This window comes from Cydia fagiglandana, chromosome Z (genome assembly GCF_963556715.1).
Source record: "Cydia fagiglandana chromosome Z, ilCydFagi1.1, whole genome shotgun sequence".
Lineage (NCBI taxonomy): Eukaryota > Metazoa > Arthropoda > Insecta > Lepidoptera > Tortricidae > Cydia > Cydia fagiglandana.
The window spans coordinates 24,807,771-24,930,636 of record NC_085959.1 but is presented as its reverse complement, the minus strand read 5'-3'; the positions used below and the strand labels follow the sequence as shown (position 1 = coordinate 24,930,636).

The following is a 122,866-nucleotide window of genomic DNA, read 5'->3' as shown; positions in this document are numbered from 1 at the left end:
AAATAATATTAACACTCATCAATAAGTAGTCGTGAATTGGAACAAGTATAAATTTAAAAAAATTGGAAAAGTATAAAGCACTAGTTCGAGATAACCAACTTTCCGCACGCTAAACAGCTACGTAAAGTAGCACTTTTTGAGCAACTGTATTAAAAAATAATTTTCCAAATCGGTTCAGAAATGGCGGAGTTCTGCCGGCCTAGCCAAGGTGACCATCGCTATCACTTCGACAACGAAACGCTTTGTGTCTCTCTATCACACTTCCAAGTTAGTGCGACAGTGACAGTTGCGTTGCAATCGATCGCTACGGAGGATTGGCTACGCGGCCTGAGGTAACATACATGAGCATTTCTCAAAAAGTTTGTATATTTCTATCACCTCTTAGATTTCTATAAAAAATTGATATGCTGGTAAAGTACATGAAGCTGAACAACTTCCACCATATTTAACAAAATGTCCCAGAAAGTTTCTATGAAACATTCCTTTTTTGTTACCAAATGTATGTGTATGGAAATCTGGTAACAATAATTTTTAAGAAAAAAAAACCGACTTCCATGGGGGCCGATGAAAGATTATTGTAGATGGTACACTATGTAGAAAAGGAGGTAAAACCACCCACTTTTCTACTAGCATTTCGCTTCTGTATAATGGCTCCTCTACAGGATGGGCCAACGCCGGCCACTCCAAGGGACGCAGCCATGCGGTAGAATGAGATAGCAATATCACTTGCTCCCTCTAACGCATAAATGCGTCCCTGGAGTGGCCGGCGTTGGCCCATCGTGAAGAGGAGCCATGAGGGTCGTAGTTCTAGCCTAACCTAACCCACTCCTCAGATAGCAGTTCGGTTCTGTGCGGCTCGCAGTTCGAACCTAATCAAACCCACTTTTCAAGTAGCATTTCGTTTCTGTAAGGCTCGCAGTTCTAACCTAACCTAATCCTTGTTCGGTTCTGTGAGGATCGCAGTTCAAACCTAACCTAACCCACTTAATGGCGCATGCCGTGCGGTGTACGGGGGTTTAAGCGGGAGGGGCTAGTAAGATTGGCATCATCGTACTTTATACCTACATTAATTTTATGGTAGGTAATCATATAGTTGTTTATTTAGTTAAGGTATCATAGTGGTTTTCTGGGTCAAGGTCCGGGTCCGAGTCCGGGTCCGAGTCCGGGTCCGTATCCGGGTCCGAGACCGGGTCCGAGTCCGGATCCGAGTCCGGGTCCGAGTCCGGTTCCGAGTCCGGGTCCGAATCCGGATCCGAGTCCAGGTCCGGGTCCGAACCGGATCCGGGTATGACTCGGAGTCCGGGTCCCAGTCCAAGTCAAAATCTAAATTCGTAATCACCAAACGTGTACCATGCGTCATTGAAGACTTCTGTTCTGGTCATCATCAGCAGTTTCACTTCATCAAATGCGACAGTTTTTAATGTAAATGCTTGATTTTATGATTAAAATACAAAAAAAATCTATACGTATGCCTTTAATATTTGAGGAGTTCCCTCGATTCCTTATGGATCCCATCATCAGAACTCGAGCTTAACAAAAATGTGGCTTAAAAACCTAACTTGCTTAACGAACATAACGAAAAGGAAAAATCGCCAAACGTGAACTATGCGTCGTTTAAGAGTTCTGTTCTGATCATCATCAGCAGTTCCACTTCATCAAATGCAACAGTTTTTAATGAAAATGCTTAATTTTCTGATGTAAATACAAAAATCTCTATACGCATGCCTTTAAGATTTGAGGAGTTCCCTTGATTCCTCATGGATCCCATCATCAGAACTCGAGCTTGACAAGAATGTGGCTTAAAAACTTAACTTGCTTAACAAACATAACGACGAGGACAAATCGCCAACCGTGAACTATGCGTCGTTGAAGAGTTCTGTTCTGATCATCATCAGCAGTTCCACTTCATCAAATGCAACAGTTTTTAATGAAAATGCTTGATTTTCTGGTGTGAATACAAAAATCTCTATACGCATGCCTTTAAGATTTGAGGAGTTCCCTTGATTCCTCATGGATCCCATCATCAGAACTCGAGCTTGACAAAAATGTGGCTTAAAAACTTAACTTGCTTAACAAACATAACGAAGAGGACAAATCGCCAACCGTGAACTATGCGTCGTTAAAGAGTTCCGTTCTGATCATCATCAGCAGTTCCACTTCATCAAATGTTACTTTTTTGGGTGTATATGCTTGATTTGTTGATAAAACCCCAAAAATCACTATATGTATGCCTTTAAGATTTGAGGAGTTCCCTCAATTCCTCATGGATCCCATCATCAGAACTGGGTTTTGACAAAAACGGGACCAATCTGTGTGCATATACATTCAATCAAAAAAAGAATTTTCAAAATCGATCTAGTAATGACGGAGATATGGAGTAACAAACATAAAAAAAAAAAAAAAAAAAAAAAAAAAAAAAAAAAAAAAAAAAAAAAAAAAAAAAAAAAAAAAAAAAAAAAAAAAAAAAAACATACAACCGAATTGATAACCTCCTTCTTTGAGATTTGGAAGTCGGTTAAAAAAGGAATGTTGTACCAGCATACCAATTTTTATAGAAATCTAAGAGGTGATCGAAATGTACAAACTTTTTGAGAAATGCTGACATACAAAATAAATACAGTCGAATTGATAACCTCCACCTTTTTTGAAGTCGGTTAAAAATATAGGCGCAGTAAGTAAAGTAGGTAGGTAGGTATTAAAGTAAAAAAATAACTTATTTCGTATTGTCACCAGCTGTAACCAACCATAGCAGTCAACGACTAATATGCTGTCATTATAATATACCCTAATGAATGACACTCATTTCACGGTTGCCTATATTTCTTAAGCCGGAAGCTAAAAATAGACTATTCACTGCTACGCGTACATTTACTGCATGGATTCAATTCAGTCCAATTACAACTCTTCCAATAGACGGTAGGTAACCGGACTGTACAGTACACTAAGAACCATCAGAATATTGGATTTTTAAGAAAAATACTACAAGGTTAGTGACTAGGTTACCTAGGTACTTTATTGAATTATTGTACATTTGGTTTGATAACATATAGCAGTTAATTTTTCGCATATACCAGGATTTTAACGAATTTTGTTATAAATTTTATAAAATCATAAATAATGCTTTGGTTTCATTATAGGTATGTACTGTATTTACCTTAATTACGTTACACGTCTAAATGGAACTGTATCAAAATACCTGAATCATTTTATTCTCAAAACAAACCCAAACACAATTAAGTTACTATTATTGAAATTGTGAATGTAATTTGTTATTTAATACGAAAAACCTATAGGTACGTTCGTGTTGTCCTGGGAATCATACAATTTTACAAGAATCAATCCCATGTAGCACAAGTACTGGATGAAGTCCGATAATTTTTAAGAAAAAAAAACCGACTTCTATGGGGCCCGGTGAAAGATTATGGTAGATGGTGCACTATGTAGAAAAGGAGGTAAAAACAGTACTTTCTAGTAGCATTTCGTGTCCGTAAGGGTCGTAGTTCTAGCCTAACCTAACCCACTTCTCTGATAGCAGTTCGGTTCTGTGAGGATCGCAGTTCGAGCCTAATCAAACCCATTTTTCTAGTAGCATTTCGTTTCTGTAAGGCTCGCAGTTCTAACCAAACCTAACCCACTTTTGTTCGGTTCTGTGAGGATCGCAGTTCAAACCTAACCTAACCCACTTAACGGCGCATGCGGTGCGGTGTACGGGGGTTTGAGAGGGAGGGGTTTGGCATCATCATACTTTATACCTACATTTTATGGTAGGTAATCATAGCGGTTTATTTAGTTTAGGTATCATAGGGGTTTTCCGGGTCAAGGTCCGGGTCTCTGAGTCAGAGTCCGGGTCCGAGTCCCGGTCCAAGTCCGGGTCCGGGTCCGAGTCCGGGTCCGAGTCCGGGTCCGAGTCCGGGTCCGAGTCCGGGTCCGAGTCCGAGTCCAAGTCAGAGTCAAAATCGAAATTCGAAATCACCAAACATGTACTATGCGTCGTTGAAGAGTTCTGTTCTGATCATCATCAGCAGTTCCACTTCATCAAATGCGACAGTTTTTAATGTAAATGCTTGATTTTATGATGAAAATACAAAAAAATCTATACGTATGCCTTTAAGATTTGAGGAGTTCCCTCGATTCCTTATGGATCCCATCATCAGAACTCGAGCTTGACAGAAATGTGGCCTAAAAACTAAACTTGCTTAACAAACATAACGAAGAGGACAAATCGCCAAACGTGAACTATGCGTCGTTGAAGAGTTCCGTTCTGATCATCATCAGCAGTTCCACTTCATCAAATGCGACAGTTTTTAATGAAAATGCTTGATTTTCTGATTAAAATACAAAAATCTCTATACGCATGCCTTTAAAATTTGAAGAGTTCCCTCGATTTCTCATGGATCCCATCATCAGAACTCAAGCTTGATAAAATTGTGGCTTAAAAACTTAACTTGCTTAACAAACATAACGAAGAGGACAAATCGCCAAAGGTGAACTATGCGTCGTTGAAGAGTTCCGTTCTGATCATCATCAGCAGTTCCACTTCATCAAATGTCACGTTTTTGAATGTATATGCTTGATTTGTTGATAAAAACACAAAAATCACCATATGTATGCCTTTAAGATTTGAGGAGTTACGTCGATTCCTCATGGATCCCATCATCAGAACTGGATTTTGACAAAAACGGGACCAATCTGTATGCATATACATACAATCAAAAAAATAATTTTCAAAATCGGTCCAGTAATGACGGAGATATGGAGTAACAAACATAAAAAAAAAAAAAAAAATAAAAAAAAAAAAAAACATACAACCGAATTGATAACCTCCTCCTTTGGGATTTGGAAGTCGGTTAAAAAACGTAAATTTGTAGTTACCCTACTACCCTACCCACATCAAAAAAAAATTACCTTTTTGCTATTTAGGTATAGCCTATTTGCAGTTAATAAATTAACTACGACATATATTATTATACTACTATTATGTACAGTCACCTGCAATAATATGTTACTATTCGAAGGCCGCAAAAATATGTGACACACTCTTAGGGCTCTACAAATAAGATTGTGTCAGATATTTTTGCGGCCTTCGTTGTGTAACATATTATTGCAGGTGACTGTACCTACCTACAACAGTTTCCCGACTGCTAAGTTAAGTTTGTCCCTCAGTATAGCTACAGGTAGAACCATTGACATACTCTGATACTCGTATATCTAAGGAGGCCCATACGGGCAATAATAATGGGGCTAGTACCTACACCGGTGTCACGCACACGTATTCGAGCTAATTGTGCAGTCTAACGCCACAACGCGATTGGTTGATGAGTTCGCATCACGCGCGCGATTGTTCGCAACTAGTTGCGTTACCTATACTCCACGATTGGCTCGAATTCGTGCGTGACACCGCTGAACCATTCTTCTGTAAGGCCCGTCCTTAGATATATGTCAATGGTTCGAACTATGTTGCAATAATATGTTAAGGCTCCTCTTCACGTTGGGCCAACGCCAACGCCAACGAGGGACGCAGCCATGCGGTAGAATGAGATAGCAATATCACTAGCTCCCTCTAACGCATAAATGCGTCCCTCGTTGGCGTTGGCGTTGGCCCAACGTGAAGAGGAGCCATTACACAACGAAGGTGCGCGAGTCTATAATTTTTATTGTTTGCTATTGTAGCGTCAATTGACGCAAATACCTACACATACCTACACATTGTGTGTTAATTTCAATGTCTGTGGTAAGTATCTATTAAAGATTACGCCTTTACCTTCCAAGTTGTTGCAAAATAAAAATGTTTAATAACATCGACAATAGAAGCACGCGAAAAATGTAGGTATATTACTTCCTAGCAACCCACCCCGTCTTCGCACTTGCACAAAATCTTAACAAATTAATGAAAAACTTATGAGGCGCTGATGATAATACCTACCTATAGGTAGTATCACTTAAAACAGTAAATAGGTCTTTGAAAAATCTATCGTTTTAAATTTATCTGCTGTTGAATAGCTGTTCTTTTCAGATAAGATCATCATTGAACTATGGTATTCAAAAGAGTATGGGACTGTAGCTGTCCTCTCTTGTGGGATAAATGGGAAGCCGAAGGAGTCGTATGGACTATTGAAGACCTTCCACCAGAAGATGACGAACGTGCTGTTCAGCTCTTGATAGAACAATTTTGCCCGGATGAGAGATTGATCTCTACCCTCGGTAGGTATGCCAATTTTATTGCAAATTAGTAGGGTGGCCGAACAGGTGTTAGGCATTGACGTGTAATATGTAAGGCCCCCCCCCACATCTGGCATCTTTCGAGCGTCGGCGTCTACAATTCTATGGCCGACGTCGACGCAACGTCGACGCAGCGTCGACGCAACTGCGCAGCGACGTCATTTTCCATAGCGCTGGACCGACGCCGACAGACGCCGACGCTCGAAAGACGCCAGATGTGGGGGGGCCCTAAGGACGGGCCTTACGGGCATTAAAAATGGTACTAGTCGAGTGTTGCCACTCACGAATTCGAGCCAATCGCGTTGTAGCGGTGTCACACCGCTGTACTGGCTCCTAATATTCCTCATTATTATTCCCTGTAAAGCCAGTCCCTAGATATCTAAATATATATATGCCCATGGTGTTAGGTTACTTTTTGTACATGTCGTCTCAGATATGAGTCAATACTTATGGTATATTAACGCATTCAGTATTATATAATGTCTTGAACACAAATAATATATGAGATGACAAGAGCGAAAGTGGTGGGGGTAGTTGTTGCTGTGACGCCATGAAGTCGGCAGTAGGTACAAACTTCTTTTTTTTTTCTTGAGTAGATCACAAATATATAACAGTTTCACTACTTGCTCTATCAAATTATTAGAAAACGTTTAAAAGTAGGTCAAATGTTATCTCTCCCTTGATACTCATTTTAACTGATTACTCTATCTTTGCGGCTGGCATTGTTACAAGTGCATGTATTTATAGGTATATGTATGTATGTACCTGTTTTTTTTTATTGAATGGTAATTTGTCTGTTTTCTGTGTATTTTGTGTTAGGTTTATTGTATTTGCAATACCTACTGAAAAATTCTAAATTTATTAATATCCACTACCGAAAGGTTGTCTGGAAGAGATCGCTGTTTAGCGATAAGACCGCCTGCTGTTTATCTAAGCCTGTTTTTCTGTTTTTTTGTATTGTTTTTTTTTCGTGTGATGTGCTATAAAGAGTATTTGTACCTATTGTATTGTACCTACACGTCATAAATATCACAATGTCATTCCGTATAAGTAACATAGGCACCTAAATTGACGAAATATATTTTACAGTACATATGGTCCTATTTTCCCGCACTAGTGCGTAAAATAGCACTTTTCGTGCGATGTCAAAAGTTTAAAGAGCCATATGTACTGTAAAACGTTGTACGATACACGTGCGAATAGGTAATTCGCAACTCGTGTCGATTTAAAACACGCCCTTCGGTCGTGTTTTAATTTATCGCCACTCGTTTCGAATTTTCTCTTTTTCGCACTTGTATCGTAAATAACTATTGTACTGATTGGTCATATCATAACGTAAAACTTTATTTTTACCAATACAATAGGGCAAAAGAGATGTGAAGTGCTTTGCCTCACGTCTGCTTACGGTCTACTACGCAATTATCTGCAAAACAGAAATCAGTATGTAGAGATCAAAGATATACATTGCGGCTGTGAAAGATCAACTAAGTCTGATCTATTGAAGGTTGGCAGAGGGGTACCGCAAGGGTCAATTTTAGGCCCTATGCTATTTAACATATTCACAAATGATATCATCAATTATGTTTCCAATGTGGTGCCGAACTGCAATATAATAATGTTCGCTGATGACACCAATGCCGTTATACATGCTGATCACGTAGTAGAACTAAATGAAATAGTTAATTTTGCTTTAAACACCTTCCAGCAATGGTTCACAATTAATAATCTCTGCTTGAACACAGACAAGACCCAAATAATGTTATTTAACCAAAACTCCAAAAAAACTTACAGATTTCACATCATTATGAACGGATCCACTATAGACATAGTTGAAAATGTTAAGTTCCTTGGCATACGTCTCGACTCAAAGTTAAACTGGGTACAGGAGCTGGAAGCTATTGAAAACGTAGTTAATTCTGCCTGCTACGCCTTGAGAAGCCTCATAGACGAAATTAGTGTAGATCAACTAAAAATAGTATGTATATCATGCTCTAATTGAATCAAAATTGCGGTATAGCATTATGTTCTGGGGTAACAGTTTTAGATATAACGTGAACAGAGCTCTAACCGCTCAAAAAAGGGCAATAAGAACCATATTTCGCATTCCACCGTGGGTCTCTTGTAGGCAATTTTTCCTTAAGCTTGGTATACTTACCGTGCCCTGCTTATATGTACATATACTGCTTACGGACCTTGTCAAACACAAGCAAAGATTTGAAACGCATGAAGAAGAGGAACTGCGTTTTCTCACACGCACTAAAAATTTGAAAATTCATTTTCGCCCTACTTCACAAACTGAGGAGCACTGTGTCATCAGGCTGTTAAGTTATTTAATAAACTGCCTCAGCATTTGAAAAATATTTCCAAGTATACTATCTTTAAGCAAAAACTGAAGCAATATTTAATAAGAGGTTGTTTTTATAGCTTGGATGAGTTATTTGATACTGATTTAGTTTAGTTAGTGTATAAGCTTTGAATGTCGTCCTATATATAATGGCTAAAATATGTTACTATATAGTGCTTACTATTATTGTTAATATTATTTTCAAATGTTGTTTATTCTATTGTATTTTATTGCAATTGTATTTTATGTGCATTTCAAACACAATCTTGTATTGTTGATGAATAAATATGATATGATATGATACGTCCCATCCATTTACCTATTACGAATTACGAATTGAAAAGTTGGAATACTAGGAAAACTTAGAAATTAAAATGTAGAAAAGTAACTGGGATCAAGATTGTTTAACTCAAGTATACTTTAAGCAAAAAAGGGTGTTAGGAACCTAATTGTTTTATTAGGTACCCTATTGTAAAAGAGACATTAGCGATAACTTTGATTGGCGCATGTATCTTCGACCGTAAATAATATCCAGATTTACGAGTTTCGCAATTAATAATTACTGATTTAATGGATGGTTTATTTTTTGTGACGTACGACTTTTAATATGTTTGTAAATGTACGAGTATAGTAATTGTTTTTAATGAAATAAATATCAAAAGATAAACAGGTGAAAAAAAAATAATTAATGGATCAGGTAGATACTGAAGTAATATAAAATGATAAGCATGTTTGACTAAGGCTATAGAAACATTTGCGCGTGTTATAAACTTATCATTAGGTATCACTTAAATTAGACGTTAGGAACTGCGTGTCCTATGTACCTACATCAAATAAGATAAGATATTCCAAGTGGTAGGACTGGTGGGTAAAGGCCTGCGCAAACCGGCGGAGCGCAGCGCAGATCAATTTAAAATTATCAATGTATTTTCTTTAGGGATGTACCGACTAGTCGCCGACTAGTCGGGAAAGCCGACTATCCGGCCACATTTGTAGTCGGCGATTAGTCGGCGACTAGTCGGCAAAAATGGCCGATTAGTCGGCACTTTATTAGTGAAAGAAAAACAGAAAAAAAGAAATCAACAGTCAATATTTACCATATGTTTTTTGTCTATTTTACTAAAATACCCCTTCAGAGTGCATACAAAAACTTTTGTTCATATAATTGACCGTTTGATCGTTATCGTATGTAGGTGGGCTGGTGTTTCCCTGTACAGGGGGCCGATTTTTTAAATTCGATCACTCGATTTCGTGTAGTTCGTTAAATGATATCTCCACTACTAGGCGTTTAAATTCTACTAATAGAATTGAAATCGAGTGGCCAATACCACTAGATTCCAAATTTCGTCCGCTCGTATTTCAAAAAATTGCATTTTCGAGTTTCCACCGATTTTCGAGTGACGAAATCGAGCGATCGAAATTCAAAAATCGGCCCCCAGGTCGATCTCAACTGATTCTCGTGTAATTTCATGGCCAAGTTCGATAGGTAGTTAAATGATTTTATTATACTTAATTCAGTTTTTTTTAAATGGTGGAGACATGGGGAACTCTTCATGTTATTGCAAAATTTAGAGACTTAGGGCACGTTGTTCGTAAAGACGCTGACCACAGGGGATAGGTTCTTAACTGGCGACTACGTACGGAAAATAGAGCCTTGGAAATACCTCCTACAAGCTGTACTGACAGTCTGCTCAGGATCGCAAATAAAAGAAAGACAGAAATTGAACGAGGATTCTTGTAATAGGTCTTTGAACCTGTAGAGAATACCTTTTAGGTAATAATATGATGAATAGCGCAACCAAAGGAGCAAAACTATTGTTTTTCACCTGAACTCTATCACCATATAGACTTGTTTAAATCATATAAAACTGTAAATAAGTATGTACCTACTATTGTGTGCCCTTACAGGGTGTCATGAACTGGCCATTTAATTTGTAACACTTAATTATGTACATGACAATGCAACATTGAATAAATTACTAAATGACTAAACTTATACGAAACTAATGATCTGGCCGACTAGCCGACTAGTCGGCCGACTAATCGGCCATTCGAGCGCCGATTAGTCGGCCAAATCAATAGTCGGTACATCACTAATTTTCTTCCCTATTTCAATTACCTTCAGGTATAAATTCAAATACTTTGAGACAGACCTCGAAGCGCTGGTGGCCTAGCGGAAGCGCTGGTGGCCTAGCGGTGAGAGCGTGCGACTTGCAATCTGGAGGTCGCGGGTTCAAACCCCGGCTCGTACCAATGAGTTTTTCGGAACTTATGTACGAAATATCATTTGATATTTACCAGTCGCTTTTCGGTGAAGGAAAACATCGTGAGGAAACCGGACTAATCTCAATAAGGCCTAGTTTACCCTCTGGGTTGGAAGGTCAGATGGCAGTCGCTTTCGTAAAAACTAGTGCCTACGTCAAATCATGGGATTAGTTGTCAAGCGGACCCCAGGCTCTCATGAGCCGTGGCGAAATGCCGGGATAACGCGAGGAAGAAGAAGAAGACTTTGAGACAGACCTCGGAGCATCACGGAGGATTGTTACTCCGCGGCATCGAGGAACACCTTAGAGGATACCGCGGCGGTAGGCGGCGGCATGCCGCGACATCCCCCGGCCCCGAAGTGCTCCCTGGTGCGCCGGCCTCCAGCGCTCGGGCTGGCGGGCGCTCGCGGTATCGCGGGGGATTTTACCTCGTCTGCGCTGCGCTCCGCCGGTTTGCGCTGGCCTGTCTTATCTATATAGGTACTATAGAGTTCGGCCAAGTTACCCTCTGATACACTAAGTAGGCCTTACTGGGATTAGTTCGGTTTCCCACGATTCCTTTACCGAAAAGCGAATGGTAAACCAAATGATATTTCGTACATAAATGTAAGTTCCGAAAAACTCATTGGTACGATCGGAGGGGGTAATAAAGGAATTATGATATACCTTATTTATTATGTACTTCCATATAGATCCTTTGCCATCGTATTTTCTCGGAAACCTTCGTTTTTGGCATGCTACTTCAGTCACCCTCAGTAGTTTTTGTACTGAGAATGACTGAAATATTAGACACATGTACCAGGTACCTAGCTATTTTCCCAGGAATACACGAAGATCCAGATGCTTTACAGAAGATGGGTGATTTTTGGCGAGATTGTTTGTCGCAACGCATGAGCCTGGCTTGCTACAAAACGGTTGATAACAACAGGTCGTTGGCGGCGTTTAATGTTTGCGTTGTCAAATGCGTCGACGATAAAGACACAAAAACTGAAAATGTACGTATTATCCCACAATTTCCATACAGGTACATGAATAAAAAACCAGATAACTGCATGTCAACCACGCAAGGTTGAGGGTTTCGCGGTACCTTTGTCATCATTTTTTTGGCCTTGTCTCATTCATTCCTACTCATACTCTAATGGTACTGTTTTTTAACTTGTTCGAGCTACTGAGGTGAAAAGGATTTACATCGCTCACTTCTTAAAATAAAGTTTTGCAAACTGCATGGTTCTGCGGCGTTACCGCCGTCGACACTTCGACAGTAGTATGTAAGGTGACAACCTATCCGTGATACGCTGCGGACCGCTCCACCCCCCCAACCCGCTCCAGAAATGCTTCAAATGGGCCCGTGCCTATATGCAACAGTATTTAATTACTTATGATTAGTCCATTGCCTTCTTGGTACTGGATACCGTTTTTATTATTTAAATGTATGTTTCAGATAGAAAAGAGTAAGTTTGATGATCTCCTTAAAACACTAACATATCTAGATAGAAAATACGACGCTTTTAAGGATTTGGGAGTCGACAAGTTCTTGTATGGCCTCGGCTTGCTCGTAACAAGGGAGAACAGAGGGCACAAACTGGGCGCTAAGGTACTGGCTGCAAGGTAAGTGACATATGTAATTGCGAGTTTCCCTCTTTTTTGGATTTGTTACCGCAGGAAGCTAATAAGACGTTTTCTTTTTCTAGATTACCAATGTGTCTAAAATTTGGATTGACAGCCACGTCAACATTGTTTACTGGCAACGCATCGCAGAAGTTGGCAGCACAGTGTGGCTTTAGAACAGACTTAGAAGTTACGCTCGGCGAACTCGCAGAAAATGGTTTACCGTATCCCAAAGGCGACGAGAGGTGTATTAAAATAATGTCTAAAAAATATTTCTAAAATTGTATCAACAGAATATTTTCATTAACAAATCTAGGGAAGCAGCAAATATAGTAGTTAACAAAATGCTGCATGACTATTATCCAGTATCCTCGTCTATGTACCTACTTATGTTTTTTTGAGAATGAATGTTCAACTTTTAACATTTACCTATTATTATTTTAAAAAATAAAATTTCATTATTTAGGTAGTTACCTAATTTATTTCATCCATATCGTGACCAAAACTTAGTTTTATTGGTTCCTTTTTTAGCAAATGATCTATAAAAAAAGAATTATTTTGTCAAATTGCTTTATTCAGACAATTTAATTCATTAGTTTCTATGAAAAGCTATCTTTATAATACTATAAGAAAATTTCATTTATTTATGTTTTACATAATTATACTGGAAGGTTTATTTGTTTATAGGACAACATTGTAATCTTCTGGGCAAATTTGCCTATTTTGGCGCTTATTATTTTGTATTAAAAGTAGTTAAAATATTGTACTCGATTACTTACATATAAAATTATAATACATAGTTAGGTACTTACTCAAAACGCATTGCAACATATAGAAAAAAAATCTTAAGTTATCCTATTAGCTATACAGCTAGTGTCAGAAAGGTTAATGCCCAACGCATTGGAATCGTGCTAAATACCATAAATGCTTCAATAAATGAATTAAACTGTATGATTTTAGAACAAATTCAATGTCACTTATACAATAATAATTAAGAATGAATTAATTTCTACATAAAACACTGTAATTGCTGTTACCCTGTTTGGATGAATCAAGACTTCTGCAAATAGGAATAGGGGACCGGCCTCTATGTTTAATAGTGGTTCAGTACCTAAGGTATTATATTACCTACTTATATTCGTTAGTAGTATACGGTGGAGCTAAAAGATCGGATTTCTAAATCCATAGCCATATTCAGGAGTTGCATGACCTAAGGGCGCACTTTAATACCAAATCATTCTATCTGTTATGATTTCGGAGTAAAGACTAGAGATGCACCGGATATCCGGTATCCGGCCTACCCGGCCATTATTTTACTATCCGGCCGGATACCGGAAAGTCACCTACTATCCGGCCGGAGACCGGAAAGTCACCTACTATCCGGCCGGATACCGGATAGTATCATTGCTTGATTTCGGAGTAAACCAACTGGATTTAAGAAACCGACAGGGTCATATTCGTACCTGTTTATTATTTTAAAACAATTCATTCCACTACCTTGCACGCGCACTCATTTCGTACCTAGAAATGGGTCCGCGCGAACGTTTACTAGGAAACAGGTCAAACCTGCAGAATGCGCGCCTGAAAAATCGAAATGTAGGTATAGTTCCGCTAGCCGAATATTCGGCGGTCGGATACCGGGTATCCGGCCGAGGTATAGGCCGAATATCCGGTATCCGGTATCCGGCCAAACAACTATCCGTTGCATCTCTAGTAAAGACTATCCCTTTCATAATTCTTTCATGATTTAGTTAAATTATGTTTTATCTTTTTCTTACTAATACATAAGTCAAAATGACAGATAAAGTCAAAGGATTGAGGTTTGAAGCGCGTTTATGAAAAGGGTAAATGTAAATACCTTTGTGTCCGCGGGTTTTATAGCCCCACCTAAACTTACACTAAATAAAATAAATAAATTTAATTTCTACAGATAAGAAGACTAGCCATTGTTTTATATTACCTATGCAAACTTAACATCCAAGATAGTTTCCTGCTTACTCCCTTTTTTTTCGTGTTCTCACTATGGTCCGAACTGGTTCTTTCTCTTTATCCACTGGTTCACGTTCGGTGTTGTAATTTACTGAAGATCCTTTGCTATTCAATGGTCTGTTTGAAAGGTTATCTTCATCACTGCTACTAGTAGTGTCATCATCCGGATTACCGTGACTCTATAAAAAGTAAGTCTTTGAAACATTTCATACCATTGCGACAAGCCCAGACTGTATATGTGTTATTTGGGGGGTGGGAGAGACACAGGGTCAAATTTCATGAAATCTCACCAGGGGGAGGGGAAAAATCCTCAAAAACCCCTCACGTAATTATTTATCAATAATAACGGTACATCTATCATAACAGTTACCCAATGTGATAGTGGCCCACCATTACAATATTAAGTTAAAATGATCCTTTTCTCACCTGTGGTGGAATAGATTTACAACAAGCTGGCTGATTTAGCCATTTTCGACAGGCAGGCATAGCAGCAACTCTTGCTTGAAGTTCTTCTTGTCTACCCTCTTTGAGCAGTGCCAGGTACTGCAGGAGTAATGTTGCCACTTCTGTAATTATAGTATTAAATTATTTTATCACAAATCCAACTTTACAAGGGAAATATGATTAACAACTAGAGTCTGTTTGGAAACAGAAGAGTCATGGCATGTATTAGGCCCCATACATTTCACAACGTTTCTCTTTCTGCACAGACTCTACCATGTAATCCATTTTTTGTCACCTGATAGGTGCACTACATACTTAATGATTAAAATTCACCCTATGTTACTATTACTTTCAGTGAACAGTGATTGGTAGCTACCCTATGGGATCCAGAAATAATGTTTGTATATAATTAAGTATCAATCCAGAGGCTGTAAGTTTAAGTCTCACCCAAGACAGTAAAATTTATTCACTTTTAAATTTATTCTTAGCTTAAGGAGCATTCCACGGGCTGTCCCGTACAAACGCATTTTATTTCCTGTGTTGCAACTTTTTTTTCGACATTTAAAGCAGGCGATTATATTTCTGTGCATATTTTTGACCATTTGTCATAGAAAAGGAAACTCTTATACCTTTAAATCTTCAGAAAATTCGCGTTTGTACGGGACAACGGTAGACAATTTCATGGAATGCTCCTTAATATCATTGTTCGCAGATGTTTCTGCTTGTTAGAAATTAATATTCTATTACTGTTCATAATCCTGTATCCTGCAATTTTTTTTATCCAGGAGGCATGGGACGTGAATTCTGCCACCATTTAAATTTTACAAATACCTATGTATGTTATTTCACTATAGTAGAAATCATATTATATGCACCTGTATGTATCTAGGCATGATCCTAAATGTGCATGTGATCCAATTTTATTAGGCATGTATAAAAAAAATTAGGCATGTGTCGGTCATGAACCAAGAACTTTCTGAAGCCATTGACATACAATATATATCTCAGGACTAGGGAAAGCAAATCGGTTATTTTTTGTATGGAAATAATCGGTTTTTAACCGAAACCGCGGTTATTTCCATACAAAAAATAACCGATTTGCATTCCCTACTCAGGACGGGTCTTACGGGCACTAAAAATGGTAGGTACTGGTTCAGCAGTGTCACTCACAAATTCGAGCCAATTGTGCAGTCTAATGCAACTAGTTGTGACCAATCGCGCGCGGGATGCGAACTCATCAACCAATCGCGTTGTAGTGGTGTCACACCGCTGTACTGGCCCCATTCATGCCGCATTCATGCATTGCCCGTGAGGTAGGGTTGCCATAAGTGTGGGGGCTCAGACCGGGACATTTAACGAAAACCGGCCAACTGCGAGTCTGACTGGCCTTCCAAGAGGGTTCCGTACATTACACAATTTTCAACAATGTATATTTTGATGTGAAACGTGAGTGAAATGTTTAAAAAAGACCCGTAAGGGACGATCAAAAACTAAGTAATAAGTCCGACGCACGCTTGACTGCATATTTCTAGTAGTTTTTTCTGTCATCTATAGGTAAGGAACTATTTAGTTTTTTTTTTTTAATTTTAGTAGTTTCGGAGATAAAGAGGAAGTGGTAATTTTTTGTCTATTTACTTAAATTACTTCTAAACTATTAATCTTAAAATTATTAATAAAATATATTTGAGATTCCCACAGCTCTATCACTTGATATATAACACCATATAGTTTGCAAAACTTAGTTTATTAAGTGTCTCATTTACCCCCCAATAAGTGCCCCCTATGTTTAAAATTCATTTTATTTACGTTACATGTCCGTTTTCGGGTTATAGATTGACACCCACAGCTCTATCACTTGATATATAACACCATATAGTTTGCAAAACTTAGTTTATTAAGTGTCTCATTTACCCCCCAATAAGTGCCCCCTATGTTTAAAATTCATTTTATTTACGTTACATGTCCGTTTTCGGGTTATAGATTGACATAATATATGTGTACCTAATTTCAACTTGACTGTCACAAATAATGTTGGTACCTAAATGAAAACGCGAGCGAAGCGAGCGCGAAATTTTTTCGAGATAATTTTAGGATTTCGTACTTCAAAAGGAAAAAAACGGAGCCCAAATAGGATCACTTTGTTGACTGCCGGCCGTCTGTCTGTCTCAATGCCCCCTACTAAATAACTATGATTTATAAACCGGGACAATTTGCTTATGGGCCGGGACACCGGGACATCATGCTTCAAACCAGGACATGTCCCGGCGTACCGGGACGTATGGCAACCCTACCGTAAGGCCAGTCCTGAGATATACATTATGTCGATGTATTCGGCAAACTCCATATTCGGCCTATGTCTAGTATAGATTAATGAAACGTTATGAAATAAACTCAGTGCTAAACCAATACCTTTGGGTGAATTATCATGGCAGACAGTTTCGAACTCTTCGTCCATCAAGTCTTCCAATACTTCAGTCACATTTTCAATATCTACTATGTTTTCGACGCAGTACCGGGCGACGTAAACTGACATTAGTTGGGCAGTCTGGAAAAGAAGTCATGCTCATGAATAAAATATTATTTTCCAAAAATTATGTTTATATCACGTAATCAATTAAGTTAAAAACCTTTTCACCACCCGGTGCACCCATGCCCTGTTCTACTGCCAACTGTAATGCTGTCCAATTGTTCAGTACGAGATCTACAAGTGGCTTAAACTGGTCATACAACATGTTCGAAATTTTTAATAAGATTCATATGATGATATATTTTTTATTAGAACTGTATAATAATAGAAAGATAAGACATCAATAACATGAATTGAAAGTTGATCTGTCGACTTGACAGCAAGTTGTTTTTTTTTTTTTTACTTAGAGTATTGGCAATTCGGCCATCAGCTCAAACATATATCCATGGCTTAAATGTTTTCAACTAAAAACTAGAGTGCAGTCTGGCGCAAGTCCCCTTATAAAAAACGTTGTATGAACCTTACGCTAGCTGCTATGGCGGATATTTATATCTCGCTCTAACAGCGGCATCCCTTTCTCACTCACCTACACATCCGCCATTGTCCGTCATCCGTCATTTAGTACAGTCATTATAGATTTTGACCCGTGAATAATTAGTTCTTGGATTTTTTTTTCGTAGGTCCCTCGGGGGGGTCACTGGGAGTGTAAATTCAAAAAGTAGGCTTTATCAGGCTCCTGCGTATATTCAAAAAATGTTTTTTTTCCAAATAAACGGTTTTGCTTCAATAACTCGGCCATTTTTGATTTTACAGTAAAACCGTAAGGACAAAAACTGTAGGAAATTTGATTCTCTACAAGTTAGTCCAGTCATTATATCCAAAAAACCGACCTTTCCCGTGAATAATCAGTTCTTGGATTTTTTTTTGTACGTCCCTCGGGGGAATCACTGGGAGTGTAAATTCAAAAAGTAGACTGAATCAGGGTCCTGTGTATATTCCAAAAACGGTTTTTCTTGAATAACTCGGTCATTTTTGATTTTACAGTAAAACCGTGAGGACAATAATTTTGGAAAATTTGATTCTCTACAAGTTTGGTCCTCACAATTTTTCATCTAGGATCGATAGTTTGGAAATAAAATTTGAAAAAAAACGACAAATTCAAAATATTTTCAACATCTCGTTTATTTTCAACTTAACGACATAAATGAAGAGGACTAAACTTGTAGAGAATCAAATTCTGAACAATTTTGGTTCACACCTTCTTTCCCCCAAAATCGATATTTTAGAAATTAAACCTGAAAAACGCGACAAATTCAAAATATTATCATTATCTCCTATGTTCCACGCTTTACGGCATAAATGAAGGGAAACGAAGTTGTAGAGAATCAAATTCTGAACAATTTTTGTCCTCACGGTTTTACTGTAAAATCAAAAATGACCGAGTTATTCAAGAAAAACCGTTTTTGGAATATACACAGGACCCTGATTTAATCTACTTTTTGAATTTACACTCCCAGTGATTCCCCCGAGGGACGTACGAAAAAAAAATCCAAGAACTGATTATTCATGGGAAGGGTCGGTTTTTTGGATATAATGACTGGACTAACTTGTAGAGAATCAAATTTCCTACAGTTTTTGTCCTTACGGTTTTACTGTAAAATCAAAAATGGCCGAGTTATTGAAGAAAAACCGTTTCTTTAGAAAAAAACCATTTTTCAAATATACGCAGGAGCCTGATTAAGCCTACTTTTTGAATTTACACTCCCAGTGACCTCCCCGAGGGACCTACGAAAAAAAAATCCAAGAACTAATTATTCACGGGTAGGGTCGGTTTTTTGGATATAATGACTGTACTAATTGTTTACTGTTTGCCGGGCTTATTTCATCTTCATTCAAATCGTGCATTTTTGAGTTTATATTTGTAAATTTAACTAATTTTACGTAATAGTTACGACCAAAATTTTGTTAGAGCCCGTGAATTATGTGATCATGTGATGTGAAGCAAATATGCGCTACAAAACATTTGAGATTTGTGGTATGAGGACCGGTCGTGTTGGTGGTGAAAAACGAACATTTATGGCTAAATTTCCATTGGATGAAGAGAAGTAAGTTCAAAAATCTATTTGTTTTTCTACATAAAACACATAACGCATGTTTCTGTTGAATTTAAAAGAAATTCTGGAATAAAATAATATTATTGTAAAAGTTAGTGCGGTACCCAGATAATATCGATATTTTTTCTGACCAGTTCTTATTATGTTTTGGTTTTCCTTGCCATATATATATAAAAGGAGACGAGCATAAACAAGCTGTTTACCTTAACCTGACTACAATAATCCGAGTATAATACCAGGTTTCTATTAATATTGAAAAAAGTTGCTCCTTACCAGGTGTAAAAGATGGGTTCAAGTGACCGGTAATGAAGATTTGGCCTATGTGCCTATCGAAAAGCTGCACGAATTAAAATATGTTTGTGGGAAACATTTTCAACTCCGAGACTTTAAGAAAAAAAAGACCCAATTAAAAAGAAATGCTGTTCCATCTGTGTTAATAACTGCAAAACGATTATTTTAACCAAGTGAAAACTCACTCTAATTTTAATACAATTCAAAATATTTACTATATTATCATTATATGGCCTGATATTACACTTTCTCGTTTATAGTACTGGAATAATAATTTAATGGTTCCGTATAGTACCTTTTAGATTAATACATTATGTCCGTGGTCTAACAACAATACTTTCGTGTATGTATTACAGAGCCTTCAAAGTCGACTGCGGTAACAGCAACTGTGGGCATGGGCACTAGCAACTCTACGAGCAATCATTTGTGTAAAATTTCAGTAGCCAACTCTAGTAAATATTATTTTGAAAGTTTAAATAAAATTAATTAAAAAGAAAACTTGTTATCATTTATTACAATAATACTTTTCGTAACTTCTAATAAAAAAATAGTGTTTACGAAAGGTATTGCGAAAGATTAATAATAATAATCATAATTAATCGAAAAGCAACGCATTTTTTTTAAATTATCCTTATCGATAAAAATGTCTAACAGTATGTTCAACACATCCCTTTTTGTCGCTCATGTTGGCAGCAGTGCCGTCCACAGCTGTTGTCATCAAGCTGTCATAATTTCTGTCCTATTGGTACAGGATTCTAGTGCACGTTCCATACTACTCAGAATATCAAGTCAAAATATGGAACTCCCGTCTCTTAAAACGTAGTGGTGCCGTCTCTTAAAAGACAGGGATGCGTTCTTGCTCCCACCCTTTTTGGTATCTTCTTTTCTGTTCTTCTCTTGGTGGCCTTTAAAGAATGTGATGTAGGAGTTCATCTGCATACAAGGAAAGACGGGCGCCTTTTCAACATCCGTCTGTTAAAATCAAAGAAAAACAGATGCCACCTGTTGGCCAGAGAACTCCTATATGCAGATGATGCTGCATTGGTCGCTAACACAGAGTATGGGCTCCAAGATCTGCTAACAAAATTTAACAATGCCTGCCAACTTTTTGGAATGACTGTAAACAGTAAAAAGACTGTGGTTCTCGTTCAAGGCACGGATCACATGCCCAGTATCATGCTTGGTGACGATACTCTTGAAGTAGTCGAGAACTTTTGTTATCTTGGATCGACTACCACCAGCAAGTTGTGCAATGATCGAGAGATTGATACACGGATTGGTAGAGCTGCGGCCAACTTTGGAAAGCTTCAAGCTCGAGTCTGGAATAATAACAAGCTGAAGCTCTCTACCAAGATCCTAGTATATAAAACATGCGTCCTAAGTATCCTCCTGTATGCATCTGAAACATGGACAACCTACACCAAACAAGAGCGCCGCTTAAATGCTTTCCACATGCGCTGCCTCCGTACGATCCTCGGAGTCACCTGGAGGGATCGTATGACAAACGAAAGGGTTCTCGACCTTGTTGGCTGTTGTAGTATCACTGCTACCCTAAAACAGAGAAGGCTGCGGTGGCTGGGCCATGTTTTACGTATGGACTCAGATAGACTTCCCCGGGCAGTGATGCTGAGTGAAATTGCATACGCCAAACGTCCAGTCGGACGCCCGTTGCTTCGCTTTAAGGATTCCTGCAAGCGGGACATGTTGTCCTTTGGCATCGACCCGAACACCTGGGAAACGGAAGCCCTTAAAAGAGCGGAGTGGCGTAACCTCTTACATGACGGCATAGCGAAGCATGATGAAGTCTGGCTCGATGATTTAAAGCAGAAAAGACTTCGGGCTTCACAGGAACCATCAACGGATTCGCGTTTCACCTGCGATCTTTGTGGCAGGAAGTGTCGTGCTGCGATTGGACTTTACAGCCATAGGAAAAGGTGTGCCGCACCCCCGGTCTCCGACGGCGCACAGACCTCTTCTCAATAAACTGTCGCTGCAACAATCATCTGTCAAGATGCTGTGGCCAATGATGATGATGATATTCTCTTTGCTAGAGTGTGCGGAACAAAGAATATAATACTCACTAGGAGAAGAACGATAACTCCATACAAAAAAATGTCCCCTTCAAAAGTTCGTTTATACTACTAGCGCTCGGTAGGATACCATAGTAATTAGAATTGACAACCCGTTTAGCCTAGCGCCCCTAGCGGGTATTGGCAGTAATCCAGTTCAGGATGCTTATGGTCCTGGGTTCGAATCCCGGAGAGGGAATTTCTTTTTGTATTATTTTATTTTTTGTTGGGGTCAGGTTTTTAAGAGCCCATCAACGTGCACACTAGCGCCACTGCTGAATACATTAAACTAATTTTTATGTTACTGCATTCGTCAACCTACCCGTTCAAAACTAAAACGGCCGTTTTTGTTTTGAGCTCATAGATTGACGAATCCAGCAACATAAAAACTAGTTTGATGTATTCAAAAGGTACTTAAATACACAATACAGTCAGTAGCGGCCCCTTTTTTAAATACCTGTAAAATTTAAATTTAACTTAAATAATCACGATTATTTATTTTAGCAGTGGTGCTAGTGTGCACGTTGTTGGGCTCTTAAATTAGCATATCACAAATAAATAAAGAAATACGTTATAAGATAATGATTAGGTACTATATTTAAAAATTCGTCAAATATAAAAGGTTACAAAAAGTTACGTATTATTAAGATATAAATATTTTCATTCCTATTACCCCGGCTACTCACGTAACGATAAATCGTTGCGATAAAACTGTGCAGTCCGACTGTGCAGATAAATCGAACCGTGTGTATGACAAATCGTTACGATAATCGACATACACACGGTTCGATTTATCTGCACAGTCGGAAACACAGTTTTATCGCAACGATTTATCGTTACGTGAGTAGCCGGGGTTAGGATTACTGTATATATGTTAGGAGCAATACATATGAATACATACATTGATATGGCAAATGGTTACAAGTTGTTATTACATCTATCCGGTTATCGGACATTTCTGCTCCACAGCTCCACGCAGCGTTCTTGGTCACCGGAAAACTAGTCTGTATATGCAGCAGATACGTGCCCTTTGAGCTTTTTCCAAGAAATCATATGACGGGCCAGGATTATATTATTATCTCAAGCTCAAGCCATGATTCACTTTCTAAAACAAAATAGTCACAAATTAAACAATATAATATAACTTCCTAATAAAATTACTAACGTCGCTAATTCCTAAGGTCTAAATTTACCAGCTTACTCGTAAACAATGAGAGGTTTACTTACGGGGATAGTAAGATTAAATTATTATATTTGAATTTGGTAATTAGTACCTACGCTCATTTTTATTTAAAAATTGATATATTTCTTACCTTGAAATTATCGCTGTTTCTGGTTTACTACAACGGTTTCCACACACACATTAGGGCTTTTCATAATCCGGATAAGAATTGTGGATGAAGTCGCCATTGCCGGATACATAATACAGCAAGGAAGGAAGACAACGTATTAAATTTAACTAAGTCTGTGCGAAGACGCATTTAGATATGTTGCTCGTTCATATGAATAGTTTTTATTTTTAAATTAATAGGTAAATAAATATATTTCAAGTGAATAAATCGTTTTATATGAAAATTTATATTTTTGGCGTTAAATGACTTAAATCAGCCCATCGACACCCCATACTATGATAAACTATGAACGTACTTGTTACCAACATTGAGGCATAGAAATAATCTTATCGAATTAAAATGACTGTTGTTGCATTTTGGTAGCACATACCATACTTGCTTTCAACTTAGTCGTATTATACTTACTTTTCTTTAGGTTGGTATGATCGGTAAAACGTCAACCGTCATTTAAAATTTTCGTGACAGCGGTAATATTAAGTGATTATTTTTGAGTATAAGACAAAATAACTTTCTCTTTTACTTAAATGGGGGGCAAATCTTTGCGAAAATGTGAAGTTTGTGGGGTCAGGCGTGTAAGAAGATTAACTTCTGATATATTTTTGGCGAGATTTCCGCTTGACCCCAACAGGTCGATAAACTGATGTTTTATGCGATATTTTCATTTTGAGTCGTTACCAGATACTAATTTAATTAGTTTGGAGCAGTTTTTATCGTTTACAATCCTTGATTAAAACGAAAACATTCTGTGAATAGGTTCTTCTTGTAAAAAACTAGGTAACCTAAGGACACGAATAGTGTGCGAACAACTTGTCGATAATCCCTTTATTTCAGATGTCGATTATGGGTAAAGTTGACCGGCAACGAAGATTTGGTATATTTACCCATACAAAGATTAAACGAAAATAAATTTATTTGTGGAGATCATTTTCTTCCAACTGCCTTCAACAAAAATGGAAACAGGCTAAAAAGGAATGCGGTACCAAGCCTAAATCTCAAGGCGCCCCTCTCGGACAAAATTCTATCGTCATTCCCTATTGTTCCAGAGTTTTAAAAACCGGGCAAGTGCGAATCGGACTCGAGCACAAAGGGTTCCGTACCATAATGCAAAAAAAAAACAAAAAAAAAGCAAAAACAAACGGCCAAAGTTAAGCAACGCGGGGTGGTCAGTACTTGGATGGGTGACCGTTTTGTTTTTGAATTTTTTCCATTTTTTTTTGCTTTATGGTACGGAATCCTTCGTGCGCGAGTCCGACTCGCACTTGCCCGGTTTTTAGGGTTCCGTAGCCAAATGGCAAAAAAAACGGAACCCTTATGAATTCGCCATACCTGTCTGTCTGTCTGTATGTCTGTCTGTCTGTCCGTCCGTCCGTATGTCACAGCCACTTTTTTCCGAAACTATAAGAACTATACTGTTGAAACTTGGTAAGTTGATATATTCTGTGAACCGCATTAAGATTTTCACACAAAAATAGAAAAAAAAAACAATACATTTTGGGGGTTCCCCATACTTAGAACTGAAACTCAAAAATTTTTTTTTCATCAACATATGGGTGTGGGGTGTCTATTGATATTGAGGTTTCTAATATCATTTTTTTCTAAACTGAATAGTTTGCGCGAGCCGCGAGAGACACTTCCAAAATAAGAGAATGATAAATCTAAAAAATATATATGATGTACATTACCATTACCAAATCGTAAACCGCTATTGTATTATGTTACTTGCTGGTACGGAACCCTTCATGGCCGAGTCCGACTCGCACTTGGCCGCTTTTCTTTAACTAAAATCAGGCAAGTAAATTAAAATGTTTGATTATGTTAAGCGCCCTCCAGACTATGCGCGTGAATCGCGGGCGAAGCCGCGAACGCGAGTGTGGAGTCTAGTTCGCTGATATGCGAAATCGACTCCAGACTCGCGTTCGCGGCTTCGCGCCGCGATTCGCGCACGAGTGTGGAGCGGGCTTTACAGTGGTTTCTGCTGGAAGTGTCTCAGGACAAAAACGCAAACTAGGAGGTAAAAGATAAAAATAATACTTTAATTATATTTTTATTTTTTGACTTTCGTTTGAATTGAATATAACGTAATTTTACAACCTTGTTTAAGGTGAAGATGATGATTCCACAAATTCAAAACGAAATAAGGGTTATGACCCAAACAGTGTGCCATCGACCTCAACTTACGAGATTTCTGATAAAATGACACCACATCATTCAGAAATAGGTATTAAAATTTTATTAGTATTCATAATTTGCTACCTTTTTTTAGGGTTCCGTAGCCAAATGGCAAAAAACGGAACCCTTATAGGTTCGTCATGTCTGTCCGTCTGTCTGTCCGTCTGTCTGTCCGTCTGTCTGTCCGTCTGTCTGTCCGTCTGTCTGTCCGTGTATGTTACAGCCACTTTTTTCCGAAACTGTAAGAACTCTTGAAACTTGGTAAGTAGATGTATTCTGTGAACCGCATTAAGATTTTCACACAAAAAAACAATAAATTTTGGGGGTTCCCCATACCTACTTAGAACTGAAACACAAAAATTTTTCTTTCATCATACCCATACGGGTGGGGTGTCTATGGATAGGTCTTCAAAAATGATATTGAGGTTTCTAATATCATTTTTTTATAAACTGAATAGTTTGCGCGAGAGACACTTACAAAGTGGTAAAATGTGTGTCCCCCCCCCCCTGTAACTTTTAAAATAAGTGAATGATAAATCTAAAAAAAAATGATGTACATTACCATGCAAACTTCCACCGAAAATTGGTTTGAGCGAGGCCTGGTAAGTATTTTTTTTTAATACGTCATAAATCGTAAACCGCAATTTTATTATGTTACTCGCTGGTACGGAACCCTTCATGGGCGAGTCTGACTCGCACTTTGCCGCTTTTTATTCTTAAACTGAATAAAGGCAAGTACATAATTTAATAATGTTATGTTACAGTAGTTTCTGCTGGAGGAGTCTCAGGACAAAAACGCAAACTAGAAGGTAAAAGATTAAAATAATACTTTAATTATTACTTCCCGGCCGCCTAAACTGGGCTATAACCGCGAAAATCGAAGTTCGCAAATTGCGGGGATTTTTCTCTGTCACTCTAATTACGCCTTCGTTGGAGTAAAAGAGAAAGATCCCCGCAATTTGCGAATTTCGGTTTTCGCGGTAGCCGCTCTAGATAACGTAATTCAAGACCAAAAAAAGTAAGAAATGTTGCCACTTTTTTACTAGCGCGTCTTGTATTTATGTACAAATAAGTAACTAAAAGTACTTTTTTAAATAGTAGGAGTAAAATTACTAATGAATAAATTATCTTAACATGATTATTTATCAAAAGGAATTTACAATTTTACAAACAAATTATTGCAGTGGCAACATTGTCATACTTTTTTTGGTCTTGAATTACGTTTTGCAGTATAGGCGTTCAATTTTGTATGAAATTCCTTTACAGTTCTCTGGAGTTGCTCCGCCCTAACGCTACGTCTTACGTAGGCGAACAACGCGCGAACGCGGCGCGGCGCGGCGCGGCGAAAGCGGCCGCCGTCGCGCCGCGCCGCGCCGCGCCGCCTGACATTCGCGTGCAAATCGCGCCGCACCGCGTTCGCAACGAGATCGCTTACGTAGGACACTTCTATGGGCATCAAAGGATTGATTTCGCCGCGCCGCGCCGCGCCGCGTTCGCGCGTTGTTCGCCTACGTAAGACGTAGCGTAAACGTGATACTTCGAAGCCTGATATAACGCCCGGAGCGACGACATTTCATTGCATGTTTGAGAAAAAATTGTTATTTTCTCAAACATACTTCGAAATGTATGCGTTAATATCATGAAATGAAGACATGAAGTTGCTCATTTGCTCGTCTCAACAAGATCTTTGACACAAGATAGTACTCAGGGTCTGATGATGGAGCCGGAAGGTGGTCACCGGTACCAATCAACCATGCAACTAAACCACTTCGTGTTTAGGCTCGTTTTATTCGTCTCAACAAGATCTTTGACACAAGATAGATAGTACTCAAGGTCTGATGATGGAGCCGGAAGGTGGTCACCGGTACCAATCAACCATGCAACTAAACCACTTCGTGTTTGGGCTCGTTTGATTTGTCTCAACAAGATCTTTGACACAAGATAGTACTCAAGGTCTGATGATGGAGCCGGAATGTGGTCATACCAGTTCGTTTTTAAACCCTCGTTGATACAAACTTTACAACCTATTGGTACCAAATGCAATGACGAAACATGTAAATAAGCGAGTACCTATAATTTCTTTCGAGTAATATACCTTCATAAGTACGAGTATGGGGCTATTAATAAATTACGTCGTTTCAAATGGAAGGAGGGGGGGGGGGTCTGGAGATCGGATGATGTAGCATGACGTAGGAGGAAACAGAGTCATCCGAAGCATGAGTTTTGGATGATTTGAGGGGTGGGGCCCCGGTCAAAAATCGTCAAAAATAGATGACGTAATTTATGAACAGCCCCTATGTACATTTGCACTGCATTTAGTATTTTCGTACTTACCAAATAACAGTTTTAGGACTTTAAAAGTTAAGTACAGTTAGTGTTGTTATGGTTGATTTCAATATGCTTCGCGAAGGATCAAGAATGTTTAATCCATCATTGTAGTGCGAGTGTGGTAGAAGGAATCGGCATACTGAGCACGCACGGCCTGCCGCAGCGCGTAAAATACCTAAACTCGCTCAACCCCGAAATGTAATAGCGCTCTTAACGCCTTCTCGTAACTCATGAGGTCCTGGTAATTGCTCCGCGCTAAATTAAATTTTTAGACAGTTGTTTTCTCGATTTTGGCCACCGTAGCCTATAGAGACTAACAAGCAACGCTAAGTGGTTTTCGTAATCTATGGATGTTGCTATATTAAGGGTGTCACATGCGCGTTTCTGACTTATGAAGCAATTGTTTCTACTTTACAACCGTCTACCGCAATCCTACAGTATGGATGTCTACCGTCTCCAATTCTCCCTCAATTGCTCAAAGGTTTACTGGAAGAGATCCCTTAAAGGGATAAGTTCGCCTTTGTACTAATGACGAATGTTATTTTTCCTGTTTTGTTTTGTTTTTTGTACAATAAAGTGTTTTACTACTACTACTACTAAAGGTATATAAAACTTATATTTACTATGCTTTTAGTAGACATACATTCCATACATATTTGTAAGGGTGGTGAGCTAATTAACAGTTATGCTGCATATACATTTGCGTCTGTCCACGACTTACCCCCTTATTCATAAACGTTTACTAAAGTTCACAAGCCGATAATAATCGTTTGTCCCTTTCTGACGTATATTAGTATGATGGAAATGGACAAACTATTATCAGCTTGTCAACTTTAGTAAGCGTTTATGGATAAGGGGGTTAATGCGTACAATTAGTACGTTCATCATCATCATCATCATCATCATCTGTTTTATTGTACCCCATAATGTATTGAGCCGGAGCGCCATCTAACTCAGCAGTCGAATTTGAAGTAGGTCTGTTTTTTTTCTTAGACCAATAAGTCTCTGTGTATCCTGTATTGTATGTATCAGTGGCGGCGCGTCAAACATATTCATAGGCAAGCTGGGGCTAATTTGGCTTACATATTCCTTTACAACTCTGCTCAAACGTCCAAAAACAGGCAAGCCGATGGGAATCGGCTTTTATGGACGCGCCGCCACTGGTATGTATCTAAACTATTTATCTTTCAGGAAATGGTGTGTTGGCGTATTGCGATGTGTCCGGGCAGCTGGGTGCACTGATGAATTGCTATGGCAAGGACAGCAAGGCTGATGCTGATGCGCCTGACGATGTTGAAATGGTGGAGAGAGCTGATGATGGTAGGTTTATAATTATAAACTCCTCCTTCCGCCTCCTTGCATCGGTTTCCTCATCACCGAGGGTCGTGGCCACTTCTAGGGAACAGCTTCCCTTTGACAATTTGCCGCCATCTCTTTCTGTCTGTCGCCGAATGTATATAATTATAAATCACCAAATTGAGCAAAACTATCAGGGAATAAAGAAGTGGACCCAGTTACAAAATTGTCCTTATTAACAGCCAACCTGATGGCTTCACGTTTTAATACTAATGATTTCTTATTTCAGGTAATGACTTGGACAATTTGATCGAAAACTATAACAGTGACGACGATGACAACGCGATATCGCTAGAGAAGCTCAAGAATGAAACGCTAGGGTTGGGGACAGTGAGAGACGAAGACGAGTCAAGACCCGTGTCGCGGCACGAGCCGGCGGCGACCACGGTGCCGCCGCAGGCGCCGTTCCAGCTTTCTGCGACCCCGGGACACCTTGAACATAGGTACGAGAACTGTTAATATATATCTAAGATACTACAATGGTGATGATGACAACGCTATATCACTAGAGAAGCTCAAGAATGAAACGCTAGGGTTGGGGACAGTGAGAGAGGAAGACGAGTCAAGACCCGTGTCGCGGCACGGCACATACAAATTAGATTCGCGTTCACAAAGTTACTCACCACCTTGTACCATCAGCCGCAAAAGTGCATGGCGACTATGAATGAATTCATTCATAATTTCTCCACGCAAATTCGCAGCTCATTGTACTTCAAAAAACCTTTAATTTATTATAAAGCTTAAAATTATGTTGTTAACTGCATATGGTTTTTACCATTCCAGATACATGTGCTGGAACGACATCGGCATAGTCCGATGCCACACGCAGGAGAACGGCGAGTCGACCATTGACGTAGAGTTCCACGACACCAACCTCCACCACGGGATCAATCTCAACAACTACCTGAATCACACCATGGCCAGCCTGTCTGCGAGCGTGCTGGTGTTGGCCTGTGAAACGTCTAGGTTAGTTAGGCCCATTTGTATCATTCCGCCAACCCGGGGTTAACCGGTTAAACCTGGAGTTACCATGGTTATTTACCAGTACAATTTGACACTAGGTTAATGGTGAAAAAATTACTTATCCTTCCATAGAAAATGAACCAGCCAAAATGTATGAAACACCCTTTTCTTTTTCGCCATTTCGGTGTTGTCCCCATAGTAAAAGTTGTTCAGTATAATACCAAACCTGCCTGGCAACGGGAATGCAGTTATATTTTAGCCACCATGTATATCATTTTAATAACGTTAAAAAAACGTCTATAAAAATTATATAATGCATACCTAAGTTGAATTAGTTGTTATTTTCCTTAAGAATACATAAAATGGGAAACACTATGCATTCATCTCAAGGTTAATAATTATGAATGATTTGCGAAGATGAGGGTGAATTTTCCTTGCTAATGGGTATTTCTATAACTAATTGTGACAAATCAGATTTATGCAAATAATCTTTTAATGGTGCAATAAAAACTTTTTTTTGTACTCGTCGACTATAATTCTTGAATTAAGATTTCTTATACCAAACTTCAATTGGGTATTTTTAATGTATGGGCTCCCAACTCAACTATAATATTCATATCGATTCTGTTTAGTCAACTATAATGAAACTGACCAATCACAGCTTGCCGCGATCAAGAGGCCGCCGAAAGACGCTGGATGCGGGTCACTTCCAACCGGTACGAATGGAGGTCCAAGGGGGAGGCCTATGTTCAGCAGTGGACGTCTTATGGCTGAGATGATGATGATGATGATGATGAAACAAAATCTACCCTCAAATGGCTTCTTAAGTAAGCCAGTTGAGGTTGGATGAAAACATTACACGATCAAATAACGTAGGTTAAAGTCAGGTCGTTTGGTGACATATCTAGGCGGTTTTGCATTTGGTTGGTTAACCAATAAATCTTATAACTACCCGAAAATGTAAAAATTGTTTGTTTACTTTTATTTAAATACCTAAAGATACAGACTACAAGTGCTGGTATTAAAAAAAAGGTGGTACCAGAGTTAGGCTTGCAACTTTCAAAAAGATGATTATACAATCAAATCCTTTATTATGTATGACCTTTCCGGAACATCGAATTGTGTGTAATGCCAACTCCTATGTTGAATAAGACATGCACAAGATTTTAATGGTGATTATTATAGATAGACTACGCAATAGCTAATCTATTAAAAAAATATCTATATCTTACAGCAAACTAGTATGCATATCGCTGGTCGGCAGCAGCAAGGAGTGGAGCGTTTCCATGCCCGATACCGAGGAGATCCTGTGCGTCACGGCGGGCAGCGACGTCGTCGCGTGTGCGACTAACGCGAGGTTGCTGCGGCTGTTCACGCCAATGGGCACGCAGAGACAGGTCTGGTAAGTATTTTTTTTTAACACGTCATAAATCGTAAACCGCAATTTTATTATGTTACTTGCTGCTACGGAACCCTTCATGGGTGAGTCCGACTCGCACTTGGCCGCTTTTTAACGCGTGTTGAAAAAGCTCCCGTGCGAATGGGGGCTTACGTAATTTTAGAGATCTAAGCATACATACAGACAGGCAGCGGGAAGCGACTTTGTTTTATACTATGTAGTGATGAACAATTTGTTACTAATCATAATTATTATTAACAAATCATTTTGTTTTAGATGATGCTTCGACTTCAAGGGTAAAAACGAATAAAACCACAGATTGTATACGAGGAACACCGCCAAAATATGGCTACAGCAACATAGAAATGACTCCACGAAAAAAAAAACTTGTAAAAAAGTTGCAGCGAACACAGTGTTTGTTATCATCACTCTCAAAAACATCCATCGATTTGGACAAATTAGATTCCGATTTTCTGAAAAATGTTGTATCAGACTCTCTGAAAAATCAAGCCCGGAAACCTAGAGGCAAGCGATGGAATTTAATTAACAAAATTTCTGCTGTACTTTCATAAAGTATCTTCTGTAATGCTAGATCCAAAACAAAAACATAAAATGAAAGTGAAATATGCCGCTCAAACTCTAAGTAATACTTTCGCAGCTATTCTAAAGATGATTGCAGAAAAATATGAAGACACAGAGTACGGAAAAGAAGTGGCACAAACATCCGAGGTAGTACGGGACCTTAATAATTTATTTGATTCTACTAATGGCCCATCAAACCCAAAAGATGTAATAAAGGGACGAAGACAAAATGTGTCTCGTAAAACCAATCACATAGAAATCTGGAATAGTTTTTTGAAAAAGCTGAAGTCAATGGAGTTCATGAAATCAGATAGCAGGTTAAGATTAAAAAGAGTCAGATGCGTGGAAGGTTATATTGTAACCATAAATTCGCTTAAAGATATCTGGTGTTATTGTAAGGATCAAGGATTTAACTATTTGAATTTACGCTCACTGAATCAAGACGCTCTTGAAAACCTATTCGGACTTATACGACAGAATAGCCCTACAAATCGAAATCCTACCTGCACACATTTTGTAAGTGCATTGAAATCAATTCATATTTCTGGAATGAATGCACCACATAACCGAGGATCTAATTGCGAAGAAGATTTGAACAAGTTATTGCTTGTCAATCCATTATGCCAACATGATGTTGATGGTGATGAGAAACTCACATCAATGACTACCAATGAAGAAGAAGAATATCCTGTTTTAATGATACCTGAAAATGAATTAGAGGAGCAAATTGAAACAGATTTAACAGACATAGAAAATCAACCTATTGTATATTTAAGCGGTTACATAGCTTATAGACTGTTGAAGAACGTAAGCTGTCAAATGTGTTCTAATTTGCTGAAACTGGAAGATGTTACAGATCACCCAATGTATAAATTTATAAGCTTGCGGGAGTGGTGGCAAGAAAAGAAATCATTAACGTACCCATCTATCCAGCTGTGTCGTACAATTGAGGAAGCGAAAAACTATTTTGAAAAAAATAGTCATTTATTATATGAAGAAAATGTCGGGCAAATGTTTTGCACACTCTTTGCGGCAAACATTAACATAACCTGGTGGACATGTAAGGAACATGAGGATTTCATGAAAAAACAATTATTTTGGCTTGTGACCAAAATCTTAATTAGAAGACAGTGCCAAATATTAAATTCGGATATTATTAAAACAGAAGAAATTTCTGCGAACGCTGCAAAGATAGCTCAACTAAGAAGCGCTGCAAAATAATATATGTAATAACGAGTATGCAATATCAATTCCACGCGGACGAAGTCGCGGGCAACACCGCGACTTCGTCCGCGTGGAATCTTATCTTCAACATTTTACATCTTTAGTACCTATAATTTTCATATCCAAGCAATGTTGACATTTTTTAGCAAGTTGTATGAAGTTTTAAGTCAAGTGGATTTTGATGTTGGTTGCTGAAATTACTTTTCTTGTATTCTCATAATAGGTATCTATGCCCTTATACAAAGATTCAAGTTCCGCATTCCGCACTCACTAAATATCTGATCTCCATACAAACTTTCAACCCCTTTTTCACCACCTTAGGGGATGAATTTTCATAAATGCTGAAATGAGTTTTCTTGTATTTTAATTTAAAACGTTTTTACAAAGTGTCAAGTTCCTTGCTTAAAATAAAATTTGCACCCGCAGACAAACTTCCATCCCCTTTTTAACCTCCTTAGGGGTTGAAATTCCAAAAACGTTGCAATCACTTTTTTTTGCAATCGGCTATTATGCCTTTCTAAGAAGTTTCAAAACCATTTGTAATGGATTCATACTTTCAACCCCTTTTTAACCCTGTTAGGGGATGAATTTTACAAAACGCTGAAATTACTTTTCCTGTCTTCTAATAATATTCCTAAATACAAAGATTCAAGTCCAACACTCGAAAAAATGTTTGATATCCATACAAACTTTCAACCCCTTTTTCATCACTTTAGAGGTTGAATTTTCAAAAACGCTGAAATTAGTTTTCTTGTATTTAAATAATATATCTTTTAACGAAGTTTCAAATTCGTAGCTCAAAAGAAAACTTTAACCCCATACAAATTTTACGTTCATAACATAAGCGTATTGTAATAATAAACTATCTGTATCATATCTTTAATATGTTAAATAAAATTATTTTTATATTTTGCTTTTATTTTATTAATCCTAGTGATACTCAAAATTTACTGTTACTATAGTACAGTACAGCAGCATGTACAGTCGCCATCAGATATATCGAAGCGGCCAAAGTGCTCACAAATATCTGAACACGCCTCTATTGTCATGGCGCTAGGTGCGTGTTCAGATATTTTTGAGCACCTCGGCCGCTCCGATATATCTGATGGCGACTGTATCGCACATTTATCGATATCGATAAAGAGTAGGTACGCCAGTAGTGGCAAGCCCTAGTGTTGTTTTTTTTTGTGTTGGCAATATTGACATGTATTTGGTGTGTTGGCACAATGTACGTTCATAATTCGGTTTAAGGCTTGTTCGAAAGTGCCGACTCTTAAAACGTAGTGATTATATGCTCAGTGACTTAAATGACAGCATTGACATTACAGACTTTTGTCTTGTCTATGTTCTTACCGGCCAGACTCAAATCAAGGCCTATCAAAGAGGCCTATTGACAAAGATTTTTTTTAAATTTTATCAAGGAGGGTAGAGGCACGTCTACCCTTCATAGATTTTATGAACATAGACAAAGACAAACTGAAATAGATAATAATTTACATATTTCAAAAAATAAATAATAATTTACATATGACTTTGACTACTTCATAAAATACAAATCAATATATATTTGATAAAATAATTGGATTTGTTCCTAGAAATCGTATAGACAAAGCCAGTTCTAGCAATGTTGCTGTAGTAAAATATTTTTATGGTAATTACTGGCAATACAGGTCTAGAAACGGAGCACACATGTACAATTATGAAGGGTCACGTCATTCCAAGGAAGTCAATAGGCCTTGGTGCGGAAAGAGAAGAGTCGTGAAATGCATGGAATCCACTGATGGAATCATGATGGAATCCAATCAATCTACGACTCTTCTCTTTCCGCACAGACTCTATCTAGTACCAAAAGATGAATAAAGTCTAAAGGCCCCAGTACACAATGGGCCATCGCCGGCCACTCCAAGGGACGCATTTATGCGTTAGAGGGAGCAAGTGATATTGTTATCTCATTCTACCGCAAGGCTGCGTCCCTTGGAGTGGCCGGCGATGGCCCATTGTGTACTGGGGCCTTAAGAAAAAAACGTGCCTCGGAAATCAAGAAAAAGTCATTCTCGGATAGATGGCGCACACACCTTTGGCCTATGCTCGGCTAGATGGCGTGACGACACCGTTTCATATTTAACAATATAACTCATAGATATCAGTGAGTGAACATGGGTCAATGATATAAAATAATAAAATAATTTATTTACACTATTTTGATTATACGTGTTTATTTTGAGTTTTAGTCGTGTGTCGATAAATGGCAGGGTAAATTTACAGTGACTACAAAATATGTAAATTTATAACTAATGTCAATGTCATAACTAGAGTCAGACCGAGAAAAGTTTGCAGCGATTTTGATAGCCCACGCAGTGCAAGTGTCATTTTAAACGTCAAAATACTATGAAATGATTATGTGTAAATAACACTTGCACTGCGTGGGCTATCAAAATCGCTGCACTGACTTAAATCTAGAACTATCGACGCTTTATCGACGTTTGATTTCAAATTGAAGCTTTATCTTTAAGCCCCCTCCAGACTATGCGCGTGAATCGCGGGCGATGCCGCGAACGCGAGTGTGGAGTCGATTTTGCTGTCCGCGAAAATCGACGCCACACTCGTATTCGCGGCTTCGCGCCGCGATTCGCGCACGAGTGTGGAGGAGAAGAGAATATAACAACTACGTTTTAAGAGACGGGAGTTCAAGGCCTGCTCACTTCCTAAGAAAGTTATGTCCCCAAATAATTGCGCATGTCTGCGCCTGAAGCTTCTATGTGTGCGTTGGCCTCTGAGAAAAAGTTGCGAGTAATAAAAATAAAAACATTTTTCTACAGCAACATTGCTCCCAATTCTGATTTAAATTATCACGAATTTTATATATTATTAATCATAAAACGAGTCTTAAAACGCTTAAAACTTAATTATACTCGATGTCATACTGTATTTCCCGCCAATCATTTGTGTAAAATTTTAGTAGCCAGACTCTAGTAAATATTATTTTGAAAGATCAAATAAAATTATTTAAAAAAATAACTTGTTATCATTTATTACAATAGTACTTTTCGTAACTTGTTGTTGATAACATTTTGCTGACCGCCATAAGTGTTTACGAAAAGTATTGCGAAAGATTAATAATAATAATCATAATTAACCCGCGGGGGCAGCTTGTGGCGAGCTGACGGTGAGTGGCGACACCGCGGACCCCTATTCCAGAGGGCACTTTCATCTGGCCCTCGCCTTTGTGCTTGCCTTGACTGGCCGGCCAGAGTGGAGTCGCAAGAGCGGGACCTATGCTCCAGGTTGGAAGTGTAAAATGTCATAACGCCGGGGGTCCGCTTTTGCAAAGTCTGTTTGTATTGTGTTATCGCATTAAGTGCTATCTGTGTTTTCTTTGTTTTATTTATTGTTTCCTCTTTGAAGCATGGTCTTTTGATCTATTACTGTTATTTAATTTATTGATTAATAATTATAATATAAAACTCCTACCTCTGAACATCTGATCTACAAATCAATGTAAATAAGCCTGACAGTAATTTATTCCCGTTTTTTGGAAGTTTGAGTTCACAACCTTCACAGGCAAGGCTCAGTGTTTGCAGGAGTGCTTTAAAAGTAGATTGTAGCTTTATTTACGTTCATAACATACGCGTATTGTAATAACTAAGATGCCTACGTAAATACAAACTATCTGTATCGTATTTTTAATATGTTAATTTTTTTTTCGTTTTTTTTATTTATCCTAGTGATACTCAAAATTTGCTGTTACAGTAGTACAGTACAGCAGCATGTATCGCACATTTATCGATATCGATAAACAGTAGGTACGTCAGTAGTGGCAAGCCCTAGCGTTGTTTTTTTTGTGTTGGCAATATTGACATGTATTTGGTGTGTTAGCACAATGTACGTTCCTAATTCGGTTTAAGGCTTGTTCGAGAGTGCCGACTCTTAAAACGTAGTGATTTAATACTCTGCGGTCTGTCTGTCAACTTCTGCTAAACCATCATCATATCATGTGCTTGTTATAAAATACATACGGAGGTTTTTTTTACGTTTTATCTTATAATTAAGATGAGTTGGGGTTGCTAAAAATAATTATAATTGGTCTTTGTCAGTGATTTCTAATAATTTCAATGCCATTATCCGTACGGCAACGAACTATTCTCAATAAAAATGGCGCTAAAAGAACCACTAGTTTTAAAGGAAAGCGATCATCAAAAGTCAGTGAGGGGTATGTTTTCAACGTATAATTGCATTATTATGCTTGGCGGCAATATAATTATATATTCTATTATAATATATGTACTATTATCAGCTGGCTCAACTGCACATTGCTGGAAAGAGCTGGAAGTAGCCGCTCAAGATCGTGACAAATGGAGGATTCTTCTGCGAGCCCTATGTCTCTAATGAGGGATAACAGGAATGCATCATCATCATCATCGTAATCAGCGTTATTAATGTTACAATAAGTATATTAGGGCAAACTTGTTTGCCGGACAGGCTCTACCTGGAGACAACTAGGTAAAAAAAATCTGACAACTCAAATGTATGGCAGCTCTTGCCCTTTTGTAACTGTCTATCACATTGTTACATAAACTTGATGTTAACACTCCAAGCTCAGTGTACCTCATTGTGTTTCTAAGTTTGGTTTTTGTTTATGGTTTTACAGAGATGTACTAGTTGCAAATGCTCCCTCAGATCTAAGAAGTATTGCATATCCTGGAGGTGCTGTGGTTTTAGTATTGTTACTCTCAGCTCGTTTACTCTCATCATATTATGGCCATATAGCGGACTGTGATGAAACTTACAATTATTGGGAACCTTTGCATTATCTTGGTAAGTGATTTTATGTTACATATATTTTAGGTATTATATTAAAACTGTATCAAATTCATTAATTCATGCCTTATTATCATTTGAGTAATATTTAGCGAACTTATTGTTTTTACCCTAACATTGGCCACATAAACCCCATTATGAATACCTATTGCATATCATTCAAAATCAGGGTTGCCACAGCAGGTTGTATGTATTACTTAAAGAGGAATATAATTTTATCTTGTTTTGTAATGAACTGCAATATTGGTTATGGGGTTTGTTTATTGTGCAAAGATAGGTGTGTAATAAAATTCTACATTATTTTATTTACAGTTTATGGAAATGGATTACAGACATGGGAATACAGTCCAGCCTTTGCTATCAGATCATATATGCCATTGTGGTTATTTGCAGTACCTGCAAAAATACTAGCTGTATTTATGAGTCCTGTAAAAATATTTTATGTGTTACGAGCAATACTTGCTAGCTTCAGTGCCATTGCAGAGCTGATGTTTTACAAGTGAGTACCGGTACTCTTGATACTATCCTATTTATCATTTCTATATAACTAGTAGTGAGCGAAAGACAGATACTATTAGTGTGACTTATGAACCTGTTGTACCAGCAGCACTGGTTACCTGGAAGAGATATACAAATACATTACAAGAACTAGATATTTATATTGTATAATGTTTACTATCAGTGTTGCCAACTTGGATTTTGATAAAATGCTAGACTAAAGCCTAGAATATGCCAAATATGCTTTAAAATTTTTAGAAATAGGCATGCTATAGAAAATGCTTAAAGTCACCTGAAATTAGGCACTTCTATTGAGGAAACACACAGTAGAAAGCGACTCAAAAATCAATTTTTGTATGGAACATTAATCCTTCATGCCTATACAACTTAAGACGACATAGGTTCAGTTCAGAGTACAGTAAAATGTAGTTTACGTAAAATCTTCAAATCCGTGTTGCTAAAAATACAAACTTTATTTTTAATTTTTTTAATTTTTTTATGTTATTCTGTATAGCTACAAGGGACTGGAAACACTATTTAAATATAATGCCTGAACAGACAATGGTGTGGTATGTTGCAGAGCGATATGCCACGAGTACGGTGTGCATGTGGGGCGGGTGTGGCTGGGCCTCACGCTGCCGGCGGCGGGCTGCTTCGCCAGCTGCGCCGCCATGCTGCCGTCGGCGTGGAGCTCCGCGCTCACGGCGGCCGCGCTCGCGTGCTGGTGGCGGCGGCGGTACCCTGCCGCAGTCATGTTCACGGCTGCCACTTCCTTACTAAGTGAGTGCTACTGAATTAAATAAAAGTCTATAGGAATAATACTAAGTCGCTGGTCGCACTCCTCACATAGCTTCATCCTATACTTCTTTTATATTAGAAAGAACTACGGAGTACCATGCGTGAAGTTCTATATTGGGTACTATAAGTAAAATTATGAAATAACTTGGGAGAATTCATGATGCTACTTTAGATTATACGAGTATCGTTATTATACCGCGTACCTAGTACGTGGAATAAATATCCTCATGCCTACTTCTGAGAAGTTTTTGTAATGCAATGCGAATTACAATATGCTATAACTATAACTATAACGTGTTCTGACTGTTCTGCACTGCTAGCACTGCCATTAAAGGGCCATATGTACTGTAAAACGTATGATACACGTGCGAATAGGTAATTTGCAACTCATGTCGATTTAAACACTCCCTTCGGTCATGTTTAATTTATAGCCTCTCGCATCGAATTTGCTCTTTTTCACACTAAAATATACTCAAAACTTTGTCTAAATTTTAATCCGCATACGTTATGGAAGATAATGCATCATCCTTAGGTACCTACATTATTTGTTGTGACCTGATTTTCTCTACGCTTCTCTGACTGAATTACGAGTTATTACTGATAATGATCGTATACGTAGCCTTACCTACCGATATAATGTCTATAGTAATATTCATACAAGTTCGTAAGGCAAAATCGAACATTAAATTTATTTGTATTTAAAACCTCCATCACTACAACTTTTTAGTTTGTCCGATCAGTATCAAAAATAGTGTAGGTATGTTACAATTGTGGCGTTTAGGTAAGTATACTTATTCATTGTAAATCTTTTCAACAGGTTGGCCCTTTACAGCTTTAATTGGAGTGCCCATTGCCATAGATATGATTTTCATGAAACAACAATATGTAGCCTTCTTCAAGTGGTCGGTCATATCGCTCGTCACAATTTTGTTACCTATGATAATTGTGGACTCTTGGCATTACGGGCGGCTAGTAATAGCGCCGTGGAATATAGTAGCTTACAATATATTTACCGAACATGGGCCGGATTTATATGGAGTCGAGCCTTGGACCTACTATTTTGTTAACGGATTTCTTAATTTCAATGTTGTATGGGTGAGTAAATTGAATAAAAATGTTACACTTAATACACACATAACTATCTTAGTTATAGTTAGTTAGTCTTAGTTAATATTATTTAAGAACTTATATTGCAAGGGAGAAAAATATTCGAAAGGATTATGAGTGAACTATTCTATGACTTTTCTCTTTCCGCACAGACTATCTCAGGGCCAAACAGAATCTAGTTGTATTTGAGAATGTTGCTTCAAATATTAGCCTTGTTTTATATTCCAGATACTAAAATTACAGTTCTAATAGCCACTTTACTACACAATGTGCCCAATCCAACTGTCATTTTGTCGAAAATCAGGCAGATCAAGCAATCGAACTGTCAGTTTAATGTTTGAGATAAAAAACGAGAGTTAAGTCCTAGTCATTTTAGAGCCCATTCATAATATTTTGAATAATCATTTCAGATATTAGCTTTATCGAGCCCTCTGCTGTTGTTGGCGTGCACCGCAATCTCGGCTCGCTCGACTGCCCGGGCCCCGTTCTGCTCCCCTTACTGGCTGGGGCTGATGCCGCTCGCGCTGTGGCTGATAGTATTCATGCTACAGCCACATAAAGAGGAAAGGTTGGTAATTCCATTTGGGAAACATTTTATTCATTCGTTTGTTTAACCCTTTACCAGGCTAATGAATATATATTTCCCACATCGGCATTTCAAAGTTGTGTTCTATTTTCGATGAGTAAGACTGACATTCGATTGTCATTTTTGAAATGTTAGCCTGGTAAAGGGTTAACAATGTTAACATATGCACCGCTAACCTACGGTCGTGGGGCTATATTTACGAATAACATGGGTTTCCCGGTACGGTATGTTGGCATAAGTTCGGAGCTGGGCTTACAGCGGATAATTCAGTTATCTACTTATTTATAAAACTAAGCGTTATATTCGTTTGAAAGCTACACATTGTAAAGTGATTATGCGATTTCATTTACAAACCAGAGGCTAACGAGGACGAACAATCGATCCATCTAGGTTTTATTGTTAGCAAGTTTCGCTTTTGAGAAAAATTCAATATTTACACCAATGTGTTTGTGAAGTCCCCAATCCGCAATGTGCTAACGTGGCTGCCTACGTTGCCACGTGCATTAGGATGTAAGTATACCTATATTAAGTATGGTCGTATCGTGATACTCGTGATAATGATAACAATAATTGTTTACTTACATGATAAGTCATTAATAAGTCTAATTTCGCGAAGTTTCGAATGAATGCCTGCAGAATTTATATATAATATATAAAAAAAATTTGGGCAAACTATTCTTGTACAAACGTGTATCACGATTTACTTTCAGATTTTTGTACCCAGTTTACAACATGATCGTGCTAGCCGGAGCTATCGGTGTGGATTGTTTGCAAAAGATGACATTTGCGGTTGGCACTGAACTGTTCAGATGGCGGAAAATGAGGGAAAAACGTCACTACCTCGTGTACACCGGTGCGCTCATGGCAATATCTGTTTCCGTAGCCGGGCTTGTCAGTGAGTAATGTTTTCTTTGTTTTTGTACATTTTTAATTTTACAATTTACAATTAATACAAAATAATAAGGAGGCACAAACATATTTCAACTCTGATGGCCTACACTATCTTTTAACATGATTCTGTTCTCAATATTTAGGCCAATATAAAAGAAGGTGCGTAATAATACGGCTTTTTTTTTACAGATTTCTATCAACAAAGTATTTATGTACCTATGTCTATGCCTGTTTGGGTTACTAAGGTTAAAGTGTTTTTAGGGTTCCATACCTCAAAAGGAAAAGGCGAAATCCTTATAGGATCACTGTTGTGTCTGTCTATCTGTCCGTCCTTCTATCACAACCGATTTGTTACGAAACGAATGGACGGACCGAGTTGAAATTCGGTACACATTTATGTAAGTCGATGTTCCCTCCCCCTTATATTCGAAACTACTGGGCCTAAAATATGAAAAAAAAAACATAAAATATAGGTCTACACCTGTAAATCACAGGAAAACCTATATTAAGGCCAAGCATGAATAACATTGATATCACGACAAAAAATAAATGCATGTACTATTAAATTCCGAGCCCGGGTCACACTTGACGGGGTATTTATGTACATTGCTATCGTAATCAAAATGGCGCTCATTTTTTTATTGTACCTGGAACCATTATACAAAAAAAAAAGATTGTGTTCAGCTATTTCCGTGCGCCCATTTTATTTGTTGGTGTTATACAGGGTGGATTTTCTTTTTGGGTTAGTCAGGGCAGCTACCAGATCTCGTTTTTTTTTAATAGGTTACACATTTTGGTCGATACGGTGACCAGCGACTGCTTATTGTGTGAAGAGATTGGTGTCGTGGCCGAAAGGGCCACGTCACCAGCAAGGACGAAAGGGAAAGGAAATTTACAGAATAAGGATAGCAAAGAATAGAGAAGAGAAATAGGATAGAGAAAAGCAAATAATAGAGAGAGAAGTTAACTCGTAGCATCAATAACGCTATTACAGAATGTTATGAGGTAGTTGCAGGAATTAAATACTAATTATAGTATATTTCACTTCTGCACGGTCTGTTATTTTCCCAATGGGGGCGGCGAGAGTAGAATCCCACATGTCTGCGCAGATTAGGTCAGATCTCGTGCTGCTGCGCGAAAACGGTCTTAGAAGGCCTTCCCTTGATTTCAAATTAATGAAGATTGGCGTACAGATTTTGGAAAAAAAAACGGATTGCGAGTAAAAGGTCATTTTCACAAACTGTTTTTCTGGCTACTAAAGCCACAAATAGAGGAAAACTTTTTCCATACAATTTGTATGAAGGTGCAAACTCTTATTATTTACATGTTATTTTTTATGCTAATCAATTCCATTCCTATCCAGTAGATATCAATAGTTTCCTAGGGGGCAAGTTAAGGTAACGTACTAAAAAGCCACGAATTAAACAATACCACCTAGTTTTTCCATAGGTACATTTACTACGGAGAAAACGTTTTTAAGAAATTAGGGGTTCTAAATAGTAGCCGTCTCGTTGAACACAAACACAAAGTTCAGCCTTTTTTTCACTTCCTTCGTTGTTGCGGCTAACAGAGGATGAATGCCAGTCAAAATGGTATGAATCGCATTTTGTAATTCTTCGACATTAGCGAATTTTTGTGGCGTGTACACTGCGTTTTTAAGATAAGGCTGCCAGGTGGCCATTGCATGGGTACGTGTGTCCTTATCCACTGAGTGTCGAATTCGTGGTTTAAATTCATTGGAGTATTGCGGCTGTTGTGTGGAGAGAAGTGCTCCATCTTGTTGAAAGAAAATTCTTCTTCGAAGAGCAAGCGGCTTTTGCTCCGATTGATATTCAAGACTGGAAATATGACAGTTATAAATTTCGGATTTACTGGGTGACTCAAAAATACGTTGACGTTTTTTATAATTATCTTATGTAAGGTTCCAAAATTGTTATCACGTTTATGTTCACTTTAGTTCCATGCATATGCAATTTATTTAAAATATAAAACTCATTTATTAATATTGTCTAAACGACTTGACAATTGAGAACACATTTAATATCAGCGTTGGCTGAATAGGTTCGAAAATTGGCGGGTCGTTGCCCATTGGCGGGAAACTTGAAAATTAAAAAAAATAAAATGAAAAAAGATGTGGAATAGAAAAACAAAAGGAGATCGATCGCTTGGAGATTGGGAAGAGGGAACATACAATGGATTGATAAAAAGGGTTTATGATTGTAACTGATAGTAAATATATGTGTTTGCTGCATTTGTTGGTGTTTCACTGATTGAATCTTACACTTATTAATTACTTACGTAACTAGTACAAAGTTTAAATTAAAACTACAGTCTTTTTATGCAACAAAAATTAATTGTCTTCAAAATAGCCTCCTTCCGCTTTGATACACAAACGCAAACGTTTGTTAAAATTTTCAACGAAATGCCCCAGATCCTCCAAGGATATTTAGTCCCATTCTTTGGTAAGTGTTGCTTTTAGAGCGTTTACACTTTTGTGTTTAGTACCACATTCCCTTGTCTCTTAAGATTGACCACAAACTATAATCCATTGGATTTAGATCAGGCGAGTATGGTATCTACTCTTTTGAAGTCATAAATCTGGGAAAATTAGCAGTAGTACATAGATGAAACAATGATAGAAGCAACAATGAGCAACTCTTTCGAAGTCAATATACCTCGATTGATGTGCTTTTATTTTAGGCAAATTAGCATCAAGCTTTCCATCGTTGTTGTTCTATATCTATATACAAATAAGGACTGTTCAGTTTACTAAGCGGACACTCTTACACCTCTTTTAATCGGCGAATTTAAAATCAATTGACGTACAGCTCATAACAATATAATTAACAATCCCTTATTTATCAATTGCTACATATTTATTCCCATAATAGTCAAATATTTTTCCCGAAGGACCGAACAAATTTGGAACATAGCAAGTTAGTTCTGCAATAAGGATGCACAGGCTAGTATTCACTGCGAAAAATCGTAAATATGTACAAATTTTCCAAGTTAAACGTGAATAAAATTATTAAAACATTTGCAGAGCATCATATGCTTGAAGATTTTACAAAATCCCGGCACAGAAGCGGCCCGGCCAATCCAGAAACAAAAGTATTGTCATGCGGCTGTTAAAATCAATAAATTACTTATCGGTTCGCGAAATTCCTAAGACAGCAGGCGTTAGAGTAGGCACAGATTAAAATATAAGAAGTATGTACAATAAATGGACCCATAGAAAGAAAAAAATGGACAAAAGAATTACAGAGCAGCGAAAGCAATCGAAAAAAAGAAGCGTCAAACTGTACTACATTTTACATTAAGATAAATTTCGTAGCATTTTAATGGACAACGGAAAATGCGTAAAATGTTGCTGTAGTACGTTACCAATGGCCCTGATGCTACCATGCCGTTGTAGAAGATCATATATTCGACGAGGAGAGTAACATCAAAATTGACCAATTCATGAAGAAAGTCCTTGTCTGGCAGGCAATTGGTTCCTGTGGCCTTAAAAAGTTTGTTCTATTTTGCGACATGAACTTTGGTTGCGACATTTACAGAAAATAATGCATCTAATAACGAGTACTTTCCGTCTATCAGACGCATAATGTCACCTCTTCATTTCGGCCTGATTTGGCAAGTGCCCACTATGCTGGTCAGAAAGTAAAGCTACTGAATTTGAAAAACATTGATTTCGTTCAAAAACAAGTCAACTCATCTAATTGCCCGGAGCTCCACTCCATCGAGTGGCACTTGACCAATGTGAAGATGCACTTAAAAAAGGGTAGATGAGAAGCTAAAACATTGAAAGAATTCAAACGAATGTTGTTTACAACTTGTCAAAAAGTGTCAAAAATTTATGTGCAGGCACTTGAACGGCGCAACCGTGTAAAAGTACGAAAATCTTACCGATGTTATTATATTATACTATATTTACATTAAAATGTTTTGCGTTGGTTTCCGTTTTTATTATATTTATCTAAATAAAGCGATTCCAGAATTAGAAAAATGTAATTTATACTTTTTTGTGTGTCCGCTTAATAAAATGAACAGTCCTTAGGTAGACGCCTTAAAATACTCGTTATTTTTATATTTTGAATGTTGTTACTGTTATCTCTTTATACAGTTTTATGGTCCTTAAACGTAACAGGACTGATGGTAGAAGTAGAAAAATGTGAATACAATTTCACTTTTTCTTTATAGTAAATGCATGCAAAAATAATTCTTTGATTTGTGGCTTTTTAGGGTTCCGTACCCAAAAGGTAAAATGGGACCCTATTACTAAGACTTCGCTGTCCGTCCGTTTGTCCGTCTGTCTGTCACCAGGCTGTATCTCACGAACCGTGCTAGCTAGACAGTTGAAATTTTCATAGATGATGTATTTCTGTTGCCGCTATAACAACACATACTAAAAACAGAATAAAATAAAGATTAAAATGGGGCTCCCATACAACAAACGTGAATTTTGACCAAAGTTAAGCAACGTCGGGCGTGATCAGTACTTGGATGGGTGACCGTTTTCTTTTTGCATTTTTTTCCGTTTTTTTTTTCACTATGGTACGGAACCCTTCGTGCGCGAGTCCGACTCGCACTTGCCCGGTTTTTAGTACCTACAGTCACCATCTAATATATTATAATACCTGAAAAAGTGGTCAAATAGTTCGTTACGCCATATTAATAATATTTAGTAGGTACGGTGTGACGAACTATTTGGCCACTTTGACTGCTACGATATGTTTGACGCTGACAGGAACGGAATCGATTGGCATACAAAATAGCATTTGAATAATTTGATTTTCATACAAAATATATTGGATCTATAAAAAAGCCAATTTAGAACATTGTTGATATATAAGTCGGTAAATTTGTTGACATTTATCTATAGTTTTGTAGGTTTTATTATGTTTGTTTATTTATTTCTTTGTTTTTATCAATAAAGTCCCCTATTCTAAACGTGCCAGAGATGGGGTCCAATTTCTGGATTTCTCATTCTGCTCAATTGACCATACTCCGTTTTATACAGAATTGTTTATGGCCAAATTATTAATTTCACATTTTCCGTATTTTCCAAATTCTATATTTTTACAATTAGGGATTATACCAAATACAAATTTTACACATTTGTGTTTTTTCTAATTCGATCTTATTCATATTCTGAATTTTTCACTTTATTAAATTTCCATAATGTCATTTTGTACAATATGCGTGTTTATTACATGATACGTATTTTGTATAGTAATGAAGTGATGGTACAGCATCACGATCAAAACACTTAATATTTTTTTCCTTTAATGGACGTGGGTCCAGTAATGGGCCCCTATAATGGGCATTGCTCTATCAGTATAAAATATGGAAATAGGGAATTAGTATTGGCAAAAAAATAATAATTTTTGGTATAAGCTTAAAAGCTTAAATCGCTGAATGTATTTTTCTTTCCACAGCCAACTAATACCCATCGAGACAATAGCAAGAATTTACTGACAACTTAAAAACAAATATGTATAAAGTGGTAAATAGGTATAGGTTTCTTACTTTGTCTGCGATTTAACTCATGTAACAAGCTTTGCATGCGATTAATGTATGCAAAGCATATTACATGAGTTAAATTTGGATATTGTTGTGCGAGTTATTTACAGTGGTGTATCGGTAGCGTCAACTAATCCAGCCGAGGGCGAAGTCGCATCTGCGAGGCCCCTTTACTGTGCCCGAAGGGCCCTCGTGCGAGGCCCCCCTTGGGGCGTGAGACCGTGGACGACGGCCCACTTCGCCCACGCCTAGCTATGCCACTGGTCTATTACCAGCTTTCACCATGTAAGATCCAGCATCGGTTATAAAGAACAGTAATTTGTCTAAGTTCTCATTATATTGACTGCCCCAAAGATCTTTATTAAGGGTTTCGTTTACCAGTCTTGTAGTTGTTAACTAATTTGTTTTCTCTAGACCTAATAAATTACTTCCTTACTAAAGTATCTGACACAAGTGTCAGCTTAATCAATTAAGCTTGAATATTTTTATGTTGAGTTTCTTCGCGCTGCAGCTCGTTGAGATTGGTTTCGCTTTGTCGCTCCATGTATGCAAGTTGAGTTCTATTTCGGCCCGTGCGTACGATGATAGTTGTTTTCTTTTAACATTGCATTTTATTTTTTCGCAGTCGGCACCGGGCTACGAACACGTCAAGTCTTAAAATGTTTTTGTTTTTTGGGGGCCACCGTAATATACATAGTATTACTCTCCCAAAGGGACAGTACCACGGTTAAGCGATAACCACCCCTTTCCGACGTTTCGACTATCTTAAAAGGCTAATTCACATAATTTATACCGCCACAGATGTAAACGACCGTGGTCACTCGATTTCTCATCGCAAAATATTATTGAACTCCAATCAAAATGTCGGTTCTGTCGGCCAAAATTCTATCGTGTAACTTAATGAGCTTCCGTTAAAGCAATTTCATAGTTCTTGTTTACAAGAAACACGACAATTGTCATGAAATTCCGACACTCTTCCGACGACTTCGACGACTAGACAACAACGTTTTTTCTCAACCATCATGTATTATGTGCAACAATAGAGAACCTCTTACTGCTCTATTGTACTGTTCCACTGTAATCATCATCATCATATCAGCTTTTAATCGCCCACTGCTGAACATATTGGCCTCTCTTCTAGTACGCTACTTGTCCCTGTCCTCAGCTAATCTCATCCAGAAGTGACCCGCTATCTTCCGAATATCGTTCATCTAACAGACGCCAGGCGCTCCTTTTCAATGTCATATTCTTATAAGTAGTAATTTCTTTTAATTTTTTTTTATTATTGGATAGGTTATTTTGATACGTCTCGAGAGGAGATGGTTGGTCTGGTTATTATTATCAAATAGCTAGCTAAACACGCTGCTTTCTATCGATATTTCGAATTGGTTTAAATTTCTTAAGGTCCTCTGCACAGTTCTTCGAGTGGTCTGGCAAGACTTTGCTATCTGAAGTTGAAGTCCTTTTTTCATTGTTTTATGTCTTCACAACATCGTCATATTGATTGACCACTCATTACGAATCAATTGTTAAGAGTGACCAATTACTATCTAGTAGCCAATAACTATAGCTATAGGGTGACTGCCCTAATATTCAATTTATAATTAATGATAAGATACTTAATTTATAATTAACATCCTCGTTTCCAATATTTGACTTTGGTACTCACGACTTAGGAATGCTTAGATGTACAGTGGAACCTGGATAATTGCAATCTCAAGGGACCTGCCAGTTTTTGTCAATTAACCAGGTTTTTCATTTAAGCAGGTCGTGTCAATTAACGAGGTCCGAAAAATCGTTGTGTCAATTATAGAGGTTTTCATTAATAGAGGTTGCGTTCTGACAAATTTCTTTTATGGAGGTGCAGTGCAAATAACCCTTTAAAGTAGAATTACACGCTTACGTTCTGGGTTTCTGGTATATATGTATATTGCTTCTGTCTATACTTGTACTTTTACACTACTTACATTAATTACTACTTTATTTTCTTATCATTTGGATTTAAAAAAAATCCCTTGAATTGTAGAAGAAAGTTTTATTAGAACGTAAAAAGCATACTTTGTTTTTTATTGATCAAAACTATTTCACCTACTACAGGCTATGCGATACCCCATAAATAAATTGAATTCTGGATGGAGATATAAATAAAATGATCATTGCTATTAAAATATTGTTTCTGCTGTCTACAACTACATTATTTCAATTACAGAGGTAATAAGTAAGACTCGTTTCAATAATAGAGGTAAAAACAAGAGCAAAAATAACGGATTTTTTTAGCACAGTGTCAATTATAGAGGTCTTAAGTTGCGATGTGGTCAATTACAGAGGCAAAATTACGAAAAGCACTAAAAATCTAAATTGCAATTATAGAGGTTCCAAAATTTCAATTATAGAGGCCTTTTGGTCTCAAGGGACCGGGACCGGACTTTTGGTTGCAATTATTGAGGTTTTCCATTTATCCAGGTGCCAATTAACCAGGTTTCACTGTATTAGGTTGTTGTGACCTTATTAGAAATGAATTTTCGCTATTTATCGGAGTTGGGTGGCTGGTTGTGAGCATTATTGTATTGGATATTTTTGTTTATTTGATTATTTATGTCTCTTGCTTGTTGTAGACTCTTCTCTATGGCCCTCGTTTTAGCGATATTAAATTAGCTCCAGAATCAGCTAATAAAGTTGCAGATTTGCGTTGGAAAGAATGACCTATCGCGTAAAGCTGTCGCTGTTTGGTAAATTGAGGAAGGTAGGGATTTCCTTAGGAAACTGACATTTTGTGTCTCCCTAATTAGTTATTACATTATAACGTATGATGGTAGGAAATCCTCGAAGCACCTAACCATTTTTTACAATCAAAATCAACAATTTAACTTTCGTGGTTGTGAAGTTCCTTTTCTCAATTCCGGAACTGATTTTCGATATTGGGTCCCAATTGCGGAAATCCGGAACTGGTTCCGGAATTAAGATTTATCAAATTTTTGTACCGTCTTTTCACCTCTTAGGTATTTAAGCACCTTATTACTATGGTCACTTTCATCCACTTATATGACCCGGCCGGTATTTATATAAGAAAACTGCGGTTGCTAGCAAACCATTCGATGCCTAGTAGGTTTAATCACCTGTGCTTGCTGTGTTCCACCGTTAGGGCGATATTCGTTTGAACGCCTTGCAGGTAGCAGCCTGCTACGAGGGTTGCACTGAAAAATTCGGGAATAGAACAAATGGACTAAAGTACTGAGTTGAGACTACTTTTCCTGTTTTTCAAAGTATTCTCTTAGCATAATGACGCATTTTCCATACATCCAAACCAAGTATAAAATTAGTTATTCCATTCCAAAGTAGTAGTCTCCAAAATGGCGTTTTTGAAGGTATCGACTGTTTCTTCCGGCGACTGGAATGATTGACCGCGTGACTTTTCTAAAATTTTTGGGAATGTATAAAAATCATTAGGACTTAGGCCGGGGCTGTATAGCGGATGGTCCATATCTTCAATGTTATTATGCGTTAAATACTCCTTTGTTTGATGATTTCAGGCGGGCAAACCGGTGTATACCGATCTACATTAACTGCCCAGCGATCCTGAAGTGCAACAGTCACAATATGACCGGACTTCGACATAAAAATAGCCACGATCTTTTTCGCCGTGCTTCAAGAGCGAACAACCTGGGTTGGCTTCAGCTCGTTTTCATATTACCCAAACACGTGACTGGTTTTTATTTTCAGGTTCGTGTTCATGTATCTACGTTGCATCACCCAATACGATATTAAAGACTGCGTTAAGTTCCATTGTTGAACTTTCTCGATTTTTTGGCCACCAAAATGACCCAAGCCGTCTTTGGTTCTTCGGAAAGTAAGTGCGGGATCCAACGGGAAAATATTTTTCATACGCAAAGTTCTGTTTGCAAGGTTGTTTGGATTTCACTCATTAGAATACCCAAACATGACTGAATTTGACGATATGGGACATGTCGAACTATCTCAATCAGGTACCGCACTGCGTCGACGTATTCTTGAGTGATCGCAGATTTTGACCGACCTTCACGCAGATCATCACTAAAATTCACACGACCAAGTTGAAATTCGCAAAACCAGCGAGAAATAGTCGTCTTTGATGTACTTTCCTCCCCAAATACAGAAGTCATCAGATCTAAGCTTTAGTTTTGCGATAAACCACTTTAGAAATAGTAAAATTTTGTCACTCTTAAATTTTCCTGCGTTCCATTTTGTCAACGGCCACTCCGCTTTGAAAAAAAAAAGAAAAAAAAAGTGCAGTTTATTTTATCAAACTGCCAGTTGAGTTGAGTTAACAGACCTCTATGATTATAACAAGATGAATTTAAATCATAATTGTATATTTAAATATGCAATTCCCGAAACTTTCAGTGCAAGCTTCGTATCTCTGTAAAGGGCATTTATTCGTGTTTATCATCAATATTTTGCTTTTTACTTATGATTGTTTTCTGTATTTAAGTATTCATCTGTTATCTTTATTCAATCCAATTCATTATATTATCTATAGTGCCACAACGCAAGCCTTATTGAGATTTTTGTAAGTTCCAAATCGGTTAATTAAATTAATTAATTCGTCAGCGCTTCGGTACGGCTTAGTCAGAAAAGAACGGATCATGATAAGTTCCAGTTGTAATAAAGTGTACAATAATAACTATGACAGCTCATGTGGCCCCTCTGGTGTTGCCTATGAACAACGGGAATCGTTTACCCTACCATTAGGCGGCTCGTTTGCCTCCCATATAAATTTAGACGTAATGCTGTTAGAAAATTGAATCTTGTACCTTTAAACGAGCATTTTAAATTTAAATAAATTTATTTAGGTATATATTTCGGGCTTCTTGGAAACGGCTCTAACGATATTGATGAAATTTGCGAGTTTTAGGGGGCGAAAAATCGATCTATCTTGGTCTTATCTCTGGGAAAACGCGCATTTTTTGAGTTTTATATATTATGTTATCAGAGCAAAGCTCGGTCTCCCAGGTATTCTTGTACATACTAACACCCTTATAATACCAACCAATCTACGCATGTGTGTATGATACTTAACTTCGTTTTAGTATGTCACTGCTCATTTATCCCCTCTCTTTGGTATCGACTTTGCCGATGGTCGGTCGGACGTGTGCGCTCTCTATTTAGTACGCCCGTCGCACAGGCTTTAGGTTAGTTTTCGCTCATGTCGTCTCGGATATGGGGGAATATGTTATCGATGCATTCAGTGTAATACCCTGAATAAGAGGGCCGATCCGAAAAAAATTAGTTAAAAAAAAAAGTAAAGGAATATAATAATACTTTATTTACAACTTTTCAAAGTATTCCCCTGCTACATTTTAATGCACTTATGCTTCATCCGACGTCGAAAATCGTCGTCCACGTAATGATATTTTTTTACCGTGGGGAACAGAAAAAAATCATACGGAGCCAGTTCAGGGCTAATATGAGGGTCTGGTAGCAGTTGCACTCCTGACTTGTTCAAAAAAGCCATAGTTCTGGCAGCCGTATAAGCAGGAGCATATCTTGATGAAAAATGATGCCCCGCGTTCCGCTACTTGGACGACTGACATTCAGCTCCTGGAAGGCCTGTGGCAAGTAAACTTCGCTGTACCATTGGCTGGTAACTGTTTTCTGATCTTCAAGTGGAATTACGGCTACAGGCCCACTACGTCGAAAAAAAAACAGCAATCATTTTTTTGTTGACGCTTCGGCCGCGAACTACTTTAGTGGGTAAATCATCTTCTTCAAAGACCCATTCTGTTTATTGCTGTTTTGTAAATGGGTTGTAGTTGTATATCCAAGATTCGTCGGATATCACAATGTAGGTCACTGGTTGTGAATTGCCTCCTACGAATTTATTGAGCATAAATTTGCACCAATCGACATTTTTTTTCTCCTGTGTGACAGAATGTGGTATCCATCGAGACGCAACCTTCCGAACTTGAAGGTGATCATGTAAAATGGTAGAAACTGCCAGGGATCCAATCTTTAGTTCGTTCTGTATCTCTCGCTGGGTAATGTTTCGAGATTCCTGGATTAGCCACTGCACCCTGATGACGTTTTCTGGAGTGACTGCCGTTGCCGGTCGCCCCGGTCTAGGATCATCTTTGACGTCGCTCCGCCCACGCTTAAATTCACGGAACCAGTAACTGATAGTGGCAAGAGAAGGGGATAATGCCCCAAAAGCGGTTTAATTTTCATGGGAATCCTTGTATGTGAACCATCGTTTATAATCGTAATATATCATAGCACGAAATGCTTCCCGCGTTACCTCCATTGTTGCGATTAAAATAAAATTTGCCTTTAAGCTACAATAAAATTAAATGAATAGGATTAATAAATCGCTGTTGACTATTTTCGGATCAGCCCTCGTACAAATATATGAGATGACAACCGCGAATGTGGTGGGGGTAGTTTCTGTGATGTCATAAAATCGGCAGTACAAACTTTGTTTTTACTTCTTTTAAATATATCATGAAAGGGCTTTATAAGTAGATTACAAATATATTATAACTGTAACATTTTCAATAAATCTATAAATTTCATAATCGACAGTTGACTTTCAAGTGCTCTAAATTGAAAATGGCTAAATGGATTAGTCCAAAATACATACCATTGTTGTTTATTTGGTTGTTTGTACCTGTAGACACCTGGTAGACCGACAGGCAAGACGAAATACCTACTTACTATTAATGACAATTATGTATACTTATGAACTAATTAACTTAAAACTTTGACAGGTGTTTCGCGGATAATGGCGCTTTTCAATAACTACAACGCACCGATGAACATTTTGCATCACCTGCCGGTCACGAATGACACAGGCCTTTACCAAAACAAGTATGTTTGTTTTGGTAAAGACTGGTACCGATCGCCATCCAGTTTTCACCTGCCTACCGAGTACCGGATTCGTTTTGTAGCCAGCGAATTCAATGGACAGCTACCGGCACCTTACGCTTCATCACCTAATGGTATTATTTTTTCTACTCACTATCGATCATTGGCCTTGATCAGTGGCCTTTCGTATACAGGGCATGATCGAGCTGCCTTATGATTACATTTGATGATCAAATATATTCTGGAGAATTCTTATACTTATTTTGCGGGTCCAGTCAGCATCAATAGTAACGGATGAAACTACGAACCAAAAGTATCTGCCATCCTGGAATTTTGGAAGTAGTGCTTCAATGCGCTTTAAAAAGAACTGCCACGGTTTAATTGTTCATCTACAGAGACATCCTTTTTTGTTAAGCTGTTAGAGGAAGGTAGATTAGAGATAACGCGTCTGCACAGACTCTACCTATGAAACAGTTGAAAGATTCCCTCCAGCCAGTGTTATGAACAAATATGTCATGTTGCCACACGTATGCCACAAAAATTGAATTCACCTGTTTTATTTCCAGCCACCCGTCTTGTTCAACCACATTTCAACGATTTGAATAAAGGTGACAACCGCACGTACCTCATGCCTTCGGAATGCCACTATTTGGTTGATACGGACATTGGACAGCCTAGTGCTATGCAGCCAGCGTACCACCGTAACTCCACGTCCTGGGAAATCGTTGCAAGCCTTCCTATATTGGATGCTGAGAGATCCCATACAATTTTTAGGGCATTCTATGTTCCGTTTTTATCGAATAAACACAACGTTTACTCGTCATTATACTTGTTAAAAAATAAGAATATTGACAGTTGAACTAGTCATGATATTTAAGTTAGTTTTAGTTATGGGTACCTACTAAGCCTTAACAAGTGAAACTGGTTATTTTGACCAGTCATTACTTTTTTAAATTATGTTTCTTCTCTGCTAAAAGGATAAATGTAACAAATAATATATCAATTGTATATTATACACGGTGTAACATGAGTAAACCGAATAATTTTAACAGCGTATTCCTGATCATATTTAGAGACAAAAATGTCCTATAAACTTTTTTGTAAGTCGCCTAGTTTCAGGGATATTATTCATTAAAAAAAAACAAGTTTTTATTGTTACACAGTGTTAAAGGCTATTTTGATGGTGATGTTGCTGCTATGGGACGTAGTCTAAATATCCTTATTGATAGATGTCAAAAAGTGACAAGTAACACTTTGCAAAAAGTAGGTTCTACGAAAAAATATGTAAAAATCAATTTTAAGTGACAAGTTTACCAATAACATTTATTTTTTATGTACAAATACATTCAAAAAATTGAAAAAACAATACAAAAACATATTTTTTTTGGCGGAATTTACCTAAACTCGTATTACATTTTTTACTTCTTTTTACCTCAGAAATGCGTGGTTAAAATTATACGGTTTCCTCATGTTACACCGTGTATATCTGCTGTCATTGTTGTAATTCTAAAGCTACTTCTTTTCTTACTTTTAAGCTCAAAAATGGGGCCCTATTACAAATACTCCGCTGTCCGTCTGTCTGTCACCAGGCCCCTGTTTCACCAACGTGACAGGTGCGACGAATTGTAAAATCACTGTTGCTGACGTCACAGGCATCCATGGGCTACGGTTACCGCTTACCATCGGGCGGGCCGTATTCCTGTTTGCCACCATCATTGTATTATTAAAAAAAAACTTTATGATATGGGAAAAGAACAGATATTTCCTTGCTAAGTTTATGACAATTGTCACAAGAAACACTACAATTGTCACGAAATTCCGACATATAACTCATTACCTGTCAAGAATTACCTACAATTCTTCTAAATCTTTGACAAATTGTCAGAAACTTCGCAGGAGAAATATCTGTTTTTTTCCGATATAATAAAGTTTTTTTAAATAATACAATGATGGTGGCAAACAGGAATACGGCCCGCCCGATGGAAAGTGGTAATCGTAGCCCATGGATGCCTGTGACGTCAGCAACAGTGATTTTACAATTTGTCGCACCTGTCACCGATGTGAAATTGGGGCCAGGCTGTAACTCATGAACCGTGATAGCTAAACAGATGATGTATTTCTGTTGCCGCTATAACAACAAATACTAATATAAACAAAATAAAATAAATATTACGGTGGGGCTTCCATACAACATTATTGTCGGTTTTTTGCGCAATGGTACAGTCGAGGTCAAAAATACCTTTACAGTTGAATGTTACAAAAATACCTCTACATTTAAATACGTTTACACATTGCATGTCAAAAACATGCTTACAACTCATATGACAGATTCTGCTTTTCAGTTAATGCTCCAAATTTCAGTTTATAATCTGTCTTCCATAAAAACATTTACAAAAATTGTGTCATAACAGATTTACATTGCATATTACAGAATAAGATTTACTGCCAATGTGCCGTAAATACGTTTACATTTTCAGTGTCATTAGAAACTTTACGATCAAACTTACTTTTCGATTACATACACCTATTATTACATAAATATCTTTATCTACACACATATCATAAACTGTCTATGATGCCTTCAAAATTCGTGAATAATGGCCCACATTACGATAAACTATTTTGTTACAGCAAATTTCTTATCTGTGAAAATGTGGTAATAACTTCATTACTATATCAAAATCGATTTGGTAATGCATTTCAAATATCGAACATCTCTGAAAAAAAAGCAATTTGATTTGACCCCTATTCTAATATCAGTTGAGATGACGTTTTATTCGAAATCAAATGACAATTGCATAGAGTCTGTGCGGAAAGAGAAGAGTCGTGGGATTTGAGGGCGCGCCAGTGCAATTTTATGGTTTTTGCTATGCTGACAACACTAGTCACGTGATTATAGTACGACACTAAAGGTCATGATACTTGAATCCCTTTTGTTCCGGTTTTTTACCACGGCTTACTAAACGGAGCCTGGTGGTGGTGTCGGCTCGTCAACTCAATCCTCTGATTTAGCGCAGGCACTAGTTTTCTTTTTAAAACACACTTGTTTTTATGTCTCAGATACTAAAAAGTGACTGCGATTGACAAAACTGCTAAAACTAGTTAAGAATCTGCCCAATACAACTGTAATTTTAGTACCAAACAAGATAGAGTCTCATTTATGTACTGCCTAATCTGTGCATTCCAACAGTTATTTAAACCGGGTAGATCGGGTAGAAATTGGGCAATAGAACTGTAATTTTATCTGGGATATATTTCACCCATTGTAAACTTGACTTGTAATGTATGTGTACATTATTAATAATAAATATGAATATGAATAAAAATAGTGCATAAGTAGGTAGGCCTTATTGGGATATGTCCGGTTCTCCCATCTCACGACATTACGCCGTCAATCACGATACGAAAAGTCACTGCTAAATATGAAATATAATTTCGTAACTAACATAACCTACAAATAAAGAAATATTTTATTAGAAAAAGTTTTATTCAGAACCTAGTAAACGAACTTACAAATAAAGAAATATTTTATTAGAAAAAGTTTCATTCTTTGTAATCGAAGTCTGAATTAAAATATTCAATGTCACTTATGTTTGAGTTCGCTTCAAAACAACCAGGGACACTCATAGAACTATCTTCATCTGAACTGGATGTGCTTGAATCCGGCACGTAGATTACGAATTCTTGCATATCACCTACTTAGCGGTCTTTTATTCGAGATACCGTAGGTACTTTTACACAATCCTGAAAAAGAAATTACATATAAATATGCATAAAATGGCAAGTATCAAGACTATTTGTCAGTTATTTTAAAGATCATGAATGACCTGCATATTTATGAAAATTAATATATTTTGAATGAATATACTTACCGATTATGTACCGGAGACAAGTTACTTAGGGGGCTTATTAAATAGGTAATTATTTAATATTAAATACAACATCAATACCCGCGAATAGCGGAAACACGTTCCGCGACTTTTTGTAAGTCGATAGTCGGCTTTTAGCCGTTTTCTTCCCGCTGACAAAACCGAACAATGTTAAATATAATTTTCCTTGTGGTTTTATGTACGGTTTAATCGTGTTTTGAAAATATTTTATACATAAAACTTGCGGTTTTTGTTAATAAAAATATACATTGACAGAAGTTTGTTTACTTTTTACAAGACAGGTGTCAAAGGTTTGATTGCCATATAAAATTTAAAATGTTAGTTCCCGTTTCTGCCACGACTCTTCTCTTTCCGCACAGACTCTACAATATTGACAAATCTCGCATGTAAGTTGGTATCGGACGATATGGTAATCGACCCCGACTCTAGTTTGTCTCTGAATTAAAAAAAAACTACGGTTGCGTGACGTGCGTGAAAAAAGTTTTCATTTGCCGCCATTTGACGACTGACGTACAGTTTATCTTTTAATTAGTTTATAAGTAAAAAATAATCTGTTTTGTTGTTTTTAAAGGAACTATAACAAATGTTTCGTGTAAAATGAGCGATAAAGATATTTCGGAGACGCCATCTCATATCCGCGAGTTCCGCCAGAGAGCAAAGTCGGCTGTAATATGAAGTTGGTGAATATATCATAGAAAGTTTATAATATGTGTGTAGATAAAGCAGTGTATGTAACTGTACATAATTAGGCATTAAAACACTCGTGTGATACTATTATGAAACTCATTTCATTCGTTTCATAAACCCACACTCGTATTTTAATGCCTTTCATTATGTAGCAGTCACATAAACTACTATAACAGATTTGATTAGCCCGTTCTTAATTTTAATCTATATATATAAATGCAAGTGTCCTGACTGACTGACTGATTCATCAACGCAGAGCCGAAACTATAAAAGCCAGAAAGTTGAAATTTGCACACCATAAAGTTTTGCATTTATAAAGTGTACAAGAGATAAGAAGCGATTTTGAGAAATTCAACCCCTAAGGGGGTTAAAAAGGGGATGAAAGTTTGTATGGGGTTAAAGTTTTCTTTTAAGCTAGGAATTTGAAACTTCGTAAAAAGATATATTATTAAAATACAAGAAAACTAATTTCAGCGTTTTCGAAAATTCATCCCCTAAGGTGGTGAAAAAGGGGTTGAAAGTTTGTATAGATATCAAAATTTTTTTCGAGTGGTGGAGTTGTATCTTTGTATTTAGGGATATCATTAGAAGACAGGAAAAGTAATTTCAGCGTTTTGTAAACTTCATCCCCTAACAGGGTTAAAAAGGGGTTGAAAATTTTAATCCATTACAAATGCGTTGAAACTTCTTAGAAAGGCATAATAGCCGATTACAAAAAAAAGTTATTGCAACGTTTTTGGAAATTCAACCCCTAAGGGGGTTAAAGTTCGTCTTCGGGTGCAAATTTTATTTTAAGCTAGGAACTTGAAACTTTGTAAAAAAGTATTAAATTTAAATACAAGAAAACTAATTTCAGCGTTTTAGAAAATTCATCCCCCAAGGTGGTGAAAAGGGGGTTGAAAGTTTGTATGGATATCAACAATTTTTTCGATCGCGGGACTTGAATCTTTGTATTTGGGGATATCATTAGAAGACAATAAAAGTAATTTCAGCGTTTTGTAAAATTTATCCCCTAACAGGGTTAAATAGGGGATGAAGGTTTGTATGGGGTTTAATGTTTTCTTTTGATCTAGGAATTTGAAACTTCGTCAAAAGATATATTATTAAAATACAAGAAAACTGTTTTCAGCGTTTTTGAAAATTCATCCCCTAAGGTGGTGAAAAAGGGGTTGAAAGTTTGTATGGATATCAATATTTTTTTTGATTTTGTATCTTTGTTTTTGGAGATATTATTAAATTATTAAAAGACAGGAAAAGTAATTTCAGCGTTTTGTAAAATTCATCCCCTAACAGGGTTAAAAAGGGGTTGAATGTTTGAATCCATTACAAATGCTTTGAAACTTCTTAGAAAGGCGTAATAGATTATTACAAAAAAAAGTAATTGCAACGTTTTTGAAAATTCTACCCCTAAGGGGGTTAAAAGAGGGATGAAAGTTCGTCTTGGGGTGCAAATTTTATTTTAAGCTAGGAACTTGTTGAAACTTTGCAAAAAGGTATTAAATTAAATTACAAGAAAACTCATTTCAGCGTTTTTGAAAAATCATCCCCTAACGTGGTGCAAAAGAAGTTGAAAGTTTGTATGAATATCAAACATTTTTTTTCAAGCTTTCAAGTTAGGAATTTCAAACTTGGTAAAAGGGCATTAACATTATATTAAAACTTTGTATTATAAAGTTTGCATCGATGAAAATTATAGGTACACAAGATGTAAAATGTTCAAGAGTCCACGTGGACGAAGTCGCGGGCAACAGCTAGTAATGACATGAAATCGTCATGAATCCCAATTTTGCCTTTACAAATAGACTTCAATAAAGGTCTAATTCATTGAAATGTTTTCACACCAGCTACATGAATAAGGGTCTTTTCTTTTCTGATAGGCAGGATCAAAGTGCCACTTTTCCTCGGTACTTTACTTCGGTGATGTGGCGTATGAGCGACTGCCTTTGAGCCTTACAGCGTCGAAAATATTAGAAAAGCTTGACTTTATATCAAGACAATGGCGGCGAAAAGGTTAACTTCTCAAGTGAAACCATAAAACTGCATTAAACCAAAAATAATATATTCTTCTTATACCTAACATACTACAAAATACAGGTGGTTTTGCTATTCATTAGACTTAATATAATTATACATACTCCAATATTTTGTATAACCGCCTTCCGCATCTATCACATCCTGTAGCCGCCGTCCCATCGATTGCACTAATTTTTGACAATAGTCCACTCCTCGATAATGCTCCCACAGTTCGTGGCTTCGTGCACGTGTTGTTTCAAATTGTGTATCCTCGTGCCGCCCAATGTGCAATACATTGTACAAAGTGAAACTCAGCATAACTGCCTAGACTTTAGAAATTAAATTCAGAGCTAAACGCCCAGTGTGCAATACGCTGTACATAAAAGTTAATCAGATGTCAGTTTAAAATTTTCGCGCAAAATTGGAATTTATCTAGAGGTCGTGAATGGTCGGTTCAGTGGCGACCATTTTGACAGCTGACGTTTGACAGATAATCATAGATAGTGTTGTACTTCCGCAATTATTCAAACCAAAGAATATAATACTCACTAGGAGAAGAACGGTAACTCCATACAAAAAAATGTCCCCAACCGTTTATACGTTTATACTACTGGCGCCCTCGATGTGTACCAATGGAACTAAAGTTAACAACCGGTTTAGCCTGGCGGGTATTGGTATTATAGGTATATAGTAATTATGTTGATAAACATATTTGTTATCTTCATATCACGAAATATATGAAAGATGCAAATATTACCCCTTGTTTGTGGTATTATCTATTGATTTAAATAAAATGCATATTTATGTTTATAACATTGTATTATGTTTTACATATAGAAATATACACTGAAAATTAAACCCTGACAACTTAATAAAAATAGACATTAATAAAGCGCATTCACAAAGTTTTCAGTATTATACAAATAACATTAGGCATGCCTACCTATTACACTTTACACACAGATACACTACACTTTACACACGGTATTTTACACAGATTTCTAACTTGTATTCATACATTTCTTCACGGTTAATTAATACGCTTTCCAGATGCGTTATGACTCGGTTCCTTCTGAACCCACTAAAGCTGTATAAATTTCACTCTGGCGGCTTCAACAGCCGTTGCTCCGCATTTAGCACATTTTCTATGTGCAATTGTGCATTGCTGTAATCTATGTAGGTACAGACTTACAGTCTTAAGTGGTTGTACCGCTACGTTGTATTTATTATTTAAAGATTTAATAAATAAAATGTTCGTTATGAACTTTAACCACAGCAGTTGGACAGAGTCATTGACAAATATATTTTTTTATCATGGTGGGTAGACGTACCTACCCTCCATATATTTTATGAACATTGATAAAGACATTTTGGAAGCAAATATTGATTATGAAACTTAATCGCGTGTAATTAAGTTTTAAGCGTTTTAAGTCCCGTTTTATGATTAATTATGTATAAAATTCGTGATAATTTAAATCAGAGTTGGGAGCAATGTTGCTGTAGAAAAATGGTTTTATTTTTATTAATCGCAACTTTTTCTCAGAGGCCAACGCACACATAGAAGCTTCAGGCGCACACATGCGCAATTATTTGGGGACATAACTTTCTTAGGAAGTGAACAGGCCTTGATTCAAACACTCGCGACACATGGGTATATAATCTTGATTTATTAAACGAATCTTGACTTTTTTCGTTTAGAGAGTGAAATAAAAATTATCCTAAATGTTTGTTTTATTGAAATATACTGTAATTTTTTTACAAAGGCACAAATAAATATATTTTTTTCTTAATTGTAAGATTATGTTCATCATATTGCACACTGGGCGCTACTGTTATAAAAATACATAATATAACCTACAACTGAAGGTTCTTTTTTGATAGTTTATTTTTAGGTCTGCATAATTATTTACTTGTTGAATACGCGATGGAAGACTTTTTGCCATCAGATAATAAAATTCGTGATCCTGAATACCAACTTTCTGATGATGAACCAAATATTTACAGTCTTAGTGAAAAAGTTTCGAAGAAAGTGATACTGAAATACACCAAACATACAATAACTTATATATTAATAAGAAGGATATTAAATTTTATGTTAAGGAAGTTTATTAACTATTTTTCAGACCGTGTTATAAAGCATTTCAGTGTCAAATATGAATGTTAACATACATGAAAAAGTGGCCCTAACCTAAAAAAATAATCTAATTACTATTTTTGATTTACGTTGCTTATTATATAACTATTTAAGACGAATATTAATAGTCAGAGGCTACGTTATCGCGATTACGTGCCTTAAAGTTGATTTAAAAAAGTATATTATATTACTTATAACATCAATCAAAAACCCAATGTGCATTTAAATGAACAAAAGATACAATGGTAGAATTCAGTTTACTGTATTCATTTTTATTCACATATACCCAGAAAAAAATATAAAAAACCCTGTTCGGGTTTTTTGTAAAAAAAAAATTATTTGAAGTGCGTGGGCAGTTACGACTTCACAATATTATGGCTCATATATTGCACACTGGGCGTTTAGCTGATCTTGCATTTTTTTTCTTGGGCGGCACGAGGTTAAACTTATTATCTCTGATGCATCCCAGTTTTGAACCATGATGGTCCACATATTTTCAATCAGGTTCATATCTGGTGACTTAGGGGACAATCTTATCAATTCTAAATTTTCTTGATCATCAATCCATGTCTGGACGAGATTTGAATTATGCACTGAGGAATTGTCTTGTACCAAATATATGGTTACATCCTCACCAAATGAACTTTTAACTGTGGGCAATAACACATCTCTAAGAATTTCGATATAATTTGCTGAATTCAAGCGAGTCGATATTTCGATCAGTTCTCCTGGTCCTGAAGATGATATCCAGCCCCAAAAACCTAAAGATAAGCGGCCACTTCTCCTGTTCGCCCAAATGTTTTCTTCGTTATACCTCGTGTTTTGCAGTCGATACAATGTAACACGTCCATCTTGATTTGTTGTAAAAGTCTTTTCGTCAAGGAAAACAGCTTTTTCAAAGTCAAAATGTCATATACAGCCTTGGCCAAAAGTATTGAGCACTCATGCGTTTTTCATATATGTACTTATAAGTCATAATTTAAAAGCTACATTTATATTTTCTACTATAGAAAGTTGCATATCTTTCGGAATAATTAGTGATATTTATTGATGTTAATGGAAATTAAGCAGAAAAAATACTATTAAGTACAGCGGTTTCGCACTACGTCCGATCCAAACCCGTGAAAATATAAAAATATACTATAATATACTACTTATATTTCTTTTCATTCGAGTAGTAATTTTTATACTTCGATATTTTTATATTCCATCTAACATACTCGTACATGTGGACATTTTTATACTCTGTCAAAAATATACAGACACGAAAATATTCAAGTGGACATTTGTCATACATCGTCATATTTTCTTTTAGTCTATTTTCGCAACATCTTTATATTTCGTCTAATATACCTGTGGACATCAGGGACGAAATTATTCAAGTGGACATTTGTACACATCGCCATATATCCTTATAATCCATACACGCGTAAATCGTGTGAATACCATCTCACTCCATCACACCATCCATACTCATCCGATTCATGACTATTGTTCTTCTTACTACATTTCACGGTACTTATTAATAATTGTAAATTGTGTTGTAATTTGTAATTGAAAAAAAAAATTGGTACAAGTTTTTATTGCCGCCTGTAGCACAGAATAAATAATAGTATTAATAGTACTAGGAACAGAAGACTCACTTTCTAACAAAACGCGTCTGTCGCGATCAGCCTATGCACAGCACAGATATGACCGCTAGGTGGCGACAGCGCCACGCGCGGCTTATGGCAAACCCCAAAATTGGGGTCGAACGGATGTAGTTTTAGCTACCTGTAGCAAAGCGACGAAATCGCGGAGTGAACCACGCCTGCCTGTAGATACTTTTGCACTACGATAATAACGAGATCATCGAGAGGATAATAACTAGGCCAAACACGACGGATGAAAGAGATAGATTATTTGACAGTATGGTACTGTTTTTGGTGATTGTCATTATTCAAATTAAGAAAATCAAATCTGTAAAGATATTTATGTAACAATAGGTGTATGTAATCGAAAAGTAAGCTTTATCGTAAAGTTTCTAATGTCACTGAAAATGTAAACGTATTTACGGCACATTGGCAGTAAATCTTATTCTGTAACATGCAATGTAAATCTGTTATGACACAATTTTTTGTAAATATTTTTATGGAAGACAGATTATAAACTGAAATTTGGAGCATTAACTGAAAAGCAGAATCTGTCATGTGAGTTGTAAGCATGTTTTTGTCATGCAATGTGTAAACGTATTTTAATGTAAAGTAAAGGTATTTTTGTAACACTCAACTGTAAAGTATTTTTGACCTCGACTGTACGAAACCCTTTATTAGTGCGCGAGTCCGACTTGCAATTGGCCGGTTTTATTTTTAATTTATTTCTTGTTGTATCAACACCAAAGAGTTTGAATGTTAAAAACTTTAGGTAGGTCCATTATTTTTATTTCTCCATTTGACAATTGTTACGTGTATACAAAAATGAATTTTACATGAAACTATACATTTATTTGTATTCTTTAAATAAAAAGTTATATAAATACCATTATGTATTATATTTCAATAAATAAGTTTTTGATTTCCTTTTTGGCTAAACGAGGTTACCTACTTAATACCATTGCCAAGTTGGGTGTCATAAATCGAAATTAAGAAATATTATTCAATATCTTAATCCGGCACTGCATAAGGTTATGCAGGTAGGTACATCTGAAAGAAAGAGGCGATGTTCTATCTGCTAAATAAAACAACAAAGTGTCATAATAGTAGTTTGTGACTGTACTTATTTAATGAAGGGCATTAAACACGAGTGTGGGTTTATGAAACGAGCGGAAAGCGGATTTCATAATAACATCACACGAGTGTTTTAATGCCTAATTATGGACAGTTACTTACACTACTTTATCTACCCACATATCATAAGCCTCCATGATGCATCCTGGAGCCGCATTTTATGACCAGCATCGCGGCGTTGTTCAGGCCCAGTAACAGTAATTGTAAAATAAAACAGATAACAAATGCGAAAATGAAGAAATTTATTTAGAACAATAATAATTATTCACAGTTTGGATGGTATCATCTTGGTCGCTAGTTGTTGATGTCGCTGGCAAGTGAATATTGACCACTTCTTTCTTTTGAATACTATTCAGAATTTTGTTTGAGATTTCAACCTTGTTTTGGATTGATTCGTCGATGTAACCTTCTGCTACAGTAGTAGAACGCCAGCCACCATGGCGTTTCAGTGCCGTTAAGTATATCTGCCCATGTATCAACTAATATAGTAGCAGAAGTTCTGTGGAAGCAGTGCCTGGTGTACAATTCTGGGTTTGGTAGACTTAAATATTCGGCTATTACTTTGCCTAGATATCCCAATTTTTTAATTCCAACTTTTTGTGATGTACTGATGTATTACCTCTCACATATTTGATAAAAAAACCTGGCTCGGTGCATTGATTAGGGCGAAGTTGTAAATTATTTAATCATCTGGCAATAAATGCCTGTAATGGAAAACTCCGATTGGTTTGGTTTTAGTAGGTATCCCGAATAGTGACAATTACAGTGGAATCAAAGTCTTGCACATCATTGAACATAACATTGTATAACTCTTGTCTCCGGCAAGCTTCCATTATTCCGAATATTACTTCGACCTGAAACAATGACATACAAAGATTAGAGCAGGTTAAATTCTAACAGTCGAATAAAAAGGATTTCTGAGTGACATGAAAATTGCTATAGAATATGAAAAACATGTTACCTTTGTCATAAGACATAATTTATCCGGTGCTTCTTTCAAGAACTTGTCGACTTCGTCTGGTGAAAACGTCCTGGATTTCTTAACTAGTTCCTTCGGAAAGCAGTTTCGACTACTTTGCGATGTCCACGTTGTGTTTGATGTTAAGAGTAGGTACTTTTGAGCATTGAATAACACATGCCTGTAGCTTTAAATTTAGCGGACAACTCTTCAAAATACGCCAAAAGTACATTTTCAGACAGGGACGACGTATTTTTCTCCATTCTCCACTTCATAATTGTTTCGCATTGTTTCCTTGACTTAGCTGGTAAAAACTTATTCTAAAGATAAGATTTGAGAACAATTGCGACATCATGGATAAATGTTATTTCTAAACATAACAAGTATTGAGCGCTAATCTAATTGTCGCTCTTTATGATTATTAATAGCAAAGTATTTTTTGGTAAGTAATAAATTTCTCGTGTTAATACCATTTTTGAATCACAATTAAAAGTAATCTATTTCTCAGAAAGTTAGCCGCTCTTAAGTTAATACTTTTTTCCCCACAAGCAATCAAACTTGTTGAAAATATTGAGTGCAATGTAGTGTTTTGGAATAAGATCTAAGGGCCCCCCTCATCTAGCGTCTTTCGAGCGTCGGCGTCTGGTCAGCGCTATGGAAAATGACGTCGCTGCGCAGTTCCGTCGACGTTGCGTCGAGCAGCGGCCTTATAGTTCGTTTTTTTTAGCATTAGAAAGAACTCCACAGAAGTAAGCGTACAGTTTTTATCAGGCTCTTTAATTGTTAATAATTATTGAATTATCTAATGTAGCACGGTCAATACATATAATTTACTTCAAATTATTACCGCTAAAAGTGCCGGATTTGGAACCACAAGCTTACTTCTGCGAAGTTCTTTCTAATGCTAAAAAAGACGAACTATAGAGTTGTAGACGCCGACGCTCGGAAGACGCTAGATGTGGGGGGGCCCTAATTTCTATAAATACGCCTTGGCTACGGAAAAACTGTTTAACCTATCGGTTAGCAGGCCTGTTTGAGAATAAATCTTTTCATTCGTCGCCTAGACGATCATTACAGTGAAACAAGGAACAAAATTAGAAATCTGCGAATATCTCGAAAACCAGGGGCCATTTGCCAGCACTTAAGACAAAAGTAGTTATATAGGTCAACCATTTTTGCGTGCCTCTAAATTTTGTCCATGTGTGCATGTCCTATTACGAGTATGTATTTCTTATTTTAAGTGCTAAAATGCTAATCGATGATTTGATGATTTTGGTTGATTATACACCTTCAACCTTATTTCCACGCAGCAGTGTTAATTGTCCCTACAAAAATAACGTCAATGACTACTTCTCAATGCCAGTCATTGGGTAGTTAGGTAATCCTACCTACTACGTACCTACATAACCTAGGAGAAAGGAAGTCGCAATTGAAAATAGGTTTTATAAAAGTTTTTCAAATGTTCCATGTTCTAAAGAGTATACCACTTACAATAAAAAAAAAACAAGAGCATGGAGTTATTGCTGCCAGAAGACCGCTTAATGGGCAAATGGAAAAAGTTTTTCTTTTACGAGTTAATGGAAAACGCCTCCGTTTTGTTCCACTCCAAATTAGATTTGTATTTGAATAGAGGTTTTTCTTGTGTTTATTTACTTGTATAATTATCTATTTAATACTAAGGGTTTCTTGTTTCTTCTCGACCTTTTGTATTTCTCGAGGGATGATAATTCTAGATATGAATTTCTCAAGGATCTCGAATAATTGGAATATATAATAGGTTATTTTATTTTTTTTGCTTTATTACAAATGATACACGAAAAAAATTAAACGAAAAGGTCAAGTCTTGAGCTTGCTGACTCGACTACTTAGTTATATAAAAAGTTAAGAGTGTGATAGTTGGTACTTAACATGAATGATTATTACATCACACATACAAACATTAGCTACCTACATTGCCTGCGTCAGTCATTTGAGAGCGCACTAGCGACGCTCTCAGTGGTAGAACGCAGTCGCTGTGGCACAAAACGGCCAGGCCCCAATTTCACCACGGTGACAGGGGGCCGATTTTTGAAATTCGATCGTTCGATTTCGTCATTCGGAAATCGGTGGAAAACGGCGAAATGCTAATTTTTGAAATACTAGCGATAGAAATTAGGAATCGAGTGGTATTGACCACTCGTTTTCAATTCTATTAGTAGAATTTAAATGCCTAGTATTGGAGATATTATTGAACGAAATACACGAAATCGAGTAGTCGAATTTCAAAAATCGGCCCCCTGGTGCGACAATTGTAAAATATCACTGTTACTGACGTCACTGGCATCCATGGGCTACGGTTACCGCTAACCATCGGGCGGGCCGTATTCCCGTTTGCCACCATCATTGTATTATAAAAAAAACCTTATTATATCGAAAAAAAAAGATATTTCTTTTGCGAAGTTTCTGACAGTTTAATAAAGTTTTTTTAAATAATAATGAGGGTGGCAAACAGGAATACGGCCCGCCCGATGGTAAGTGGTAATCGTAGCCCATGGATGCCTGTGACGTCAGCAACAGTGATGTTTTACAATTCTCGCACCTGTCACCGATGTGAAATTGGGGCCAGGATGACACACCAGTCTGTAATTATCCTTATATTTATATATATAGATAACTATATACTTACTTATTTTGTACTAATGTGGTTCGAAAAGTGGAATCTTGAGTGAAACAAAAGCCAAAACAATGAAACAAAAGCCAAAATACAGCATATTCTTAACAAATTAAGTATATACAAAACCAAACCTTTGGCTCAAATATCCCGATACATTTTAACGATGTAGGTATTCTTGACTGCTTTAGTATAAGGCCTGAGTGGACGGTCGAAGCGGAGCGTTCGGCGGGGCGTGCAAGAGCGTCCAGAGACAGGCCTCAGTGCACGCTTCACAAAAGAGAATTTATGGCTCAAAATGAGTTGTTATTATAAGTATAGGTAATGAAATTGAAAATAAATACTTTTATTTACCTTCCATTTCCGGTTTTGTTGCTAATTCTTTCCATATTTTGTTTTTATAGATTTTGTGTAAAGTATGAGATGACAGCCAAAGTGCTGGTTTATTTTGTATTTTATTATTATTATTTATTATTTTATTTGATACACTAGCAGCTCTTAGAGCTGATGCGTGTATATCGAAGCACTTGTATTTTATTTTGCACTTTTTAAATAATCCTTTTTAATTTCTATAATTATTAGTTCGCTGGACATGACTGCACGCTCTTATCACCGCTGCAATTCTCAAACGGGTTTGAACCTGTCCGCGCCGCCCCGCTCGACGCTGCATAGCCCGCAAACTTGCCCGCTCGACATTCACCATATACAGCGTCGACTCAGGACACTAGTATGAGCTTCCCAGCTTCCTTTGTTTGACATGCACGCCGCACGCCCCGCCCCGCTGCACGCCCAACTCGAGCGTGCACTCAGGCCTTACACTTAGTGACTAAAATGTCATACTTAATAAGTTTTCTGAAATTGGTCTTGTTTTAGGCCCGGTACAGACGGACTGCAACTTGATGGGAACTGAACGGTAACGGCGTGCAGTTCCCATACAAATATCAGTCGGGTTGCAGTCTGTCTGTATCGGCCCGTAGAGATAATGTCAATTGGTGAAAATTTGTTTAAGTAATTACTCAGTGAAAACGCCTTTTTGGCTGCGACGCTGCCACTATGTGACTTGGATAAGACATACTTACCTACTGAGATACATTAAAGTTTTAAAGGAAAATCGCAAATTTTATCCGTAAATAAATAAAATAAACTTTATTGAGTCGCTGTAATGTTTCTTTTTCGCCACTATGTAAAAAGAAACGACGTGTAGTGTGCAAAAATTTTGCTGTAATTTACCAAAAGTCATATAACGTTTTTTTCCTCTTATGACCGCAGGAATGCATGGTTAGAATCTGTCGGCTGACACGAGCACACGTTGTATAAAACTTGTAAACGTATCATTAAAAAATGCTCCCCAAGTCGCCTTCGTGAGGTATGGTTCAAGAGGCTGGGAGCGTTAACTCTTCGGATGGCCGGACTTATTTTTTGGGCCAAGTATATACTTATACAGGATGAAATTTAATTCATTGGCCAAATTGAAACAACCGAAAGAACTCGAAAAAATATTAAACACGTGTTTTTTCTTTTAATACCGCTCAGTACATTTTTTTCGAAATAACTCATCATCAAGTTGTCCTAAAAACCTCGTACGTTATGGTGAACCGACAACTACCCACTACACCCGCTTCTCTCTTATCAGTTAAGGTCATTGACACCCCGCCCCTCCCGCTGCTGGCAATCGCGTCACCAATTATGAACCCTATTGCAGCGAGATTACCTACATAAGTTGCTAATTTTTCCTTTCATACTTTAACGGGCTTAGAACCGTCAAAATGCAAATGCAACCCATTTTTAATCTAAAATGTTATTTCTGACTAATGATTATTAACAAAACGTCCGTGGCTTAAAAACAATGAGTAAAAACTAGGTCAGGAATCTTTGCATTCAGGCGTATTTAAAAAATTGAATCAACTTACGTACATTTGATTAAAAATCGACGCAATTAACGAAAGTCCCACGAGATGGTACTCTTGGATTCATTCCTTGTCTGCGAAGGCGTGGAACGGATTCCATTTCGTATAATCTTTGTGCACCACGTAAACACTCACCACTTAATAAATAACACCGTACCACTTCGTAATATTCCCGGTTCGAAAACATTTTTTTTAACCTTAGTACGCGCGCGATTATTATTTTAAGGTTGGCGAGTGACGAGTGACTAATCATTTATGTTTACCGTTATGTTTACCGCTAGCGCGGAATGGTTTACTTTAGACTACCCTCGAAATTGATAAACTTGCCTACCATCGCCAACACTAACTGGGTGGACCCTATTGCAACGATTATAAGGTTTAGTGAAGGTCAGATAAGGGTTTTGCTGATGTTGTTGTTAAAACCTACTATTAGGTTTGTTTACATTTGTGGTAATAGGGTGACCACGACTCGTGGAAAATATTTAAAAATTGAAAAATGAAAATTAAAAAAAAATGTACATATTTTTTTCGCTAAATAGATTCCTTAAGTGTAACCTAGTGCCGGGAATGAATATGGCCAGTGATTTAAATTTCACCCTGTATAACGGTCTTTAGAATAGGCAATCCATAAATAACTTTTACAACATTTTTTTATTTCAGCATTGAACCTGCGAAATAATCAACCAATTTTCCGACATATTTATAACTCATATGTTTAGAAGATATAGCAATATTAGTCGAGATATCTTGCTTCGATATTTTTGATTTAACCGGGTTTTCCTGTAGTAAGTTTGTATATTGTGATTCATGAATATTAATGGATGATTTTCCTCTAAGTAGGTGAGTTAGTGAAAGGGGTAGCATATTCTGACGGCATAAACTTTGCCGACTTAACTTTGGCTGTTACCTTTTCAATAAAAATATTTTCGCGACGTGGCCATCTTGTTTTCGTAACAACGGCATTTCCAATATTTGACATTACAGTCTTTTTGTTATTTACGTGTTGCCGAAAATTATATGTAAGTTCAACTTTAGGCGCCTTTTTATATTGAATTGAGCTCTTATATCTGTCTTCAAGTATGCTTGGTAAAAAATTATTTACAGCTCCATCTTCTTGTATTCCTATAAATAGTAACATTGTTTATAGTAACATGGTTCAAGAGTTAGGCCCAGTTACACCAAACACATTTAAAATATTATTTGTATGGGAAATTTCATACATCAAAATGCAGTGAAGTATGAAATTTCCCATACAAAAAAAATTTGCGAACGCTTTAACGGTGACGATGGTTTGGTGCAACCGACCCTTATTCAGCAAAGAATCATCAGTTCCAAAAGTGGGGTTTTACTTGTAAAATAAACATACCTTTTTGAGCCTTTTTTGAGCATAGTACCTACTGCCTATGCTTAAAAAGGTATGTTTATTTTACAGAGTAAGTATAACCCAAAAGCCAATTAAAATTTAATATTTAACGCGTGTTGGCCTAATGGCCAAAACGCGTAAATGGAAATTTATTTTTTTAAATCAGATTTATTCGAAGAATTAATACCCAACAAGCTTGTAACGATTTGGTCCTAAATGCGGTGTAATCCAGGCACTGTGTGGGATTTTCGATCAGTTTTGACCACCTTCGTTTTATAGTTTTATTATATACACTACATCCCACTGTATAAAACTCCCGTGTGATTATCTTGCTTCATCATCATCATAATTTAAGAGCATGGCTCTTGTCGGTGGAGTACGCGCCAGTTTTCGCTGTCCTCGGACAGGTTCTTTAGGTCTTGCTTGCTTAGTTTACGTAAAATATTTTTTTTTGTAGAATCGGTCAATGACCTTAGGAAATCATGTTTATTGGTTTATTTCCTAACTTAAGCATACTTTAAGTATTGTCAATATGGCCCCAAGTTTTATTACTGAGTTTAAGTGAGAGATACTCAATAATTGTACAAAAAATCAGCCTTAATGCCATTAAATTAAAAGTTAGAAGCTAAAGTTTAAAATAAAATTATACTTATATATTTTCCAATATAAGCGTTTTATTTTTTATAAAGTGTATTTAAAATAAGGTAAACTATAACTCCTCAAAATTTAAAAAGATAATCTTGCGGGATTTAGGATTTATAATATTTCTAAGTTTTCTTCCGATTTCTATGGATATGGGGTTGTCAAGTTTTACTTCAAGAAATAATACTTCAATATAAACAAAGACATTGCCAAAGAAAATATTGAATTTATTAATTCATTCATCATCATCATCCGAATAAATAATAATTTAATCTGGACGGAGAATTATGTCAGCATTTGGCTCCATTTTTGACGATTCCGACTCCTCTGTTACAATGGAAACATTTGGTTCGATTGGTTTTAAAAAGGCCATAACTTTTGCCGAAATAGGTAGGCGCTTTTGGTTGCTTAAACGGTCTTTAAGGGATACATGTGAAATGTAAGGATCCGAAGACTATAGAGCACGCCGGAAAAGATCTAAGAGTGTAATTTGCCTATCGGTTTTCCTTATACGAGTATGGTGCTCTCTGTAAGAACGCCAAAATTTGTTCCTGGATTTGCTAATGGGCTTTTTTCAATTCTTTGCCAACCGTGAATAAGTGTTTCATGCAAAGTGACTGACATGTAGAACCACTTGTAATTTTCTAAATATTTTTCAGCCAAAGAAACAAAACACACGAAACTTGTCGGCATCAATTGGTAATCCACACGAGTCGAGAGTGCGGCCAAAATCTTATGTAGGTAGGTAGTCTACAAGCCAGTCAGCTATGCCTAAAATTTTTGCAAATGTTTTTTCAGCATTTGCTTGACGGGAGCGGGCCCCTTCCTAATACCACATGATATCCTTCATCAGAGATATATCACAGTGCTGATATTGCTTTTATGTTCGTTCTGCTGTAGAGTTATGCTTTTCAGGCAAGACTTAACATTAACAACAAAACACTCTAAACGCAAACAACAACAACAACACGCTAAACAATGTAAATACTTGATGTACCTTAATTATTGAAACAATAAATATTAATAATAATTATTATGTTACTACGGTTTTCAGATACGACCGCTTGTGTTTCATTTGGATTTACAGTCATTTTAACTATTTAAAATCATGTTAATATCCGAAAACTCGTTTTCACCAATATCTGATTTACAAAATCTTACTGGTAGTGCCATGCAAATGATGGTGGGTTCCTTCTACATCTAGTGGTTTGACAATCCAAGAAAAATGTATCTCCCAAGGCTCCCCGAAATATATGCAGACCTCTTAGGATTGAGCAAACTCAGATTACACGCATTTAGGACCAAATGAAGGTATTAAAACGATTTCAAGTTTGCTGGGAATTAATTCCTCAAAACTCTTTTTTGGACCTAATTTGATTAGCTCTATTTTAACTTGTATAAATAACAGATTGTAAAAATTACAGGTTGTTACAGATTGCCCCAAAAACATTTTTACGACTTCAATTGTACAAGGGTTGATTTAGGCCCAGTTAAGTCTGCAGTTCTGTTGGGGTATGAAGAAGACAAATTTTCAGCTTTCCTCAATAACCTATTCTACCAGCTCTCGGACCACTACCTATTCAGTTACTAACAAATGCACGTGAAGGTTGAGCGGTAAGGTGCGTTGGATTAAGTTTGTAAACGGGGCAACGGTAAGATAAAAGTCCTCCAGAACTCCGAATCAAGTATAATATTTTTAGAGCTGGCAACATTCCAAGTACGATTCACACGGTAGTCTGTTGAGTTATTAAGGTTCTGAAAACTATCTAGCAACTCTGCTAATCTTGTTAGGAATTATTTTCGTCTTGCCCCAACACACCTTAAGTAATTGTTATATGATTTAGCTTGGTAAACCCATTTCACAGTAGAAAAATAACGCGAAATTTTAATTGATTTTCCGCCTTTTTCTTACTGACAATGTTGGTTTGCCATACTATATAAAAATTCTAAATGGATTGATCAACTTTTCTCATACTTACATAGTTATGTTGCCATTAGGTATTTAGAACTTCCTAAATAATAATCACTTCTGGCTAGCGCGGCAGAATAACAAAAAGAAATAGTTGATCAGCCCTACATACATGTATCTAGTGTAAGATTCCCACCGACCGGCTGGACTTGTGGCTGGAAAGTGGCAAAAAAGGTCACAATATATGAAAATGGCAAAAAATAAAAGAAACGCTATGGAATCCGACCGGAGCCGTCTTCGTCCGCGAGGAGTTGACCGGCTTGCGTGAGTATAAAATGTGAATTGCACGCCGACTCCGCCCGTTCGGTGGGAACAGTTCTTAGAGGGTTATCTACGTGTTTACCAATAATAAAAACATACCGGTGTTGACGTGGTCAGGGTCTTCAAACAAATTTGAAAAGAAATCATCATTATCTTTCAATACTAATGTTACTCGTCTATCCTCTTTTTGGATGTGTGTGCTTATAGGTTTCTTAGAAATAGTTTGCATGCACCCGCTTGGATAACAGTAAACCGGTTGGTCGATGCACATTTGCACACATGTGCATAGTGGCGGCGTGTTGTGAAATTCGGCGAATATTAAGTTGAAAAAATGTTCTACTAATTTAGCATCTCTCGATCCTTCGCAAATAGTAGATTTATCATTTATGGTTAGTTGATTGAGGTACTGACAAAATGACTCTGTAAAACAAACGAGTAAATACAAGGTTAAAAACATTTTTCTCCAGTGCACTAATGTAAAAAATGTTACGTAGGTAAAGCTTAGTTCATATAGAATTAGCACATAATTTGCTGCTTTTTTTTTCATGGCGAAAAAAACACCTTCAAAGTATTCATGGTGAAATAGTTATTTACGATAAAAGTGCGGAAAAGAGGTAATTCGCAACTCGTGTCGATTTAAAACTCACTCATTTCGAATTTCCTCTTTTTCGCATTTGTATCGTAAATAACTATTTCCTAATTTTATGCATTTTAAAGTTTTCGAAAATGGAAATTGAGAAAAAGAGACTGATCGTGCACAAATACCTCGAAAATTCCTATCGGTCCGGGACGAAGACAGCTAAGTCGCTTAAGATGCTAAAAACTAGTGTTTGTAAGATCATAAGACAAGAAGATACAAACTAATCGGAGATCTGACACAAGTAGGTAATAAAATATTGAAAAAAAAAGTCAGTCAAACAAAATCCGGGACTGTCTGGTTACAATTCATCCGAAAATTCAAAGAATGTCGTAGTGCTGAAAAGATGATTAGCCTCAGAGGTGGCTAGTAAGTTAAGAGGTATCGAGCAATTAAACAGCCAAATCGGACCGTTAAACAGAACTGACAAGCTAAAACACGTGCTGAAATTGTACCACCGAGTTTTGACCAAATTCGAACGTTGCTTGTTGTTGGACGACAAAACTTATGGAAAACTCGATTTTAGTCATGTAATCATTTAAATGGGCGATAGTAAATAGAGAAAATGTATAACTTGACAAGTTTGCAAATAACATATGATATGGCAAGGAATTTGTAGTTGCGGCCGAAAGACGAAAAGTTTTATTACGTCGTCAACAATGGAGTCGGACTTTTATATCAAAGAGTGCTTAGAGAAATGAGGGTTGGCATTTATTAGAATCCCATAACGGTCACGTGAAATTTAGGCCGGACCTGCCACTAATCAAAAAATTTTGGCATTGTATGCCAATAATCAGGTTGATTACATACCCCGCGAAATGAATCCTCCTAATTGTCCCCGATTTCGATATATTGAAAACTACTGGGAAATCATGAAAAAATAAACAAGACTAGTCAAATTATTCATGATATCAATTTGTAGGACTACATGGAATCAACGCGCCAGTGTTGTGCAGAAGATAATGGGGGGGACCATTACGAAAAAAAAACGTAATTATTTACAGAGTTATTTTTTAATTTCTTCATATTTAAAAGCAAAATAAAAATCCTATATTATTTGCTTACAAAAATATCAATTTTGTAGTGCGTACCAATTCTATATAAACTTATAAATATGTTACAAATTGACACGGTCGCTGCTGTAAAATAATAAAGATACGGCACATAAATAACTTACGTCCAATTAATGTAATTATGATGAAAAATATTTCTTTCTCAGACATCTTGTTATTTTCCTATTTTTGTTACTTTTATCTTAATCTTCAAATCTGTTAAAGAAAAACAATTAGTTTTAATTCATGCCACAATAGACACATATAATTAGTTTCATCGACAATTATTACACCTACTAAGTGCATTTATATTTATAATAGGGATGTTTCCTGTATTTAAAATAAATTATGTCAAACCGTGCACGAAATAAAGCACCACATAATTATTAGAAAAACATAGATAGCAGCTATTTTTAAACACAATTTGTATTTAATAAATCGGATTGAAATATAAAAAGTAGGTGAGTTTACCGTGACGTCACTACATTAGTTTTCATATAAATTCCATATTAGAAAATCGTTTTGACAGTTCTAAAAAAGAAGCTGATTTGACTAGTAGGAATGTAGCCTATAAATTAGGGACCGTAAAATGGGAGGAAGTGGGAGTTGGGATAAAACAGACTTTCAAACCCCATTAAAGGTTTAGGTTTAGGTTTCATACGGCACAATGATTTTAAATTAAATGTATGACTTAGTTTTTTATTTATTATATTTATATGTGGTTCAAAAAAATACATATAAATAAATATAATGAATATATTTTTATATAAAAAATGAGTTTGTGGTGAAATGACAAAACACGTCCCCATTCTTTATTCATGTTCTCCAACATATAACGAAACCAGTAATTAATAATCAATTTTTTTGAAAAAAGTTTTTCATAGAAATTAGAAGGTTTGGTCAATTTTCAGTACTTAGAAGGCCATTTTCTCCTAACAGGTTGAGTTAGGGCAGCTAAAAAAAAATACGTGTCCGTTATTTTAGACTACTCTATAACATATCAAAATAAATCAAATCGGAGTCGGACAGTTGGGTACCCTTCCTTGTCAGACAACGATATATGTAATATAATATAATGCCATACGATTAAATAAAAAATATAATAAGTATACAAATACGTGAACACATAGAAAACACCTATGACACAGGAACAAATAGGTATGTGTGCTCATCACACAACTAAATGCCCAAACTTGTTTTGTGAAATGATAAGCGAATCCGAATCCTCTTGCTCGGTTTTTTGCCACTATCCCCATCAGTCATTTTGCAAAAGTACTAGGGTGACTGCTATAGTCATTAGCCAGTACCTCTATAGTAATTGGCCACTCCTTAAAAGAAAGGAATTAGCCAATTGAAATCTTATTATTAAGAGTGGCCAATTACTACACCCGTAGCTGGCGTAGCTGTCACTCTAGTTGTAAATAAACGCATAAAAAAGAACTTGCAAACATTTATTAAGTAAAGCTCATTTCCAGATATATGTATGGGTACACTACACAGAGTGGGTTACAATTTACAAGTTTTTTTTTTACGTAGGCATCTAGTCTAATAGTAGTTATACCTACCACTGTGGCGACCACTACCACTATCAACAGTATTAGTATTACATTCTATTTGTCTCCATTTCCAGAAATGAAGGAAAGAACAATGACGAGACTATAAAGGTGTTGACAAAACAGTTGCATCCTGTTTACCTGCTTTGTTCCCGATCTTTTAGAGATCTGTAATTTATCATATTTGAGCGAGCCCTTTTCATCCTTATAGGAGAACGAAAGTGTCCTAAAATTGAGTATATGGGGATATGGTAACACAATAGGAAAAAACTCTAGGTCATTTTTTTGTATCTCATTAGGATCGAAAGAGCTCGTGATTCTGAGTAGAAATGTCACAAAAGTGGCAAGAAAGATCACAATATATAAAAATGGCAAAAAAAATAAAGAAACGCTCGTTTGGAACCGTGAGAAAATGTGTAGAAAATTTTGCACTGTTTACGTTTATCTGCTCCTTGTCTTTAAATCTTGAATGTTTGAACGAGTGACAGCGGCGACTCGACGCAGTTACTAGACAGACTCATTAGCAGGCGGCCGGCACGCGCCGCGCAGCTTGCTTTAATGTCTTCATTCCACGCTACCGTCTTACACAAATTTATTGCATGTTCGAGGATAGAAGTCTTCAAACTATTTTCCTTATGCAAAACGACTTTATGTTCAGATTTCCATGTGAACAGAATACATCTTTATCACAGTGCCTTAAATTATGATTTTTCTCGCGTTTCGTTGCTACAATTTTATTTAGGTACCTACAGGCGACCCGCCGCGGCGTCGCACGAGTAAACGTCAACATTTTTTTAAAAATTATACCTACACCTAAACCTGCCTCAAGAATAACTCTATTGATAGGTGAAAACCGCATGAAAATACGTTTTGTAGTTTTTAAGGTTAATGTGGGCAGACAGACGCAGCGGGGTACTTTGTTTTATAAGATGTGTGAGATGCTATAAAAGGTGAGTAAAAGTACATAGACTATAAGACAAAAAAAATACCATTCTATTAGTAGGAATAAAAACATGCTTTATATGTATCTAATTCAAAAGTTTAATAAATAATCGTTTTGAAGGCCTTAAATACTTCAAATATGACATACCTACATATCTCAAAATAAAACCATTTACTTACTAAATCACATTCTAAAGGACCCTCTCGCTTGGTAGGTATTAGGTATACAAAGTTGAATTAATATTTAATATAAATATAAACATAAAAAGTAATAACTCAGCTAAACGCGGTATTTGAGTAATTTGAGTAAGTAATATGTATACAGTCGCGGCATTTGTTGCCTTATGCAAATGGTAAGGCAAACACCCCGAGCATACATTACCTCCTTGTATCTTATGGTGTAATTAAGACTGGGTGCCCTTTGTGCATACTCTATGAAGACATGAAATGTGTTTTCTATAAAATAGGTAGGTATTATACCGCCATATATATGGCGTAAATAAATTCATCATCATTCATCATACAAAGTAACATATATTTGAAACATGAACCCTCAGGGTGTATGTATAGCAAATTAGTTATATTTTAATATTAAGTAGTAAAGTTTTTAATAAATATTTCAAAATAACAGTAACAAAGAATATATAATTATAAATACAATAAAGGCTGAAACATCAAGCACATATACACACAAACACATATAAAGACAAAGGGGCCGCGCGACCGCCCTAAATTAAAAAAAATAAACTAGATGGTACCTACATAGTTCATTAGTAATGAATCGTATTACTATAGTTACTAAAGTACCTATAACACAGGTCAGGTGTGAAGCCATATTATTAAAAAAAATGTGATTATGAAACCCGTGGGACGCGAATCTCTGAATGTGTCTCACCCTAAAACCTGAATTACTGTAAGTACAAGTGGGAGCAGAAATTGAGAAAATGGTATATTTGGTCATTTATAGTAAGTGGATCATCATCGTCTGTTCTTGTAGCATTATGTATGTAGGTGTGTAACTAGGAGTAGGTATATCATTAGGAGTTAGGTCGTACTTAACATATACCATTTTGTTGAAACAATGAAACTACATGCTAATTAAAATAGCACATTAAGAGTCAAATACCAGAAGTAAGTTATTCAGCGACAAAATAACTCATTCCCAAGTCACGAAGAAAGAATTTTAAAACTCGCTCAATATGACTGATCAGAATTGAATTAATAAGGAGCGAATTTACAATAGGATTACTAAAGCTGGCGACGGTGGTGCTACAAATGAATCAGTTGGATCCCGAACATTTTTCGGTCCATTTCCCAGTTTTACTTATGCAAATAAGTTTCGACAGCGAGCGAAAACCTGCTGAAATGAAAGCGTTTGTTTCGCGATCATAAAATGGCAAGGAGCAGTTTCTATTTTTTTTTATTATTGACAACGGCTTGGAATAGTACTCCCAGCTGCAAAAGTGCAGGCTTGAGTGATAATATTAAACGGAGGCTCTTGTGAGTCAGTTTAATTTAGTAAGAAGCCAGCAAATGATATTGTGCTTTCCTCATTAATGGTGCAAAAATAAAAATAAATTGTCAAAATTATTATGATTAAAAACAAGGTTGCTACGTATGATCGGTTTTTCCTTTTTTCATTCCCCAATAAACATATAATTCAGTGCTAAATATCCCTCTTTTTAGGGTTCCGTACCTCAACAGGAAATAACGGAACCCTTATAGGATCACTCGTGCGTCTGTCTGTCTGTCAGTCTGTCCGTCTGTCACAGCCGATTTTCTCCGGAACTACTGGACCAATCAAGTTGAAATTTGGTACACATATGTAAGTTTGTGACCCAAATACGGAGATGTAACGTAAACAAATGAATTTTAAACATGGGGGCCACTTTTCGGGTAAATAAAAATATTTAAGAAATAATTTTTTTCAACCTATACTATGTTACATATCAAATGAAAGTGCTTATAGTAAGGATCTCAAATATATTTTTTAATAATTTTCGAATAAACAGTTTAGAAGTTATTCAAAGTAAATAGGCAAAAAATGACCATCCACCCCCCTTTATCTCCGAAACTACTAGGTCTAAAATTTTGAAAAAAAAACACATATAATAGGTCTATGCCTATAAATGACAGGAAAACCTATTAGAAATGTACAATCAAGCGTGAGCCGGACTTAATTACAGTTTTTGATCCGACCCCTACGGATTTTTTAAAGAGATTTCACTCACGTTTCACAAAATATATTGTTAAAAATTGTGTGATATACGGAACCCTTGGAAAGCGAGTCCGACTCGCACATGGCCGGTTTTTTAGTTCTGTCAGCTCTAACTTGTAACGTAAACCCATTGTTCATGTCGCATCAGGTCAGGTGGAGTAAAGGGGCCCACAGAACAGATTAGGTACTAGTTTGCTGGACGATATCAGCCTGTCAGTTGTTTCTAATTTACAATTCTAATTTCAAACCGGAAAAGTTATCCTAGCCGTCCATTTTTGAGAAAATTCTATTATTATTTCTCGCTCATCACAGTCATCACATTATTATATTTATTCTGTGTCACAATATTTTGAATGAGTGATAAAACTACCCAGTCTATAACGACAGTAGCGCACCTACTATTAAAAATAATCGATGATTCATAACAGTACAGATATAGGTACAGTCGACGACAAAGATATGTTTACACTTTTTGCCTTATTACAAAGGAGTAAGGTGCAAAAGTGTAAACATATTTTTGACGTCGACTGTACCTATCAATCATTACCTATTAACCTTACCTTACAAAAAAATGTGTAGACAACCTTATTTATGGAAATAAAGTCATGTAGAGTCTGTCTTAGGCGTCTAACCTAACTTTGCACCGATTCTAATAGGACAGAGTCAAGGTAGCGTCATTATAAACGTCACATTTTCCTAGAAATTTGACTCTTACGATGACATTGTCACACTCTGTAATTGCAATTGAGTTATCTTGGTGCGACTCTACAGCATAGAGGATGTAGAGTCTGCACATAATTGGTAGCATCGATATCCTCGACTATGGTACATTACATATCAAATCACATGAACAAAACGTTTAAAACACTATGTGACACAATTATAAAAAAATAAAAATAGTTTGAATACAATATTCTCCACGGCTGGCGCTGTTTTTTGAAAGCAAACTTTTTGCAGATTCCCGGCTGAGCCCCGCTGGCTCTAATGACGCAGGGTCGCCGCACTCCGCTCCGAATACTGTATTACAATACAGTATTATCTTTTGTGCTCGTTTACATGTTGGTTATCGTTTTAAGGGAAACACGAGCCTTTTTTAAATCCCAATCAATCAATACTACACATGGGTGATATACTATGAATCTACAAAACATTGCTTAACAAATTCCCTGTGATTTTGAATCAAACTTGATAAGGACGATATCAAACGCCGACATTGCCGAGAGTAGATGTTACAATGAAAGTACGAAGTCCGGATATTATATATGCTATCTACCATTAGGATTATATTATAATACCTATTTACTCAGTTTAAACGAAGCGATAAGCTGATAATTGACATACCATGAACTAACTCGTATTTTATGACGAGTTGGATAAAGTAATAAAACAAGTATCGGTGAAGATTATCACTTTGTCTAATTTGAGGAAATATATTCATAGTAATAGTTAGGTGCTATATAATATATATTAAACGGATTTATTACTTTCTCTGAAATAATTAATATTAATACGTATACACAATGACCGGTGACGACATCTATAATGACTTAACCCTTAAATGCATAGTGTTGCCAAATGTCTACAAACCATTAGACAGCTCAGTTTTAAAATAAAAAGGCTTACGTTCTTGAAAGCACCTTTATACCAAACGTCAGTTAATAGGGTGATTATTTAAGGGTTAAATCTACGCAATATTTTTAATTTATAAAAATTACATTCGTTTTAAGACGAAAAGTCGGCAAACTTGAAAAAATTCACAAGTTGATAATTTTTAGTATGTGATTTGAACGGTTTTTTCGGGGTATGTAATTATTTTATTTTTAAACTTAAAGACACCTCTACTGAAATGATCTATAAACAAGAAGTGACAAGACAACTCAGCAAATGTGTCCCATCTAACAATATTGACGAAGAGTGGCAGAGTATAAAAACAGCAGTGACAAGTTCAAGAGAAGCAAAACGTTCAAAAAATATGGAATGGTTTGATAAGGAATACGAGGAAGCCCTCAATAAAAAGAATGAAATGCGGCTTAAATATCTCCAAAACGATGGCTTAGAAAACAAAGAACTTTATAAGAACGAGAGGAACAAATGCAGAAAAATGGCGAGACGCAAAAAGAGAAACATGGAAAGGGAGAGGTTTAGGAGAATGGAGGATTTGAGGGTGCGTCATTTCGTACGACCTTTTTACAAGGAAATAAACAGCCTACGTAGTGGATACCAGCCTAAAACCAATGCATGCCAAAATACCTCTGGAAGTCTTCTCACGGAAAAGGCAGATGTGCTTAGGAGATGGAGAGAACACTTTAACGATCTCCTGAACATTCCGCAAACAGCCACGGAAAAAGTCCCCATTTACTTTGACGTTGAAGAGCGATTACAACCGCCTACTCGTTTAGAAGTCCAGCGGGCCATGCGTTGCCTGAAGAATAACAAGGCGCCGGGGCTTGATACTATTACCTCAGAGTTACTCAAAAAAGGAGGCAGCTATCTTGAGGAGCGAATGTTTAGACTCGTATCTATGATATGGGAAGAGGAAAAGATGCCAGAAGATTGGAATTTAGGTATTATTGTGCCTATCTTCAAAAAAGGAAACAAGAGCATCTGTAGCAATTACCGAGGTATATCGGTTTTGTCTGCGGCTTATAAAGTTTTATCAGGAGTCGTGTATAGGCGCCTATGCGGCTATGCTGAAGAGATATTAGGAGAATACCAATGCGGATTCAGGCCTAACCGCTCTACTGTAGACCAGATCCACCTACTGCGGCAAACACTGGAAAAGGCATACGAATACAACATTGACCTACACCACATGTTTGTGGACTTCAAGCAGGCATTTGACAGTGTTAACCGCGCACAAATACTCTCCAGCATGCTGTATCTGGGTGTGCCAAGCAAGTTGGTTAGACTTGTGGATGCCACTTTAAAACACTCCAAATCCGTTGTGGCGATACAAAACGATTTATCTGAGCCTTTTGAGATCCGTTCAGGAGTGAAGCAAGGAGATGCGCTTTCGTCCATAGTTTTCAACCTGGTACTTGAGGCTGCAACGCGTAAATTAAACATCAATGGGCTGATCGACTACAACACAACTCAGCTTGCTGCGTATGCCGATGACATTGTCATTACCAGTAGGTCGAGAAACAGAATGGCCGATCACTGCCTAAACCTGCAGACAGAAGCCGCCACGTTTGGATTACGTGTAAACGTATCCAAAACTGAGTACCTTGCGACATCAAGGCAGACTGGACTGCCAACAAACATCTCTGTCGGCAATCAGGACATCAAAGGTGTGAGCAGCTTCAAGTATCTAGGAGCGACGGTTAACTCTCAGAATAAAACCGACGAAGAGATAAGGGCGCGCATAGCAGCTGGGCACAAATGTTTCTACGCGTGTAGCAAACTTTTGAGCTCTAAACTGCTTAGCATTAGATCCAAACTTATTATCTATCGCACCATCATCAGGCCTGTCGTGACTTACGCCTGCGAAACTTGGACCCTAACTCAGAGAGACGAACTAAAACTTGCAGTGTTCGAAAGAAAAGTGCTCAGAAAGATCTATGGTCCTGTAATAGAACATGATACCTATCGTCAACGCATGAACCACGAGTTGGATGTACTCATAGAGCACGAGAACATCGTCAGGTTCTGTAAGTCACAGCGGCTGAGATGGGCGGGTCACCTTGAAAGGATGCCGGACAAGAGGGCACCAAAAGTCATGACAAGGTGGACGCCGCAACAAAAAAGACCGAAAGGCAGGCCTAAGAAGCGTTGGATAGATTGTGTAGAAGAAGATCTTAGAAAGATGGGAAAGTTTACCAACTGGAAGAAGGTCGCCAGGCACCGCGACAACTGGAGGAAGATTGTGGAGGAGGCCAAGACCCACAAAGGGTTGTAGCGCCAACGGAAGTAAGAAGTAAGTAAGTAATTATTTTATATTTAAAAACTTTATCATAGGTAAGTATATCACAAATAGTGTACCTTTCTAATGGTAGTAAATAAATTCATTTATATATTACTGAAAATTACATATTTACATAAATATGATTTAGCCAATTCAACTTCTAACACTGATTTCGCAGTGAAAATCGAAGTTATATTTTTTTACTATTTTTCCTAGAATCGGCAAACAATTATGTGATACTTACATATATATAAATTTCGGGCAAAAAGAAAAAAATCATGCAATTAAGGGTTAATTATCTAGACAATGTTATAAATTAATCACTTTCTCTGGAAATTATTCATAATAGCAAGTCAAAGTTAGTCATAGGTCATAGCAAAGAGGGAGAAGCAAGTCGGACCGTATTAAACTATTAACATATATACATATACCTACTCTCAGAAATGTAATGTACCTTTGAAATTGACGGAGTTAAAAACACGGTGTTGTGATATCAAAGAAAAAAGGTAACTCTTCAAATATTTTGAGTTACAACCTTTCTTGAGTTACATCCCGCTGACAGAGACAAGGGGCAATAAATACGTTATTTAAGAATATATAAAGAACAAAACTATTTAGGTATTATATAACTTCTATCTAATGGCGAACTACAAGACATACCTAACTGTCTGGTGTATGTAGTTTAATTACCTACTGTACATCCGTAGACTGAAGGAACTTTGCTGCATTAATTTTACTTAATAACACCGTTAGTGCACTCTTATTATGACTTAAATGTTGGGTTGGTCTACGACGAGTAACGACTATGAGAAGTATCTAGTTATAAAGATAAAGTTAGGTATATTTTAATAACAAAACTTCCGTGAGACACGGACATATTAAATATATTAAGAACATGTCGAGCGTTTTTCGACTTAAAATACGTGAGTAACCCGTTCTTAATATATTTATTAGGTATATTTTATTTGTAGTAAAATAAGTAAGTAGTACTTCGCAATTTGTATGTTTCAATAAGCTAACCTCTATTAATTTTTTTGCAACAAATTAAGCAGCAGTTTGTCCTTAGTCAAAATAATAGTGCATTATTGGCGAAAATGAATGCAATTTGCAGGCCTGAGTATTGGTATTGATTAAGTCCGTTTAATTTAATACTGAACTAGTCATTACTGCCGAAACAAATGTAGTGTTTATTTCAAAAATTCGTGTCAAGATGATGATAGTTATCAAGACAAGATGTTTTCAATTGCTGTCTCACTATACTATTACAATATACGAGTAAGTATAACACTTCATCATCTAATTTTCATTCAGAAAAATCCATACTAATATTATAAATCCATTTTGATGCAAACGTAATAATGAATAAAGTTTTTTTGTACATCTAAGGATTCTTTTAAACAAACTTTTGGGTCCTCTAGCTTTGTTATTGAAATAGGTGTAATTATAAAATTGTTGTCGATGAAATGAATTTCATTACTTATCAGATTTGCATCAGAGAACAATCGTTGTGCCTTAGCTATGGCAGCGGCTTCAGAGGATTTCAATTTATAAATAATATTCTTAACCTTATCGAAATGATCTTTATTATAGCTGACAGCATCAATCCACATGCCCCATCTCGTGATGATAGGTTCAAGAGGAAGAGGAGTATTAAGATATTCTTATTTAAATATATTTATTCTATTAGGGGCTTTGTTAAACAAAATTTATGGAACTGTTGAGTGTTGACCTTTGGATAAGATTGTCTTACGGCTTCAGCTACTCTATTTAGGCCATGAGCTAGACATGTCATATGAGTCATATTCGGGTAGAATTTCTTCAAATGTTTACCCGACTTTACCATATAAGTATGACCTCGCATCGGTTATGAAAAATAACAACTTATCACAATTTTGTTCGTAGGTAATTAGGGCCCCACTTCTCGCGTAGAACCGTGATATTGTTAGTTGAGTCTAATTTTCTTGAAGCAATTGGATGGGTGACCGTTTTTTTTTTGCTATTTTTTTCGTTTTTTTTTTGCATTATGGTACGGAACCCTTCGTGCGCGAGTCCGACTCGCACTTGCCCGGTTTTTTACCTATAGAATCTGTAGTCCCATCAATGCTCAAATATATATTCGCTAGACTGTTCTTCTTTTATATTAGCATCTTTATTCTCATTAAATAATGTAGGCAACTCATTATTGCGTAGAGTTGATTCTCTTGGTAATAAAACATCTCCATATTGGATACTTTTTATTGAGACTATGGTCCGTGAAATTTCTGAAGTTTGGGTTTTCCAATTGTATCCAATCCAAGGTATATTGCAAAAGTACCTATCTACTAAAGATAAAGATAAAAAATAGTTTATTCAAGTAGGTATATTACAATGCGCTTATGAACGTCAAATAAATCTTTACCGGCTCCAACCGTACACCCCTGCCCCAAGAAGATTTAAATCCCCCCTCAATTGGAGGAGGGTATCCCAATATGGGACCGGCAACAAACTCGGTGGGACACATCTTTTCAAAACATTATTACATCTTATAATTAACATGCATTACGAGTAATTAAGAAAAATACAATTACTAATTATTGCTAAAATGCCTGCAAAATAAAACTCAAATACTTGTTGTTATGTAGTATTTTTGTGAGACTCGTGGAATACTTATATCAAATAATCGACAATTACAGACACCGTAAGTTTATCTGTACTTATGTTGCAAGTATCATTTTTAGAACCCAATCCTAGTCGGGTCGGCAGGGTTTGATTTCGCGACGTTTCCGCTCAACACGACTCCCATTTCCATTTCGAGATCAAATACTATTCCAGTTTTCGACGCTCCACAGAAACAGGGTGTTTCATGGGTGTTATAGAAATTGTAATTTGAAATCAAGTATGAATACCTATGTCATACTTACACCGCAACAACTCATGTACAGTCCAAGAAGAACATTTATTTATTAAAAAAATTTGCACGATATACCTAGACTAAATTATACCAGTCAAAATTTTTTTTATATCCTATCAGGTCCAGGGTCTAGTGGACAAGGTATAAGGGCTATATAAAAAAAACCGGGCAAGTGCGAGTCGGACTCGCGCACGAAGGGTTCCGTACCATAATGCAAGAAAAAAACGAAAAAAAAGCAATAAAAAACGGTCAATTATCTAAGTACTGACCACTCCCGACGTTGCTCAACTTTGGTCAAAAATCACGTTTGTTGTATGGGAGCCCCATTTAAATCTTTATTTTATTCTGTTTTTAGTATTTGTTGTTATAGCGGCAACAGAAATACATCATCTGTGAAAATTTCAACTGTCTAGCTATCACGGTTCGTGAGATACAGCCTGGTGACAGACGGACGGACGGACGGACAGCGAAGTCTTAGTAATAGGGTCCCGTTTTACCCTTTGGGTACGAACCCTAAAAAAAATATAACTCCGATTTTAATGGACCAGTTACAGTAGAGGGCTGAACTAGTACTTTTTATTTTTGATGTTCATTTTCAATGTCATCCGATAGTTGCGAGTAGTTCGAAATATATATTTTGTTTATTCCTATAGTAGGTTTGATCTATTCGCCCAAATAATCGCGTTGCAACTCTTTCATTCTCTTAGTATAAAAATGCAGTTTTTTTTTTAATTACGGAGAATAGTTATTTGATATACAAGGGTGCAAAGTCCCACGCTTGTATTAAAGGATAAAAGTCGGCTTTCCGAGCTACTCGTAGTGAAGGAAAAATGAATTTATAGCATACCTTAGGTAACTAGGTACCGAAACTGACTGGCAGTAAAAATCAATTATCGGCGATAATGTGAAAATGAGCGTTGCGTATGTATACAACCTGTACCTCAAGCACCTGCGCCAACCCCGCCGCCGGATCACGTACTTATTAATTCCACAGAATAGAAATTGGATTCCTTTATTGGAGCAACGATTATTCGATTTTCATTTCACATTCGCCTGCTCCTAATTTATTCGAGATATAATTGAAGTGTCGGGAAGGAATTAAGAACGACTGAAGTGTATTTTAATTTGGAGGAGAATTCAAATAATAGCAATATCGAATCTAGTGTTTTGACAAATTAGATATAAATATACCTATTTATATACTTACATAACACCTACATACTCATAGCTTAATCTTGTTTTACAGAGAGATTCCGGGAACAGCTTAGATAAACAAGAGGTGAGAACGGTCGCTAAGGTAGAATCAATATACAGGATGTCCAGCGGCAGATTTAAGATCACAAAATTTTACTAAAAAAACTTAAACACATGATACTAAAACTATTTATTTTTATGAAAAGAAGATGAGATCGGACGTGGTAAAGCTTGAACACAGTAAAACATGGGCACATAAAGTAACAAAAATAAAAATGTTATTGAACATATTTCAAGGAAATTTTTATTGCATTTATTTACTAGACTAATAACCATTTTTACAAATATATACAATTATTAAATTTGCTTTCTATATGCCATACTGCGTGCTTTGCGTCGAATCCGGCTCATTAAGTCTTGCACAGCACTATCAGGATATCTTTTGCAAGCCCATTTCCATTTGTTTTGCAATTCAGCTGCCGATTTAACTTCTCCGCCTCCTTTTTTTAGAATCCCTTTCATAATTGACCAATATTCTTCAATCGGCCTCAGTTCAGGACAATTTGGAGGATTGCACTCTTTAGGTACCACTGCGACATCGTTATGTTTATACCACTCAACTACTGCTTTAGAGTAGTGACAGCTCGCAAGGTCTGGCCAAAATAATGGCTGTGAGCTATGACTGCGTAAAAAGGGCAGTAGACGCTTTTGCAAACATTCTTTTTTGTAGATTTCACCGTTTACTGTGCCTGTTGTTACGAATGAACGACTTCTTTTACCACAACTACAAATAGCTTGCCATAAAAGAAATTTTTTTGGAAACTTCGATCTCTTTTTTATCTTGCAATCTTCTGGGGCATCCTTACGATTCTTAGAAGTATAAAATTCTTGCCCCGGTATCTGCTTGAAGTCTGCTTTGATGTACGTTTCATCATCCAATACAACGCATCCAAATTTTGTCAAGTAATTGTCGTACAACTTTCGTGATCTCTGTTTTGCAGACAGATTTTGCTTAGCGTCGCGATTGGGTGCAGCTTGTGCTTTGAACGACTTTAATCCAGCTCTTGACTTAGTTTTCTGTACATATGACTGCGACATTTTGACCTTTTTTGCGACATCACGGGACGATAACTTCGGATTCGCTGTAAAAAGTCGCAAGACATGGGCTTCTTTTTTTTTATCCTTTGCGCCTTGCTTACCTGCACTTCCCGGCTTGCGATCTACTGTCAATCGTTCTCGGAACCTTTTTAAAACTAAACATACGGAAGATTGCGGTAATTTTAAAAGTTTTGCTAATGCCCTATAACTTAAATGAGGATTTTCAGTATGTTTGCGCAAAATAATTTCACGTTTCTTGTGTTCAGAGCTCGCCATCGTGAAAACAAATGATCAAAGTGGAATGCTGTCATAATAGTTTTTATTCAGGATATCAAATAGTTTTTATTTATAATACTAAGAAGTTTCCATATTGTATAAATAAAAATATATAAGCATTTACTTGTGCCCACATTTTACTGTGTTCAAGCTTTATTTGGAAAATTACATTTTCTAAATGTCTGTCATCGCTGTGTAACAATGAATAGACTAAACTAAATACTTATTGATATTATTCCTAAATTGTATCTAAATTTCCAGACCGATAATGATTTTAACTCCATGGTCCGTACACTTAACCCTTTCGTGACCAATTCATTAAACTTGCCCACAACAGTTCGTATGCAAAATAAGCCAGTGTGTGCGCTTGGCTCTCGACGCGGCGCAACTTTTAATAGAGTGGCTTTGGTCATATGCCGCTAAGCTAGAAGCTGAGCGATCATTTTATCTGGTAAATAAGTGACCCTCGGTGTTTATTGTGTTTCTAGTTAGTTTACTGCATAAACTCGAGCCAAGTTCATTTGATAAAAATAAATCCAATTAAAATGTACCTACATTGTGCAATGGTGTAAATAATGCAAATATTATTAACGTGGGGTTCTAGAGGGTTTGTATGACAGTGGCACCCGCTAATAAATACATATTACTGGTATTTTTATTTAAAGTTATTTCAGGTTACCTATGCGACCTTAATAACATAATTAATTCTTTGGGCTATGTCTGATAACAAATAAATATTCGTAGAATTGAATTTTTATCATCATGATTTATAATATAGGTATTTAAAAAAGATGGAGTTTTATTTTGCGTAATATGTTCACTTTAAAAAAGTGGACATTGACCCATTGTGTCCTCAAGGGTGTAGTCCTCAAGGGATTTTGAAATTACTGTTCTTTTATTGTATCGATAGCAAGTTCAACAGAGAATTGCAAGATAGACCAAAAAGTTTCATTAACCTATTTTGTTAAGTATTATAACAGAAAATGTCATATTTTGATCAATTTAAAGGTCAGATATGCGTAGGTATATGAATATAAAACTAATCGTAGAATCTAAAGATAATAAGTAATACAGTATGTAAACTAACTTAAACCATTTATTCAAATCCGGGCATGGCTAGATGTTAATTAAGGTTGTGGTATAAACATTATTAAAATCTTAACGTTTTTTAGATTTTACAATTTAACTACAAAAATTAAATTTGATTAATTTATGATTTGAAAACAACCTGTATTATTTGTTTACGTACTGTTGTGACATGACATGTGTTATCAGGTTGTCAAGTCAAGGTCAAGTTCAACACATGCAATGACAGTGAAAGTAAGGCTTTGTACACACTTACAGTTAAATACGACGTAGCTCGATGTGGCGTCCACCGTTAGCCGTTATTTGAAGCAAGCGACGGTGATATTTTCGTGAACGCTACGCATTAAATTTGGATTTTGCCGGGCACGTCGTTTGATTTTGTTAAAAGCCAGTACAATCCGCATCTTCATTTCATCCTCGGTTCTCGATTCCTTTTTAAATACTAGCTGCTTTACCCAACCCCAGAAGAAATAATCCAGAGGTGTGAGGTCTGGCGAACGTGGCGGCCATGGATTATCCGCGAAGCGGCCAATCCACTGACGTCCGAAGATTTGGTCTAACCGTTGCCTCACTTGAATAGCAACATGAGGTGGTGCTCCATCGTGCTGGTACCATGTTTCTCTGAATTCGGCTAGCGGTAAATTTTCTACATAGCGAGTTACTGGCTGGTTCAGCACTTCCAGGTATTTTCTACCGTTATTCGACCCATTAATAAACACGGGTCCAATGATGTCATTACCTTTTATTCCCGCCCAAACATTTATTGACCAACGAGTCTGATGGGAGAGTTCGCGGCCGACATGAGGGTTTTGGTTTTTTGGTGCCCAGTGATGAATAACCCTTCGATTCCACATCGATTTTCTTGTAAATAAGCTTTCATCTGTCCAAATTATTTTTGTGATAAAATGAGGATCATCCGCTATCTTTCTTAAAGCCCAATTCGCATAATCGACCCGCCGTAAAAAATCTTCTTCTTTTAATGCCTGTACCTTGATTACAGAAAATGGATGCTGCTGGTCCCGTTTTAAAATTTTGTGAACGGCTGTATGACTAATATCATACAACCGCCCTGTTTTTCTAGTGCTGGAGCCAGGATTTTCTGCAAAATGGTTTAGGATTCTTTCTTCCGTTCTAACATCAATACGAGGACGAGGCCCACCAGTGTTAACCGGAACCGCTCTTTCATTGTTCCGTAGTCTGGTAATAGCCCTTACGATGATACGTGAATCCGTAGGCTGTCTTCGCTGCGGAAATCTCTCTGCGTACAATCTAAGCGATGCCGCACCATTGTTTCTGCATTCCCCGTAAATAAGAATCATGTCTACTATCTCTTCAGCACTAAAATTCAACGGCATCATGAATTACATTTATTGTTTACTATCAAGAAACGTCACATTGAAAATTTATGTTGTCATTTGATTAGTAACCAAACTTTTTTGTCGAAATAATTAAGAAAATAAATTTTGACGATAACGTGTCATCAGCGAAATTGAAATGTCATAAATGATAAGAACTAATGGTATTAACATGAAACATTGAAAATAATTTGGCTGTTACTTTGTTTATTTAATAAGATCGTGAAACAGGTATGAAGTGATAAATTATTCCAATGAATAAATAATGAAAATTCATGTAAAATACCTTAACAAAACGTACCAATAATAAACTTGCGATTATTTGTCACGACGTAAACATAACATCCAGGGGGTGATACTTTTAGGGTTAACCGACTTTGAAAAAGGTAAGATCTTGTAATTTTATACAGAGATAAACTTAATTATTTATTCGTCATTTACTAACAAAAATGTAGTAAAACACTAAACTCGATACGAGCATCCGCTGGTTTAAGCAGATGGTTTAAGTTACTTTACATACTGTATATCGCCTTGTTTTATTTATGTAGCTGTTAAAATTGTCTTTACCTATATTTTCATTATCAAACCTCTTCAAAGATGACTGAAGTAACTGGCACTCATTACATGGTTGTCATACCTATTGACAACTGCATTCTAAGAGATAAGAAAATCTACAGAGAGACATGGCTTTTTCTAGCGAAACAATAGGTCGTGGGAAAACTTTAAAAAGACAAAATCGGGAAATAATATTCAACGTATTCTGTAATTTTAGATATATCTTTATATATTTTTTATATACATTTACTTTCATTCACTCACTCATTTAAATTCATTCATTCACTTTTTTTGCAATGAGTACTTCATGTAGCTGTGTGTGTAATCATTCACCTCAACTCAAATGGAACTACCTATATGTATTATATATATAAGGTGCTCACGAGGAATGCGAAATATTTTAACCACGCATTTCTGAGGTTAAAAGAAGGAAAAATGTTAATATGAGTTTTGGTCACGTCGCAAAAAAAAAATATATATATGTTTAGTTTAATTAATTCTTTTGAATGTATTTGTACCTACATAAAAAGTAAATGTTATTGGTAAACTTGTCACTTAAAATGCATTTTCACTTTTTTTTGTAAAATTTAGTTATTGCAGTGTCACTTGTCACTTTTTGACATCTATCAATGAGGATATTTAGACTACGTCCCATTAGCAACATCGCCATCAAATATGTAACAATAAATACTTGTTTTTTTTATTGGTAGGTATTTACTCTGAAACTAGGCGAATTTAAGAGCCAACAGGAGTGGTCATTTCTCCATACAAACGTACTCCTCGTTTTCCTCCGTGGTTTTTGAAGCTAGAGCAATGATTATTTCAACACAGATTAATATTGTCAATATCTGTGTCGGACCGTTTTGCTTTTTTTGATATTTTTGTTTTTTAAGGCGCTAGAGCCCTTCAAAAATGGCCAAAATGGCCTAATTGACTATGCCGCAATAAGAGGCGTGGCATTCAAAACTGATATCAATTAGCCAAAAAAGCAAAACGGTCCGACACAGATAATTTCATAATCATTTAGATTTTCAAATTTGGTTACGATTGGTTAAGTTTTGGAGGAGGAAACAGAGGAGTACGAAGTCTCGATTTTTGAGATTTTTACGCAGGATTTTTCGCCTTGTCCTTATCGCACTACTTTTAGGTGCCGCTTCCGTTAGCGAGACGGGTATATTTATCTAAAATATTTAAAACTCAGCTCCTGTTTCTTCCAAAAAAAAGTTTATAGGACTTTTTTGTCTCTAAGTATGAGTAGGAATACGCTGTTAAAATTATTCGGTTTCCTCATATTACACCGTATTAAGTTTGTATGCACTAATAAATACTAAGTTGTACGATTACAGACATTTCGGTAGGTACACATCTCTAAATAAGGACAAACCGCTAAGATTTTTTCTTGTTCTAAGCAAAGGAAGTAGCTAATATATTTCATTGTAGGTAGTGAGTTAAACATCTGTTGGTAAGAAATATCGCACGCATAGCCAGATTAATGGGGCAGAGATCACAACGCAGAGTTAGAAGACCAGGAGCTATACGCACAATCAGTGCTTTAATCTATTCTAAAAAAAAAACCCATTTACTTTACATTAGATCTTTTTGATACCTAAGACATATATGTAAAATAATACTGCTTGCACTTGGCGGGCCATAATTCTGTAACTTAAATTATATAAAATAAAGTTTTATTCTATTCTATTCTATTCAGTGCTTTAATAGAGTCTGGCTAGCCAAAAATTGTTGACAAATATTTCGTTGTTGTATCACCAATTGTCTATGATTTGAAAAAAAGCTAAAAGTCAGTTGTCGATTTATGTCATTCATTCAAATTGTTTGCGGTTTTTATGGGGTTTATTTTAAACAATATTAATAATTTCTATGCTGAGTGAGGTTCACAAACTATTATTTAAGCTCGTAAATAATTACGACAATGTGCGAAGTCGACGTGTAGCGTTGTATAATGAAAAAGTGCAATGTTTACAACTTCTAACCAAATGTAAACAAAATACGAGGTTGGTGCTCTATAAATATTTTGATACTTTAAGTACTAGTTCTAACATTTGCCGATTACTTTGATTAAGTACGTGAATTTATTAATGCCTGAATCTCATAAATAGGACAAGTGTATAAAGAAACGGATAAATTAAAAGTTCTGAAAAATATCTATAAAATCTAAATATTGGAACGTAAACATGTGTTTGTCGTTGACTGTACTTTAAATAGTGGTAGAAATTATGTGAGCTGACTTTGAGTGCACTTAAACGTTTATTTAGCTTATTTCCTTAGGTACCTTATTTGTGCACAGAATATCAAAGATATTGTCTAGTATCAAAACTATAATTCCTACTACACAAAGTGTGACCAGCCCAAGATTTTTTGAATTTCCCGCCAATAATTTAGGTAAAATTTCAGTAGCCAGACTCTAACAACATGATATTGGATTGAGAAGCATAGCGTTTTGTAACAATTATTTAAGTAGGTATTATAATTTATAACTTGTTGATATTTTTTGTGGGCTTCACTTGATAGTCAATTCACGAATTTTTAAACATATAAATGATAGGTATTTTCTAATTACCTATGCGTAAAATAAATGAACCTGGTTGTGGCTAGCGATTGCAAATCCGTGAACATTTTTTCAAATCCGGATTTTCGGATTTTGGTTTGACCGAAATCCGAAGTTCGGATTCAATCCGGATTTTAAGAAAGGAATATTTGGCATAAAAGCAAAGTGAAACAAACAATCAAATTAAGTTGTTTTTATTAAAAATAACAAAAACAGAATGCGTACACTGCTACGCTACGCCAATAAAGAAACATCATCGCATCAAGAGATTCGTCACTTAACCTCGTCCTCATACGGTTACAGAACACTCCTGCTGCCGAAATTCTCTTTCCGACTCCACACTTGTTGGTGGTATTGATAATAGCTGGTTGTATACGGAGGATAAAATGCTACCGATTTTTCCTCCGCTCTCGTGGACGGCCATTTCTATGTGGATTCATCATCATCATCTCAACCATAAGACGTCCACTGCTAAACATAGGCCCTTGGACCTCCATTCGTACCGGTTGTAAGCGACCCGCATCCAGCGTCTTCCGGCGGCCTTAACAAGGTCGTCCGTCCATCTTGTGGGTGGACGTCCTACGCTCCGCTTGCTAGTCCGTGGTCTCCACTCGAGCACTTTTCGACCCCATCGGCCATCTTCTCTGCGCGTAATGTGGCCTGCCCATTGCCACTTCAGCTTGTCCGGTAGGCTATGTCGGTGACTTTAGTTCGTCTACGGATCTCCTCATTTCTAATTCGATCACGCAGAGAAACTCCGAGCATAGCCCTCTCCATAGCTCGTTGAGCGACTTTGAATTTTGAGATGAGGCTGATAGTGAAAGACCACGTTTCGGAGCCGTAAGTCATCACTGGTAACACACATTGATTAAAGACTTTCCTCTTGAGGCACTGAGGTATGTCGGACGAAAAGACATTGCGTAGTTTCCCGAACGCTGCCCAACCGAATTGGATTCGGCGGTTGATCTCCTTCTCGAAGTTGGACCTACCTAATTGGACTACTTGTCCTAGGTAGATGTACGAGTCAACCTGTTGATGCCAAGTCCTTGCCATTCCAGGAGCTTGAAGGCGTCTTCCATTACGGCAGTAAACAGTTTCGGAGAGATAACGTCTCCCTGCCTTACGCCTCTTTGCAATGGAATCACCTTCGTGCTCTATGTGGATTAGAGTAGCTAATCCGGGGCATCTGGTGAGGCAATCTGGGCAACTCCTGTATTATTTTGGTCGAGCAAAGACAGCTGCTGATTTAATTGCTCTTTAAAACTTAGCTCTCGTTGGTCTTGTCTCTGTAGTTTACCATTAACAGTTGTCATTGCACTCGTGGAAGCCACCGAGGAAAGAGGAGAAGTCGGAGTCGATGTCGCGGCCATGGTGCAGATGACGGTGACTTGGCGGGTAGCGGGCGGCAGGGGCGGCGGACGCGGGGCAAGCATACAGGTGCGAGCGAGTGCGCGACGCGCAATGCCCGGCTGGCAATAGCTCTCCCGCGTTACCGCTTCATGTGCACCGCTTTTTATTTCGCATTAGCATTAATTTTGAGCAAATTAGTACTGGTGGGAAAAAATCCGAAAAACCGGTTTTTTCTTTTCAAAATACGGATTTTAAAACGGATTTTTAAACGCTCCGAAATCCGGATTTTTGAACTTCGAATAATCCGGATTGCAATCACTAGTTGTGGCACATTCCACTGGTTACCTACTTGTAATAGACGTGACAGGCAGGAAATCAACTGTTGGAATAAGTTTGTTTAACACTAAATATACTTAAACATGTGGACACGTTATAGTTCAAAATCTGATGCTTACTTCTGCGCATTAGGTTTTATTTTTCTTAATATACTCCCAGAATTTGGTCCCATCTCCGCGACTGTTGTTTATGCAGTCGCGACACGCGCGCCCGCACACCAACCGACTTAGAAGACGGAAGATGATGAAAATTATTATGAAGTATTATTTTTATCCCTGGTGATGGACGCGGTCTTATGAAAGGGCGGGCATTGTCCCCACTGCCTGACGACCGTGGATATTTTATTTTTATTATGAATCATGATTTGTTTGGCGGATTATCGTTAGCTGGATAAACAAGAAAAAGGTACCTTAATGTATTTTAAAAAATCTATCGATTCCATAAATTCCTGACATTTTCGTGTTCCGTCCTCATTCCTGACAAAAGGCCGAAATTCCTGACATGTCAGGAAAATTCCTGTCATCTGGTAACCCTATATAGATGGGGTTTATGGACTAAGAATCGTACGTTATTTAAAATGAAAATCGGCGGCAAATTAAACAATTATTTTCAGAAAACTAATGATCTACTCGTAAGAGACGAGAACGTGAAATATATCGAGCTGCGAGCACGAAGTTTTTCAAATAAGTTTTCATATGAAAGATAATATAAATGATGTAATTTATCTCGCATTAAAGTATTTTTTCTTGCGTTTAACGTTGTTAGCACGTGCACATTTGCCGCTTGCCCAGTTGGGACTTGTACAATTTGTCACAAGGTACTTAAGTGCTTCAATTTTGGAACGTCTATCATATCTTGAGTTATTATATTACATAGGTACATTATTAACTGAATAAAGAGACGCTCAGTAGGTATCTATAAACGTGACGACAGCCAAGTTTTATTTCTTAATTATAATAACTCGTGTTCGAAGAAAGTTAAATTAATTTAACCTGTTTATTGTTTACCGCCAAAGTTTGACGAGAAAAATACGCTAGCAAAATATTGCGAATAAAATTTAATAAAAGCCACGCTAAAGCCCAAACCAGCTACAAGCCTTAATTGTGAAAGTTTTCTAAGGGACTTTGGCTTAGAACGGGAAGAATTTTGCAGGTTTTTTTTATTAAATTTTCGTCCTTTAAACACCTTTAAACGAGTTGTTGAGAGCGATCGGACTGGATAATATTAAATAACATACTATTATAGAAGGTAAACAAATGAGGCTTGAGTTGAGGCTGAATGAGTGAGGGTATAAATAATAAGTGTTGTTAAATTTCAAGATTAAAGTACGTATATAACGATTAAAGAGGTGACTTGTTTTCTTGCAATGAAAACTTGCCTAGGAAACTAGAGGGCAGACCGACATAGCTGTCTCTGCTCGTTCTGAGCAGTAACCTTACCACGACTGCCTTAGCAGTGTAAGTACTTACAGTGACATTCAAATTGGTGGAAGCCGTAGGTACTTACAGGAATACAGAAAAAAATTATGTTGTGGTTTGAGGAAGGGAATGAGTGTTTTTCCTGGATAAAGTTACAATTTTAATTCTTTGTCGAATGCATGTCAATAAACTCACAATAAAACCTAAGTTATGTTAGTCTATTGTATGGTCTGCAGCAATATGCTTCAGTAGAAACGTTTTTTTTTGCAAGTTTAAGAGTCCGAAGCAAGCTTGGCCGAATTTCATCTGCCCATACAAACGTAAATTCATTCTCATTTTAAAACTACGTTAGATTGTAATATAACTTTGCACACACAATGACATGAACATATATCTATGTCTGTAATAGTTTATATATGTAGCTCCAGCTTATAAAACAAACGAAATGGAGCAATAATATTTTTATGAACAACTTGAATACGCTGTATTTTTCTTTTACATTTTACCTGAAGCTATATACTCGTAAACGAATTACAGGCATAGATATACTTTATCCTAATGATTCGGTTAAATTGTGTTTTTTGAAAAACAAATTATAGCCAGCATTTGATGAATGTAGTATGATACCTCTGGGTATGGTGCTTTACGCACACTAGTGTCCAATCCCCTCCCCCTGACGCAACCTCCCTTTATAGTATGAAATATGTCCCGGTTGAAAGTTTTTTTTATTTTTTGGGGGAAATATACAATATAGGAAAAAAGTATCAATAAAAGAAATCATCCTTATTCAATTCTTAACAAAAAAGCTTATATTCATTTTTTTGATATGTCGCACCATATTCATGTTATGGCTAGATGAACTTGGACAAAATTTAACCGTTGAAAAACTTGTTAAAGATCAATATAACATAGTACGTGATAGTACTAAAAGAAATCATACAGGAGAATAACTTTGCAAGCTTATTTTCCGTATAAGATTTCTTTCAGTACTATCACGTACTATGTTATATTGAACTTCAACAAGGTAATACATGAATATGGTGAGTCTAACCAAAAATTTGTATTTAACCTCTTGTTTAAAATTTATTAAGGATTATTTCTTACATTGAGACTTTATTCCTAACTCTAATACTTTTCTCAAAAATTTAAAATAATCGTCACCCGGGACATATTTCATGCTAAAAGGGGGGTTGCGTCAGGGGTGGGGGGGGGGGGGGACGCTAGTATACGTAAAGCACCATACCCAAAGGTATCATACTACATTCATTGAATGCTGGCTATAATTTGTCTTCCCCATACATTAAAACACAACTTGACTGAATCATAATGTATGTAGGTAGGTACAAAGTTTCAGTGCAATCTAGTTACTTAGTCCTTTTAAAATGGGAGCGTAACTACGTTGTATGGAGAACCGAGCTTGTTGCGGACTCTAATGTCGCCGGTTGGGTTTGACTGGTATGACTAATGCCACAGAAAATAAAATGTTTCAATTTAAAAATATTTTGTTTATGTTTTCGAGGTTTTTCACCGATTTAAATTAATTTTGCCCTTCAGTGTTTGAGTAACGTTGTTGTAATGATAACAAAAGTTTTTACGTCGCTCGATAAATTGAGAAAACCGCTTTTTGTCAGTAAGTCTGATTGATCTTCATTATTTTATTTGTTTTCACTTCCTACAAAGAGATAATTACTTTAATCTGGCCTTTCCCTTCGTCCGCAGTTATTCCTTTCGGGAAGTATTTTACCTACTATGTAAAATGCTGTACGTGGACGTGGAATAAGGCGCATAACTGATAACCTGGCCTAGTTCTTCTGGTATTAAATACAGCTCCGACATCAGTCCGATCATGGGAGGTGCCTGTAACTGTCGTGGTACCTACACCATTATTTCCTACGCAAGGAAGTGCACAACCTCTTTTATTAACTTCAACTACTAGATCAACAATTATAAGAAAAAACCTAAAAGCGTATCGATATTTTTATAAACTTGCATTTAAAGCTGTAATTTGGCATGGATATATAAATCAATTAATCTGACAAAGTCGTAATCAAAATAATTTGTATAATTTTGCTTGGTCGATTTGTTTACTTATATTATACCTGATGTAAATTCCTTTGGTTATTCCAATTTTTTAAGTTATTTTTATATCTAAAGTTTAAATAATCGTTTTAGTCACAAAACAAGATGTTTACCTATAGCACTAAAGTAGGTACATATTCACTACTCGATAACAGCAATCAGACTAACGATTACTTTATGTAGCTAATGTCTTGATTATTGTAAATTGAAATAAATATCACGTAGAAAAAGTGACGAGTCGTTGATTATTGTAGTTAGATTACTAGTCGTCATAACTACTGGTACCTAGTTAAATTACAAAATTATAGTTAACTATAAGCCCTACACTGATATTAATTATGAACAATGTTTAATTTTGTTCCCGAGTTCTGGATTTATACATGTACATGTATCTGAGTATGTATTTATCTCTATATTTAGGTATATTTAGGTATTGTCGCCTAGTACCCCTATTCTGCGCTTTGCTTAGTTTGGGGCTTGGTCGATTTGAGTAAGATTGGCCCCAAATATTAGAGTAAGTACATATTTTATTTTTATTATGTGTTTTATACTTTCTAAGATGCTACATGCAAACCGAGGCTGCTAAATAATCGTAATATAATATGGGAAGGTTCCCTTTTTTAGTAGCTTTTCAAGCCATAGGATGTGCCCTGCTCAGCGCGCCGTAGTAAACAGGGATTTATTTGTACCACAACATTTTCTTTTTAACTTGCTCTGTAAACGGCCCGGCTAATGTAATGGCTCTGTATATCCTTGTTGAAGGGAGGGCAGAGCCGTTAATACTGTTCGCGTTTAAACGAGACGTATTGGCTTTCCTCGGACCCTATATCTATTAAGTCAGGTACAAAGCCGCACTGAAAAAGAATTGTGTAAAGTAAAAACCGAGCAAATGTAGGTACCTAACTCTCCCATAAATACGAAAACTTGAATCTAACTTATTCTATGCGCTGAGGTCTATTAGAAAACAAAGTTAGTTTAAATTCCAGTTTTTTTATTTATTTATTTAGGTAATTAGAACATAATATCTAAACCTAATTACAAACGTATCGTTAAACCAGTAAGGTTTGTCTCGAAAAGCAGTACTCCATTCCGCAATTGATTTTATACAAAAATAACATATAGTAGTTAGTGTACCCTATAATGGACGTGGAACCGGTAATGGGACAAAAAACCACAAATCCTCTAAAATAAGTATCTAAAAGTAGTTTACAAACACTGGCTGTATATGATCATAAATAAGAGTCCTAGAGCTGTCTCAGTTTGAATTTTTATTATATTTGGTTGTTTTTTAAGAAATTGGCGGCAACCCAAAAGTTGTCGTGATGATGGGACAATTTACATAATGATGCTTGCCATGCCATAATTTCATGTTTAAAGAATACAGAAGTAAAATGTATAGTTACGAAATATGTCAACCAGGAGGTACGCTCGGACTTCGGATAAATTAATATCGTTTTTCCAAACTTTCATTTAACTTGCCCTGTTAGTTAGTGTGGGTCAAATCTTGGTAGCTGAATTTGAGCCACTTTCCGATTTCCGATTGAGTTGAAATTATGTATTAATAATTAAGTATGCAAATCGGATGATAATGCAATATTATGATAACATGGACCTGATCTGATGACCTATTTCAATATTTTATACTGATAGAGCAATGTCCATTATAGGGGGGCCCATTACTGGAGCTTTGGTGTCCATGACTGGAGAAAAAAAGCATAGTTTTAATTTGTTAAGTATGTTGAAACTCATTGCAGTATCTTTGATACAACACGCCTGAAACATGAAAGACGGATAGGGCATTCATCTTTTAACACGCTAAGCGGTAGACCATTTATATGTATTAGGTGAATTTCACAAATACTCCAAATTTCCTCTTAAATGTCCCATGACTGGTGCTGTTACTATAATATCTTATAACAACAAGCAAGAAGCTGAGAAAGAATCTGGAGCTTTAATGTAGAATAACAGTTTGGGTGCAAGTCATTCGCCTATGGCTAACTAGTACCTACTCTGTCTCTTTTTACGGGTCAAATCTATTAAAAATGGCCACTTAGGTATAGGTATTTCAAGCAACTTTCGAGACAGTCGTCGACCTAAAAAACATAAGTCAGAACATAATATAAATAAGCTCGCAGTGGCCGCAGTGCCAACACGTCGATTCCATATGATCATTTAAGGATGACTTACGCTGGATCGGGCCCGGGCCGAGGCGTCCGACATGTCATTTTCTATGACGGCTGATCGGTCATCACGTGGGTGCTTTCCATAGAAACGAAGCGCTGGATGATCCGGCCCGGTCCAGCATGAGTCATTCTTTGTGGGTAATTTTGTAAGATTTTTATAAGATCTCTTGTGTTTAGATTTTTTCCTGTACTTGTAGTGTAAGACGATGTTACTTGCCAAATTTTATAGTTCTAGGTCAACGGGAAGCACTCCATAAATTTTGATTCCCTTGAGAGTGAAAATATATATATCGTTTTTTGCAGCATAAATGGCCGATTTTTTTTACGTTAACTTAGATTAGAAGTTAGATTTTTTCACAGCTTCAAGAATCTGTAGACCTGAGTATAAAGGGTCTCGACAGACAGGTAGACGGACCAAATGATGGACGGACGGCCAAAAAAGTATAGGTATGGGATCCGAGTTTTCCTTATGAGGTACGGAACCCTACAAACAGGAATTGAGATTTGGTTAAAAATAAGTAAAACAAAAAGATTGCAGTTATTTACCCATAAAACTTCCTGTATCTAAACTGTAATCGTTTACCTACCGAAAAAATCTCCTAGTAATCGCATCGAAAAATCGCAAAGTTATTTCTCGCAGGGCTAAACCACCCATTGGAGCGCGCGTTTCCGTAACACAACAATTTTATTGATGAAATAACTGTGTCTATCGAATCGACATAACCTTCAGTTGATGTTAATATGAGTCAGATATAGTTTTATTCATGATCCTTATATTGAGCAAAGGACAGACACCGATATTCAGTGTAGTCTTGTCAACGATACCCAGCCAAGCTAACACAGGATTTTTCGAAAATGTAATCGCAATGGTCATGAAACGTTACAAGAATAACGACAGCTTGCAATTTTTTACTAAGAAAATGTAAAATTAATCCAAACTCCAAATAAATAGGTAGGTACCAATTTGTTGGTGGTAAATATATGTTTCTTTTTATAAATGTAGTATTATCATAACCGTAATCGTGTTGTTAGGGGTAACATTTGTTATGTTGTATAAAGTAAAATCCTGAATATTTTTTAGACTGACTTTGCTTATAGCCCTTATTAACTGTAACTTGGTCCGTTCTTGTAGCAACACTTGCTTAATTCTACAATAACAGAATAAAAATTTAATCATCGTTTCAAGTACAAAGTTAATGTTGGGGGATTATGAACACATACCCAGACTAGTAGAAAATAAATAGAGGTCGTTTCAGAGCGTAATTAGGTTAGACGGATAAATTGGCGCCTCGGGTGTTATGTTCCCAGCTAACGAACGTACAGAAGATACAACATTTATATATATGCCTCCAACTAATTAGTATGCTACTGGTGAATTTAGAAGGTAAAATGACCTGTACAATGACGTAGGTGTGTAGCGAATAGATTGCAAAATGTAGGGTGATGTGATAATCTCCTAGAGACATTATTCCAGACATGACTTGTAGCACGGGGGTGCCGTATTGGTATAACTATGCTTTGGTGCGGCGCTTACCGTAATCAAATTATACTGTTCATCCGAATTTTCGCAGCTTTTGCTTTGGAGGTAGGTAGCTGATTAGCGTTGCGCTCTAACGTGCAATGTTGTCACCCGTGCACATAAGCAGTACATCATCTGCATATGCTTGTATGTAATTTCCCTTCAGCAGTTCTTGGATCAGTAGAGTCTATAATTGTGTTCCGAAATATGAGTCCAATTGGACACATCCATGGTGGGAAAATGGTTAATCGTATCTGCAATATCCTATTCAGATGTGGTTATGTATTCCTTTAGAGTGGTTTCCAAATTTGTCCCAGTCCGCATTATTGGTGTTATATTTGAAAGTAGTGGTGGGGTATTCACCTTACTTTCATTCAGATTTATTTTGAAATCAATGGCGTGATGGTCAGAGGAGGGTATGATGGCATGATTCATTTTCCATTCTTTTATTTTGTTCATGTAAGTAGCTGAGAACATAGTTAAGTCAATCACTGAAGTTCTTATTATATCATATGTTATCGTTTCAAAAGTAGGTTCTGAATATGTAGGTGGTACAAGATGTCATATATCAGGTTGCCTTTGTCATTCTTTTTCACTGATCCCCTTGAGGTGGAATAGGTGGCACCATTGAAATCTCCATAGATGATGTGTATTAGAAGTAAGATTAGAGGAGAGGAGAATAGATATCAAAAACTTGAGCCCGAGTATTTAAATTTTATTTACAGTTATGTTTATGTATGCACAACTAAATATAATTATATCTAGTACTGCTATATCTACAGTTACATACAAATAAGCAGGTATGTAGCCCGGCGGGCATCAGCACGAACAGCTCCTAGACCTGACCGTGCGAGAAGCAGCCCGTGCGCAGGTCCACGCCGGCGCGGCGGCGTGCAGCGTCTGTTCCTGCGAGCTGCGACTGTTGATGGTCAAAGCGAAGCAGACGCTCACGGGGAACTAACTGTAGGCGCTTGAATCGGAACGGGAAGACGCTCGGGGGGATGCGCGGGATGAACACAGCTTCTCGGGCGCCGCACCCCGTCAGGATCTGCGCCTTGATGAGATTTCGCTGCAGCTGCACTACTTTTAGCCGGGTTTCGTTGCATAACTTCGTTCGGAGGCGAGACATTCCGAAGAAGCATGATTTGAACTCCAACTTTCATGTTTAATGCGTGTGCTGGGAGTCCTGAAGCACTCAATCAGTTTAGGAACTCCACCGGGTATGTTGTGACGTTGCCTTCATCCAAGACAGTGTTAATTGAATTATATACTGCTTGTTCGTGGCAATTATTAAGTGCTTATAGGAGGCGATACGTATGAATATGCATGCGATGTAATTACAATTAGGTAGGTATTATTCATGACGGAAAAAATTAAAATTTTTAAATAATTATGCAATTATACGCGTGTTGATAATATATGTGTTGATTTTACCTCTACTTAACTATGTAAACTCAATAAAAAAAATATAAACATATCTTTGACATCGCCTGCACATACATTTTTGAGATGTTTTGAAACCCCGTACAAATAAATATTTACAAAATATTTCACCAGGAGATATAAAAGTTAGGGTAACTATTGTAACAGAATTTCAGGAACATTGACTTGGAAATGAATTCTTTCCCACCTTTTATGCGAAACAAAAAGGGACAAGGTTATTTATTCCAGTATTATATCTATGTGGTGTGAGAAAAAAGTTCTCTTTTGTCATAGCCTTAGGGTCGGAAGGGAAAACGAATGTTACCTTATTTAAAGTACATACTACTTTAGTAAATATCATATAAGGTGTTACATACGTAACGTAATATTGTATTAAGGTACCTATAAAGGCAATTATGACTTGTTGTTTTATGGAAATTATAAATTTTATTATTTACTTACTTAAATGCATTCCTTCTATAACGTGTGCATACATTTTTGCAGCTTGCTTTACACCTATCTTTGAAGTTTTCAATATGTATATGTTATGGACCAAGTGATTAATGACGGCATTATGTATAATTCCCGGACATTATGAATAATGACAAGCTATATCGAGCCAAGTGATTAATTATTATCTAAACTTCATTATTTATCACATTGTCGGTCATTATGAATATTGCTAAGTGAGCGTTGGGCAATTTGATAATACACATGCTGCTTCAGGATGTAGCCAAGTTTTTAGCTAAGGTTAAAACCTTATAGGTTTATTAAAAGTAATCTGAGTACGGCTTTTTCGTATATGCCTACGTCGTTTTAGTGAAACGGTTAAAAATGCAGCTGTTCACCCATTCTATCTGCTTTACAAAGAATCGATTGGCACCTCATTCATCAAAGTCGGCTCGAGAGTTTTGAGACACACTTCAGTTGCGATGGAACTAAGTATCAAGTACCTATACAAACATATAAACAGTCCTAAATCAGTAATCCTTCTCTGAATCAGGTCAAATCGGAAAATTATACTGAAAATATAGTCAATTAATACGATTAATTATTTTCGTCCTTCATCTATGTCATTATATAAGTAGTTTATTATTAAATTTCGTATAGATAATTACATCCGCTACTATTAGGTAGGTTAGTATACTGGTAGAGCGCGTTACAAGGCTTAGGATACCTAACAAAAATGTTATATGCCAGTAAACACATGGAAGACTATCTTTCAAAGCCCCTCATTTCCTGCGACAGAGTTCCTTTTGTCTCACATCGTCTTTGATGTCGAGTATGCGTGCGAAACCTGGTTACACAAACATCTACACTAACTGGTGGTGATTTAATGTTTCAAATTAAACATGCAAAGTCAATTTTAACTAGCCACCGGTCCGGCCTTGCCGGTAGTGACCGATAAGTATACGTTTACAAAGCACTTTTATAAAGTTTCGTACAAATATGGGACAGCTAAATGTTAATAACGGGGTTATACGGGTAAGTACTTGGTATTCGGCCAAAATGAGATAAAATTATAATTAAGTAAAAACGGCATTCCATTTCAAAATAATAACGAAAAGAGAATGATAATATAAATATTTTTTTCAACAATTCCAGCTATTTCTGTTCAAACGTGTGTATTGTGTGTATGTTTTCATTTGTGTGTATCATATACTTGCCGTAATACTATTTCATATTGGCATTTTCTCATTACTTGTTATAATGTAATTATTATTAGGTAGGTATGTATTGTACGTTGATTTTGTTATCTAAGGCTTGTTCACGTAATAAAGTAGCCACCTAGAACTAAGTCTTCACAGGAATATAGAAACTTTTTGCAATGCTGGTACGTGACATTCCAAAAAATATATAATAAAGTTTAAAAAAAGTATAAAATAGATGTCATTGAGTAAATAGAATCAAAATGCCGAGAATAAATGAAAATATTCGTAAATTAATTATTGTCGCCTATTGCAGCGAAAAGGGTGTCTCGATACGACAATTAGCAAAACGATATAAAATATCTAAGGATGGTGTGCGAAAAGTGATCAATAAATTTGGGCAATTTCATATTCTACATGATCTACCAGGTCGCGGTCGAAAAAAAGGCTGCGTGAAGCCTAAATTGGATGCCGCAATAGCTTCCTCGTTCCGCCATAATCCATCGGCCTCTGTTCGAGATATCGCCAAAAAGGTAAAGACATCGGTTGGAAATGTACAAAACGCTAAGAAGAGAAATAATCTTGTGACCAGAAAGAAACAAAAAATCCCAAAAAAAACCCCTGCTCAGGTCGAAAGAGCAAAATGTCGTGCCAAAATTTTGAGCAAGTTTCTCAATCAAAATCGCGACCGATGCATTTTAATGGATGACGAAACATATGTAAAAAAAGACATGAGAACTTTACCGGGGCCTCAATTTTATACGTGTGTGGCTGGCCAGGATGTATCGGAAGAGCATAAGTCCATCGCTTTTGAAAAATTCGCCCCCAAAATCCTGGTATGGCAAGCTATTTGCTCATGCGGGCTGAAGAGTTCGAGCTTTTTTACTACTGGCACAATCAACGGAGATGTCTACCGACAGGAGTGTATTATGAAGCGAATTTTGCCCTTATATAGGAAACATGAACGGCCCCCTATATTTTGGCCTGATTTAGCTTCAGCTCATTACGCTCAAACAACCTTAAATTTGCTCGATAATCAGAATGTTATTTATGTGGCGAAAAACATGAACCCGCCAAATTGCCCAGAACTTCGCCCGATAGAAAGGTATTGGGCGAACATCAAGCGATACCTGCTCAAGAAAAGTGCAGTAGCGGACAGTGATGCTGACTTCAAAAGAATATGGAGCGCAGCCGCTCGTCAGTTCACTAACACGTCAATAACTACACTAATGGCAGGCGTTCGAAAGAAAGTAAAAAAATTCGCCAGTTCTTAAGGATTCCGCAAAAAAATGCATTGTATTAAATTTTTTAAATGTTTTCTTATATAATTACCTGTTTTTGTTATCTGTAGCGTTTGAAGTAAACGATTAATTTACATTTGCATATGGCTACTTTATTACGTGAACAAGCCTTATATTGTGATTTAATGTAAACCGTAATTGATATAATGCCAATTTTAATATATTTTTTAGCTAGTATAAAGATACATTGTATACTCGTAATGGCTTTTGTTGTAATTACATATATTTTAAAATGTCGTCTTACTTCACACAAAAAAAATACTGGGTCGCAGCACCTAACCTAAGTAACCTAACCCACTTTTCTGGGACCCTATTATTTTTATCGAGTCCTACACATAATTATATAATGTCACTATTTAGAACAAAAATATGTTTAAGTGGAGGTATGTAATAATTATTACAGTGTATATTAGACCCCGTTGTAAGTACACTATATTTATAAAGTGATTCTACACTTCCGTTTGAAAGTCCATCAAAAATTCTCCTTTTTTCCTCCAATCCAGCAGCGACAGTAAGACAGGTACAAACAAGCTGACATTAATGAAATCAGCTGCCAGCTGTACTCCCAAATGACCCTCTTCAATGCACGACACATATTACTTGCTTCGCGATGCGCTGCTCCTGTTCCAGGTCGATAAGTTGGGCGAACCCAATACTAATATAGTTTTTCTTCGAGTTTCAATATCACAAGCAATGCCATAAGCGGTTCCGCTTACTACGCTACATCAGTTAGTTAAATAAGTAGATTTACTACAAGGGAGTAAAGTTTGATTTTTCTTCGAGTGCTTATTCTGAGTCCTAAAGCTATAATACTACTAATACTCGATACTCTCATGATACTAATCTAGAATCTTGAGCGTAACGAGGGACGCACGAAAAACACGAGATGTAAATATGTTTTATTAAGATTTAAAAAAAGGATGACTTTTGTCAGGTTGTATTTTCCCTTCTTATAAGACTTTTCACCTCAGCAGTGCGAAAATACTTATAACAAGGGAAAATACAACCTGACAAAAGTCATCCTTTTTTAAAATCTTAATAAAACATAGGTTCCTACCTAGTATATCAGATAGTAGTCATTTGCTCTCTCACCGCACATCATCCGAGGTTGGCGACGAGTCGTCGGAAAGTGCTCCATACTGCTATTGGACACACCCCTCCCTCTTTCTTCCTTAACGAGAGCACCCCCTGTCTCCAGCCAAGTCAGATGTCAGCTCCTTCAAGAGGTCTGGAGGAATGTCATCCAGTCCCGCTGCCAATCCACTGTGAAAGGAGTTTATTGTCCAAACCACATCCTCCACTTTATAGAACAGATGTAGTACCTAAGTACTTACATAATCCTTTACCGTCGTATTTTCATAGAAACGTACGAACGTGTCGTGCTATTTCAGTCAGTCTCTGAAGGTAAGGTACCCTAATTACTGACGCTGACTGAAGTAACATGACTAATATGAATGTTTCGAACGTTTCCGAGAAAATACGATAATTATGCACTACATCTGAAACTGACAGGGTTGGACAGTTTAGATCTGGCTCCGCTGGAAAACAGATAGAACGAGACGGATTCTCGGTTGCTTCCACTGCAGTGCTACTAGAGTGTCCGGTCCTGGAGAAGCGACTGTTAACTACAGTCAGACCGTAAAAAGTCTGCAGCGATTTTGATAGCCCACGCAGTACCTACTAGTTTCATTTTTAACGTCAAAGTTCTATCAAATTATGACGTATAAATAACACTTACGCTGCGTGGGCTATCAAAACCGCTGCAGACTTTTATTGGTGCGACTATACTACATTAGTTTTTGTGTTAAATGGAACCTCTAAAAACAGGCCCTGAGGGCGCGACGCCGAAGGGGTAAACACGAGTATATTAAAAAAGATAACAGTCTGCTGAAGTTTGTAAGCTAAAACAGATTACGCAAGTGTTGCTAAACTAAAAATGTAAGTTGGAAACTTTGGCCTGGAGTGGAGCCAAGTTTTCTAGCCATAAAAAAATCTCATCGCAAAAACTAAATTGGTTCTACAATATCTGTCTTTTGTTTTTACTCTCCATAAAGTTATTATACCTATTAATGGAAGTTAATTTTAAAAGTTATAAAATATACCGAATACTTATACTTATTTAACCTCTTGAGCTTGATAAGTTTAATAAAACCTATGTTGTTAAAAATGCAACAAACTTATCACTGGACACTATCGAGTTTTACACTAAACACTAACATTAGTTTCTACATTACTCATTACATTAGTTTTTAGACTGCTAAACCCTCCTGTAGTCTTTGCCATAGGGTACTATACTGTATATAAAATAAATTATTTTACACCATGCATGAAATAAAGCACCAGATAATTATTACAAAAACACAGATAAGAGTTATTTTTAAACACAAGTTATATTTAATAAATCAGATAGAAATATAAAAAGTAGGTGAGTTGACCGTGACGTCACTATGTTTCATATAAATTCCATATCATGGCTTCTGTACACGATGGGCCAACGACGGCCACTCCAAGGGACGCAGCCATGCGGTAGAATGAGATAGCAATATCACTTGCTCCCTCTAACGCATAAATGCGTCCTTTGGAGTGGCCGGCGTTGGCCCATCGTGTAGAGGATCCATTAGCAAATCGTTTTGACTGTTCTAAAAAAGTAACTTAAGTAACTGATTTGACTAGTAGGAAGATACCCTATTGCCCAGATCAATACATGAAATTTGTCATGCATGCTTTGTAGAAAACACAAAACAACAGAGCATTTTAGAATGTTGAGCGTGACGAGGGACTAAAGTACGAGGTGACATTACTTAATCTGGGGCCAAATTCGACATGTACAACTGTCAGATTTCGCATCCACGTCAAATCAACCGTTGATTTTATTGCATGTTGATTCGATTACCTGTGGATATCATTTGGTACAACCAAAACTCAACTCTGAACTCGGGGTGGTTTGGTTTGGTTGTCACCCAACTGTGGATTGCTACTGTTGAATTTTGACATTGTACAGTCAACAGCAGAAGTTGCTAAGCGGGCGAGGTGTTCAAAATTACCTTGAAATGCTCTTATTCTCTTAATAACAAAGTCGCGTCAAGATCACTTTGAACACCTCGCCCGCTTAGCAACTTATGCTGATGACTGTACCTACGTGTACGTATTCGAGAACTTATGATTGAAAAATCATAATTTCATAGAAGTGTTCCTGTGGTTATGTGGGAAACCACATCAACGGGAGATCAAAACGATACGTCAAGCGTCGCTTATCGAATAGGGGTCCAGATGTAAATGGAGTGCGTCCATAGGCTACGGTGACCATGACGCGGGCCGTATACCGTGTTGCCACCTACGTGGTATAAAAAAATGTAGAATGACGGTTATGCTACGCTCATTCTAGATCTGTGGGCACATAAACTTTACCTCAGCAGCAAGAACAGAAATGGGTAGGTACTATTACGAGTAAAATCCCTTTGCCTTTTTTTAAAAGGACGTTAAAAATATAAAATAATGCTAATGAATAATGATAATCGTTGTACAGTCACCATCAGATATATCGGAGGGGTCAATGTGCTCAAAAATATCTGAACACGCACGCAAACGCCTTGACAATAGAGGTTTGTTTAGATATTTGTGAGCACCTTGGCCGCTACGATGTATCTGATGACACCCGTACGTTATTTATTAAATTTTGAACGAACGTATAATTGATACGTGTGCCATTTTGTGGGTCAGACAATTAAAGTAGGTTAGGTATTCATCTTCCTCGCGTTGTCCCGGCATTTTGGCAGCCTGGGATCCGCTTGGCAACTAATCCCAAGAATTGGCGTAGGCATAAGTTTTTACGAAACCGACTGCCGTCTGACTTTCCAACCCTGAGGGTAAACTAAGGCCCGGTTTCCTCACGATGTTTCCCTTGACCAAAAAGCGACTGGTATATATCAGATAATATTTCGTGCATAGTTAACCCGCGACGTCCAGATTGAAAGTTGCACGCTTTTACCGCTATCAGCACTTTTTAAACTAGGCATTAGGAAATTATTCATATTAAGTTTTTTTTCGGTTCGGACTGTGCAGCTCATGCGTGTCACGCAGCGCTCTCAGTGATCTATCGTGTTTTGTGTTTTCTTATGTAGTTACCTATTTAGATAGACAAAGTTAGACCAAGCTAAGTTAGCAGCGACTTTCACACACAGTCTGTCTGGGCTGCCAACTTTCCTTGGCCTAACCCTAGAAATTATTATTGGTACCATTTTTTTTTAGATTTCTTTGTCATGGCTAGTTATGATTGTTATGAACTTTTCGAACTTATAGGTATTCCAATTAAACACTCAAGAGCGACGAAAACGGAACACTATTATATTGAACAATTCAATAAGTACCTAGTTACCAAGCATGATCCATTTCTATTGCTGTATTTTAACGATGATCGCCAATTTCTTGTTTTAATTAAGTATATTAATTTCTGTAGAGAATGAAAAAGGCTAGGATGCAAGAAAATTGCTTAGCCTTTTCAATATCGAACACCATGAATTGACTTTAAGTTCACCCCAGTTTGGTTTCCCTCGTAAAAAGTTTAGCACGTAAATGACAAAGTTTGGCATGGCGTGGCAATAAATCAAACGGAGAGTCGTGTCTAAACACGCGACACAATTTCAAAAGCATCGCATTATGAACACAGGGTTTTCTTGTTAAGGCGTCTGGTCTCTTCGTTGAGCGAACGCATATAATATTCTCTAACTTGTTTGCGTGGAAAGGATAAACTTTTACTCAACTTACTTATTTGAAGACTGATAGGTACTTGATGGCTGTTAATTCAATTACAAATGAAATAGGATAGGGGAGTATTTGCAGAGAACAAATAGTCGAACTCGAAAGAATGTCGAGTGTTTAGGTTTCTAGCTAAGTAAACAAATTTCAAAAATACTAGGTACTTACTAAATATTTGGATTTTGTGTAGCTACTTTCTGTGACAGTTTGCGCATATGCAGTGTGTGTATTTATTATATGGAAAGAGTGCAAGAATGAGAGAATATACTATTATGCAAATGAAAAGCAATTTTACACTATGTAGTATGGACTAGGTACTTATGTTAATGTTGTATTAAGATCGGCATCACTCTAGGTAGCTTATTTTCGTATTTAGCGGTGGCCGTTAGATGATTAATTTGCACATCCCAGTAATTCACGTCCTTTTGGGGTTCCGTAGTTAACTAGGGACCCTTATATAAGTAGTTTCGCCATATCTGCCAGTCTGTCCGTCCGCGCCTTTGCTGCGTGATCGTTAAGTGTTAGAAGTTGCAATTTCAGCAAGAATATTTAACCGTTATGTTCCGCCTTAGAAAAATCATGCCTCAAATCTCTGATCGCCCACTACTGGGCACAAGGCCTCCCTCAGGCCTCGAACAGATTACCAAATAATTCTAAGATACTGTTAGAACTAAGTAATGAAATTCATCAGCTGCTTTAAGTATTTGCACTGTACTGAAATAAACAGAGTTGCTAAGTCTACGAAATGTGGAACTTGCATCTGTTTGCAGCAGCTGTCGCGTGCTTGGTATGCTAACAACGTAGAGCGTGAAATTTTTAACATACAATGTATACCATCAACCTCCTAAATACGTATACTGAAATATGTAAATGGGAGAAGTACAACCGAATGATGTTCCTTAACTTTTGGGCACATATGAGACCATATTTTGTTTGTCCTCCTGTGTCTAACCATATTTTCAAATAAATACCTTCTTAGTTTGCCTTAAAAGAGTTGATAAAGCTAAACTAAAATAAGCTTGCAACGATTTTGATTGACAACTAAATAAAATGATTATATGTAGATCTAGTTGATCTCTAAAAAAATAAAATTGAATTTGGTATGTTTGTTTAAAGCGACTATGTACAGCTACTAGTTTTAGAACGATGATGTGAACGGTTTCACGACTCTCCTTTTTTTGCACAGATAAAGTGGCTGTATCTAATATGTATATGATTAGCAAGCGACATCTGGAATAAACGTAGCTTTAGCGTATCATTCTATCAGTATTTAGTGAAGTGCGTAATAAATAAGTTAACATCAACAAAGAGGTTCACATAAAAGGAGGCGTAATTCTTAACGAAGTTGACACAGTCAATCAGCTGTAGATAAACCGAGATAGGCGAACAGGAAGACAAACAGGCCTTAGTAAATAAATACACGATCGACCCAGAAGTTATTTTTTCAGTATCTGTTTTAATAAATATAAGAAGGTATATGTTAACCATGAGTCGTAGCATAAAGCCGGGATAACGCGAGGAAGAAGATGATTTAATCTTAAATACGGTAGACTTCGTCTAAACTAACACGGCAGTGCACAAATACAAATAAGTTTGGGGTTTCATAAAATTTTGACATTTATGATAATATATTACGAATACCATACCCACAGAGGTATAGGTAGCTAGGTTTGGTCCGACACAAACCGAAATAAAAAAAACACCATCCTTTTTTAAAATAATTATGTTTTTATAATAATGTATATATCAAGGCTTAGTGTAAAAAATTTATCGATGATTAAATTTATAGACATCAGTAGGTAGATATAAGACAGTTCATATGACTGAATACCTAATTGAAAAAAAATCCATAATTTCCAAGGTCAATTAAATAAACGCCTCAGAAATACCACGCTTTACGAAGGTCGATCAAGAAGTACCCAAGTCAAAAATAAAAAGGCATGTTTTAGGTTTCTACAGTTTTCGCAACGTGTCGGCCATTTTATAAACTCCTCAAGAAGTTTATATGATTTCTTAAACTATGGTATCCGTGGTAACGAAACACCACAAAACTATACCGTGCCCCAGACTATGATCAAATACCGATCAGCAACATAAAATGTCAAGTTCCTCCAATTTGGCAGCAGCAATTCTGGATGAATGAGTTATTTAAAAAGCTGGTTCATGCGTGAGCAACCGCGGCAGCCATCTGGCAGTATTATGTAATACATATTTTATACATTACCGTTCCGTACGACAAGCCTGCAGCCTCTGCTAATTTGTTGACTTCAGTTCGTCGATCAGCGAGAATGATATCGCAGCCTTTTTTAATGACCTACCGGGCGACCTGGCCGCTCTGCATCGGAAATTAATGTACGATGGCAATTGAATTCATTTTTTAATGAACATAATAAAACCGACTACAAAAAACATACGATATATGTATTTTATTTTCTTGATCGACCCTCGTATTAGCAAGTGTGATAAAAAGATGTGTGTTTCTGATCTGACAAAAATGATAAAGGCCTATTATTATTGTACCTATTACTTATACTATGATACGTGACTTTAGGGTGGTAGAAGATCAGAAATCCATTAAAAGGGCCAACGTAACAATATGCACTGCTTTAGCTGTAATATAAACAAACTGTCTACTGATTAAATTCTCAAGTTAATTGGATACTGTTTACAAGCCCCGAGTTAATTCATTATCATTACGCTAAAGGGCAGGAAACTCGGGTTAAATATAGCTATCTCTTTCCCGCTAACGAGATTGCAATGTCAAGTTATAGATTCACTTGGGAAATTGAAAGTTCCCTTACGCTTTTAGCATTTTACTTTTCTACAGTGTTTTTGTATCAAACTCTTGTGCGTCACGTGTGCTCATAAATAAATAGTTTAACTAGGTACAGCGCGATTTTTTACCTATATGAAAAAATGCTAGTTTATATCGCTCATTCAAGTCATTTTGTTACAAACAGTCCCTTTATAAAGCGTTTTTGTACTGACGTTCCCACAAACTTTGAGATTTCCGTTTTAAACATTATTCTTAAGAGGCCAAGGAAAATGAAGTGTGTACGATAAGGGGATGAATTAGGTCTGACACGATATCATTGCTTAGACTCCTTTAAATTTTTGGCTTTTGGGCGCTATAAAGCTTTTGTGTTTTTATCCTGCTGCCTACCAGAGACACTTTTTATCAGATTTTTTTCGTGATCATATTAAGCAGTAAAAAAATACTGCTTATAGTATGATTATGGAAACCTATGAATATTAATATCCCTTTCTCCTATAAAAGCTTTGAACAATATATGTATTTTATTCCTTCATTAATTAAAACAACGGTGTTTTCATTTTTCTGAGGTTCATTTTGTCTTGTCAAGGAGAAGGTGTAACAAATCTTTATAAACTAAATAGCTTACACTACGATAATACACACAGCGATGGCGCCACATGCTTGACAGCAATGTTGATGCACTGGCCAAGGTATTAACCGACGAGTATGGCTTGTTAGGATTGAATATTAGACTTTTTTTTTAAGTAAATATTAGGTGATAAGTTAACGAGTATGGCTTGTTAGGGTTGAATATTAGATTTTTTAAAATAAAGTACTAAGTATTAGGTGATAAGTCAAGTACTATAAATTTTCCGGATCCCAATATCACCCGTGCCTGATGGGTTCAAATGAATAATGGCAGCAACTGTATTTTTGAATAACTTCGTCTTTCTAAATTTCTCTCAAAATGACAACAATTGGCATGTTGGCTGCGCACTTGATACGAGTTTAAAATTCTACTTCCATAGGTGACCGCTACCGCACTGTACAATTCATCCATAAAAATCGTTTACGCCTTCGCTAACGAGTAGGTACGGTGTAGGCTGGCTGCCTCGTGGTAGGGGCTAAGATTTCTTTGGCCCGCGCCTTACGCTCAATCCTCTTGGTATGTAATATTCCATGAAAAACGAGCTAAACATGTGGCGCTTACCAACGACGATAAACGTCCGTTTAAGAGACTTGAATAATAATCATGTTCCATATTCAATATTCATGCATTACCTATACGTGTATTTTTCACTGATGAGATTTGCGGGGTTAAGATTATTTGCTGTCAATTTATGATGAATATGAGAAGCTTGTATACATATATGTATGTATAAACTTTTAGAGCAAACTAATAATCGTTACTAATATGTTATTATATAGCTATTTTCTTAATTAGTTATTCACAGACTACATTAAAACGCAAGCCTAAGTTCTGATCTTTTGTCACAATATCAATAATTCTATATCCTATCAATATAGGATATAGACCCCTAATCCTAACATATTGGACTGTGGTGTGGTGGGGACATAATGGACATGGAATATTAATCTTGTTTTGCAAGTAGTTCATTGTTACCGAGGGATGGAAAGAAAGGCATTTCCTGACGAGGTATTTTACTGCCGAGTCATGGTTATAGAAGTGCCATTTGATGAAGTGGAACCGCAGATAAAGACATTAAAAAAGGAATTCCTCGAGCAATACCATCAAAACGTATACCAACGTAAACCAACCCATATTTAATCAGCAATGTGTGAAAATCAATCCAGAATGAATAATGCAGTATTTTGATCGCATATTCAATAGAAGAACATCTGTTGGCGCATATTTATCATAGCTTTTATCTGTTCAGAAAATAAAACGGAAGCCGACGCAATGCACATTCATTCATTTATTCATTCAGATTATTTTAATTCGTACCCGTTAAACAAACATTTGGTATAAAACTACTTATTTTTAATTATAAATACATTTATTAGAAAATCGAACGTACGGAAACGTACGGTACTTACACCTGTTTTCGAAGAAGAGCGATTAGGTCGTCCGGCAGACGAGATTACCGCGAAAAATCCGCGATATGATTCTCGCTCATCGACGACTAAAGTACGCAAATTAACGGACGCTGCGTATTGTACGGAAAAGTAATCAACATTACATGTTAAGTTACACTTGAGTAAAAACGTGCCTGTCTGATGGTTGGTATTTCTGGTCAAATAACTTTCCATGTATATCGTCCTATGAGGATAAGGCCCACCATAAAAAATCGCGTTTGAATTTGTCATGAGTAGTGCAGGAAATATGGTTCAATTTCATTTGTTTTGAATACGGATGATAACAAAAAAAACGGCCCTGTTACAATTGAAAATGGTTTATAGCTGGGTTGTTTAAAGTACATTGTTCTTCAGTATCACGGGTAGGACTGTGAGCCTTACGTGACGACGTTATAATTGCATGAGATGATTGACAGTTTAAAGAAGGGACGCTTAGCACATAGATTATCGGACATTGACTGGTATTGTTGCGATCTCTATTTCACTCGCATTAGTGTAAAGTGTAGAAGAATAATTTTTAAAAATTCGCTTGTCTTGACCGGGAATCGAACCGAGTAAAACTTCCAAAAAATAAACACTACTAGTCGATACAGTTAATGTCAATGATAACATTTCTCCATGAAACATCAGGTCTTACACTCGTCTGTCGTTCAAAATATCCATAAAATCGTATATTTAGTACTCAAGAATATTTTTAGACAAGCGAAATTGAAGAAAAATAGAAAAATGAGCCAACGTAAGGATTTAAGGTAGTTTCCCTCTAGGGCCCGACTTATTTTTACACACTGTATATTATTTAGAGATGCAACGGATAGTTGTTTGGCCGGATTCCGGATACCGGTTATCCGGCCGGCCTTTCCATCGGCCGAATATCCTGTATCCGGCCGCCGAATATTCGGCCGGCGGAACTATACCTATATTTCGGTATTTCGAGTGCGCATTGTGCAGGTTTTGATATTTAATTTATTTTTAATTTGAAATTGGCCTGTTTCCTAGTGAACGTTTGCGCGGACTCATTTCTAGGTTCGAAATGAGTGCGCGTGCAAGTCAGTGGAATCATATATATGTATGTAAATATATAAAATTGAAAAACCAGAACGGGATAAAAAACGAGAGAAGAAGCGAGATGGCGCCTTACAAATTTCTAAAAAAGTTTTTGACACGTTTCCCGAATACGACGCACGTATGATAAGAAAAAACTGTTCCAATCTATTATCTAAATATGAGAATAGAACTAGAGCATAAAAACTATCGCTTTCGATGCGTATTTAATTTACAATAAGCAAAAGAAATTTTTTCATAACAATCTTCATTTTACGCCGATCGGCCATTTTTCGGCAACTCTCGGTTGGTTTCGTTCGGTGGTGCTACAGACTAGACCAAATTATTCGTACGTTAAAGTAACCTAAATTATGTTTGTCATGTTGGTATACAGTTATTTTGGAGTTTTTTTACACGGAGTAAAATAAAAAGTGCTGTCAACCTCAACCTTAGTTTATGCCCAATGCCCATACGAGTGATTTATGTCATATATTATTATGACTTATCAATCCAATGAATATTATCATGTTATTAATAATATAAAGTTAATAACAAGTTATAATTTAGGTAGATAAAGTGCATGTTCAGATATTTTTGTTCGACCTGATGAAAATAAAGCAAATGTACAGTTAGCCAAATATCGTCATATAACTTTTTGTTGCCATAAAAATAAGGATGTGTTCCGATATAGTGGCGAAATATTGAGAGACAAAAGCTTCAGTGGCGCGGACACAGAGAATGGGAGAGGATCGTGCCGTGACGAGAGCGTGGTTGGGACAGCGAAATGGGAGCCGCCCATTTGGACGTCCTAGGTTCCGCTGCTCAACCTCGGCCGTGGTGGCTGGCGAGAGCTATCGCAAGACCGAGAAGTATAGCGTGATCTGGTGTCGGAGGCCAGGACTCACTTTGGGTCGTTGCGTCACCGTAGCCGTAGTAAATAATGTTAATATCTAGAAAGGGAAATGGGGTCTACTGGACTGGGGTTTGTATGAAAAGACGATTTATGGGCGGTGGCCGGTGGTGGTCCATATTCGTGTTAAGGCGGAAATTAATCTAATAAACGTTTTTGCAACCAGGCTTATAAAAATAAATACTTAATAATTGTATGTTGAAACAAGTTTTAAATAAATACCTACGGAGATGAAAAATACAATCTTGCCTTTTATCAAATCACATAATTTAACTAAACATAAGACAAACTCTTTATTTCATTTACGCGAGCGGTATTTTATAATCTAGTATTTTATAATAATAAACGAGTACGATTATGACCGTGACTGTTTCTTAAATCCAATTTTATTTACTCCGAAATCAAGTAATGTATCCGGTATCCGGCTGGATAGTAGGTCACTATCTGGTATCCGCAGGATATTAAAATAATGGCCGGATACCGGATAGTAACTGAATATCCGGTGCATCTCTAATATTATTGCTGTCAAGCTCGCACTGTGACATTGATATCATGGGCGGGACAGCAGTAAAATTGTGCGCGTGCAATAGAGATAGCAACAGGCGGGTCAATGTACGAAAATCTACATAATGAAAATCGTCTCTGCTTTATACGGAACATTCGGCGTGCGACTAAATGAATTCGCACTTGACCGGTTTCTTTAGATATAATTAATAATGTTGTGTATGTACAGTAACTTGTATGAACAAAATATTTCAATTGTACGCCTAATAGGTGTACCTACTATGATTTTGAATCTACTATGTTAATTTAGTACACAATACTAATTAGTTGGTTACCTCTGTGTATAAAGCGATTCTGAAACCACACGGGTCGCTAAGTAGTATCTAGTTGTTTGCTTTAGCTGAGTAATTTATAGAGTAAACAAACCCTCCCTGAGATACAAGCGCACTTTGGGATTGAATTGTGGACCTATCTATCTATACACATATGCCTAATAGTGTAAGTATAACTGCCTGGGATGTTGGTGGAATTAATTAAATTTATGTCAATCCTACCCTATAGGGTTATGATGGTTATGATTTTATCGAGTCATGCGTAAGCCTAGTACTGACATGCCTTACAAACGTGTCAGCAGTCGATAAAAGCGCGACCCTCATAGGCGTGTTAAATGTATTATCAAATTAATTTTCGTATTTCGAAGGCATTATAATATGTTACACACATTAATCGGAATAGTTCGAGA

General features: G+C 36.8%; 6 protein-coding genes across 7 annotated transcripts; 4 read left to right on the top strand and 2 right to left on the bottom strand.

The window, feature by feature from the left end:
* Positions 1 to 2,870: 2,870 nt before the first annotated feature.
* LOC134679414 (uncharacterized) lies at positions 2,871 to 12,746 on the top strand. 2 transcript variants are annotated; one of them, XM_063538311.1, is made up of 5 exons: positions 2,871 to 2,986; positions 6,014 to 6,201; positions 11,650 to 11,822; positions 12,269 to 12,435; positions 12,519 to 12,746. In XM_063538311.1, the coding sequence occupies exons 2-5, from the start codon at positions 6,033 to 6,035 to the stop codon at positions 12,712 to 12,714; spliced, it is 705 nt and encodes a 234-aa protein (XP_063394381.1). In that variant the 5' UTR covers positions 2,871 to 2,986; positions 6,014 to 6,032; the 3' UTR covers positions 12,715 to 12,746. The 2 variants fall into 2 exon arrangements, with proteins under 2 accessions (XP_063394381.1, XP_063394380.1); XM_063538310.1 differs by having other exon boundaries at positions 2,904 to 2,990.
* Positions 12,747 to 12,876: 130 nt separating this feature from the next.
* LOC134679415 (pre-rRNA-processing protein TSR2 homolog) lies at positions 12,877 to 17,679 on the bottom strand. The gene is made up of 4 exons (XM_063538312.1): positions 17,496 to 17,679; positions 17,278 to 17,413; positions 14,851 to 14,990; positions 12,877 to 14,603 (listed from the first exon to the last, which is right to left on the bottom strand). The coding sequence occupies exons 1-4, from the start codon at positions 17,598 to 17,600 to the stop codon at positions 14,430 to 14,432; spliced, it is 555 nt and encodes a 184-aa protein (XP_063394382.1). The 5' UTR covers positions 17,601 to 17,679; the 3' UTR covers positions 12,877 to 14,429.
* Positions 17,680 to 28,776: 11,097 nt separating this feature from the next.
* LOC134678961 (WD repeat and HMG-box DNA-binding protein 1-like) lies at positions 28,777 to 30,118 on the top strand. Its single transcript, XM_063537719.1, has 3 exons — positions 28,777 to 28,978; positions 29,244 to 29,457; positions 29,798 to 30,118. The coding sequence occupies exons 1-3, from the start codon at positions 28,900 to 28,902 to the stop codon at positions 30,021 to 30,023; spliced, it is 519 nt and encodes a 172-aa protein (XP_063393789.1). The 5' UTR covers positions 28,777 to 28,899; the 3' UTR covers positions 30,024 to 30,118.
* Positions 30,119 to 30,291: 173 nt separating this feature from the next.
* On the top strand, positions 30,292 to 34,090 carry LOC134678447 (uncharacterized). Its single transcript, XM_063537021.1, has 2 exons — positions 30,292 to 31,379; positions 31,653 to 34,090. The coding sequence occupies exon 2, from the start codon at positions 31,962 to 31,964 to the stop codon at positions 33,177 to 33,179; it is 1,218 nt and encodes a 405-aa protein (XP_063393091.1). The 5' UTR covers positions 30,292 to 31,379; positions 31,653 to 31,961; the 3' UTR covers positions 33,180 to 34,090.
* Positions 34,091 to 37,156: 3,066 nt separating this feature from the next.
* Positions 37,157 to 55,834, top strand: LOC134678196 (alpha-1,2-mannosyltransferase ALG9). The gene is made up of 9 exons (XM_063536658.1): positions 37,157 to 37,392; positions 37,831 to 37,997; positions 38,313 to 38,499; positions 39,079 to 39,278; positions 40,114 to 40,391; positions 40,814 to 40,971; positions 41,700 to 41,884; positions 54,144 to 54,374; positions 54,807 to 55,834. Exons 1-9 carry the CDS (start codon positions 37,295 to 37,297, stop codon positions 55,097 to 55,099), a joined length of 1,797 nt encoding a protein of 598 aa, XP_063392728.1. The 5' UTR covers positions 37,157 to 37,294; the 3' UTR covers positions 55,100 to 55,834.
* A 16,238-nt stretch (positions 55,835 to 72,072) lies between these two features.
* LOC134679121 (uncharacterized) lies at positions 72,073 to 75,936 on the bottom strand. Its single transcript, XM_063537963.1, has 2 exons — positions 75,579 to 75,936; positions 72,073 to 72,366 (listed from the first exon to the last, which is right to left on the bottom strand). The coding sequence occupies exons 1-2, from the start codon at positions 75,934 to 75,936 to the stop codon at positions 72,077 to 72,079; spliced, it is 648 nt and encodes a 215-aa protein (XP_063394033.1). The 3' UTR covers positions 72,073 to 72,076.
* Between the last annotated feature and the right edge of the window lie 46,930 nt (positions 75,937 to 122,866).

What these genes read in the sequence shown, in the direction of transcription:
- LOC134678447 (XM_063537021.1), top strand. Translation starts at nt 31,962, where the DNA reads ATGCTAGATCCAAAACAAAAACATAAAATGAAAGTGAAATATGCCGCT.
- LOC134679414 (XM_063538311.1), top strand. Translation starts at nt 6,033, where the DNA reads ATGGTATTCAAAAGAGTATGGGACTGTAGCTGTCCTCTCTTGTGGGAT. An exon ending in AAGACACAAAAACTGAAAAT is followed by an intron (nt 11,823 to 12,268) that starts GTACGTATTATC and finishes TGTATGTTTCAG; the next exon opens with ATAGAAAAGAGTAAGTTTGA. An exon ending in GCTAAGGTACTGGCTGCAAG is followed by an intron (nt 12,436 to 12,518) that starts GTAAGTGACATA and finishes TTCTTTTTCTAG; the next exon opens with ATTACCAATGTGTCTAAAAT.
- LOC134678961 (XM_063537719.1), top strand. Translation starts at nt 28,900, where the DNA reads ATGAATTGCTATGGCAAGGACAGCAAGGCTGATGCTGATGCGCCTGAC. An exon ending in GGTGGAGAGAGCTGATGATG is followed by an intron (nt 28,979 to 29,243) that starts GTAGGTTTATAA and finishes TTCTTATTTCAG; the next exon opens with GTAATGACTTGGACAATTTG. An exon ending in CCGGGACACCTTGAACATAG is followed by an intron (nt 29,458 to 29,797) that starts GTACGAGAACTG and finishes TTACCATTCCAG; the next exon opens with ATACATGTGCTGGAACGACA.
- LOC134679121 (XM_063537963.1), bottom strand. Translation starts at nt 75,936, where the DNA reads ATGTTTTTAACCTTGTATTTACTCGTTTGTTTTACAGAGTCATTTTGT. An exon ending in CCCTGACCACGTCAACACCG is followed by an intron (nt 72,367 to 75,578) that starts GTATGTTTTTAT and finishes TACTATTTATAG; the next exon opens with GAATACAAGAAGATGGAGCT.
- LOC134679415 (XM_063538312.1), bottom strand. Translation starts at nt 17,600, where the DNA reads ATGTTGTATGACCAGTTTAAGCCACTTGTAGATCTCGTACTGAACAAT. An exon ending in CCATGATAATTCACCCAAAG is followed by an intron (nt 14,991 to 17,277) that starts GTATTGGTTTAG and finishes CTATAATTACAG; the next exon opens with AAGTGGCAACATTACTCCTG. An exon ending in GTAAATCTATTCCACCACAG is followed by an intron (nt 14,604 to 14,850) that starts GTGAGAAAAGGA and finishes TACTTTTTATAG; the next exon opens with AGTCACGGTAATCCGGATGA.
- LOC134678196 (XM_063536658.1), top strand. Translation starts at nt 37,295, where the DNA reads ATGCCATTATCCGTACGGCAACGAACTATTCTCAATAAAAATGGCGCT. An exon ending in GGAACCTTTGCATTATCTTG is followed by an intron (nt 37,998 to 38,312) that starts GTAAGTGATTTT and finishes TTTTATTTACAG; the next exon opens with TTTATGGAAATGGATTACAG. An exon ending in TTAATTTCAATGTTGTATGG is followed by an intron (nt 40,392 to 40,813) that starts GTGAGTAAATTG and finishes TAATCATTTCAG; the next exon opens with ATATTAGCTTTATCGAGCCC.